Here is a 144,179-nt window from a genome sequence, read left to right as displayed (position 1 = left end):
TATTTTAAGACTTTATAAAAAACAAAAGCTTCAGTTAAACGTTTTTACTCCATTAAAGAATATGTTAGACTAACAGAAGTAATTGGCATTACCCACTGAACTATATATTGATGATGACTTTTTTGGAATTGGGTTGAACCCAGCCAGAATTAAAGGTTTTCAATCAGCTGTCTTTGTTTTTTTCCAATAAAATGTATTATGTAAATCTGTATAATAGCAATAACACATTTAATCATGTTAATCATATTACAAGTATTTCAAAGGGCCCAATAGGAAGAGAAGCATTGAAAAAGCTAAGTCAATGACACTGGATAGAAAACAATATCTAATAATTACATGCCAAATAAAAAATGAGTAAGTGACATAAAAAACATGGATTTGTAACAAGAAAGCATTCAGCATGAATATAATAAAAGGTGCTAGAAAACAATTAACAAATAACAAAGAGCTACACCACAGGGTCCTGGACAGAGGATGTGAGCACAGAGAAAGATCAGTATATCAGTTTAAGTTAAATGCTTTAATTTTCATCTTACATATCAAAGTGCACTCTTGAGTAACAGGCAATCCTAACTTGCTTCAGTGTTTCTCCCATGTGCTTGATGTGACTTCCATTGGTCTACCTTGACCTTCTTCTATTGGATATACGGAATTCCTAACATTCATTGATGAAAGGAAATTGTGAAAATGAAAGAATGGATATCTTTCTAATTTTAACAGGGTAATTCTGTAATATTTTGTTTTGGTTTGTAGGGGAATGTTTTGAACTTGTTTGCTGCTGTTTAACAGTTTATAAAATAACAAACCTGTTGTAATTTAAGGATAAGCCATTTTGTCATTTTTTTAATTAATCTGTTTAAGTTAGAACTGACCATTAAGCTGTGCTTTATATTTGATAATATGAAATGGAATAATGCAAATGCTTTCTTGTAAAAACAAAAAAAAAATCTTGTTTTCTTTTCATACTGGCTGTAGTGCTCTCATGAAAGTTTTCAGAAACCTAAGGTGCGTTATGACTTTAAGTTTCAGAAAATAGGGGTACAGAACAGTCATTCACTGTCTGGATCGAACCTTCTGTGCATGAATTTTGTTAAGCTGCTTACTTATTTACAGGATCACAGGATACCAAGGACCATCCCAACGACATAATAAAAAAACAAATCCAGAATTGGTCACTGTTGGTCTATCTTAATGTACAGCATATTACATTCCATCCATCCATTATCCAACCTACTATATCTGAACTACAGGGTCACAGGGGTCTGCTGGAGCCAATCCCAGCCAACAAAGGGCGCAAGGCAGGAAACAAACCCCGGGCAGGGCGCCAGCCCACCGCAAAGCACACACACACATTTACACACACCTAACCTGGATGTCTTTGGACTGTGGGAGGAAACCCACGCAGACACGGGGAGAACATGCAGACTCCACGCAGGGAGGACCCAGGAAGTGAACCCGGGTTTCCTAACTGCAGGCAGGAGCGTATAATATACAGTATTGCAAAAACACATGCATGCAATACAAATTTATTGAATTGTGCAACACTGAATGTGTTTTTTTTTTCAGAAATAGTAGTAGTATTTGCAACATGTACAGATAACAGTAAATACTTTTTTTTTATATTAGATGGAAAAGCTTTCGTAGAAGAGTTAATCCAAAATCAGATAATAAAACACCAAGGCCACTGCAGACCACAATGTCAGTTCTGAAACCGATGACAGGAACCCTCACCAAAGAAAAAGAAGAAACATTAATTGTAATTGAAGAGCTGAAAAAAATGATAAAAATGGTAATTATTAAATTGCATATGTTTTTATTTATCTCGGTATATATGAAACTTCTACCACACAGTTGTATTAATGAAAAATTTGCTAAGATGCATTTGTGTAGCAATCATGGTCATTTAACCAGTGTGAATCCTACATATAAAAGAAATATTATTTTGCTCTGTTGACATTTATAAAAATTAACAATTAATTTTGTTTAAATGAAATGCATGTAGAAGCACAATCAGAAAATGGAATGTTTATAAAAGTTACATAAAATATTGTGAATGCAGACTAATTTTATTTTAACAAGCTTGGTTAAAATTGACCAGTGCCCATATTTATCAATCGTGTCAGAGCAGGAAAACTGACTGATCTAGCTCAAAAATCTCAGAATGACCCATGTTTGGTCCTACTCTTAGAAGTAGGCATAAAAGCATTTTATCAGTTTTACTAATTTAGTAATCTACTCCTAACTTCAGCAGGAATTAGGAGAGCCTGTGAGCTGCCCTAACTCACTAGGAGCTGCTAGATGATGATGTTCAGGCACAGATCATCATGCACATCCCAGGAATGGTTGAATGTTTTGGAGACACTGGACAACAAGTAACATGTATAACGATATCAGTTTGACAGAGATGGAATAATACAGTATTTGTAACAAATCTTGTACATCACATAATTGTTCCATCTATGTGGAGAAGCCATGCACTTTCAGCCAAAATGAATGTTTTGCTATTGTTATGTTTTTTTTGCCACAGAGAAAATTCATTCTTTATTATAATGATGATTTGGGTATGTCACAAGAAACCAGTTCAACATGTGAAGTAATACGCTGATTTATACATTTCCTCACCACTCCATGTAAGGTATTGCTAAAGCAAGCTGCATTCATGCACATCGGCACAACATATAGATCATTGTCCCACATGTGGATGAACATGCATACTGTATGTGAATCTCAAGCAATATCACAATATCAATACACAGGTGGTCATACATGCAAATAAAATGTGTTTATATATGGCCTCTGTCAGGAAATTGTTTAAGATTTTCCTGATTAATTTTATGTAAATTTGTGGAATCATAATTGTTGTTACAATTATTTTCATTACCAAGATTTCAGGTGAGAACATTCCATTTCATTCTGATTTTTCTTTTCCTGTAAAAGATGGTGTAGCCCCCGGAGTTTTGATTAACAAGCCCTAGACCCACAGTAGCCTTGTCTTAAACAACTAAAAGACAAAATAAAGAAAGAATAGTTCTAATTTGGTAATAACTTCGATTAGACTTTTAACTTTTAATTGTGATTAATGTCTTCTTGTTTAATGATGATTCCTTAGTCATTTCTCTTTTGAAATCATCATTTTTTTCTTTGCTGTTCAGATTTTTCCAAAGTCTAATTAAAAAACATTCTTCAATGAGTAGAAGATTCATGTTCCGAGTTCTTAAACAATATTATATAATATTTTTGAAATCAGTTTGATAAGAGAGGGCCTTCATGGCAGACCTCCATACAAAGATAATGCGAAATATGCTTGAATAAAAAAATGATAAATTTATTTGTAAAAATTTTGAAAGGAAGTAAAAGGAGAACTCAAAGTGTATATAAACCCAACACAAGCAAAACTGTGCTGCATCACCTGGCATGCCTAAATGAGTCTGTTTTGGTAGGTGAAATTTGCACATGTCTGCTACAGTATCAGAAGAAAACACACCACTTTTACTCCTTACCATCTCTTATCCGCTCTGTCACTCTGTTTCTCCCCCTTCAGCCAGCTAAAGGTTCACTGCTCTTTCATTCCAATTCTCTGCACTCAAAAAGCACATAGCCAAGAACCAGCTTTAAATCTCATACCCTGAAATTGGTTGAGGAGTAACACCAAGTTGAAACTCCCTGTAACAGTCCCAGGTGTCACTGCACTCCTTCTCTTCTGCATACTGTGTTTTAGAGACAACAGGATCTCATTCTGGATATTTTCTAATGGAAACGTTCATCTACTGGCCTGGACGAGAGGTGTTACACACCTCTGATATCTGCTACCTGAACTTTCCTTTTTTGCTTTCTAGTCAAATGGCCAGGCATTCAGCCCACTGCTACAGTATGTCACGTTCCCTTTAGTCTCCCTGACACACGTGCTCAAGCTCTATGTAATGTCATTTTAGGGCACACAGATGACATACATGACATATTTAGTGGTCCCTATGTTTCAACACAGTATCTGCTGAACCTCTGTGGTTTTCTCTCTCTGTCAAGGACAGGCTTCCTGTGGAACAACACCAATCAGCGTCACATTTGCTCATTTCAAAGCTTTTGACATATATTAGAACTATTTTATATTTTGTTATTTCTATTACATTTATAAATCTGCATTGTTTTGATTCAGAACTTTTCTCTGCTTTCAGGCTGATGTAGCTTTAAAAGGAACAAAGAAGACTGAAGACAAGTAACATCTCAACTTTAATGAGATAATCTATTTAGCTTGATATTTTACTTTATTTTTAATTCTGTTTGTTTTTAAGTAAGTCTGTTTAAAATTAGACACGATGACCATTTATAAATATATACAGTATTTCCATTTTTGTTTAAGCAAGAGGAATATAATAATAATAATAATAATAACAATAATAATAATAATAATAATAATACATTTTATTTATACAAGGTGCCTTTCAGAGAACTCAAGGACACCGAACAAACAATAAATAAATAAATAAAAGACACAATTATAAACAGCTTAAAACAATATCATTAGACTTCATGCAAGGTTTTGAGGCATTATAATCTAAGTAATAATTAAGTAGTTCACCCAGTAATATGTAGTGTAATGAATTATGCAGTGATTAGTTACACTGCTGTGTGTCAGTATATCGACAGCTAACATAAAATCTGAAACGGACAGTGAAATTTCTACTAAAATGCGTAATTAAGTTGAATATTTTCACATAAGCCCAGGCTTTCTTTATGTTTTTGATCTAACTTGGAATTTCTTATAGAGTCCTATTCATGTGGTCATTTTTTATTGTAACTCATTAATATTATAAGTTTAGGGTTCTGTTGTACAAAAATCAACACCATCCAACAAAGCTACATATCTTCATCTAAAGAATAAGGACCCATTTGTTTATTTTCTACATCTACCATACTGTTGACATTGCAGCAAGCATGAATAGCAGAATTCCTAATTACTGATTTAAGGTAACACTGTAATTGTATAATAACTGGTTTTAAAAGAGACTACAGCATGAGGACTGAATTTCAGATTTGTATTGTGTAGGTTTGAAACTCCTCTTGCTGTAGCTGTGGATATCAAATAAAAAAGAATGCTGTACATAAGCTGAAAGAAAAGAATTCAAGAATAATACTAGGATTTAGCCTTAGATGTGTGGTTTCACTTGTAGGAATGCAGTACTTTGGTATAAAAATCCTATGCTATGACAGCCTCTGCATGTCTGTTACTGAATTAGTGATCTGCACAAAAATAAAAAAAGAGTTAGTGAACCCAAACTATGATCAAACACTAGGATTAATCTGTGCTATTTACAACAAATGCTAATTATAAAATTGTATTTTTGCAAATTATAATATATAAGATAAAATGCTGACATTTTCATTTTGTTGCATGCACTGTGTACTGAGTTTTCTGTTTTTTACTCGTTTCTAAAATTTAGCAATAATTTCTTAAAAATGTTCTTCTGTGTGTGTGTGTTTTGTTTGAGCTAAAATAATACTATCATAAGACACTGGGTTTTCTGCCATTTGAATATTTTTCCACTTTTTTATATTCCACAATCAAAACGTGTTGCTTGGGTTCCACTGCAAACTGAAATGTAGGACAAAACTGCAAGACCCGTGTATGACTTCACCTTTAGTTTTGGCGTTTCCATTTTAGCAGCAAGGGCTCCAGCATTAAAGGTATTGGCACATCTCCTGGTTTTAGCCAAAACTAGAAACATTACTTTTGGTTTGTCTTTGATTCCACAAAATAAATGGGACAGTTGCTTGTACCACAAATACAAGACTTCTGCAATGTAGGCATACAATTACACAGTTTCATTCCAGTTGTCCTAAAAAAAAAGTCTTCTGCATACAAATAAAACAAAACATGGATTTACCTGTATCAAAGGCTATATTGGGTGGGAGTTCTGTAAACACTGAGAGATCCCAATAATATACATAACTTTGTAAAAACGCAAATAGGACTTTTTATATGTGAAAAGTAGTTATTCTGAGTAAGAACAAAAATATGGTAATGCAGCACTTTGCAGCAATTGATGATGAGATATGTAATTTGTGTTTGAAAAATGCAAGATACTGTAGTTTTCGGTCTTTAACTGAGCACATATTTTTCTGTGTGAACATGTGTTTATGTAATCAGCTAATATCTGTGCACATCAGTTAGCTGTGCTATAAGAGACAGCAATGAAGACCTGCGCCTTCCTATTTCTGATCTGCACATCCCCGCAGACTTTCTGCTTAGCTGTCTTTCATCTGCAATAAGTTTGTTTGCAGTAAATTTTTGTGTTTGCTGTAAATTACATCAACATTTTAGTTTTGGCTATGCCCTACAACATAAAAAACTTTTTATCATTTCTTTAGGGCATTACATATTTTGTGGTGATAGACAAGGACAAATGGAAATCTAGGTGGCTGATTTCACTGAAACCAAATGTTAAAAGAACAACAGAAAAAAACACTATAATTAAAAGTCTTTTGTAATAATAATTAAAAAAAAAGAATATAAGCACTAAATCAAATTGATGGCTGTGCTCTTTGTTGTATTTTTAAATTTTTGCTGCCCTAATACCATGGAAAATCACTGGTCTTTATAACAAGTTCTAACAACTTGTAGAATCTGCAACATTGAGTTAGCCAGAAACAGATGTGCAGTTTATTTGTATTTGATGTCATCATCCAGTCTAATTTAATACGGATAGTGTTACTTTTTAAATCTAACTATTGTGTTCATTTTAAGTACTGTAATATTAATTACTTCAGGCCATTATGGAACCCTGTCTTTCACAGAGCACCATAACAGATTCATTCTCACAGAGCCATGTTAGAATGTTCAGTTGCATAATGGAAAGCCTGAATCCTCCCTTAGTAGGAGTGCAGGATGCTGAAGTGAGGAGAACAATGCTCTCAGTGCTAGTATCAAAACGATTAGCAGCCAACACCACAAAAATGTAAAAAGAATGCCTGGTGTATTTCAGTGTAACCATAAATATTTCACAAGTGTGTACTTTATGTTTTGCACACTAACTTAAATTGGTAAATGATAACCAATTTAGTGTGTTATATAAAATGTTTCCTGGCTATCACTCTAAACTACATTAACCTCCTTAGCGTTATGTTAACCCCGGGAAAAATGAGACAAAAACAGTGACTTTTTTTCAACAAGATAAAATGTTTCTATGTGTAACAGAAACATTTAAGCACAAGTACAGTAGAAAAGCTATGTTTAGTATCCACTGCTGTAGATTTAGGCAGATTTAGTACACATCCTTCGTGTGATATGCTTTGAGACTGTCACCATCTAACAGCCCAATATGTGTTTCTTTGTGTAGCTGCCTTATAGTTTTTCTGTTGCTTGCACACGAGAGGGTAGAACATCAGTGCCTGATCCACACGATCGATGTCCCCATTGTGTTTTTGCAGGCTAGCACAGTGCAAGGCTTAAAGATTTCCACATTTCTCTGACATGAACACTGACAAGTGCTGCATTGTGAACAGCACTTAAGGGGCTAATGTCTTGTTTGTCCTTGCACTTCATCACAATTATTTTGCCTTTTTAGTCACATAGCTACTGTTGTACTTACAAGGCATACTGCATCATGATGGTTAAGTCATACAGAGCGGTATCAAGCATCAGTTTTGCTTTTCATGTCAATGGTAAACAACCATCGTCACTATTATCTTTTGAGTAGTGGTTTAGTTTTTGTTCATTCTAAAACTGTCTTTACTACTTTTTGTTTGCCAGCTTTTTTCTTTTTTTGGAGGCTCCGCCCCACTAGAGTTGTCATAAAGTGTCAGAATGTATAGAAATAGACCTTTTTTTATTTATGCTGCATGATGTTATTTAGATGGCAGCAGAATACTGTTAAGGGAGTTATTTGTTCTTAATACTATAATGCATATTATTACATGTCACCCCAAACCTGACTCAGGCTTAGGTTTAATTCCATGTCAAAGTCACATTTTGGGTTAACACCAAAGAGGTGAATGGCTGTTAAAACACAAAATATCAGAAATGTGTTGTTTATTCAAAGCATTATGGAGGAATAAACAAATGGACAAAGTAGCAAAGTTCATAAAGTCCCCTTGGACTTATCTATAAAGGATTTTCTTCTGTCTGTTAGAATGAGATGGTTCACCGCTTTCCTGTCCCCTGATACTATGCAGTCTTCTCCTGAATTTTTTTTTAGTTAAGTATTGAAACATAATAACAAAACACAACCCAATCAAATGACAATAACACAGAAAGTACAATAGGGTCTGAAGACAATCCATTAAACTTGGCATTCAACCGGGGGCCCTGTCTAAAAGAATTCTTTATGTAAGATAAAATAAAATAAAAAGGTACAAGACAGACATGGCATGCTTATTTTAGAATTAAATTGTAGTGATGTTGCCAAGTTCTGAAAAAAATTGGAACATATCCTTACATAGAGAATCTGATATTTTGCAGTCTGATATAATAAAGAACATAACCCTCCAAATGAGTTACAGAAAGTGGATTGGGTTTCCTACAGTTAAGTAAAATAAACTTTGCTGTAAATAGTGTGGTATACAATGATGAGCGAAACGGTGGGGGTGTTTTGAATCACATACAGTTCCAAGAATCGGACACTGAAATGCACTTCGCTGAAATTTTGCAATTGTAAAATATGAGGTTCATTTAAAAAAGTTGGGTGTTTAAAGTTTTTTGGGATAGAAAATAAGGAATACTGCTTCTGAAGACTGATTAGCACTTCCATGTTTACATTTGTTTTAACCCTGGTAATCGCCTGCACATCAGTAAAGTCAATTCTATTGTATTTCTGTTGCTCACATCACTGAGGAGGTGTAGAGTGGTTTTTTTATGTGGTATGATGGATATTTTCCATAAGAACACACACCAAATACAACATCATGCACATTACTATGTTTTATCCACAGGAAAACTCACTATGCAGGAAGTCACTTGTACCCGTCCTCTCCTGGTTCTTGATTCCTGTAGATGAGAGTTTGTGTGATCCATACGTCATGGAGCTTTGAGTTTCACTTCTGTCTCCACAGAAATTTAATTATTATCAATATTGTCATTAACATTGACGAAGTGAACATCATAGTGCGTACTACCAGAGCAACCACAGCACATGTCTGATAGATGAACAAAATGTCTACACTTGACAGGAATCAGTGTGGAGATTTTTTTTTTCATTAGGAATCTTCATTTAAGCAGTAAATGACAGGCAGACATGTGTGGACTTAATTCATGAAAGCGCTCCTAGACAGCAAAACAAATACCATTCTTCTTGTGTCAATGGCACAAATTTCACTGGTTGTGAAATATCATTTATGCAGTGGTGGAAAGTAAGAAACTACAATTACTTTGTTACTCTACTTAAGTACATTTTTCATTTATCTGTACTTTACGTAAGTAGATTTAGCTGTGGATTTTGATTTTTACTCCACTACATTTTACAGCAAATATCTAGACCTCCTGCTACATTACATTTCTGTATGGTGACGCATTACAATTTATAGTTGCATGAACTTTTAGTTCTTTTTCAAGTTCTTTTCAGTGTATGATAAGAATCGATTCACGGGAACAATTGAATCAGTTAAGTGGAGCTCCACAAGAGTGCTAAAATGAATTAAAAAATATAACGCCATCAGCTTTTTTTGTGTGTGTTTAGAGCAATGTTTCTTAAACTATGGGTTGCAGAAATGTCTGTGATGCATCACTACATTATCGTATGGTAAAATTAATCAAGTTTGTCTAAGTGCAAATTCTATATCGAGAAGTCAGCCTCAGTTTAAGCCACAGCTTAAATCTAAAACAGCTTCTGGTCCAACTGCTCTCTGCGTAGTTTGTGTAGATTGCATATTTTCTTCATGTCATGTGGGTTTAATTCTGGTACATAGGTTTCCTCCCACAGACAATGATAAAGGTCAGTGGCACAGTGCAGCTTTCAAATAAATAATTTCATTTTCAGAGTGTGCAGGCTCAGAATGGGTGCAGGTGCGGCTGATCCCACACTCACATGCAAATGCGAGCGGATCAGTCAGGTTCCTCATTCACTTCTCAGAGTCGGTGGAGGTTCACATCTGCAAACAGTCAGGCTATATAAAGAAACCTGCACTTCAGAGAGAAAGGGAAGAAAGAGAAAAAGAACAGAAGGTTAAAGTGAAAGAGAGAGCAAGAAGCAAGATTGGGAGAGCCCATGCTACAGAGGAATGGAGGCAGGTGGACGAGAGTGAGCCTCAGGGAGAAGAGCCTGGGGAGTAGGAGCGGCCTGTTGTGTGGTGTCTCCCACAGACACTAAAGGACTGGCGGTCAGGACACGTGTTGTGTCCCTCAACGTGGTGCCCCATAAATGCTGAAGGACCAGTACTGGAGAAATCCACCCCTGGTATTTAGGGTTAAAAGCACCTGTCAGAAGGATGTCTCCTTTGGCTGCAGGATCCTGTGCGGGGATCACTGTGCCTATGATTTTTAACCTCGATTTTAAGGGTTATTTATGGCTAATTTACTGGAGTTTTTAACCTCAACTTCAGCACTTGTTTTATTGATTACAGTATTTATTTATTGGTTTGAATCACTGCACTATTTTCACTTTGTTCTGGATTAATTTCACTAAAAGCCCTGACACTTTTTACACCAACCTCTTGCTGCATGTATGTGTCCTCATTTGCCCTACTCATCACTGTATATTATTATCAGGTTGCAGTGGCGCAAGAAGAGACAAAGGAGTGTGGAGCTCACCCGGACTATCACACAGACCAAAGACATGCAGGTTTGGTGGACTGGCACCGCTGAATTGGCCCTAGTGTGTGTACATGTGTGGCAAGTGTGTGTTCATCCTATGGTGGTATGCCTAAAATTCTGACATTTGCAAACTCAAAAGTAAAATCATAAATAAGTAAATGATGACTTGTACATGCCATACATACCACAGTTGAGACTGATAAGACTGACACTATAGATATTTAGGTAATGACTAAGAGCACAGGTTCTACCAGCCTTTGCAGCAATGTGTAGTCCGATAACACTAACATAGACAAGAACAACAATGTGGAAAACAAGACCACTGCAAGAGATGGAATGCATCCAACACCAAACCTGAATGAAGAAATCCCTCTGCTGTCTTTTATTTTATTTGGTGCAAATATTCAAACCCAAAACTCTGTTAAAAATCACCTTTTTACCACAAAGTGGCATATTCCTTTTAAAAATACTTGAAGGATATTCATTAAACTGTGTTCTCAGAAGTTAGTTGATTTCCTATGGATTCTTATCTTAGTGTGATACACTTATGAACCACATTTTGTGCCAGCTCACCCCCTTCTGACAAGTTTGCATCCCCCAAAATGATTTCATAAACGTATTATATACGCATATACATTTTAATACAAATGTTTTACACAATAAAAAATACATAATGAAAGCAAACAGGAATAAAAAAAAACTTTTGACGATTAAGTGTAAAATTAGGAATTTTTCTTGGACAGTAATTCACTAATGTTTTAGGGGTCGCAAACTAAGATCATAGGAAAAAACTGCATGCAATAACAAATGTGTTCACATTCAGTTGGGTGTTTGCAATTCACATCTGACAGCTCAGACAGCTGCTGTGGGGAAAAGAGTTTGACTTTAATTTCGTGGACACATGAGAAAATGAATGACAAGTTTGTCTGTGTATTAAAATGTCACTTGTTTCAAATTTCTTGCCTTGTGATGGTATGTAGGCTGCATTCACACATAGTAGAGTTACCTCTTAATTTATTTTTCAGTGTTTTTATTAAGTTTTAAATTATATTTCTAATACATACCTGAGTGGTAAAGCCACTTTTCATGGGAAGCATATATATCATAACTGAAATTATATTTATATACATTCTGTATATGAAATGAACAAATGAATACCTGGGGTTTACCTTACCTTAAACATTTAAACTTCACTGATCCTGTTTACCTGAAGTTCAGTTTATGGGTTCTTCAGCTTCACCTCTTCAAAAGGTAAGTTCAGTGGTTCCAAGATTGCCTTTATTTCATACTAAGTGATTTTACTTTACATAGCTAAGTATTAACATCTGATTATAGTGGCATGCAGGGGAAGGCTTAACTGTTTTTTACATTTTTCTATTTTGTTTTATTTTATAATCTCCTGTTGCAAAGTGCTGTATATTGAGTGTTGTGTGTTGGTTGTCTGTATGTGTGCTAGTTTGACCAAAGAAATACAGTATATTTCCAAACAGTCTTTAAATATTTGGCTCATAATCTATTTTTCAAAATATACCACATCCTGTACATATTAAGCACATTCATAGAATTATTACTTTTGCTGTAAGGCTGCAATGTAATTTTTTCTGGGGTGAACTACCTTGTCTGCCTGAATTTTCCGTTGGGCAATTCCATCTCCCTGCTGTGGGTTGGCACCCTGCCCGGGATTGGTTCCTGCCTTGTGCCCTGTGTTGGCTGGGATTGGCTCCAGCAGACCCCCGTGACCCTGTGTTCGGATTCAGCGGGTTGGAAAATGGATGGATGGAATTCCATCTCCGGGCAAAACTGAGGTTCGTCTGACCTCTACTGGACACCAAAAGCATTGCAATGTCTTGTAATTTCATGCAGAATGCATCTTATTCAAAACGACAAGACTTCATGAAATCAGTCAAGTTTCCAATCTATTTTACTTTAATACATGGCTAAAGTAGGAAAAAATAGGGAATACTTAGGAAGGAAATTAGTATTTTTTGATGCATGGCTTATATCTCATATGCTGTTATCCGTAAGAGCTAGCAAATCAGAAATGTTCTACAATTTCTAGGGTCCTTATTACCGTTACTGCAGAAACAAGTTTAATATGTGTAAGGGCAATGCAAAAAAGTAGTAAGATTATATGTGCATTTTTTGGTTGGTCCTTTTTGTGTATTGCATGTTACATATTTACTTTTTTATCTTTATTTATTTGATTATATTACATACTTGAGCTCAAGTCTGGATAAGCATCATTTTGTTAAACTATGTTGATTTGTCCATCATCAGTGCTTTATGAATGTTTTAGCACCAGCAGGACGAGCAACATGTTGTTTTTTTTTCATTATACTGTGAGGTATTCTGTAATGACAGTAAATTGAATTCTTACAGCAAATACAACCTCTGGTGGTTGTACTAAATATTTCTCAGCTATTTTGCTCTTGGACTGTGAGGTCTGACCTGATAATGGTTTGTGACATACTAGCTTTTATGTTTTAAAGCTACTCACCTGCTTTCATCTATTGTCCCACTCTCAATTAGGTTCCAAAACACTTTGTTATTAATCATAATTCAATAAATCTTTATTTTATGACCCTACTACATTTGTTTCACAAAGCAAATAGCATCAAGCAATGAATAGAAAATGGATAAATGGATCTGCCAGGTGGGAGGGTTATGGTAGAAAGGGCATACAGTGTAAAATTTGCCAGATCAATATGTGGACAACAATATAGATTTCTATATCGGATGGGTCAAGGCCCAGTCTAATAATGGCCGCCACCAGAACTGTTAGCGAACAGGGTGCTGGGAGAAATTGGGCTAATGTTGGCCAAAGGAGAAGAAGAGGGGGAACACATGTCTGGAGGCAGGAGGAGAAGAGGAAGGTTAGGAGAGTGGCAGTGAAGGTAGGAACTTTGAATGTTTAGCAGTAGGACTGGTAAAGGGAGAGTTTTAGCTGATATGATGGAGAGAAGGAAGGCTGATATATTGTGCGTGCAAGAGACCAGATTGAAGGGGAGTAAGGCCAAGTGTAACAGAGATGGGTTCAACTTATTCTAACATGGTGTGGATGGAAGGAGAAATGGAGTAGGGTTTATCCTGAAAGAACAGTATATCAAGAGTATTTTGAATGTGAAAAGAGTACTGATTATGAAACTGGAAAGGTGTGATGATGAATGCTATTAGGGCATGTGTCCTGCAAGTTGGGTGTGCGATGGATGAGAAAGAAGAATTCTGGAGTGGGTTGGATGAAGTGGTGGAGAGTGAACCCAAGGGAGAGAGTGGCGATTGGAGTGGATTTCATTGGACATGTTGGGAACAGAGGGGATGAGCAGAAGTTTCATAATGTGACATATAATACAAAAAAAGGGATGTGTCACGAAGGTCATGTCAGTATGGACTTCATAATTTGCAGGCTACTTTTTCACATGCTACCAGGTATATTACTTAACTCTAGACCAATTGATCCATGTCCTTCAGACTTGACAGTTAATTTGATTATGTGTCTGTTACTATTAGTAGAAAAAAAAATTGGGGTGGAGGAAACCATGTTTTCTATGAGCATGATATTTTGCCATCCCAGTCTATGAATTGTGGCAATTCAATGTTTACTGCCATCTATTGTAATTGTGCAGCTGTAGCCTGAATCTCTGCTGCTCAGATACTTCACTCTTATCAGTTTCTATTGTGCTTCAGAAGGTGACATTTTTGCAAGAAGGAAAGTTGACATTTCATGTTAAAACAAATGAGAGACTGAGCCTTTAAAATTTGCTATCTGCAGTAAATTTAACTTCCATTTATTAGGTGGTCGCTATAGCACTCAACATCAAATTCAATAATAATAATCTTTTCCTTTGGTAATCCCCCTGAATGTGCTCTATTGATCAAGGATGTGCAACATTCCTTGTGAAAAATGCTCTTTTTCGTCAACTGCCATGCTTTAAGGCCTGAGTGGCATTCTTGGTAATTGTTTTGAATGCATAGTACACTCATCCCCTTTAATATCAGACCTCTGAGAAAGCTGTATGCATTTTTTTGCACTTTTAGGCAGTGAAAATCTACTCCTTTAATGTTAACTGATCTACTTAGTGTGTCACAGCTCCATTTTCCTAAATCTGAAAGTGCCCTAGTTTTCCCTCCCATAATTCAAAAACCTGCAAGTTACGTTAACTGATGACTGTATGTTTGTATTATTAAGCCTTGAGATGGACTGGGACCTCATCCAAAGGTGGTTCCTACCTTGCACCTGACCAAAAAAAATGATTAAATAATAATTCATTACATTTATATAGCACTTTTCTCAATACTCAAAGCGCTATCCACACAGGGAGGAACCGGGAAGCGAACCCACAATCTTCCACAGTCTCCTTACTGCAAAGCAGCAGCACTACCACAGATGGCGCATCTGTGAGGACAATTATGTTAAAAAACTGATGGATGGATACTTACCATAATGTAATTTAAAAGCAAATTATATGGCTTTTACAGAAATAATATTCTATTAACAAGTACAAATATTCATTTAGTAATTGAATTGCTCGATGTCACCAAAGAGTGGTGAAAGATTGCATAATGGCCTCTTTAATTACCAGCTGGTTGTAACGTTACACGTTCATATAATTATGTGGCAACACTCAGAGTCACACTGCTTAAATCCTGGTTTAATAGCTGGCTCTGTGTGAAATGTGCATGTTCTTAATGTTTTCACATTAACATTTTCCAAAGATGGAACTTAAACTGGATAAACAGGTATGAAAATGAATGGTTGAAAACATTTCATTGATGATAACTATCATATCACATGATGAGAGCAAACCAGGAAAAAAAATCACTTGCCTGGTTTAGTTGTTAGGAAACTCTATTTTAACATTACAGAATGCATACTGTATTTTCTGTTATGTTAGAGATCCATCCATCCATCCATTATCCAACCCGCTTTATCCTAACTACAGGGTCACGGGGGTCTGCTAGAGCCAATCCTAGCCAACACAGGGAGCAAGGCAGGAAACAAACCCCGGGCAGGGCGTCAGCCCACCACAGGGCGCGCATATACAACAAGCACACAGTAGGGACAATTTAGGATCGCCAATGCACCTAACCTGCATGTCTTTGGACTGTGGGAGGAAACCGACTCAGACATGGGGAGAACAGGCAAACTCCACGCAGGGAGGACCCGGCAAGCGAACCCAGGTCTCCTTACTGCGAGGCAGCAGCGCTACCACTGTGCCACAGTGCCGCCCATGTTAGAGATCATCTTCCTAAAAATTACCATGTGATATTTTTTTCTTGATTTTCTGTATTGCATTTAAAAGCAATAGCCAAACATTTGACTGCACCTCAGCATTCTGATATAGTGCAGAGATTTAGTTGTTTTTTGTCCAAACACTACAATCTGCAAAATATGTGAAGTAAGGGACTGGCCAAAATGTTATTGTTTATGACAGATGAGGTGATTCCAGCATCTCAGGAACAGCTGTCATCTTGGGATTTTCAAGCACTTCTGTCTCTAGAGCATACAGGCAAGATAAACAGAAAACATCCAGTGGGCAGCAGTTCTGTGGACAAAAGTACCTGTTAATGAGAAAGGGGAAGATTAAAGGAGGATTAAAAGATTACACATAGGCTGCAAATACTCAGAAAACTGCACTTTACACCAGTGATGTGCACAGAGTTCTGTCTAAATGTGTTGGAGTTTAAAGTGGTCAGCAACAGTATGTCAGCTAATATAAGAACAGAGACATGATGCTGCAGTGCACTCTTTATTACTGAAGATGGGAAAAAAGATAACTGGCATGGTGAATCTCAAGATCTGCTTTGACATGCATATACATATACATATATATATATAAATACATATATATATCAGTGGAATCTCGGTTCTTGAACGTCTCTGAGCACGTACAAATTGGGTTACGACCAAAAAGTTCACCAAACTTTTGCATCTGTTCACGACCACACACTCAGTATACCAACAACCCAGTTTCCCTTTCAGTTTGTGCGTGCCGATGATTTCCACACGTGTTCAGTCTCTCCCTGTGCATTCCCTGTGCAGCGAGAGAGCTAGAGAGCCAGACACACACACACACACACACACGCACGCGAGAGAGAAAGAGAGAGCGAGCGAGAGAGAGAGAGAGGGCTGGCCGCATAAGGCCGGGAAGGCAGTTAAAGAATGCACCGGGCTTGTTTTTAAAGAGACTGATTCGAGCATTGTTTTAACCTTGTTGTATTTAATGAAGGGTGGCGCAGTGGGTAGTGCTGCTGCCTCACAGTTGGGAGACCTGTGGACCTGGGTTCGATTCCTGGGTCCTCCCTGCGTGGAGTTTGCATGTTCTCCCCGTGTCTGCATGGGTTTCCTCCCACATTCCAAAGACATGCAGGTTAGGTGGATTGGCGATTCTAAATTGGCCCTAGTGTGTGCTTGGTGTGTTTGTGTGTGTCCTGCGGTAGGTTGGCACCCTGCCTGGGATTGGTTCCTGCCTTGTACCCTGTGTTGGCTGGGATTGGCTCCAGCAGACCCCTGTGACCCTGTGTTCGGATTCAGCGGGTTGGAAACTGGATGGATGGATGTATTTAATGAAGACTTTTTTCTATTGGCTTTTAACCTCCACTTCACTTCTGTTTACAGCAATCGGTTCGTAGCTTGCATTGTTGCAATGTTACTTTTCTTGGTTGTTTATTAAATTACGGATTTTTCAAATGTTCGTTTTTTTCCCTGTCCTTAAAACTCATTAAAAAATGTGTTTTTTAGCAAGCGGTTCGTAGCGCTATAGCGCAAACTCTTGCAATGTGAGTTTTCTCAGTGTTATTCAATGTTTTTACATTTAGTTTACTATTATGCTGTGCATTCTATGGTATAATTAACTATATTTGTGCTTAAAAATCTTTAAACAAATATATTTACATACAGTTTGTACTGTCTGGAACGGATTAATTGTATTTACATACAGTCCTACGGGGGAAATTACTTCGGGTCACGGCCAAATCAGGTTACGACCAGAGTTTTGGAACGAATTACGGTCATGACCCGAGGTTTCACTGTATATATATATATATATATAAACTCAAATGCAGAATGCATAGAAAAATCATAACAGCACGTACGAAAATGTACAAACATAACACACATTTCCTGTGCTGGGATTTTGCTGGGATTTGAACCCAGTTTCCACACTAACTTCTATGTCTCTATTGTGAGCAAATAGCAAAAAATACAATAGTTATTCTGTTTAGTAAAGAAGCAGAAACAATTCCCAACTGCTATATTTAGCCAGACAAACCTGCAACCAGTCTTGACTGCAGTTTCTGATCAGTCTTTTAATCAATCAAAAAAAAATTCTAGGGGTTTTGGAGTCCCAGGCTAAGTCCGAGCTATTCCGTAAAGTTTCAGCAGGCTGTTTGATTACCACTTTTTCCCTTTGAGAATACCCAACTATAGTTCTCCATGATATTCCCAAAAATACAGGGTTAGACTGCCTTTGAGCAGCAGCACCTAGTACAAGGTGAAGTATCCCCCTTCAGCCAAACATTAAATGAAATAATGTCTTTACTTCTATGCTATCCTTTAATACAAGATTGTCAGATCAGGTGAATAGAAGGTGTTATCCTCTTATACAATAATGGACAGTCTTTTTCTCCCTGAACTTTCAGCATCCTCAGTGGGCATTCTCATCATCAGTCTGTATCTCTCTCTCTCCAGACCTCCTGAAAAAGAGATTTCTAGAGATCCTTGGCTAATCCCCATGGTTTTTGCCTCTAATCCTAGCTCAGATGTCACAAGGAGGAGCAGCAAACTTCACCCTTAAAATAAATTTGCCAGAGTTGTTCTTCTGAGCAATGCCAAAGAGGTTCCCAAAAGACTCATCTACATGAAGGTTCCAGAAGGAACCCTTATTTATTTCAAACAAAAAAACTACTGCTTCATTGCAGTCAACATTGTTGGCTATTTCTTTAAAAATGCTGCAAATTCAGGTTAGCTATTTTTCCACTTAAATTAAGCATTGAAGTACTGGCTCAAATTTCAGCTAAAGGAAGATGTCTCTGTGCCCTGACGACCTGGGTGTAAATGACAAATGGACTCCTGGAAGTGTGTTGTTATTTGTAACCTCCTCAGGATGTGTGGTATGCAGAATTCATCTGGAGAGGAAACTAGACCTGGTCATGGTAGACATTTGAGATAATACTGGCTGTTCGGAATTATTCTACAATATTTATGTTAGTTTTGATACATTTTAAAATATTTTTTAAAAGATATTCTGCTAGGAAAATATTTATTTTCTTGTTAAAATGATGTCACAAATCAAAGGACCAAGACAATATTAAATGATGTAAGAAAGAAAGTAACAATAAATTTAATATACAACAGTAACTAATGCAAACATCTGAAAGAAAAATTGTAGAAAATCAATGCAAACGATCCCAGCCATCCGCAATATATTTCACTTCAGGAAGTTGGGTTGTGAGATTTTTCTATTGAGTTGTGAGATTTTGCTTTTAGCTCATTTTTGCTCATGGTTGGTTACATCTTAAGTGTAGCTAGATGTATTTTTACTGCTTTATTATTATACAGTATTCACGTGGGGATGAGTTAGCATCAGAAACAGTCCTCTGAGAAAAAAATGGCAGCCAGGGTTGTTTTTTCCATGTTTTTGCTTCTACTTTGAAACTACCTACAATGCTTCTATTTATTTAATTTTTTTTTCATTTGAAATTCTGGATCAGGGAAATCACTGGAGCAAAACAGCATTTCTGGAAAAAGTTGAGATTTTTGATCCCATTTTGTTAATTTGTTTAGGTCATTACCAGGGAGGGGCAGCACAGTGGTGCAGTAGTTAGCTCTCCTGTCTCAGAATTCCAATATCCTCATTTTGGATCTCACGTACCAGTTTATTGTTTGTGTAGAGTCTGCAAGGTTTCACCTCATCTGTGTAAGTCTTTCCCAGATTCTGCAGTTTGCCTCCCACATCCCCAAAGACTTTAGGCTAAATTGGGATTCTAAATTTCCTCAGTGTGAGTGTGGGACTGAGATCCACAATGGACTTTAAGTTCTGCCTTGGGTTGTTTATTGCCTTATACATAATGCTGCCAGAATAGGCTCCAGCTCTGCGATCCTAAATTGGATTAGGAGTGTTTAAGAATGTTGTATACAGTATATGTTATTCTGGACAATAACTCTTTTGGTTTAATGTCATTTCTTGCTCTCAATATACAACCTCAGTCATCTTATTTTTTACACTGTTCTTGTTATTAATTTGCTTAGTATGACCACAAACTGATAATAAATATAATCATGATAGCGTTTTATATTTCAGAAATCAGAGATTTCCTCCAATTTCTTTTTTTACTCAGAATACAGTGACACTTTTTAGTAATTGTTTTATTTATTTTTTTAATTAACTTAACTTTGGCATTGTCTTCTGAATTATGACATATAGATAATTTGGTATAGTAGCTCCTTTAGTATTACATGTTTTGTTGCATTAATTTAAGTATATAGTGGACTGGCTTGATTCAGTCACATTTACACTATACTATATAAAACATACTTTCACATTTTCACTTATAATCCCAATGTCTTGTACATTAATTTTGAATAAAGAATATGTTGAGTACAACAAAAATGGCATGCAACTGAAACACAATAAAATACAATTACTGTATATTTAATGTGAACTTTGCTGAAAGTTTCAAGAGTATCTGAATTATTTTGGTAAACATCAGGCTTTCATTCATGTTTTAAAATAAATGATTCTTGTGTGTGTTGACACAGTTTAACTTACAGTAACTTTTTAAGCTGAATTTTACTGTCTTTTTTATCTTAAAAGTGACTAAATATTTTTCTATTTTTTTCACACATTGTCAAATGAAGCCAGTTTCCTGTGGGATGAGATGCTTACAAGCAGCTGCAGAAGGAAATGGAAAATGCTGACATGTTTCTTGTAAAGAATGAAAGATAAAAACATTTGTACCAAAAGATCAAACTGTTAGTGTTAGACATTTTAAATACTGGCGAGTATCTTCTTGTATCTTATAAATTAATTACAACATTTCTTCAAGAATTGACAGATACAATAATTTGGACTTCTGTCTTCAACACCGCAGGTATGTTGTTAGGATTTCTGGCACAGTCAAAATTTCACCATTAATTGTGCCATGCAATGATATAAGAGCCACTGCTATCTCTGGATATCTGTTGTCTCCTACCAGTTCTGAGGTGGATGAAAAGATCTTAAAGTTGTTTGCTGGTAGACAGAAGGATCAAATGAAGTACAGTATGGGCTTTGTCTACAGTTATTATTTGTCCAGTTACTGTTTAGAAATGCATTAGTGCATGAAATGTAAGGGATAATGCAGTGTTGATAAAAAGTATTCACCACTTGGATGTCATTTTATTATATGACATTGAGTCACAATGGTTTTAATGTGGCTTTTTTGACACTGATCAAAACAAAAATACTTTTTAATATCAAAGTGAAAACCATATCTCTGCAATGTGATCTAATAAATATGAAGCACAAAATAATTGCTCATGTAAGTCTTTCCCCTTTCAAATCAGTATTTGTTAGATGTACCTTTGGCAGCAATTCCAGTCTTGTGTCTGTGTCCACAGGTCTCCAAAAACTTTGCACATCAGGACACTGCCATTCTTCCCCCCATTTCTTCTTTGAAAAACTTCTCAGGCTCTGTCAGGTTGCATGGGGTTTGTGAGTAAACAGCTCTTTTTCAGGTCCAGCCACAAATTCTCAGTTGGATTGAGATGATCTATGCCCGTATTTATCAAACATCTCAGACTACAGAAACAGACTGAACCAAATTTGGCCCTACTCTTAAGAGTATGAGTAATAGTATTTTATCAGTTTTCCTAATTTAGAACACTATTCCTAACTTCAGCAGAATTTTGAAGAGCTTGTGTCCTAACTCACTAGGAGCTGCCAGAAGATGGTGCTGAGGCAAATATGGGTGCTCACATTCTGGGAAAGGTGGAATGTTTTGGAAATGCTCAACAACACTGAACTTGTAAAAAGATATCGATTTGATATCTATATCACAAGAATGTTCTATCTACACGAAGAAGCTTACAGTTGTTTATGCCACAGGGAATGCCTCACAAAATAACTGTTACTGAATGGCTTTTCTGGTGCCATTTCTAAAGTTGTGTTCACTCTTCCAGAGTTGCATGCCATGCCCCTCTCTGTGATCCCCCATTAACTTCTGTGAGGCTCTATTTATCCAATGTCCTGCGAGTCTCCATCTACCGTGTTGAATCTTCCAGGCTTGTAATGTGTAACACAAATGTTTCAGGGGTTGGTCAGCGTACCTGTGTGGCATTTTGCTGGTTAATCACTCATCCAGCCCCACCTTAAATTCAGGGTAAAATGCTGGCTATTATAGTACTATTCTTGATATTGTTGTAAAGTGGTAACAATTATCTGCACATTAGGACAATTTACTACCTTATTATATCTTTCTTCTTCTTTTTCTTCTTCTAGTTCTTCTTGTCCTACTACTGTACTTTATTTATTATTATTATTATTATTATTATTATTATTATTATTATTATTATTATTATCATCTTTGTCTTGAAGCTTTAGCATTATTATCAGAAGTCGACAAGACATCATCATGATTTCCAAGGAAACTACAAAACACCTTCATGAATGCCATATTGAGGCTTGAGGTACTGTAAAACTGTGTCATCATTCTCAAGGCCAGAATTCTTACTCCTTGCTGAGGGTGACTGAGAGGTGCTTCATAACTACTTCTCATGTCCTACTCTGGAGTAGGCCAGATTTTTATTCTAGTCAGACTTTTGGTTTAATTTCTAGGAAAAATTCTGACTCTGATGTAGAAGCACCGGACTCTGACATGGCCATTCCTGAATATTAGCACTTTTTTGTTAAGCAGTTCCTATGAAACTTTGACTTGATGCTTGGGGTTGTTGTTTTGCTGGAAAATTAATCTCATCCCAAGGTTTCTTGCAAACTGCATCAAAGTGTTCCTCCAGGAAGTCCCTGTATTTTGTTGCAATCATTTTCCTATCTACCCTCACAAGCCTTCCTGGGCCTGCCACAGAGAAGCATGCTCACCGCATGATGTGGTTATCACCGTGATTCATGTTAGGGATGATGTGTTTTTAAGATTTAATCTAATGGCCAAAACGCTCAATTATGGTCATTTGACCATATAACATTCTTTCAGCTGACTCCTGAGCCTCCCATGGAGCTTCTGGAAAACTCTAGACAAAATATCATGTTTTCACTGAGTTGCTTGCAGTGTTCTTTTGTCTTCATTGAGTAGTTTGGGCCATGATAAAAACTCACCACAAGTTGGGCCTTCCAGATAAGGTGCATTTGTTTATATTACAGTCATCTGAAACCCTTTGACAACAAACATTATCTCCATTAAATTAATTATGTGATAATTATCACATAATTATGTGATGTCCATACCAGCTGGCCACATCAATGATGATTTAGGTGTGTCATGTTAAGGGGGGGGTACTTAAGAGATGAATTATTTTTAAATTCACTTTGATTCAATGTTTTATAACAATGAACTATGAAAACTTCCAAGGAGGTGAATACTTTTTATAAGCACTGTATGCAATATGGATACCAGGTCCATTCAGTATTACAGATGTGATAGCGATGGCATAGGGATTTCAAATTTTAGGTCTCCCATATACAGTACATCAAATATAATGGAAATCTTACTTTCACTTTACCACTTTGTTAAAAAAGTATAAAATAAAAAATAGGTATAACAGCAAAAAAAGCATAATAATATACACAATATGCAAAATTCTTGCTCACTCAGAAGTTGCAGATTAGAAGCCTTCTTATACCTCTTTGAGCGGCCACGTTTTCCACTAATATTGACAGTCCACTCTTTATCAAGATTTGTGACAAGTTCCCCTGTACCTGATTAGAACTTTCCTCCAGTCTTGCTCAGGCTAAGATTCTGCTGCATGGAAAAAATGATTTGGAGTCCAAAGCCATGACAGATACCCCTCTCTGCACCCTTTCACCATCCAGCTAGGCTTCAGCAATGACAGCTTATAAATGTCATGTCTTGATTTACACACAAGAAAAGAGGCACAAGTCTGTGCCACTTAACTATACTAGCAAATACCATTAGCATAACCACTACATACAGAACGCTTTATATGATTTTTAAAAACTGAACTTTTATATCAGGAAGAACAGTTTCTTCCGAGGACTGACAGGGTAATTAATGGCTTGGACCAGTCTGAGGGTCTCCTGTGATGGGACTGATCCCTAATACTCCTGTGATTCGTTACCTGAATGAGCTACACATGACATGAGTCTGTAAACGTTTGTCTCGTCTAAGCCAGAGTAATGAGGTATCCTCAATGTGACACCAACAGTATTATGTCCTAACAAATCTGTCAGGCCAATATATAGGAAGGCTGGGGGGGTCCGCAAAGTAACAGACACAGAAATACGTATGTAATGGAAGAGTACAGTATTGGGACAAACCTAATATTGTTATGTGTGTACAGTGCAATGAAATGTTTATGTGCATGTATAACACTTCGTCACTCTCTGATATAATGCGTGAAAGGGTTCAGGTTCCCTAAGATGATAAAAACGAGTAGACTGCCATTGTATTACCTTCCTGCTCACTACGTATCCATGTCCGTATAATCTTGACAAGGTCTTATATATATTAAAAAAATGGCTGAGGATGGCAGGGACGCCCGGGGCCAACAGAGTGGGGTTCTGAGAAGCCTTTGCGGAAAGAAGTTAAAGCCAAAATGCCCGGCTGGCGTATCCTTTTACTGTTTCCCGTTTGTCCCGCGCAGTATTCATAACACACAAAGGGGCGGGGTTCACCACTTAAAAAGAAAGACCAGTAGGAAAAAAAGACAAAGCAGGCGACGCAAAAACAGAGCTCCGAAATGGAAACGGAGACGGCACGACAGCGATCTTCCCTAGTGGGCACCGGCGGAAAGCCCCGCGAAGAAGGCAGCGAATGTCCCGTTCAGTCAGTGAGGAAAGTGGCGAGTGAAGCCGCTGCAGCAGCAGCAGGTGGTGAAACGGAAGCGGCGCACAACGGCCAGGGTGAGACTTATCAATGAATTACAGGTGCCTGGAGAGTCCGAGCAAAGGTGAAAAATGGGAGCGGGGGGGGGGTTGTTGTGTAAAGGAAGCCACGCAGCACCCTGCGCCAGTCTTCTCAGTTACGGTCGTTGTTGTTTTCAAGCATGTTTTTCAAAAAACGACAGATCGCAGGTAGGACTTTCAGGGTTACGGTTCAAGCTTTGATTACATTATGTAGTGAACGAGTTCAGTTTGTGTTTCATCAAAAAGTTTGAGTTAAAAAAACAACAACAATGTCGTCACCGTGTCCTGCTTATCGGGACTTTTTGGTTATCTGTTTTCACAGGATGTTTTGAACAATCCATTGTTTTACGTGTATGCTTGCAATATTGGGGAAAACCACTTGACAAAAATGATAAATTAGATTTTTTTTTGTTTTGTTCATGTTTTGAAAAAATTACATGCACCTTCAGAATGAAACTGCAGATATGATACATGTACAGTAAGTAGTTAGGGGTCGATCCATTCCCGCGTCATCGCAGCAAACCCTTTAATCACGATCGAGCTTACAGAAGTGACATTATTCTGATGTACATGTTTCTTTAAAGTTTAGGTCTTTGTAAATCTTTGTGAGATATAAAAGGTACTATATTAAAATATTGTTTCAGCAGTTAGGATTCATAATAAGCATCATGGTCTGTAAAGTACAGTAGCAATATTGATATATTAGCCATTTGTGAACGCAATAAGACGTGAAGCAAAATGACACCTTTTATTAGCTGAGTAAATTACAGCATGCAAGATTTTGAGATAACTTTGCCTGAAGTGGGGGAATGAGCTAACACAAAATTAAAAGAAAACAAAACATTGTAGTCCAAAGATCATAATAGTACTTGATGAATCCATCTGTTTTTTCATTCATCCATCCCTTTTATGAACTCCATAAATGTGCAAGAAGAGTTGAAATCTAAGTGATCAAAGTAGACCTCAGTGGTAATGTTTGCAATAAACCAAGCAGTGGTTATATCTCTGTCCTATGCCATTTGGAATTTGATTTGTAAAAGCAGTTTTAATGTTAGCGTTGCACCATTTGTATGAATGACAAATGCAAGGCATTTTATTGCTACAAATGTTTGTGATGCGCCATCTGTTGGAATGGAAAATGCAATTCATTTTTGTTACTGAAAATGCTTGTACTGCACCATTTTTTGGAATGACAGATACGTAGCATACTGTTTTATGACACAGACAGGCACACAAACACTTATCCTTCTGTTAATGCTGGTGTCTTGCCTTTCAGGGTTGTAAGTAGCTGGTGTTATTTGACTCTCTGTGAGTGAGTGTGTCAGCATGTGTACTCTGTGACTGATTTACAAGTAAGTCTATGAGTAGATTTGGACCACCCACTACAGCACATAATTTGGATAATGAGATAAAATTAAATGTGTTGAAATGTTAACTTTACTGTATTGCTTACATGTCACAAGGTGAATAAGTCTGTACAGCACTCTTTTGTATTCCACTGACGGTGGAGTAGAAAGACAATGTGCCTGAAGGTCCCAGTAATAAATAACTGCAGTAGGCTGTTGTACCAGCACATCTTTCATGCACTGAGATTTACAGAGAAAGAAAATGAAAACAACATATTGGTTAAGTTGATTATTGCCACCCTGGAGGCACAAAAATGTCAGCTAATCCAAGATGAGAAAGGGATTATATCCTTAATGCTAAAATAATTGTTTATCCTACAGTGCTGTCCTGGCTTAAATACCTCAAAATGTAAGCTCCTCTGATGCTATTGGATGAAATATATACAAACATTGTATAAACACATTTTGCCTTAATTTGTAGGCCCACTTTCTGTATGGCATTATAAAAAGGATTAACTTAATAACTGGATTGTGACGGTAAAGCATATAATGGAGAGTCTCCATGGATCAGTAGCAGTGTACCAGAGTCTGGTCTTGATCTTTTGCTATGGTACTATGTAGTATGATACTAAGAGAATTTGATCCTCAGATGTAAGTGCTGTTACGGTGAACAGCAGAACACGATCAGTACAAAGTTTAAGTAATCCACAGCTAGTCTTGTTTTGTCATGTTTCTCTTTGGTTTGTTCAGTCTGCCTTGTGGTTTCCCCTTTATGGTGATGCACCAGCAATTAGTATCTCTCCCTCCTTTAATTAATGACCTGTTCCTACACATTGCTCTTAGGTTTCATGGGGATGTCCTTTTTTCCCCATTGCTCTGTCCCTTTAAGTTAATAAAAATTGTACTTGTTAAGAAACATTAGATCGAAATCAGTGTTGTATTTGTTATTGTAAATGTTGTTCACTTTGAGTGTATGAAAAGGCCCTGAAATCTATAGAAAGTAACAAAGGCGAGTAGAACTGTGTCTGAAGAATAATTGTCTCTCTGTGACTCCTTTCCCAAATTATGTAGATAATTCAGATGGGTTGATACGCGTCTTTCATTTTTCCTAATAACCAAATTAATCCAACAGTCAGTAAAGCATATGAAACACTTAGAGTCTTGACGCAGTTTGTAAATTAGTTCTCATTGCTTCACAAACGTCACAGTACAGCATAGGCTGTATATAATGCCTAATGCAAGAGATCTCATATCAGATCTGGAGATGTTCTAACGTGTGTTTGTTGTTGTTTTTATGTATATTTTTTTCTTGAGCTTCTGTAACTAAGCTTTTCATTACAATTGGTACTATGTGTAGAATTGTATGTTGCAAATAGAATTTTGATATGATTTGATACCTCCTCCACTCTTTAAAGGAATACAGCATGGATGAAACTGGCAGCATTTTTCAATGCGCACTTTCTGAACTGGCAAGTGTGTGATTTCTTAATTAAGGACAGTGACTCCATGTTTTTTTACTGAAAGTTTATGGCAAAATTTTTATCTGTATTTTTCTACTTTTTACATTCTGCAATATAAATATTTATATGCATCACTTGTCTTTTTCTGTGGTTTTGAGTTAAAATATGTTTGATTCCGTATAACCTTATACTTCAGTCCAAATATAAAATAGGGTTTCAGTTTTTTTTGTTTTAAAATGACATGTAAGTACTTTTTCATGTTTGTTTCAGCCTCTCCAATGCGTGTGGAATCCATTTTGTAACATTACTCACTGTACTATGTCTATTAAACCTGCTCATGATGTGCTTCAGGTTTTTTTACCCCCCCTTTTCTGATTTTACGAAGCATACTGCAACTGTTCTTAGCCTGCTTGAAGTCCACAGGTCCAGGGCATACTGCAACATCACTAAACCTGAAAATTAGTCTTGTTACCATAAATGTGTACTAAAACCTGATCACTGTGGGATCTTTCCAAGTTCATGGCACACTGCATGATTGTAAGAGGAAAATAAATATGTTATCCTTTTTCTTTTAACATAGAGTGAGCCAAATATGTACTTTGATTTTACACTCACTGGCCACTTTATTAGGTACATCTTGCTAGTACCAGGTTGGAACCACTTTTTCCTTCACAGCTGCCGTAATTCTTCACAGCATAGATTCAACAAGGTGCTGGAAACATTCCTCAGGGATTTTGGTCAGTATTGACATAATAGCATCATGCAGTTCCTGCTGATTTGTTGGCTGCACATCCATGATGAGAATATCCCTTTCTACCAAATATCAAAGTTACTCTATTGGATTGGGATCTGGTGACTGTGGAGGCCATTTGAGTACAGTGAACTCATTGTCATGTTCAAGAAACCATTTTGAGGTGATCTGAGCTTTGTGACATGGCACGTTATTCTGCTGGAAGTAGCCATTAGATGATGGGTACACTGTGGTCATAAAGGGAAGGACATGGTCAACAAGTCTCCAGTATGGTGTGGCATTTAAACAATGCTCAGTTGGTACTAAGGGGCCCAAAGTGTGCTAAGAAAATATCCCCTACACCATTACACTACCACCAACAACTCCGCTCAACTCAATTTGTTTTGTCACTCATTCCCATATAAGTGAGCAAAATTTAATTCCTTACAGCCCCTGGTGCATAGACAAAACAACAAACATTTAACATACACCATAACATTACCAAAACCAGAGCAACAAGACAAAGGATATACGACTATAAAGCTTGAACAATGGTCGATATCCAAATGAAAGTGCAGAGTGACAGTACATAATTTGGGGAATGTTATAGGGATATGGTACTGGGTGACATGTGACATTATTCATAAACCTGACATCTTGGGGAAAGAAGCTGTTCTATAATCTGTCTGTGCTGGTTCTAATGCTGCGGTTTCTTCTACCTGAGAGCAGGAGGTCAAACAGTGCGTGTGACGGGTGAGAGACGTCTTTTACAATGACATAGGCTCTACTCAGACAATGTGTCTGAAAAATGTTCTGGATTGAGGAGAGGGAGATCCTTTTGATCCTCTCAGCTGTCCTCACTACAAGCTGCAGAGTCTTGCGCTCTTGGGCTTTGCTGTTCCCAAATGACACAGTAATACAGTTTGTCAGAATGCTGTCCACCGTTTATTTGTAAAAGGTGGTAGTAATGGGTTGTGGCAAGCCGATTCGCTTCAGAAAAAAAGAAGTGTTGTTGTGCCTTCTTGACAATAGAGGTCATGTTGATTGTCCAAGAGAGGTAATCAGAAACATACACCCAAAGAAACTTGGTGCTACTACACCAGCCTGAACCGTTGATACAAGGCAGAATGGATCCATGCTTTCATGTTCAAATTCTGACCCTATCATTTGAGTGTTGCAGCAGAAATCGAGACTCATCAGACCAGGCACCATTTTCCAATGTTCTTCCAAGTTAGGTGAGCCTCTGTGAATTGTATCCTTAGTTGCCTGTTCTTAACTGACCGGAGTGGCACCTGGTGTGGTCTCCTGCTGCTGTAGCCCATCTGCTTCAAGGTTCGACGTGCTGGATATACAGAGATGCTTTTCTGCATATCTCAGTTGTAACAAGTGATTATTTGAGTTAGTATTGCCTTTCTATCAGCTTGACCTAGTCTGGCCATTCTACTCTGGCCTCAGACATCAACAAGGCATTTTCACCCAGAGAACTGTAGCTCCCTGGATATTTTCCCTTTTCCAGACTGTTCTCTGTAAAGATGATTGTGTGTAAATATCCCAGTAGATCAATAGTTTCTGAAACTGTTACTCAGACCAGCCCGTCTGGCACCAACAACAATGCCACATTAAATCACCTTAATTCTAATGCTCGGTTTGAACTTCAGCAAGTCGTCTTGACAATGTAAACATGCCTAAATTCTTTGAGTTGCAGCCATGTGATTGGCTGATTTAAATATTTGCATTAACAAGCAGGTGAATAGGTGTACCTAATAAAGTGACTGATAAATGTATGCGCTATAATGATTCATTATTTCTGTAATGCTATAATTGATCAAGCTCCATAACTGTTTTCTGTCATGGTCTGAAGCATCCAACAATTTTTACTTTGAGATTTAAATAAAAATTTAACTTGGGTACATCTATCAAAATTTTTATGTTTAAGAAATTTGAATGTCTGTTAGTCACTGACCCTCTACAACCAACAACTAACAATAAAAAAATCAACTGATGCCCTTTTTACATCACTTGAATTGGAATATGCTGTGTGAAAGCTGTTTTGAGAAAGCCTATTTGGGTGACATTTTTAAATACATGACATTGTAAAGTACTGTGTATTTAATGAATTTAATAATAATAATAATACATTTTATTTATATAGCGCCTTTCCCATGCTGTAGTCTACTTACATGTGTCATTGTTATTTTTGAATATGACTCATTATTACAAAAATGCCATACGGTTTTAATTTTCGCCACATATGACCAACAAAGTCATAGTACAAATAAAACATTTATTTGTTACAGTTTAATACATTTAGATTTAGACCCTTTTGTCCTGTGGGACTCTGGAGGCAGCTGATAGGTACCGGCAGGCCAAGCGGAATGCGGCTTTGGTGGTTGCTGAGGCAAAACCTCGGGCGTGGGAGGAGTTTGGGGAGGCCGTGGAGAACAACTTTCAGATGGCTTTGAGGAGATTCTGGTCCACTGTCCGGCGTCTCAGGAGGGGGAAGCAGTGCAGTGTCAACACTGTATATGGTGGTGATGGTGCGCTGCTGACCTCGACTCGGGACGTTGTGGGTCGGTGGGGGGAGTACTTCGAAGACCTCCTCAATCCCACTAACATGCCTTCCAATGTGGAAGCAGAGCCTGGGGACTCAGAGGTGGGCTCCCGAGGCCGTGATCTTCAGCTCTCTCTGGATCGGTTCGAAGCCGAGTGTGAAGCGGCTGGGATGGGAATCAGCACCTCCAAATCCGAGACCATGGTCCTCAGCCGGAAAAGGGTGGAGTGCCCTCTCAGGGTTGGTAGCGAGATCCTGCCCAAGTGGAGGAGTTCAAGTATCTCGGGGTCTTGTTCACGAGTGAGGGAAGAATGGAGAGTGAGATTGACAGGCGGATCGGTGCGGCATCCGCAGTAATGCGGGCTCTGCATCGGTCTGTCGTGGTGAAAAAGGAGCTGAGCTGCAAGGCGAAGCTCTCAATTTACCAGTCGATCTATGTTCCTACCCTCACCTATGGTCATGAGCTATGGGTAGTGACCGAAAGAACGAGATCGCGAATACAAGCGGCTGAAATGAGTTTCCTCCGCAGGGTGTCTGGGCTTTCCCTTAAAGATAGGGTGAGAAGCTCAGTCATCCGGGAGGGGCTCAGAGTAGAGCCGCTGCTCCTCCGCATCGAGAGGAGTCAGATGAGGTGGCTCGAGCATCTGATCAGGATGCCTCCTGGACGTCTCCCTGGTGAGGTGTTCCGGGCACGTCTAACTGGGAGGAGGCCCCGGGGAAGACCCAGGATACGCTGGAGGGACTATGTCTCTCGACTGGCCTGGGAACGCCTTGGGATTCTCCCGGAAGAGCTAGAAGAAGTGGCCAGGGAGAGGGAAGTCTGGGCATCTCTGCTCAAGCTGCTGCCCCCGCGACCCGATCTCGGATAAGTGGAAGAGGATGGATGGATGGATTTTAGTACATATTTGAATAAAATTGTGTCACGTAATCTTTTTTTTTTTTTTTAAATATATTTTATTCACAGTAGAACAGAAAATATATGATCTGTTTAAACTGAGAAAATGTACCATTTCAAGGAAAGAATAAGGTCATTTTGAATTTGATGGCAGCAACACGTCTCAAAACAGTTGGGACAGGACCATGTTTAACACTGTGTAGAATACCTTTTAACAACAGTCCATAAATGTCTGGGAACTGATGAGACCAGTTGCTAGACTTTTGGGAGAGGAATGTTGCCCCATTCTTGTCTAATATATGAGTCTAGCTGTTCAACAGTCCTTGGTCTTTTTTGTCATATTTTTCATTTCATGATGTGCCCAATGTTTTCAACCGGTGAAAGGTCTGGACAGCAGCCAGGCTAGTTCAGCACCCAGACTACTTGTCTACTACAAAGCCATGCTGTTGTAATAGATACAGTATGCTGTTTAACATTGTTTTTCAGAAATATGCAAGGCACTCCCTGAAAAAGATGTCATCTGGGTGGGAGCATATTTTGCTCCAAAACCTGTATATATCTTTCAGCATTTATGGTGCCTTTCCAGAGGTGCAGGCTGTCAATTCCATAGGCACTAATGCACCCCCATACCATCAGAGATGGAAGCTTTTGAACTGAACACTGATAACAAGCTAGTTGGTCCCTCTCCTGTTTAGTCTAGAGGATGTGGTGTCCATTTTTTCCAAAAAGAATTTAATTTGTCTGACCACAGAACAGTTTTCCACATTTGCATCAGTCCATTTTAAATGAACTTTGGACCAGAGAAGACAGCTGAGTTTCTGGATCGTGCTTATATATGGCTTCTTCTTTGCATGACAGAGATTTGTTTCCAGCATTTGTGGATGGCACAGTAAGCTGTGTTCACAAACAATGATTTCTGGAAGTGTTCCTGAGCCCATGCAGTGATTTCCATGACAGAATATTGCTTGTTTTAATGCAGTGCTGACTGAGGGACAAAAGATCACAGGCATACTGATTATCGGCCTTGTCCCTTGCACACAGAGAATTCTGCAGATTCTTGGAATCTTTTGATTATATTATGTACAGTAGATGATGAGATATTCAAAGTCTGTGCAGTTTTACATTGAGGAACATTATTCTGAAAATTTTCCACAATTTGTAGATGCAGTTTTTTTTACAGATTGGTGAACCTCTGCCCGTCTTTACTTCTGAGAAACTCTAACTCTCTAAGATGCTCTTTTTATATCCAATCATGTTATTGACCTGTTGCCAGTTAACCTAATTAGCCCAAAATGTTCATCTACCAGTTTCTTTTTAGTACCACTTACTTTTCCAGCCTTTTGTTGCCCCATCCCAACTTTTTTGAGATGTGTTGGTGCCATCAAATTCAAAATGAGCTAGTATTTTTCATGAAATAGAAAACATATCAAATGTGAGACATTTTACTATGTTCTATGTTGAATAAAATATGGGTTTACGAGATTTGCAAATCATTGCATTCCGTTTTTATTTACATTTTACATAACGTCCCACCTTTTTTGGAAGTGGGGTTGTACCAACATTTCTTATGCCAGTTTAGTGCTTACCTTTAATAGTATGTCAGATGATTGCAGAAAACCCAGCCACGCCAGTCACGCAGTGTACAGTCTAATGCTTTTAACAATCTGGTTATATTTGGTTTTTTGCAGTTTGAAATAAGTAAAAAAAAAAACAAAATAGATGTCACAAAAAGATGAAAAGGTATTTCCAAATAAAGTTGGAAGTCTATTGGAGAGTTGAGAAGGATGTGTGCACACAGACAAAAAAAGGTTAGGAAAATACATGAAAGTGATGGCAAAAGAGTTTAGATGCAATGTGAGAAAAAATGGAGTTAAGGAAGAGGGGCAGAGCACAGAATAACAGCAAAGTATTTTGGAAGGGCTAACTTTTAGTTATTTTTGAGCAGACCTCTTACCTGAGCTGATGATATGGAAAATTCTGCAGAATCCGGGAAAGGTTATGTGAAAGCAGAATTTTTATTTGAGAGATACATTAGCTGACCATGAAAATCATAAACACAGGTACACGATCTTATCATGGAGTAAGGCATGTCCATATGTTTTATACAACTCCATTAAAACAGTGTTTAATGGATTTAGCCCCTGACCCAGTTTGTAATTTACGCTGTCCTAAAGTGCCTGGTTCCTTTTTTCATATGTGTTTGGTCGTGCTCTCCTGCCACATCTTTGTGAACCTCCATTTCCACCTTTATTTTGCTAATTGTGCATGTGTTTATCCCATGTTCTTCACAGCTTTTTTTTTTTAGTTCTTGATTTTTCATCATACTTCTTTTCATCCTCTAATAATAAATTGATTTCACTGGGTTCCTTAACTGATAAGAACCTCCTGGTATTTGGCTTGGAAAAAAGCAAGACCAGTGTCTAGTAGATTCATGGAGGAGCTTATTTTACAACTTGTTTCTTTTAGAACTTTCAGCAGCTCATATTAATTTATCATTTCCATCCCCTGTGTCATCTTTAGAAAAAAGAGTTGCACTTACTAAAAATCACTTATTATAATCTGGATGTGTAAGGTCTGTGGCTAGCACTTTTTTTTTTCCTCTTTTTGTCTTTAAAAATTTTTTTAATTGTTTACAAAAAATGGAGCAAGGCTAATGCTAGTGATTTATAGTTCAAACAGAATTGAAGATGACTGAGTTTGTAGTGCATTGTTCTTGAAAGCTAAGTTGTGGAGAATGGAGATGGAACAGACCGTAAAAGAGTGTCATAAGTTTCTTATTTGAAGGAGTACTTCTTTGAACATTTTTCTGTCCAAGTAATGCTTAAGTCTGCGATGAGGATTATTTAGCTACCTTTATAAAGATTAAACTATAGCAGGCCAAGCATTAAGGAGTTAAGGCTATTACTGTTTATGTTGCATATGTGAGAAGCTTATGTAAATATTAAATGTATCTTAGGTAAACTGTTATTGTGCAGGGTAGTTTATACTTTTTTAAAGTTTATGATTTTGCAAACTTGCTAAGCTACCTCAATTTACATGCTAATGGAGAGGCAGAGAGGTACTTTATTTTCATAGCTCTTTTCCTCCAATGAGGAGGTGGATATGATATGAAAAATAACTTCATTGTCCTTTGCCATACACATGCCTTTAAATATGTCACATATGGCTATGTTATGCTAATTATTTTCCACAAACTACCAATTTACAAATGACTACTCTGATAATTGATACCCTACTCTAAAAATCTGTTGATGGGAATTCTTTATTATTTTCAAGACAGAAGGATGAGTGAACAGTTTAACCTGCTAAGACTTGTGCAGTTTTATCATTAAAATTATTTCCAGGGTGTCATTATGGATAGCCTGGAACAGTCTCTACAGGCATCAGTGGACTATGGAAATGAGCCAAGGTCGAAGGCTGTCAAACCTTTAGACCTTTTAACAGTTACTGAGTAAATGTTTAGTAATAGGAAAAAGTAAAAATACAAAAGCATAAGTCTGTATTTCAGCATGAAGCACAAATGAGACCTTATTAATTAAAGCAGTTGACCAGTTTGTTTGTTATAAGTAACAGTGATGATTGTAACAAATGGGGTTGCGACAGTCATTAGCAGACTGAAAACATTTTTTAAGTGCTACTTTTCAATACAGCTTCGTAAATTTGCATTTACCTCTGAGCTAAAGAAAACTTTGGCCATAAAGTTAAATAACATTTCATAAACCTGCAGCCAGAGCCAAGTTCATATTATTCTCCACTGTTAATATCTTTCACCTGAATGAAATCTATTTGCATTGTCGAAGGCAGTTCCCCTCATTTCAGGTTTTACCTGGGTATTTTAGAAGCAGAGCCTGATTTTGTGTTTACCAATGAAAATCAAATTCAGGCTTGGTTCTAGGCCTTGTTTTAGTCAAGTGGCCTCTTGATGACATACTTGTAGAGTACTCTGGGCCATACAAGCTTCTGTTTGTTTGTTTTCCCAGTTGGCAACCCCCCAGGCAGACATGCAGTCCAGTCCCACCCTCTGGAAATGACCATCTATCTGCTTCAGCCAGGTGTTACATGGACTTCCCTTTGACCTGGTCCAGCCACTCAGGTCCTCAGCAATGAGGATCCTGTGAGCCGGATCAACCTAGGGTAATCGCACCCGTAGTGGCATAAGTGACGCACAATGCAGGACTTCATGAGCAAACGCTTGTTTGAGACAAAGTCTAGCCTACAGTATCCAAGGATTCTCCGAAGTGACACGGTACCGAAGCAGTCCAGTCTTTGCGTCAGGTTACTGGATAATGTCCATGCCTCTCAATCATATAGCATAACAGGAAGCACCATGACTCTAAAGACTTGGACTTTCTTCCTTTTGCAAAGATATTGGGAGTGCCACACATCCCATTCTAGCAACCTCATAACTCCCCATGCTCTCCAAGTCTGTCTACTGATTTCATAGGGAGAGTCACAAGAGACATGAATGTCCCTGCTGAGAAAAGTAAACATCTCAACGAGGTCGACATTCTCCTGAATCTTGATTTTTATCCAGGCCACTCGCAAGCCCAGACACTCGCACTCATCACTCAATCTCCCGAGAGCCCCGATCAGAGTCTTCATTGACTCCCTGAAGATCATAGCACTGTCGGCAAAGTCAAGATCAGTGAATCCCTCTTCACCAACAGATGCCTCACAGCTGCTTGACCCCGCAACCCTGCTCAACACCCAGTCAATGCAATCACAGGACAGAGTAGGAGCAAGAATGCACCCCTAACAAACCCCAGAATCGACTGGGGAAACATGCAGAGGTTCTTCCTCAACTCTGTACAGCACTCACATTACCAGTGTAGATGTTGACCATGATATCCCACAACTTCAGGGGATTCCCGCAAAGTCTCAGAATGCCCCACAGGGCATCAAACACTTTACAAAAATCGACAGTCTGGTAAGAAACTCTGCCGATATTCGCGTTTTCTCTCGATGAGAACCCCTCGTGCCAGGATGCAGTCGATACTGGACTTCTTCGGCGTAAAACCAGGCTGCTCTGGTGAGCACCTCATGCCTGTGATGTAAACCTGCTCTTTTCTTGTTGAGGGTGTGTCAGGGGAAGCATCAAGCTGGAAAAGATAATTTTTTACTTCAATTTGGAATACTGTATTTTCTACAATCTTCAGAAAATGCAGTGATTTTAATTATGGAAGAAACCACTAATATGCTTTGGTTGGTGTCAGAAAAGGCAAAGAAAAACGCTAGGAATCGCACATAATTCCATGTCTTCCATGTGATACTGCATATTTAAATAACCTACTATACAAACCACAATTTGTTCAAAGTGGTTGTATTTAACTAATGATGAATGGAACTGTTTAACTGTAGTTTTGTAATTGAAGGGATGGATGCATCCTTTGTTCGACCTTACATTAGAGAGTCCCATATGTTAAAGAGTATTTTGTTTGTAATTTCCTTTAATTTTTTTTAAATTGTAGTCATAAATCAAACATCTTTCATACATTTTGCCTTCTGAAAGGGGGTACATTGTGATGACAGTTAAACTGTATTCAGTGACTGCACCTGTAAAATACTCAATGTTCAAACATTGTGATTATGTTCTTGCTACAACTGTGACAGATTATGGATATTTATTATTTAAGACATCAAAGCCAATGGGCTGCCTTTCCCAGTTCCTCTGTACCACAGTTAAAGAAGTTGAGGGCATCATACAGAGGATGAGGCCTTCAGCGTGTTCATTGGACCCTTTTCCTTCTCCTCTGGTAAAAGCTAATGTATCAGATTTAAGCCCTCTTATTGCTGATATCATTAATCACTCTCTTCAGAGCGACTTAGTCCCACTGGCCTTGAAAACCGGAAAAATTAGACCTCATTAGACCTGAAGTGATAGCAAACTATCGTCCGATCTCCAACCTTCCATTTTTGTCGAAGGTTGTGGAAAAGGTTGTTTTGCTTCAGCTTCAGGATCACCTCAAAAAATCTGTTTGAAAAATTTCAATCTGTTTTCCAAACTTCTCACAGTACAGAAACAGCCCTGGTCAGAATCACCAATGACCTCTTGATGGCTGCTGACCAGGGCTCTCCATCACTCCTTATCCTCCTGGACCTCACAGATGCATTTGATATGGTAGATCATAATATTCTCCTTCATTGTCTTCACTATATAATTGCACTTTCTGGTATTGCTTTGGCGTGGTTCAAGTCCTATCTTACAGATAGCATCCCCCAAGGCCACATACTCAGCTCTAAGTCTCATAGCCACACTGTCACCTGTGGGATCCCACAAGGATCAGACCTTGGGCCGACCCTTTTTAATATCTACTGTATATGCTACCCCTGGGTCACATCATCAGCAAGCATGGAGTTTCATTCCATTGCTATGCCGATGATACGCAGCTCTATGTGAGACTGGATTCGACTTCTCTTACATCTCCATCAACTCTTTCCTCTTGCTTGGATGAGATTGAGGCCTGGTTGTCCAAGAACTTCCTCAAGCTGAACAGCACTAAAACTGAAGCTCTTTTAATTGGCACCCCCCATCAACTTTGTTCCTCTGTAAATTGTATTTCCTTTTCTGACTGTACCATTACCTTCTACCCTTCTGTTACAAATCTGGGTGTCAAGTTAGACTCCCATCTGTCATTTGATACACATGTCCCTCACCTTTGTAAAATTGCATTCTCCGAAACATAGCTAAACTCCGTCCCTACCTCTCCCTCTGTGATGTAGAAAAACTGGTATATGCCTTTGTCTCATCCAGTCTGGATTATTGTAATGCACTCCTCATCAGGATCCCGACAGGAGCCTTCAAAATCTCCAACAAATTCAAAATAGTGCTGCAAGAATCCTGATGAGGGTACGGAAATATGAACACATTTCACCAATCCTTCGGTCACTTCATTGGCTCCCTGTCCACCTCCGTATTGAATGCAAACTCTGTTTGTTTACTCACCAATGTATCCATGGAAATGCTCCACAATAACGTAAGGAACTCCTTATACTACAATCCACTACAAGAAACCTCCACTTTGCAAATACAGTAATCCCTCGCTATATCGCGCTTCGCCTTTCGCGGCTTCACTCCATCGCGGATTTTATATGTAAGCATATTTAAATATATATCGTGGATTTTTCGCTGCTTCGCGGGTTTCTGCGGACAATGGGTCTTTTAATTTCTGGTACATGCTTCCTCAGTTGGTTTGCCCAGTTGATTTCATACAAGGGACGCTATTGGTAGATGGCTGAGAAGCTACCCAGCTTACATTTCTCTTTCTCTTGCGCTGACTTTCTCTGATCCTGACGTAGGGGGATTGAGCAGGGGGGCTGTTCGCACACCTAGACGATACGGACGCTAGTCTAAAAATGCTGAAAGATTATCTTCACGTTGCTATCTTTTGTGCAGCTGCTTCCTGAAAGGACATGCTGCACGGTGCTTCGCATACTTAAAAGCTCGAAGGGCACGTATTGATTTTTGCTTGCTTGTTTTTCTCTGTCTCTCTCTCTCTTTCTGTGCTCTTGACGGAGGGGGTGTGAGCTGCCGCCTTCAACAGCTTTGTGCCGCGGTGCTTCGCATACTTAAAAGCCAAACAGCCCTATTGATTTTCCTCGGTCTTTATGACAGTCTCTGCTCCTGACACGCACTCCTTTGAAGAGGAAGATATGTTTGCATTCTTTTAATTGTGAGACGGAACTGTCATCTCTGTCTTGTCATGGAGCACAGTTTAAACTTTTGAAAAAGAGACAAATGTTTGTTTGCAGTGTTTGAATAACGTTCCTGTCTCTCTACAACCTCCTGTGTTTCTGCGCAAATCTGTGACCCAAGCATGACAATATAAAAATAACCATATAAACATATGGTTTCTACTTCGCGGATTTTCTTATTTCGCGGGTGGCTGTGGAACGCAACCCCCTCGATGGAGGAGGAATTACTGTATCTACTGCCTTCGCACCCTGTGACCAAACTTCATACAATGGGTGACCGAGCCTTTGCAGCCGCTGCTCCACGGCTCTGGAATGCCCTACCAGAGAGCCTAAGAACACAGCAGATTATGGGCTGTTAGAAAAGTCTTTAGCTGTTTTTTAAATTAGGAAAGCTTATTAACAAGAATGCTATAATTATTGTTGTTTATCTCTGTTTTTATCCTGCCTTGCCTTTGTTTAAACTTTTTATGTCGCACTTTGAGATTTACTGCTAATGTAAAGTGCCCTATAAATGCATTATTATTATTATTATAAGACACTGCAGTTATAGTATCCTGAATGTAATGTAGTTGGTTTATATTTTTAAAATAAGATTAGAAAGTAATAACCTATTTATAAAATGTTAGCAAATTACACCTGAAGATTAAAATTGGATAAATTATAATCACTGTAGTTTGCTTTACAACGTGTGCTCTGTGTATTCTGTGCAGTGCACAATATAAATTAGTCAATCAAATGAACTGTTACTGCTTATGCTTCTTTTATGTATTTTGGAAAGGTTTATGACTAAAACCGTACAATGCCTTGAGGTTCTACTAAACTTTCTGTCTACACATTGGAGTTTGGAGATTTGGTTTTATTTTGTTTTACTGGCTTTTAGTATTTGCTTTATTTTTTGACAGCCCCCCAAAATTTCATGGTACATTGTTGTCGGACTAGTTGCTGCTACGTCAAGATAACAAACGTACCTTGTTTTTATGTATACTATTTTGTACCGTTATAACAATGTCATCTTTTTTGCTGGCATTTTGTTTATTTTAATGAACACTCTGGTTTTGACATATTCCAGTCATTACGATTAGGGCTGAAACAAGTAACCACCAAAAATCGATAAATTTGATAATTAAATTCATTGCTAACAATTTTCATTGTCGAATAGTTGGACTGGTGATTACATTACAGTATCACATTTGGCAGCAGTGCATTTCAACATGGTAGAGACGGAGGGAGACATAAGTCCAAAGTTGCAACCTAAAATGTCTCAAGTGTGGGAACACTTTGTGTTAAGGTCTTCCATAAAAATGGTTGGTTGTAAAATATGCAGTGCAGTATTGTCATGGCACAGGAGTACAACTGTAATGCTTAAGCACCTGAAGAGGAAACACGAGTGAAGATGTGTCTTCAGCATGGTAAGATAACATCCCACAGTTTATTAGGGCTTTTTCACATGTAGCTTAGTGGACTAGAAAATGCTCCTGAGTCTGTCCTCTGCTCCACCACTACTGCATTTGTTTTCTTTCAGACTTTACAGTATGTGATTTTGCCATACAATGGTGCACATTCATTGTGTACAATCGTTATCAATGATGGAATAGGAATAATTAATAATTTGGAACAGTTTGTAGCTTTTGTGCCACTGGCTTTAACTTGGTTTTATTATTATACTTTGTGTGTGTGCAATCGACCTTAAAGACAACATGACTGTGTCGTGACGTGCATGGTGCTTATACAGTGTTATGTGTAGTACTAGGGTGTTGTACCGTGTTAGCCATTATGAATGTAGAGAAAAGCCAAGCAAAATGACACCTTTTATTGGCTAACTAGAAAGATTACAATATGCGAAAAGGCTACAGAATATGTGCAGATATTCTGTAGCCTTTTCGCATATTGTAATCTTTCTAGTTAGCCAATAAAAGGTGTCATTTTGCTTGGCTTTTCTCTACAGTGTTATGTGTGAAATCATGACAGTCATGTTTTTAGAAGATAACCTTCAAGGGGTGTCTAAACTTTGTTATAATTAAGAGATATTTTCATGAGAAACTTTGTGCTTGAGCAAGACTTTTTAGTTCTGAATAGGGTTTTGACTTTTGTTTAACAGTGAGTTTAGTATGTCATGTAAACGTTGGTTACCAGCCTCTGCTCCTAGTATACTACCATCTATAGTACTTCATTTGACAATCCCTCTGATATGTTCCTGAAAAACAAATATTAAGATATTTTATGATAATTTTTCAACGGTGACCACCATAGGCTTACCCCCCCATGACAAGGTGGGGAGTTTTCAAATAGAGAAGATCTTGTGGATATGCCACATGTATAACATTGGCTAAAAGTGTACTGCATGGAGAACATGCAGTAAACCAACTCATGTTAATGGAATTCTATCATATAAATTAGGTGTGAAAATGTGTTGCAAGGTAAAAGGATATCTCATCAGCCCTGCTCAGTTTGTTCCCACAATGATCTTAACTAGATAATGTAGTAAAGAATGTGGATGGATAATAGAAGAAGGTCACATATTCATGTTTAAATATTTTTTTTAAGAGTTGTGGCATCCTGGGCATTAACATAAGGACATACAGTAAAGTTGATTTTACTCTCAAAAACAACTGAAGGAAGGCTGTAGAACTGTACAGTTTTTTTCACATGTTTAGGTGGCGTCACAGATTATATTTTTTGTAGGGGAGTAAGAAGCATTGTTTTAAGCATCAGAAGTATTGGAATGATTTTGAGATGGAATAAACTTGTGTTCTACAGAATGTCTGTGGAACAGTGATACCACTTAAAAATGCATTTTGTTTCAATAGTAAACAAGACTTATGTCAGTGGGTACTGCCATCTTGTTCAGGGCTGATCTTGTCTTGTGCAAAGTGCTGCTGGAATAGGCTCTGACCCTTTATTATATTTTAGCTAGGGACATTCCCTGGTTCACTAGTGGTTTTTTTATTTATTTGATATATTTATTGTCCTTCACATAATACTTTTTATATTGTGGTATGATTTGTGATTTTGGCTTTGTTCTCTCTCTGCCATATTGTATTATGTTAACAATTAAAACCACCATAAATAAAATGATCTGCCTTTTCTCCTGTATGCGGAGTCCAAGGAGGTGGGCCACCAGATCATGCAGCTGGGGTACTGATCCCAGGAAGTATAAGTATTAAAAGGGAAGCCGCAGTCATACTTTTTTTTTTTTTGATTTCCGACTTTGTTTTAGTGATTTTTGTTTTGTATGGTTTTAACCCCACTTTGATTAAGATATTGTTCTTAGTATATGTTACTGGCTTTTTTTTTTGCTTTTTAAATTTTTTTTGCAGATGTTTTTCTTGCCTTGCTTTTCTTGTGCTATTTTGGGTCTTTAAATACATTCTTTAAATATAAAGAAACTTTGCATTATTTGAGACTAGAGGTATTACAGTAATCCTTTCCTTTATTTGGTTAACAATGGGTTATTTTGAACATTTTGGTGTTTAAAAGACTTGGCCCAAGTTTTGGACCTGTGCAGGCCTGAAGCATGACTTTTACCTTTGGGACTAGACTACTTGGTGTAAGGCCTATCCAGTGGACAAAAACCTGTTAAAAGAGCAGGTCAGGCTTTTTGTGTATTTTTTGATATTCGTGGCACAAATTACAACAATTGTAACCATGAATCCATGAATTGGATGATGTGTGTTTGAGAATGTTAATGTTGTTGCAACCAGCAGTTGTGCTGTTTTTGAAATGCTTATGTAAGTGACACATGCTTTATCTGTTTTTTTGTTAAGCATTGATCTACTGACATAAACAAACTTTTGGCTTGTTATTTTGAGATGCTTTTCAAAGTGTATGTTGCAGTCATTTTCAGTTGCAGCTCGTTTAGGGGTTTTAGGCTTAAAAATGAATAAGAATAAGCCATTCCAAAGTTATCCATTCACGCCCAGAGTATGTCATTACCTGTACAACATTTCACAGATAAAGAGGTGTGCTTTGTATCTTGTGCAGGTAATTTTTAAAATCTACCCTTACAATGTTTTGTTTAGAAATCTACTTGCTAATCTGTGTATTTTATATCTGTTTCTCAGGTGGCCATTCTTCTTTTGGTGCAAATGAGTATTACTTTTTGTGGTGTGGTCTGTATATTTATGCTGTTGAAGTCTTCTGCTAAAAGTAGATTGTTATACTTTCAAAATTGCACTGATGATGGTGTTGGTGTTTGTTTTAGTGTTTTTCTACATTGCTGTGGTAGTTTTTCAGTTATCAGTTGTTTTACTCAACAACTTTAGTCATTGTAGTTGTATAATTATTTTTATGGGAGATTTCAATTATTTATTTTGTAAAGTACTGCTTTTGTACTTTGGTTTTGATTAAATATTCTGTTTTTCTTTTGTTTTTTGGACGTTTATGTAGTATTCATGTTGTTTCAGGGTTAATGACTCAAATCCCTGAAACCAAATGGAAGAGGAAGTCTAATCAAATACTGCTGTCTGCATTCACAGTCAGTCCCACAGGAAAACACCAAACCAATACAGAATACCTCAAGCCAAATATTACTATATTTACAAATATTAAAATAACCACATTCTCCCAGTATTTATACCTATATTAAGTAAAAGGGATGGAGTTGTAACAAAAATGTGATATCATTCTATAAAATACTACTTTACTTTCATCCCATTTATTTAGCTTTTCACTTTCAAAATTTTCAGCCCAAAAAAAAAAAATTAATAATTTTTAGACTTCACTATCTAAATACTTATAGAGGACACTTTTTAACTATGATGTGGAGCTATTTGGAGCTTTAATTTATATCTCCACGGTGAATGCTGGATAACTACTGGTTTGCTAAACATTATTAGAACACTTGCAAAAGCATTTTAAATATAAAAAATGCTCCTGTAACAAAACATGCAAAACTGTGCATGCAAAAACTAACTTGAAATGTGGATTTCTGTGTGTGTATTAGTGGTTTAAAGGTAATATGTTTTTGACTTGCATGTAAATAAGTGTGCAATGAGTGAGCCTAGTCATTTTAATGATTTACCCAAAGTGGTGTGCAGTTCTGTCTGATTGGTGAACCGATTTCAAAAAAGAGAAGTGATCCAGAAAAAGTTGTGTCTTGTGCTACAGTTGCTTGGCAATAGCCGTGTCAATGAGTAAAAAAGAAGCTGTATTTTTATCTGTTCAAAAGAGCTGAATACCTGCAATCAAATCAGTTAGTAGTAGCAGAGTGTTAACAAGCATTTTGACATACAAGAAGCACACTGTGTGCATAATTTATCAGTAATAAAATTGCTATTTGTAAAAAAAAAAAAAAAATGTAAAACATATATTCAAATACATTATGCCAGTATCTACTAGAAAAGTCAGAATTTTAAATACATTATTATATTGATATTTGACCACTCTTCCCACTTATAACGCATATTGTGAATCACAGGGCAACAAAACACAAACACTTTCAGTAGGTTTTTTGATCCCTCTATGGGATATTTAAATAATACTAGAACCGCCATGGATTTTTGAGGTACTATAGTGGCTGACAATATACTATGTGGTGTCTGAATCCTTTTGTTCTTACTATTGGCCGTTCAGCTCAGCATCTTGTTAGCACATTCTTACTGCCCTACCATACAAACCATAGGTGGCCTAATACTAGGCATCAACACCTTGAGTATATGTAAAAAATAAATTAATTCTAGGCACACAGCTTCTTGATTGCATATAACATTTACTGAAATGATGAAATGTACTTTGAGTATGCACAGTACCAAAAGCAAATGTGCAACTGGGCACACTATGGAGTGGATTTTTTAACCTTTATCGAATAGCCATTTCTAAACTGAAAGAAAAACTAAACAAATGCTAATTGAGATAAGTCACCGAAAACAAAAATGATAAAAAATTTTATAAATTAAGCTAAAACTCTGTTATATCTGACATGGGTATCTTGTTTTATAATATAATAAAATCTACGAGGGAGTCATAATGAAGACAACTCTGTACTGATAGTAAACATAGTGCCTTCACACCTTGCATTTAACAACATTGCCTTATGTACTTATATTCACAATAATTTTCTTAAGGGCATAAGGGATCATCACTGCTCTGATGACCCTCTCCCAAACATTTTATAACAGCTTTTTATATTGAGTATCACATTTCTCTTTGTTTCAGATTTTAATGTCAAGGTGACAAAAACATTGTCTTGCTAATATTTAAAGCTTAAGTCATTTGTGCTTATTGATACATAAACTAAGTAATTCTAAATATGTTTTTAGTGGCTTAACATATATTGCATCTGTTATACCAGTACAAGAATAACCTTAGTTCTTCTTGTATACTCTGGCAGCTTTTTTGTTGTAACTTTGCATAGAATATAGAAGAACATTCAAATAATTATTATTGATTTCATCAGGTGCATTGTAGTGTATAATGCATCTATGTAGCATCTGGAAAAGAAAACTTTTGATTTCTGTGCGTATTATTGGGAGAACTCTGTTCACTTAGGTACAGTAAGAACATCATTGAAAAATAAATGGAACCATACAGATCCCTGCTTAAACTTTGCAGGATTTCTCATTAAGGAAAACTACATTTTTTTTATCTTGTGAAAAAGCCCATGTCTTCTCTACTTAGAGATCATTTTAAGTTTTTTTATATATTGGATCCCTTGACCATTTCTCTGCTTTTTACAAGCGGCTCATTTTCAAGGTCATTGTTTAGTTTAATATTATAAGGGACTTGATTGTTGGTCAATGCTGATTTTTCTCCACATCCTTGAACCAGATGGAACCAAGCCCATTTTTAAAGTTCTTGGAATAACCCATAATCCTGTGCAGCTTGCTTGATTTCTGCTGAGTATGTGAAAGTTGTGTTAACCTGAGGACACCTTCAAAAAAGCTATGGTGACTTGGTCCAATTCAGTCTGTCATGCAAGTGGCAGGATTTAGTCAGATAATTAATTAATCAATATATTATTAGACTTAACAGTTTCACAGTAAAGTAAAAAAACATAGCAAATACAAGGAAAAAATCGCTTAAAATATACCTTAACATTTTAGACAAGTGTTAAAAAGATCTCCCTACATCAAGAATATCTTTGGTACAAAACAGGTTTTATAATGTGACCGAGAAAAGGTGTTTCAGACCCCAAACCACAGACACAATTAACTGGTTCAAAAGGCTTATTTTTATTAAGCAAACTACCATCTCACAGGCTCTCAAGAGAATGTTGTCTTTATCCTCTCCAAACTTTCCTGTGGGAGGCAGAATAGTTTCCTTTAGGTTGGTCCTGGGAGTGCTCCTGGTGCCATCCAGGAATCACTTCTGTGTCAGGAGGAGCCATCATACAGTTGGAACCTAGCTCCCCTGGTGGTTTTCAAGAAACCCAGAAAGGCTGCTTTGGGACTATATTTCCATGCAGCCCTGCAGGTGTGCACATGGAAAATTCATCAGAGGAATGCTGCTACCTAAAATATTGAGAAAGTACATGGCTCTGGAGGCAGTCTCCTTCCATCCTTTCTTTATAAATGCTTCCCAGGCTGGGAAAGGAACCATCCATCTTGGCCAGAAACCAGCCAATACATCTACTCTAAGACAACAGTAATAGTGACAAACAAGTAACTCAACAATAACTGCACAACAGGTGTATCAAATCAAGTTAATGGCATGCAATAAGATAGTGAAACCTTGTAGGAGATGCAGAAACTAGAAAATGCAGGGTCACACTTTACAAGCCAGAGAGAAAATTGGAAGAATGTTTTTATACAAAGGTACAAGAAAAATAAAAATAAAACTGAAAAGTCAGGAAAAAGATGCACTTTTTTCCATATTTGTTACAAATATACATTGTTAAAGTTTGATGTAGTCTTTTAATGTTTTTTAAGATTGGAAAAAAACCTGTAAGCATTAGGACATCAGTCTGTTCTTTCTGAAAGAGCAGTAAAGGAGTTTGTTTAGTTTTTGGCTCTTGGAATCTTCTTTCTTTTAAAAACTTTAATGTATTATAATTGTTGTTTCTTTCAGAGAGCTTCTATGTATCCCTGCAAGAAGATCTGGAGCCGGCAGCTCTTTCAGATGACAGTTTTCCAACAGGTAAAAGTTATTGTTCATTATCCTTATATGGTAAGCCTACAACCGATGTTTTCTGAATACCTTAAATATGTAACTTGAATTTATAGGCAAAAATGTTGATCGTGCTAAATGGTATTTCATTTGCAAATATGTTTTTACTAATTATTGTGTTCATTTTAGGAGTATTTTAATGAATTCTGTGAAAATGTTTTGCTTAATTTATTTTTTATACTTACTGATTATAGTGATCCTTTAAATCTATTCTTATTAGTACCAAACAAGGAAAAATGTTTAATTGCTTTAAATCTAAACTTCCTGTTTAAAATCCAATTACAGTATGTAGTCCTGATTGGTAACATAAATCAAAATTTATGCAGGGATTGAATAGAGCGGGCGGAACGGTGGCGCTGTGGTAGTGCTGCTGCCTCGCAGTAAGGAGACCCGGATTCGCTGTCCGGGTCCTCCCTGCATGGAGTTTGCATGTTCTTCCCGTGTTTGCGTGGGTTTCCTCCAGGTGCTCAGATTTCCTCCCACAGTCCAAAGACATGGAGGTTAGGTCCATTGGCAATCCTAAATTGTCCTTAGTGTGTGGGTGGTTGGGTGTGTGTGTGTATGTGCCCTGCGGTGGGCTGCCACCCTGCCTGGGGCTTTGTTCTTGCCTTGCGCCCTGTGCTGGCTGGGTTTGGCTCCAGCAGAACCCCGTGACCCTGTGTTAGGATATAGCGGGTTAGATATTGGATGGATGAATGGATGAGTGGAACTTTATTTCATTGATTAATTCTTTTTTTCTCATTATCTTGTCTCTATATTGTTATTTGCATACCATAATATTTTAAATAACTATGTTTATAATCTGCTCCACAATTTGCATTGCGGTTTAAATTATTATAATGGTAACAGTTCAAAAGTTTGTGTTTTTTTTTTTTTCTATTTATTTTTTCCCTGTTTGTTTTTGCATAATTGCATATGTATAGTTGAAATACATCACAAATACATGTGTTCAAAAGCTTCTTCAATTCCATTTGTAAATTAGTATGAAAAATATGTTTATTTTACTTATGCTAAATTTGTTAATTTTTTTAAATATGTTATTGAAAATCAATTATGCTCAATGAAAGCCAGTGAAAAGAAGTAAAGCATTTTTTTTCTAGCTGTTTATGCAAGAACATGTTTAATATAAGCATTGGTGTTTAGGTGTCTTTTCTTATTTCATGGCAAAATAGCAATTTCCTCCTTGTAAGTAACCAAATAAGCGTCCAAATGTATATTATTGGACTTGTACCAAAAAACAAATTTAAGAATTAAATTACATTCTTCACAAGGTTCAAAGGATTGTCTGAAATCTGTTGTTTTTCATTTAGCCATTTCCATTAAACTAGTAATGGTGAGAAAGAAGAACGGTCTTCCTGACAGTGATCTACAGGAAATACTAAGAGAAAAAATGAGGATTTTGGAACATGACAGCAGAGAGGTCACAACAGTTTTTAGTGTAAGACAATGTAAACTTTTTCTTTCATGCTTTCCATATTACATGTCTACAAATGTACGAGTCCGCTTTAAAGATATATAATGCTGCATACAGTGCAGCCACATATTTGTTGTACCATGAGAGAACTGAGAAAGGAAAACAAGGGCAGAAATTGCGCTAGAACTTTGCGTACCTGGAAAGTCTTCATACAGGCACCAGCACTGTCAAGCAGCACTTTTCATTGGATGTCAGAATGCAGGAAGCTGGTGATGCTCTGGAAACATGAAACTGTGCTAAGAAGTCTGCACAGAGTCCTGTAATTTGTCATGCCCTGTGATTCTTAGTCATATAGTCTGATATCCTCACAGTGATAAGATCCAGCAACTGCTGTGTTGAATTTGTCATCCCCTCTGGCTAGAAATTGTTTAATGTGCTGCTTGAGGATGTTTCAGTTAAATTATTTGAAATTGTAAATTTCCTTTCATTTAAGAGAAAAGCCAAGCAAAATGATACCTTTTATTGGCTAACTAAAAAGATTACAATATGCACGCTTTCTAGGCAACTCAGGACCCTTCTTCAGGCAAGATGTAATACAGAAACTGGAGTTCCCTGTGTTTATATACACACTCTAGGACAAGAAAAGAAATTTTAAATGTAAAAAATTAATAGATTCATTCAGGCTAGGGTTAATTTAGCAAGAGAGAGAAGAACAATGTATGGTCAAGATGTCTGGATAAGATAACTGTCCAACAAAGTCTTTTGAAGTTTGTAATGAGTTTTTCAAAAAAATGTGGATCTGTAGACAGGTTGTCTGTCATTCTGAGAGATGTAAACAATCCTCATATCTGGCCATAAAACTCTTGTCTTTATTCAGGCCATGTTGTAATGTATTAAATTTTAGCATGAGTTTAACTTCCCATTCTTTTCTCTCTTGCTTTGTTTTGAAGTTGCCCATAAGCACTGTGACTTTAAAGTCCCTCTCACTGTGCCCATGGCTGTTGAAGTGGGCCGCTACAGGAACATCTGTGTTGCCATGTTTAATGTGGAACCTGTGTAAATTCATTCTCTGGCGGAGTGTTTGTCTAGTTTTTCCCACATAGAGTGCTGTGTCAGGACACTTCATGCAGAGAATTAGGTAGACTACATTAGATGATCTGCAGGAAAATGATCCCTTTGTGTGATGTTCAAGCCGGCAGTGTGGTATAACTATACGGTCTGTATCATAAATGTCGGCACATGTTTTGCATCTTTTCTGTAGGCATGGAGATGTGCCATTTTCTGTTGGTTAATTTAGGGAGCTTCTGACAATTAGTTGCTGAAGGTTTGGTGGTTGTCTGTATACCAGGAGGGGAGTTTCAGGAAATACATTTTTCAGTGTTTGGTCATTGTTTAGTATTGGCTGAAGTTCTTTTATAATTTTTCGAAGTGTTTCAAAATGTGGGTTGTAGGTGACAACAAGGGGGATGCGGTTCGTGTTGTCTTTGTTTTTATATTCCAGAACGTTGTCTCTGGGTATGGCAGTAGCTCTTCTTATTTGAGTGTCTGTTGTTTTGGGGGTGTAACCTTGTCTGATGAAATCTTGTCTGAGCTCCTGCAGTTGTTTATCCCGGTCTGTTGGGTCTAAGCAAATACGATTGTACCTTATTGCTTGGCTGAAAATAATGGAGCGCCTTATATGCTTTCATTTAAGCAAATACATTTATTACACATATACATACATATCTGTTTATCTATATTTTCCCTTATAGGTTGCAATTCTATATGGATTCAGTAAAAACTCTCTTTTCCCAAAGCCATGCTGTGCTACTCATGAGTCAAAGTTCTGGTCTAATAGAAAAATATAAATTTTTCCAGATATAATCTGGAATATAATAATATCTGGATAAAAATCTTTCTAAGCAAAGCTAGGTATAATGAAACTCTAGTAGTCCATCACTTTTGGGATCAAACTGGTACAGATATCTCACTCTGTTAGGGGGTTAATTTAAGCAGTTCAAACATCTTCAGTTTTAGATATCTGAAATGTGTGCATTTTTTAAAATTCAAACTGTAATCGTCATGAATAATCAAAAATACTTTGGTTTTATCATTGTTCTGTGTCCTGACAATCTCTTAATTTGACTATCCTCAAGTTAGACAACCCTTAAAACTTGTTTGCATCTCTGCTGCTAAGAAATAATCCTAAAATGTTCAGTATGGTTTTCATAATGTTAATGAATTGTGGATATACTAAATTTCTTATTCAGACTAGTCATATGAAATTTTAGATATCTAAAATGAAAAATTATCTAATCAGAATTTATTTTAACTAGTCAGTGGAGAGTATTAAATGTTAAAATGTACCACCTTAGAAACCTTTTCTTAGTTAGAGGAAAGGATAAAAAATTTAAATTGCAAGCATCCAAAGGAAAGAAAAGAAAATAGTTTATGACCATAATGTACAGGTGAGTATGTATGTAGTTATAGAGTGAACTTCTGCAGTTATAGCCAATCCCTGTCTAATGTGAATGAAACCCATCAAAATTTAAAAAAAAATAATCAAAATAATCCTGTAAAAACCAGTGAGTCACAGCAACACATTTAGACATTGTTCAGTGATTGTTGCTTAATAATTTGTAACTGTGTTACAGCTTGTTGGTGAAAAATAACCCTGTCAGAAACACTCAGAAATAGAATGCCAGTGCCACATCGGAGCAGTATTAAAGACAAAGCTTTTTCATTAATTAAAATGGAACCATTCATAGAAGTGGAATATCAAAGAAAAGCTGAGAGAGCAGCTTGTCACCAAATTGTCAGATAAACCACTATAGAGTCATGGCCTCATCTTCTATCCAGTACAAGATAGAGAGAGAGATAGATGTAGCTCTTATAAGAGAATTCTACAAAGGGCAACAAATACAGCACTAGGGGTTTCAGCAACACTTTTCTTTGAAAGATTCTACATGCACCCTGCCAAAATTACTTTGAGCCTTTGTGAAATTTAGGGGGTGTTCTTCAGCTGTCCTCAAACCCAAAGACCAAATCAGGAGAATAAATTAAATAAACCCTTTTTTTTTTAACAATAAAGCAATAATTGCAACAGGAAACACATTAAAGTGCAAACAAAGGGAAAATAAGACACTGGCGCCCTCAGTGCTTATCTCAATATTAATTTCCCCAGGGGTTGCCTTTCCATTTACAAAATATATCCCGCCCTGTTCACCATCCATGATACCATACTGTTTCATTTCTCTTTCCTTGTTTCCTTTGCCAGTTGAGCCTTTCTCCACTGCTGACTCCAAACTCACTGGTCCATAATCATCTCTGGATGTGCCTCAGAAACCACTTCTTGAATCTTGGATAATGTCACAGTGCTCTGAGGTCATATGAATAGAACCCATCCAAGCACCCCAAAATAACTCCTGAATTCGTACAGCACTATACATCTTTTCCACAGGTTGCACCAGATAAGGCCCCAGTCCCTTAACTGTAAAACTGTACTTAAACTATAAAACATTTTTTGGGATTTCATAATATTGGCCAGTGATTTGGGGAATGCCAAGTAAGCCTAAATCACTTCATGTTTCTGACTTTAATTCTTTTCCTTAGAACCAATTTCTTGCTTTTAGTGCCACCTACTGGTCACACTGTTGTCACTACCTCTCTGTAGTTTACACCTTGAACAAGTAGACTATCTCAATTTTGAGCACTCTACTGTGTTAAAATTTTAAATACATGTGAAAATTTGTTTCCGAGAAGTGACTTTTTTGCTTCAGCAGTGTTTGATGCAACCCGTATGTGATCCAAATCCAAATTACAAACTGTTTACGTTATGTTAACTTGTGATAATGGCTTTTTTAAAACCTCATGAAAAATTCTTCTTCACTGAATAATTTTTCAAATAGAAAACATAATGTATAAGTGATGAGTGAGATAAATCAAAAAAAGTGTATTTTAAAAATTAAGATGTTAACATTGTATTATGTCTCTGGATACTAAAATGAAGGCTGATACTGTTTATAATTGCAAATTAAACAATTTTTTTTTAAGTTTTTAGACTATTTTCTCAGTTTTCTTGCTTAAATCCTTTGTATAGTTTCAGAGGTACTGTATCATAGTATTGAAAATGTACAAAAATAAAACATAAAAAGCTGTTTTTATATCTAGAGAGATTTTACATAATTATAAAAATAAAAATTAAATTACTGTTTTAAATTACTTGCATACTAATTTCAGCTCATCGTGATTTATAATATATTTTTAGGAGCTTTCAGCTAGATTGTTGGCTATTATTAGTGATGAAGATCTGATTGTTATCACTTTTCGAACTGTTGAAGAGATATGGAAGTTTTCTACATATTATTCACTTGGTAATTTTTTTTATTTCTTATTGACTTACTGCTTATAAGTATTTTGACAATTAAAGTGGCTTTTTCAAGAAATAATCATATAAAATGTTGCTGTGATTATATGTTCTTCCATTCAATAATGAAAAAAAATCAACATAAATTGTATTTTTTAAAATTACCCATATGGTCATGTTTGTTACAGAGGCTATAGAAAAAAATTGATACAATAGGACATTGCAGCATTTTTCATTGGAAAAATTAATTGCCACGTGTAGAACATTTTTGTGCATGTGTCTATATAAATGTATGTTTTTTTTTTCTTCTTTGTGCTTGTTTTTATTGATAACAAAATTTAGTACTTTTACATTCTTAATAAATGAACACCACTAATGATATAACTGCTGCAGAAACTACTGTACAAAATGCTCTTTCCACATTTAAGTTCAGTGTTTGCATTCTGTTAGCAGCTCTTTATAACCATTTTTATTCATTTGGAATAATTTGTTACGAATAATTATTTTTTCTGTGTTTTTTAAATGTTATTTTTGTCATTATTCTGTTATTCCATGAGTACTGACGTTTTTGTATGCTGGTTGCATGGATACCACCGCATTGTTTGTACTGTAATAGTGACCCTCATTGTTAGTGTTTTGGTTCATAACCTGTGTTGTCCTCTTACTTTCCTAATAAAAGATGGGCTGCATGCATAACCAGGTCCCTAAACTTTATGTATTAAAGGAAATACCCTAATTCATTTCATAGCAAATAGTGTAATAAAAAAAATTTGGGATTATGAACCTTTGAATTTTTATTTAGAGTGTCTCTTTTTTTCTTTTGACTTTGGTTTTATCATTGTTCTGTGTCCTGACAATCTCTTAATTTGACTATCCTCAAGTTAGACAACCCTTAAAACTTGTTTGCATCTCTGCTGCTAAGAAATAATCCTAAAATGTTCAGTATGGTTTTCATAATGTTAATGAAATGTTTAAATTGAGAGTGAAACTGGGTCCTCCCTGCGTGGAGTTTGCATGTTCTTCCTGTGTCTGCGTGGGTTTCTTCCGGGTGCTATGGTTTCCTCCCACAGTTCAAAGAAATGCAGGTTAGGTGCATTGGCGATCCTAAATTGTCCCTAGTGTGTGCTTGGTGTGTGTGTTCTGTGGTGGGCGCCCTGCCCAGGGTTTGTTCCTGCCTTGCGCCCTGTGTTGGCTGGGATTAGCTCCAGCAGACCCCCGTGACCCTGTGTTAGGATATAGCGGGTTGGACAATGACTGACTGACTGACTGAAACACATATTTGGCCTGAGACACACAGGAAGCAAAAACATAAAGTTAATTTTAAGTGGCAAAATAGAAAATGAAAAGAATGGGATATGAAGCATTAGAGGATTTTAATGAACCCTTATCAATATTATATCAGCTTTTGAGAATGAAAGAGTTATTAACACTTCTTGCTTGTGTATTAAACATTTATCAATTTATTGTCAAAACAGCATATTAATAGGATGCTGATGCTTACTACAAATGAGTTGGTATATTTGTAGCCTACATGAATGTTAAATGCATATTTTATAACCTACATGAATGTTAAATGTATATTTTATAGCTATACAAATACTTTACAATATTTTAAATGAGAAATGTCTTTTTTTCTCTGTTATTTGCCTGACAGTCTTACTACCATCATAAGCAATCATCTCATAAGGAATTGTTTCGAACCTAATGGAGAGATAACTAACTATTTATTTTATGTTGTTCTAATAGTGTTGGTGTTTGCATTTTTGGTTGTGATTTACCATTACATGGAAGAACCACCAGGTAGAGCATTAAAAGTTTCAAATGGCTTGTGGAGCACTGGTACCAGTACTTAGGTTTGATTCCTGGTTAAGGCTCAGCAACAACCTTTTTTAAATGATATAATTTTAAGTTGCACACTGTTTAGATTTTATTGAGTTTTTTTTGTAGCCTACATGAAAGTTAAATGCATATTTTATAACTATACAAATAATTTACAATATTTTAAATGAGAAATGTCTTTTTTTCTCTGTGTTTTGCCTGACAGTCTTACTACCATCATAAGCAATCGTCTCATAAGGAATTATTTAGAACCTAGGTTAGATGAAGTTCCATTGTGTGTTCAGCATCATAACTGAGTGTTCACAGACTTAAAACTGCTTAGATACTTGAAGTCCCTTTCCTTACTTAAAGTGAAGAGTTTCTTCCATTAGCTGTAATAAACTATATCTTGTCTATATGGATATTCATTACATTTTAAATTCACTCAAAGGGAAGAAGAAATTATACATTACAAAATACTGCAGAACTGAATAGCAAAAAAGTGTGATAGAATGTTATCATAATATGTTCATCATAGGTGTTCCGTAGATATTTCCACTCCTGGTTTGCTATTAAAATGTAAATAAGACTATCTGTTGAAATGCTTTATTAGTTGGTAAAGCATGATATACCTGTCCAGGGAGTCTGATTCATTGTCCATTACTGTAAGCAAATCTAAAGCATATTATTGCAGAAAGTAATGTTACTTCTAAAGAATATAATAGTACACTTTATTAGGTAGATTTTTTTTTGCTTTTAATTTTCTGACTTGCATTTTGTTTCAGGCCTTGTTAACTACTGCATAGAGAATTTATTCTTGGAACGAGTCTTGTTGCTTAATCATTTAGATGAAGATGATGCTGGTATTACAGTCCAAGTAGATGAGGAAGGTTTACATTTAATGTACTGTGGTATCCTACAACAAGAAGGTAAAATATAAATTTGGTACTTTTTTTCGTTTTCCAGTCCATCTTTAAAGGCTTAGCTAATAGCATTCATTAAGTTAGGAATAAATGGAGAGATAACTAACTACTTATTTTATGTTGTTCTAATAGTGTTGGTGTTTGCATTTTTGGTTGTGATTTACCATTACATGGAAGAACCTCCAGGTAGAGCATTAAAAGTTTCAAATGGCTTGTGGAGCACTGGTACCAGTACTTAGGTTTGATTCCTGGTTAAGGCTCAGCAACAACCATTTTTAAATGATATAATTTTAAGTTGCACACTGTTTAGATTTTATTGAGTTTTTTTTTAATGTTATTATTGTGTAGTTTGTAAATTGGGTGTTTGTTTTTCAAGCTTTTATCAACAGAGACAATTCAAAGTAAATTTTTATGGCAGAAAATAAAAATAGTAATACTAATTTATTTAATTGAGCCTACCAAGATATTGAAGTGCACATTACATAAATAAACACAAAATATGTACTTGTTGATGTATCAGCGTCTTTATTCCAGCCATTGACAGTAAGGTGGGTAATGATTTTAAAGTGCTTGATCTAATATACAGTATTATTCTGTTTATATTCCGTACTTCATTTAAAAAAGCAAAAAAAAAACTCAATGGGATTTCTGTTTTTGCCATGGTATCGAGTATCGTGAAATTCTGGTATTGTGACATCACTGCACTCAATGATGCAACTTACTAATCATGTTTTCCAAGAACTTTACAGAAATGAACGCTGCTACCAGTAGCAAAGTGAAAGAAAGTTCAGCAAACTGGCAGCTCCATGTCTCTGCATGATTATTCCTCTGCCTCATTGTGCTTTCAGCATTCATTTGCATGAACTGCAAGTCCCATTTTTACATGCTGAGATGGAAAAAAGGCATAGAGCCTAAGAAAATTCCACTCACTACAACATTATTACCAACAACCAGGGCTATTCTAAGGGAAATCTGAATATCTGGAGATTATAGTATGCTTCTAGGCCCCTTTTTTATATGGGAAACTGGCTGTTGTGATATTGCATGAATAGTCAAATGGTTGCATCCCCCAGTGTCCTTTAGGACTCTGGAAAACTATTGAAATATGCTGTTTAAACAAGACAAAGTGGGGAAAAAAACAAAGAAAACAACAAAGAGTTAAAAAAAAAAGTACAACATAGCAGTAAACATATAGTATATGACTCCTAAGTATTTGAGTAACATAAAACCTTGAAGTTTGTTCCCTAGTGTTCTAATATAGAGTCCACGCTCAGATCTGTTTATTCACCTTCCTTTAATTCTAGGGAGTTTGGGGTATTATAGTCAAAGATTATTTTAGTATTGTTTGCCTGGATCAAAACACTAACTTTTTACAAGTTCTTGTGATCCTAGCAAACAGTTACAATATAATTTCTCTCTATGTCTCTCTCATTAACCATTATTAAAGATGAAGTCACACAAACTCTAAACAAAGTGGCGGAATACACAGGAGAGGGCCTAGGACCTTAGATGATCTGGAGAGATTATGTAAAGAAGAATGGCCTCGGGTGCCACGCTTTGTATTCTCCAACCTTATAAAAGTGCTATATTGTTATATTGGCAAAGGGAGGTTGTACAAAGTATTAAATGCAGGGGTGCCAACAATTGTGGCATATGTGTTTTTGTTAAAAATGTTTATTTCTTGACAAAGAAATAACGTTGCTGGATATCATGGCCAGCCTGTACACTGGTATTGTGAGTGCTGTACAGAGTGGAGGCAGGACCTATGCGTTTTTCCCAATTGATTCTGGGGTTTGTCAGGGGTGTGTTCTTGCTCCTACTCTGTTCAATGCTTGTGTGGACTGGGTGTTGGGCAAGGTCGTGGGGTCCAGCGGCTGTGGGTCATGTGTTGGTGAAGAAAGATTCACAGATCTTGACTTTGCTGATGATGCTGTGATCTTGGGAGTCTGTGATGCTGTGAGTCAATGGAGGCTCTGATCAGGGCGCTCGAGAGACTGAGTGAGGAGTCAGTGTCTGGGCTTGCGAGTGTTCTGGATAAAAACCAAGATCCATGCCTATAATGACCTCTTGGGCGCAGCCATCAGCAGTGTGTCTGTTTGCGGAGAGAGTGTCGACCTTGTTGAGAGGTTTACTTACCTTGGCAGTGACATTCATGAAGTCAGTAGATGGATTGGGAGAGCATGGGGGGGGGGGGGGGGGGGGTCATGAGGTCACTGGAAAGGGGTCTGTAGCACTTCTGATATCTGTGCAAAAGGACGAAGGTCCAAGTCTTTAGGGTCCTGGTGCTTCCTGTCTTGGTATATGGTTGCGAGACATGGACACTATCCAGTGACCTGAGACGAAGACTGGACTCCTTTGGTACTGTGTCTCTTCGGATAATCCTTGGGTACCGTTAGTTTGACTTTGTGTCGAATGAACGGTTGCTCATAGAGTCCCGAATGAGGCACATTACCTGCATTGTGAGGGAGCGTCAGTTATGGGTCTACGGCCATGTGGCTCATTTCCCCGAGGGTGATCCGGCTCGTAAGATCCTCATTACTGGGGACCCAAGTGGCTGGACCAAGCCAAGGGGTCGCTCACTTAACACCTGTCTGCTGCAGATAGAGTCTCATTTCTGGAGGGTGGGACTGGACCGCGTGTCTGCCTGGGGGGTTGCAAACCGGGATCCCGAGTCGTTTCGTTATGTAGTGGGTGCGGCAACGCACTGTACCAGTGCATGTTCCCCAACTTGACTTGACTTGACAAAGGCTTTGTTTTTTGTTTTTTTTGAATGAACTTGTTTCAATTAAAAGTCGTATGTTTCTCATTTTTTCAGTGCAAGGTAATGGTTCAAAAGCAAACCGTGATTTTTTTTCTCTAACCCTTCTTACTAATGAACTAAGGGGTGCCAATAATAGTAGAGGGCACTGTAAGTAAAATATGATATTAGTAAAAACAGTAGATTACAGAAGGATTTAAATTTGGTCCCTTTACAGTTAAGTTACTTTAAATTTGTCAAGAGTATTTAATGGATTGATTTCAGTAGTTAGTTTTTGAAGCAGCTTTTTTTATTTTATTTTTTTGTATTTTTAAAAGCCCTTTTGTTCTGCAGTACATGAACAGCAACTATGGGTCATTCTTCTGCTTTACAGCATTTATAGGTGTATATTCCATATGTATATTTCATTCTAGGTACACTGTTTGCACGGTTCACAGGAAAACTACTTCAAGACTTGACAGATGGTGAACCTCACTTGAAGTACAATGATGTGGTGATTGTTGATACTCCTAGAACTGGATCTCATTGGATAGTACAGTCATTGTCCAATGCTTCAAAGGCTCAAGTAGCTAAGTCTTCCTTGGAGCCGCTAATACCATTCAGTCAGTAAGTAGATATTTGTTTTTGACATACAATAATTTTTTGACTAGTTATCAAGTATTTGTTAATAATTGGGTGATTGGGTTACTGTTGTATACTTGCTTTTCATTAGGACATCATGAGGTATAGATTGGCTTAACATTTGGTCACACCTGTTGCTCCTCCAGCTAAAGACAAATGCATACGTTGAGTTTTTTTTTATTTTTACATAAACAATTGAATCTTATTCATTACTCCATGATTAAGTCTATTTGTGTATCATGTTTTACATTACTAAGTTTTTTACTTTTCCTTATTAGGACTGTTGTTTAAAAAATAACTTGGCCATGTCTCGCTTCCATAGAGCATACTATTCCTTAAACATCTTTCATAAACTTTTCTGTTTAATGTCAAAGAGACTCCTTAGAAGTGAGAATTTCTTCTGTGCACCTCTCATCCTCACTATACTTGCTTTGCTTACACCTCCATGTGACACATTTAAGTAGCAGAACTTCTGTATTTTCCTCAAAAAGAACTCATTTGCTGAGATCTAAATTTACACTGATCACATTGGCTTTTTGCACCCTTCATTTTTTGCAAACAGAGACAATACTCACCATCTGCAGACTAACCTTCACATCACTACATAATTTATGCATCCACTTCCGTTAATTGGATTTTTTTTCTTCCAACATGTTTACCAGACATGACTCAAGGCAAAGAACCCACCTCTTCCATGCCTTCTTCTCTTATACCTCCAAGCATCAATTTTGTCTTTCCTGCATTTACCTTGAAGCCTTAAAGTTCCAAAACAACTTTTTATTTCAGTGAAGATTCTTGCTCCTGTGTCCCCATTATGATGGACAGATAGTAGATTTTATGTATTTTAAATTTTAAAAGTGAATCTGTGAGTCTGCTTATTGAGAATGAAGTGGTGTTCTGTGGGATGACAAGGTGGTAAACTGCATTCTAATTCCTGTCATAAAAACTAAATTAAAAAATTAACTAATTTTTAGGAAACATCAGGAACATTATTCAACTTCAAACTACTAAATTAACAAAAAGTGGTACAGCTTTGTAACTGTACATTTTACTTATATAGTGACTTTTTCCTATGCTTAAAGCACTTCACGGGTATTCAAACTGGTACATCAGGAATAGAATCGCAGAAAAAGCTCAATTAATAACAACAGACAGAACCCAGTATCAAGGCAAACACCAAGTAAAAGATACATTTATGAAGCATAAAATTATGATTATCACAAGTAAACAGTAAGCTGATATAAAGTATATAGTGCTGGAAGACAATAAAGAATGTGATGCAGGAGGTTCTTGATGCTGTTTGGTGCAAAGTCATTTAAACTTTAAGTCCTAGTTATACCATGAGTGTGTTCTTGATTGTTTTTGATTATGCTTTTTTCTCTTGATTAGTTCTCTTCCAGTTTTTGCATTGAAGTGTAGCACAATGGCATATCACCAACAAATTTCACTAATTCAAAAACATGTACATGCAAGCAACTACAAAGTTTTTATTTTATACCTCTAACTTAATTTAGGTGGTATGTGTTAAAGTGTTGTGTGGACAATGGGCAAACATTTTTGTAGTTTATTGTTACTGTTTTCTTTATTGTCATTTTGTTTTTCTTAATTTTTACTAAACCTGCCTGCAATTGCTCCGTCCTGGGTATGATGTTAATCTGCATCCAGCCCTGCATGTAGGCCCTCCAACCTGCAGGGAAATACCTGGGGGTTGGTGGTAGAATTGGCACTCCAGCCACCATAAAAAAACCTCACACTGTTCCATTCCATCTGAACTAGTGTGGTGCTGAGGTGTCACCTATTGCATGGCTGCACTTGGGTTCTAATCTGAGATCCTGAGTTGATTTGTCATGTGGTGTGTGCGGCAATGTGTTGTATCAGCGCGTGCTCCTAATCTCCTCCAAGTAAAGAATGATTATCAACTTCAGATAACACAATTTGAATTGAAATAAACCCTAATTGTTTGATAGTTAAAATGTTGTATGTAATTCTTGATATGAGTAATGTAATTATTTGTGTTAACATAATTTTAAAGGTAGTGTAACCAAGATGTAGATTAAAATGTAGTTGACATATTAGTAATGTGCATAAGAACAATTTTAAAAGCATTGCTGTATGATACATTTTATGCTGCCTTCCATGCAAAAACATAACTATAAATGCAATCTGCAGTAATTGGTGGCCAGAAATCCAAATTAAGAGTTTTTATTTGGCCAACTTGTTCAGTAATTGTAGTTAAATATGAGAATAGGCGTTTGCTTAGAAGGAGCCTGTTTAAAAACACACAATTGTACACAGTATGTACACATTCAAATAGATAGATAGATACTTTATTAATCCCAAGGGGAAATTCACTTATAACATTATAAATTCATATTCATATATATATTTATAACACTTATAAATTCACTTATGTAACACATTCAAGACAAGTTGAACTGCCATAGGTTGTCAATAGCACAGCACTCACAGTACAAACTTAATGTTTACGTTGCGTTTACTTTTTTGGCTAATGCCTTTATCCAAGGCGACTTAAAACATTTATGATACAATTGGTTATATTTCATTTTGTTTATCCTATTGGAGCACAGGCAGGTCAAGTGACTCGCTCAAGGTCACACATGCAGTATATGCAATAAAAGTGATACATAGGATGACCAGTAACCACGGATAAAGTGTGTAGTGATGGACAAAGTACCAGAGATGACAGAGTCTGTTATCCCACTGTTCACCAACAAATAAAGTCTGTCTGTCTGGATGGATGGATGGATGGATGGATGGATGGATTCTGGCACAATACCTAAAAGGGGTACCTACTTTGTGGAGACTCCCAGCCATCCCTTTGTTCAGGTCTGTTACATCTTGGGACTCTGGTTATTTTCTCCATATTTGGTTGTAGTCTTGATTCCAGTGCTGCTGAAATGGCTGCCGTTTTTCACATTACTGCAATTGGTAAAATATTTTAAAAAATTGATCTTCATATAGTTTAGTACCAGTTTTGTGTATAAAAAAAAAAAAAAAAAAAGTCAATGTTGTGATTGCAAAGGTTTCCTTTTGGATTATTCATATGAAAAATGATCTTAAATAATACTGTGTAAGACTTACTGTAACACAATTTTATTTTGAACTGTTTTATTTCAGTTTAATATGGTTGTCTTTTTATGGATTTTGTTTTTGTTTACTTAGAGTCCTTTTCAAAAACTTTGCAGAAAACCTATGGATATGCTGCAGCAATGATCAGTTTGATTTTCCATACCAAGCAGGTAAAGATCTTTTATAGCCGAGTGCTTGAATTTATATGATTATGGAGTTTCATGACTGTCACTTTAATTTTTAAACCTTGCACAATGTGCCAGTTGGAGAAAGCTTGCAAATATGCTTGAAAGGTTTCAAATATGCCTTACTTTATTATGTTAATCATAGTCCCTTTTTACAATGATGCATCAAACTGTGTCAGATGCTTAGTTTTGGTAGGTATTTTACTAAAGAATGTATTGTTGATTTTCCTCTTGCCACAATGAGAGGGGAGAGTAGATAGAAGGATAGTCTTAAGTTTAAATTTATTATACAAAATCAGCTTTGCGCTATCATCATCATCACTGTCATCATTTAGTTACATGCTCTATGTTCTAGTTCTTCACTGTTAACTGTCTTGACGTTACCTTCCAGATGCTTCATGCTGGTACCAGTCCATTCCCTGATGTTCACTGATGTCATTTTATTATTTATTTTATTTTTTATTGGTCTTCCTGGTCTTCTTGATTATGGACATTACATATTTCTTTTCATTTACCAGATTTAGAACTTCCACACTATTAATTTTTACTATACAAGGAATCCTCTTCAACTTTTTACACTACCACATTTCAAATGCTTCTGTTATCCTCATGCCTGCATGAGTTAGGACACTTGAGACATTTGGACACTATCTATATAATAAAGTTATTAACGTATCATTTGATATATCTTTTTCATATTTTTAAATTAATACTAATTGCTGAAAGTATTTTTTGCATGCTGTGTAATGCACATCTAGCTATGTCAATATAGCTATGTCTTTTCCATCAGTCTTGATCTTGATCCTTGGCACCAGAATGATCGTTGTCTTCTTCATATTCCTCTTCATACCAAATGACTTCACTTCATTAAGTTCATTTTAATTATCCTACAATTCTCATTCTGTTCAGCTATCAGCACAGTGTCATTTAAATTATTAAAACCACTCCAGTGCTACAGAAGATGTTTTCTGTCTGTAATATTGGATTATAGGATATTTTTTTAAAATGATGATGCTTTTTTTTAAAGCCACAGCATTTACTGTATTTCTACCGCACATTTTCATACAAAGGATGTAGCTCAAAGTGCTTTACAAGATCAAATCAGCATAAATATCATGTTTTAAGCTTCTGCATAGGGACCAGTGTTTCATATATACACTCTAAGAAAACTGAAATTTAAATATGTGTGTGTGTATTTTGTGTTTTTTTTTTTTTTTTTTTTTAATTCTAGCTGCAGGTTTTTGCTTGGCTACTTCAGATTATGAAGCCAATGGACCAGATGAACTTAGTTTCCAGACTGGAGATTCTTTTGAAATTGTTGGCTATCTTGTTTCATGTTTGGAATGGTTTGTTGCAAAACATGAAGATACAGGTCAAACTGGACTAGTAAAGACTTGTCATGTAGCACCATGTAACTCTACCTACAAGTAAATATTCTTTACTGTATAATGTGTTAATAATGATACTTTTTATTTATATAGCCCCTTTCCCATGCTCAAGGGAATTTAGTATTATTTAGTCATTTTTTTTTCTATCCAGGCATTTTTAAAAGAATAGGTAGCAAATTTAGTATAGCTGTAACCAAGTAACTTTAAACACAAATATTATGCACTCTGTAAAGTGTGTGCACACACTCTGATATACACTCTGTGTGTGTAGTATGCTGTAAGCTTTTTCAATTACTGTATGTCAATGGGGTATGATATGTTTTACACTGCAAAATATTTGACCTTTGGTAATGGAAATGAGTAGTGTTTTCTTATACTTAAGGCTGAAAAGGTTATATTAAATATAAAAATGTCATGCCCCTCAGATCATTTCATAAATACATTCATTTTTTAACTGCATCAGACATTCTTCTCTTAAAGACTACAACAACAACATTTATTTATATAGCACATTTTCATACAAAAAGTAGCTCAAAGTGCTTTACATAATGAAGAGAAGAAAAATAAAAGACAAAATAAGACATTAGTTAACATAGAAAGGAGTAAGGTCCGATGGCCAGGGTGGACAGAAAAAACAAAAAAAAACTCCAGAAGGCTGGAGAAAAAAATAAAATCTGTAGGGGTTCCAGGCCACGAGACCGCCCAGTCCCCTCTGGGCATTCTACCTAACATAAATGAAATAGTCCTCTTTGTAGTACGGGTTTTTCACGGAGTCACTTGATGCTGATGGTCATACAGACTTCTGGCTTTTAATCCATCCATCATTGTTGGGACATCATGGTGCTTTGGGTAGATGGTGGTGGCGCACGCCACCACCAACAGGACACCGGAAAAGGAAACAGAAGAGAGAGTAGGGGTTAGTACAGTTTTTGAATGAATAGTTATTATAATGAATTGGATATACAGAGTATCAGGATTAAATTACAGTGAAGTTATGAGAAGGCCATGTTAAAGTAATGTGTTTTCAGTAGTTTTTTAAAGTGCTCCACTGTATTAGCCTGGCGATTACCTACTGGCAGGCTATTCCAGATTTTAGGTGCATAACAGCAGAAGGCCGCCTCACCACTTCTTTTAAGTTTTGCTCTTGGAATTCTAAGGAGACACTCAGTTGAGGATCTGAGGTTACGATTTGGAATATAAGGTGTCAGACATTCCGATATATAAGCCGGGGCGAGATTATTTAAAGCTTTATAAACCATCAGCAGAATTTTAAAGTCAATTCTGAATGACACAGGTAACCAGTGTAGTGACATCAAAACTGGAGAAATGTGTTCGGATTTTCTTTTCCTGGTAAGGATTCTAGCAGCTGCATTCTGCACTAGTTGCAAACTATTGGTGTCTTTTTTGGGTAGTCCTGAGAGGAGTGCGTTACAGTAATCTAATTCATGCTTGCAAAGCATGAAATAATGTTTAGTCTTTAAGTTAGTTGTAATGTTCTGTGGGTCACCACTACGCATACAGAAGGTGCAACAGTGAATCAGGATGTTTGCGGGGCAACATTTCGTAAGAATTTTTCCCCTGCTATTGGCATTTGTTATACTAAACTTTTTCCTTGAATATTTTATAATCATCATCTACATACACTTTGTTGAAATTGATTGTTTTAAGAAAAACAATCATCTTAAGTTTTTTTTTTAATGATAATTTGTATGCTTAATGATCAGACCTATTTTCTGTTTATTTGCCTCACTCATTATTGTTAAAAAATATTCATCATGATTTGTCTGTTTTCATTTTGAAATGCAAATAACGAACTGTTAATTACATCTGTGTTAACAGACATAAATTTCAATCATGCCCAGTTTATATCAACTAACCATATTAACCCATATCTAAAAATGAATCCGATTTAACTTGGAGTAACCTTTTTTTAATGTTTTACACTGAATGAAGTTATACCTCTTGTTGAGAGATGGTGGGTTACAAACTGGCTTTTGCTTTTGTTTAAAAAGGTGTCATTACTACTTTATTTAACATTTTACCAAAGGAGTCAAAATTAGGTAAATAATTGTGATTAAAAACTCTGTGTACTCATAGAAAATGTTGACCTAGGTTAAAGCAGCAGACACCAAAAGTATTTTAAAAGAGCCTCTGTGAAATAAAGTGGTTTATGCTGGTCTGTAATATTTGGAAACCAAATTCTACCCCTTTGTATTTTTCAGTGTGAAGATGTCTCTGATTTTGTTGTATCCAATAAAGTCTGTTACCTTCAACTTTGACAAACCATTGGATCGACATAAGGGCTTAAAATTGTTAGGCATCTGGGTCTGTCTTGACTTGACTTGAGTAAATGACTAAACCTCTTTGCTCTGGTGGTTGCCTGTTTGCAGTGCACATGCCAGCAGTATCATTTGATGTTGGAACATTATAACATCGTTGGTCTTAAATAAAATCGGTTAGAAAGTATTTCTTAATTTCTTGAACCTGTCTATCCTCTATCTGTGCTTTTTGTTTTTCTTTAATTTATATATATATATATAATATTTTAGTATCAATGAAATCCTGTAGTTTTCAAAGTAAATGAGTAGATATGTCCGTGTTTTCAGGTCTAAAAAGTCTTTGTCTGAACACTTTATAAGGCTCTATAAAGATTGATATAGGCTGAAGATTGATCTTTACCATGATAAAGATGCCACAATTGACTTAAAATATAAGGAGCTGTTGATACTGTGTATGTGTTCTAAATAGTTTCTTCTTGAACTTTTTGTGGAAGTTAGTGTCTTGTAGTGTATGTGGTGATTGATATAGAGCAAGCAGTACTTTTCCACCTTGGCAACATGGCCTTGTGTTTTCCGCCTGAAAAAATAATGATCCACTGTGAGCACATAGACAGTCCAACTTTCCCAGGTAGTGTGTATCCAATAAACATTGATGTGAGGCTGTAAAAGCAATGTTCATATGTGGGTAGGAGTTCTGCTCATTTTTTCATGGTTGTCATCCTTACAGTCTGTATTGCAGGATGATGATAGCATTCTGGTGGGCCAAGTGTCACAACGCTGTGCAATTGCAGGCCTTTATGTTCAGGCCTACCTCTCACTTTGGCATGCACAGTAGTGTCTTGTCTTATGGTTTCTTGCTTTTCATCACTGAAATGCTTCCTGCATTTGGCTTGATGGCGAGCAGTGGTCATGGGTCTTGATTTTTCTTTTTGTATTCTGGTGTAAAGCACATTCTTTTGTGATGAAGTGTGTATCTCATATTACGGTCATCAGGTGGTGTTGCTGTCCTTCTTGTCATTGATTAGCTTCTGCAATGCAGTTCACAGCGAGTGGATAGAATTGTTGTAGTCGGGAGACACAGCAACCCAGGTTACTCTGTCGAGGGTGCCACCATCTTTTTTATGAACCAACAGCGTCCAGAACTTACCTTTGGTTTGAGAGTGTCTGACTTGGATGTGTATGAATTTGATCAGCTGATCTGTGCAACACAGGTTGTCGTGAGCGGTTTTCTTGTGAGATACGTACAAACACATGGTCGGATCACGTGGTGCATGAAACTCTCAAGAAGCACAGCAGACCTGGTCATTTTGCCAGGGTTACTGTAATGCCGTTCTGTCAATGAGGTTGTTTTCATGCCAAACATGCAGTATGATTGCTTAGCTGTTTTCATGTCAGCTATGTCACTGTGCATGCCACTATGCTGTGCTTCAGCTGCGTTGCAGGGTGCGCACCACTGTGCTTTTCCTGTCAGAGGTGCTTTACCCATGCATTTCCTGTCAGCCAAAGTATGCATCCACATCTTTGCTGCTGTGAAGAGTTAAAGCTGTGGTATGCTCTACCAATTCATGAGTTGTGTTGTGTTTGTCATAGCACATTCTGTAAATTGAGACTAAGATCATTTGCAATTACTAATAAAATCAAACTGTACACTGTAATTTTAATACAGTTTTTTTTTTTTCTAGGTTTGGATGTTAGTGTTGGTTGGAAAAAATTTGGACGTGAGCATCAGTAGGCTTTGCGCCCTAGGAACCAAGTTACCCAAACTATTCTATAACATTTCAGTAATTATTTACTGCTCTGATGCTGAACTTTCTGATCATAAAATAGGTCATTTTGATAGCAATTGATGAGAAGAATTCATAATTTATTGCAGAATTATGGTATTTGAGGGTTCCTCTATAGTGTCTGTTTCTCTTGCACAATTTGGCTCAAAAACTAATCGGCACATCGTTATCTCATAACAGGCTTAAGTTTCGAGTTCCGTATTTTTCTGTCCATCCATTTTAGCTTTAGACTGTACTCAGGAAATCGTGACACACACACCCATCATCGAGATACCAATATTTTCGGTATAATGGGAGCCTAAAATGTCAAGATCATTCAAAAACTGGATATCAAAATTTATGACGAATTTAAACCTTTCACTTCTCCTCCATAGATGCTAGGTTATGGTGGGGGAGGGTGCAAAGCAAAAAATTATTTTTTTAAATATTTCTATAAAATGTAATGTTTAAACCACTACAGAGATGTATATTATTAGTCAATATTGAATTGTTTATATTGTTACTATATTATTTGAATATTGCATTATATTTTATTAAAACCTAGTTCTGATTTATTGGCTTTTTATAATGACTTACCTGACATTGCTTTCTGTTCAATTTTCCTTGATAATGGTGAGACCAGCTCTGATAGCCTTATTAATATTTTCCAGACCGGCTGATGTTGTCCTTGATGAAGAACAGAATTCTATGCTTAAATTACAAGGGCATAAAGAAGCAAATTTCATCACTTTCTTGGATAAAATATTGGAGACAGAGAGTAGCACAGTTTTCAAAATGGGTAAGTTAATGTTCTAGATGTTGTATATGGATAAAAGAAGCATCAAAGACATTTTGCAGTTCTGTTTATCTGCATATAGCATAGGAAATATTATGTTTTCAAAGACTAATCTGCATATTGAGTTTAAATTAAATCACTCATGTTAATTCCATTTATCACTAGGGTCCATTGAATATTTGTGAAGTATACATTTATATGTGTTAATGTTATGTGCATATTCCTAACAGGACAGGATTTATTATATAGTTCAGGTGGGAGTTTGTGGGGAAAATGGTTCACCGATAGTGCACACCATCACCTTTTTGTTAATCCATAAATAATCATGATTGTTTGTGTAAGCACTGTATAGCAAATGTTAAAAATATACACTTTTGTTTCTGATTTAATGTTTCGCTATCATAGTTTTGGAATTAGTGTGAGTAGGGAAACAGGACTTGGACCAATATAGTTTGATGCTGGCAACCTTCCAAACAACATTCATCTCGCCATCGGGCTGTCACATAATCTTGTTATATCTTTTCCTGTAACTTTCTCTTTGGCATTTTGCAAATCACTTTTAGCTACATTCTTTGTTTGAAAATGTGCTATGAAGATCTAAAACATTTATTTACAGTTTTCTCTCCTATATGTCCCAGCGTAGATATACAGGGTTGGTTGTTGATGCCTGCTTTACACTAGAAACTGCTGGATGGGGTTATAGTAACTGTAGCTTTTCTGAAATAAGATCAGTTACAGTTAGACTCTGTACTTCTTGTATTTTGCCTACCATAGAGAGATTCATGGTAACATTATAACAATCGAAAGGGCAAGATACAGTAAAACACTGCCATTACCTTTTTGTTATCATATTTTTCTTAAATATATATGGAAATGCAGATAAGTGAAAACTAAATATAGATCCATAAACAAACATTAATTAAGAACATGCACCCCACAGGACCATGTAGCGAGGAAATAAACTCATAGGAGGGATGACATACAGCTGCTTAAAAAACGTAATTATATTGATATCAAGTTACAACTCCTATCCATGCAGTTTCAGACTGTTTTATATATGACTGATAATCCTGGCTCCAGTATTTGTAATTATCATTAATTCTAGATAGTTCAACAGCATATGAAGCTAAAAAAGCACAAAAAGCTAAACATCCAGCTAAAAAGCAAGATTTCCAAAAATTGGGTGAAAGTGGATCAAATTATTTCAAACAAGAAAGTAGGGCTAACCTTGTCACAATTGTGCAGAAATTAAACAGTCTCTGCTGAAAAGTGGAAAGAGAGAGAGCAGAGAAATCCAAGAGAAGAAAGAGTTTAAGAGTTAAAGATATATCACATGAGAAGACAGAAGAAAGAAACGGCAACAGAGGTTGTAGAAAATATAGCCTATGTTATTAATTAATTTTAAACGTTCTAGAGGTGAAAATTTTTTATACTAAAGTTTAACAAACATTTCTAATTTTAAAATTTCCATCTGTTTTCTTTTAAAATATTGAAATAATGAGATCTAACAGTAAAGTTATTAAATTAAAATGTATAGCTGTTTTGTTTAGCTAGCTGTATAAAGTGTAATATTCCCTGCTATATTTTTTACAACTTCTGTTATATTTTGCAGATAATCTAGAGGGAACACAACCATCTGGAATGCTTTGCCAAAGTAAGAATGTGTACATTTTTTCATTTTGTTGGAGATAAAATTGGTTAGAGTGTTGGAGCTTGGTGAATTAAAAAATAACTTGTATTATTTAATATTTTTCACCCAGTAAAAATGTGTTAATTTCCTGCATAATTTTAACCTTGTGATTCTGGTTTCTCATTTGTTGATATAAAATCCTTTACTACTCATATGGCCTATTTCTTCCAACTTATTAATCTTGGTGAAATTTGCTTGGCTTTATTTTTGCTAAGACCTTTCAAGGATGTGTCTCTTAATTAAAGATCCTTTTAGTTTACTTTTTGCCTCTATCCCGGTTTAATTGCCAAGGATTTCCTTCCCTGGAGGTTATAGTGCACCTCTTGGTCGCATGATGCCTTCTGGGGTTTTTTCGCTGAGGGTGACAGTGCCACCTGTCAATCCCTATTAGAAACACCGCCAGTTTGTCTCTGGGACTGCATATTTGTCCCAGCGAGCCTGTCTGATTTCTCAGATAATCTCCATACATGGATTAGGAATGGTCACCCCACTGGAGGTAACCTATCCCAAGTGCGGTTCAGCTGATGTAGTATCTAATGTGGTAGTGGAAGTACATAATCAAAGAAATGCACAGTTAATAGAACTGCTAAAAGAGAACATTTCCTGCAAATACCAGATTAATTTTGTTCATACTTTTAATTTTTGCTTTTTTTTTTGTTATTTCTTAATTTGTGTATTTGTGTTGAACATGTGAAATGTCAGAGATAAAAGGGAGGCTTATGGGAGTGAAAACAGTTTGGGTTGTTTTTGTAATTTCTGATACTGTTGGGATAAAAGTGACACACCTGCTATAAAACATTGCCAATACATTCAGCTGTTAACAGAATGTGGTTCATTGTATAATATTTCATAGATTTTGTAAGTTATAAGTCTATTTGTAGGCTGTAAATCTATGATTTTCAAGCTTGCTTATATGAATACATATTTTCTGGTTAACAATTTATTATTCTATTTGTTATTCATGTTTTTGGTTTTTGTGCTTTAATAAAACGGTGGTTTTTGAATAGCATATATATATAATAGTAAATTATATGAAAAACTTTAAATGGTAGGATTATTTTTGACATAGTTAAAGAACTGTTAACATGAAGCATTATGTTACATTTTAAAAAGAACACCTTTAAGCAGTAAAATTATATGCTGATTTACTTTCCTTGTATTTAATATTTACAGAGAATGGACAGGTTTGCAGCAAAAATATAGAACTGGAATTACAGAAAACAAGAAGCAATTACTGGTACATGGAATTAGCCAAAAAAAGATTATGTGAAGACCAACATTTAGGTTCATCTCTTAGCTCTCAGCTGTTGGAACAGACATCAGATCAGCACTTTGTAATTGCTAACACAGAGGAAGATTCTGCTGATGAATTCCAGGACTTGATAATGTTTTTAAATAGCGCCAATTACAAGGATGATTATTGTAACCTTTACGACTTCTCTTGTTCCTTTCTCAGTTCTTTATTTTCTGGATATGGAACTGAGGAGGAGCTAGTAAACTACCTTGGAAAAGCAAGAGAAACAGCGAGAAAGACAAAAAAGCTCTGGGCTCAGTCAAGGATATGTTTCCTTCTTGGCAAACTGTGTGCAAAAAAATGTAAATTCTCCCAAGCAAGAGTCTACTTTGAGGAAGCAATTAGTGTGGCTAAAGGATATTTTACAGATATGTTTTTTTTTAATTGCTATCTATGCAAACTTATCTGTCATATATTTAAAGCAGAAGAACAAAGAGAAATGTTCTGCAATTTTTGAACGAATCTCCGCCTTATGCTTTGGAGTTTGTAACTACATCTGTAGTACAACAATGGAGTCCGAGATACTCAAACATATTTTGAAGAAGGCAATTTTGTCTGAGAATAAATTTGCTGAAGCAAGAGCTTGCTTCCTATTAGCAAAGCATTATATTTCAATTAACCAGGAAGACAGAGCGCTACCATTTATTGAAAGACTACAACTACTGGCAGAGAATTTTTCAAGGCATAATTCACTTCCTCACAGCTATTTTTTAAATTTAGGTTTAATTTATCATCAAAAATGTCTTCCAAATTTATCTCTAAGCTGCTTTAAACAAGTTTCTTTACACCCCAGTAGCAAACTCACTGAATGTTTAGTAGCTGCTAGCCTTGTTGTGAAAAATACACCACAACAAAGTAATGTGGGAAAAGACGTATGGATTCCAGTACAGATGATTAGTTGCCTAAAGCGAATAATTTCTTTGGCTGAAAAAGCTGGTGAACTAAAGCTGGTTAGAGCTGTCCGCTTGTGTTTATCACAGTTGTTTCAATATTATAAGTTGTTTAACAAAGCAATACATTACTTGAAACAATTTACAGATAGTGATTTTTACAACAATTCTGTTCTTGGAATAGATAATTTACTTTGCCTTGCATGGCTACACATTTTAAATGGGCAATTTGAGGAAGCTTCAAGTATTTTGGATGAACTTCTGCAATCTCCAGGTGTGAAAAAAGGTACTCTACAAGAAGGAGCCATATATAATTTGCATGCTATTGCACTGAAACACATTGGCAACATAAAGCATGCTATGGACAGTTACCACAAAGCCCAGCAGATTTGTGAATTGTTGGGCTCCAGGCAGAACCATGCTGTAGTACAGGCCAATTTAGGCTTTCTGTGTATTGCTGCCAAATTCATGGGACTAGCAGAGCTCTATCTAACAAAGTCAGTGAAACTTTTTTCTGAACAGCAGAACAACATCTATGAAATTCATTTCATTAAAGTTTTGCTTGAAGTTGGACTCTACTATGTTGGCCAGAATCTGAAAGATAAAGCAAAGTTCTTTTATGAGTGGGCATTGCTTATAGCTATAATGGGCAATCATAATGAATGTAAGTATGTAAAATGTATTAACAATTGAGAGCATATCTTTTGTAACTTTAATTTTTTAAACTTGCTTTCATAGCAGCATATTGTGCATTCCCGTATTTGCTCTCTTTGAAAAATTATGTTCACAACTACAGTACAAAACTATAATAATCAAATATAGTTTTGTACTGTAATGTAACTTAAGAAAAAACATTGAATAAAGGTACTCCTATGATACAGAGGATACTCCTAAACATAATTTAGAGAGGAATGCCTTTTGCGGTGGGTTGGCACCCTGCCCAGGATTGGTTCCTGCCTTGTGCCCTGTGTTGGCTGGGATTGGCTCCAGCAGACCCCCGTGACCCTGTGTTCGGATTCAGCGGGTTGGAAAATGGATGGATGGAAGGATGGAATGCCTTTTTATAGTCACTTTTATACTGTTTATTCTGCACAAAAATGTATCCGAATCAATAAATCATTTATGGTCAAAAAAAACAAAAAAAATTCTGTTAGATTAACAGACTTCATTCTCATTGCAAGGGGCAATACAATATTAGGAATTATTAACTGCTGACTCGATATCACACAATCAAATGTCACAGTTGTCTTTTTAATGAATGTAGCATAGCAAATGAGGCACTCTTTTTGTTGATACACTTTATTAATTCTGGAGGGGAAATTGCCTTTTCGCATGACCTTGTAGGTCACAGTGCAGGGGTAGCTACTATACAGCGCCCCTGAAGCAATTGTCAGGTTAAGGGCCTTTCTCAAGGGCCCAACAAACTAGGGTCCATTTCGGCTTGTGGTACTTTGTATTCTTCTGCACATGTCCCTTTTTAATTTTTGAAACTATTAGCAAATCTTATTAGTGATGGCTAAAACATTATCCTCCCATGGAATATCTAATCATAAAACATATATAAAATGAAAAAATCCTAATTTTTTCAAATAAAAAGATAAAAATCTAATTCACCACACTTGTTTGGTGGCAGTTCTGAAGACCTCTTGCTCCTATTTTTACTGCAACTTTAGATTTTAAAATGACCATATGACCTGTTGATAGACAAGAAGAAAACAATGACCTGTGATACTAAATGAAAGATTACACAGTACTAAGTAGCAAACTGATGTTATGTCTTAATTAATTAAACTCTTCTGACATTACAGCAGCAAATCTAATACATTTAAGGTTTTCCCCACACTTTTCAAATCCATTCTTTACCCTGTGCATTGTGCATAGTCAGAGGTTAGAACTGAAGTAGAAATTGTTTCAGTTGCAATTCCTGTAACAAGGATATCCTCTGGAGACCTGCGATGGAGAGTGTGCATTTGAGAAACAGTGCATCAGTCCCTTGCTGCAGTCCAGTAAATACCTGACAGCAGTGATTTTGTACATTTTAAATGCTTCAAAAATGTGTAATATTTATTTGTTTTATTATTTATTAAGAATTTGGTTAACCATCAAATACTGCATACAGACTAATGGATATAAACTTTATCAAAAATAGCAATACTTAACAATTTAATAAAGATCAATCCCAATCTAAATTTTGGAAATCTGACTTGAAATTATGTTCTGGAAACATTTTTATAGTTTCCAATTTGTAGTAAAGGGTATACATGTTAAAACCCTAAATTTTGCGTAAAATTCTAATGTTTTTTAGAACATGTTTTGAAGAGGAACATTACAAATCTACCTATTAGTAATGAAGGCTGACCCCCAGTAATTCTGGAATAAAATTTGAATTGGTATAGATTATTTGTATTAACTTTGTTTGAGTTAGAGTAATTGCTTTGAGTTGATTGTTTTTTTCAAGTTTTACCATTCAGTGACATTATTCTTCTGATATTTAGTTACCATTGGTGTAGTAAGAATACCACATAATGTCACAACAGACTTGCCCTTAATACTTTATATAGGGAGCATATAGCAAATGAACAAAAACTCTACTTCACCTAAGTGCTACATTTCAGTGAGGCTGAATATTTTGGAGTCTGAAAGTACTGATTTTACAGTATACAGTATTCACTTGCACTATTCGTGTAGAATTGTATGCATTATTTTGATAGGTAAGAGGTTTGCCAAATTTAAAAAAAAAAAAAAAAAAAAAAAAAGGACTTCAAGTAAAAGATTGAAAATGAAGAGGATTAAGTAATAGTTTCTGTCAGTATAAATACTATATGCTGTAGCTTCTGTCTACAAATAACCACGGTACACCTGGGACAATATTCATAAAAGTTTGTTCTGCCTGTGTCCATTTCACAAACATAGCCTTAATCGTCAACGTAATTTCTAGGAATTACAACTGTAAATTAAGCTAGTCTCCTGCTTGCAATATAAATGTTAAGTTACCATAAAAGTTGAGTTTAATAGGAAGATTATCCTCCATATTGCGAACTGTGGATTGATGTAGATATTAAATCTCTTTCTGAAACACGAGGTCACTCCTAAAAGTATTTTGAGACAACTGAACTCTGAAATTCCAAACAGCAATTCTAGACAAATGAACAAATTTAAAAAGAGAAGCCTGAAGTGGAAGTGATTCACATCCACTGTATGAGCCAGTTTTACCTTACACCTTGTCCAGCTGTGGGAATTTTAATTAGAATCAAAGTTAATTTAACAAGAAAGAAAGAAGAAAAAATTGGAATACTGGGGAGACCTTACCTTCTTATTGCACAATCCCCTCACCCACATTTGTTCATATAGTCAGTCTTTCCTTCAGTTTTCTTTTAACATTTTGTTGATCTTTCCTAGGGTCTCCACATTTCTGCAGTCCCCTGCCCCTGATGCCCCCCTTTTATGACAGACATCTCTTAATCACATTTTTGCCAACTAATACCAGCTTCTACAGTTTTCAGCATTGAAAACATTTTATATTCACTTGTAAAAAAATAAAAAGCAAATATATGTTCGCTTGCCTGTCATGATTGTATTGAGAATATATCAATATTTTTGTGTGTCAGATTCCAAAGGCTTTTGAAATCTCCCATATCATCCTACAACCATTGATAGCAACCCAAAAAATTAGGGATGTGTGGCATTTATGAAATAAAATTAATGGATTTACTTCCTAAATGTTTTAACATAGAGAGAGAGAGAGAAATAGTTTTATCTTAACCAAAGTTGGGTGTTTAAACCCCACACCTACTCACTGTCTTTGTGGAGACTGCAAATTGTACCTATGTCCTTGTAGGTTTCTTTTGGTTATTTTTTTTCTTCCCTAATCCGCAAAGCCATATACGCTATTCTGTCCCTAACTTGGATTGTGCAAGTTTGAAAATGTCATGTCAACACTTTTTATTGTTCTTTGTAATATATGCATTTGCTATTTGCTACAACATATTTTTTTGATGTAAGAAGTACCATTTTGATACAGATGCTAACAAGGTCAATAATATTACTGTTAAAAATAATTTACATTCACTTTAAATGTAAATCTGTGCTAACAACAACAGGAATACCGTATAAAGTGATGCCCTGTTTATATTGTCAAAATGCAGGCCACTTATCCAATCTGTGTCAATGACAAATCAAGCAAAATGATACCTTTTATTGGCTACCTAAAAAGATTATAATATGCAAGCTTTCGAGGCAACTCAGGCCCCTTCTTCTACATCTTGCTTGAAGAAAGGACCTGAGCTGCCTTGAAAGTTTTCAGATTGTGATCTTTTTAGTTAGCTACGTAATAAAACGTGTCATTTTGCTCGACTTCTCATTGCATCCATAATGGCTAACTTGGTGCAACACCCTAGTATTCCAGTCTGTGTCAGAAAGATTAATCACAAAATCGCATTGTTTTACACTGCAAACCTTAACAAAACTACTATTTTTCTGTGAAAAAATGTTAGGTTTTGGTAAAAGTTACTGTATGCTTTAGAAAATATTTAAAATCTTTTGGTATTGGCCTGACATTAAATTTCAACAAAAAATGTCATATTGAGATGTGCTTAGTTACTTATCCTGTTTCTTTTTTCTGCCCATGATGTTTTAGCCCAACTCCAGGCTACCCAGCTATTATGTTACTTCTACAAAGAAGTGTGTCCAAATGAAGCTCAGTGTATTATTTACAGTGAGTACCTGCTTCTATTGGCACAGAAGACTGGAGACAAGGTACTGGAGGGAGAAACCTTGGAAACCATTAGCCAGCTTTATTTTGGTTTAGGAACTGAAAGGTTAGTTGATTTTTAAAGAAGGTGGCTACACAATTGATATTAAATATTGCAGGAGGATTGTTAATTTAAGAAATATATACCTGACATAAATGCTTAATGTTTTGTTTTTGATTTGATTTGATTTTTTAAATATGTTTTAGAGCTTACAGATCTTCTCTTGAATACACTAAAAGGAGTCTTGGTATTTTTATTGACTTGAAGAAAAAAGAAAAAGAAGCATTTGGTTGGCTTCAGGCAGGAAAGATTTATTACATATTGAGGCAAAATGAACTTGTTGACCTTTACATACAGGTACATTTGTATTACACTTTTTTTTTTTTTAACATGTGTTTATTTATTTATTTATTTTTAGGTAGTGCTTTAACAAACTCTTTTTGTTTGTAGGTAGCTCGAGATGCAGGTTCCAGTACAGGAAATGTAAAATTTATGTTGGAACTTTATGAAGCTGCAGGAGATGTGTTTTTTAATGGATCCTGGGACAGAGACCGAGCAATTACATTTTATAGAGTATGTCTAAAAGCCTATGAATTTTAGATTGTAGGCCAGTTTTGCTTATATTTATATAAGACATGTCATAATGGCCAGGTACAGCAATAATGCAACATAAGTCAGTAAGTCATTGTCAAACCTGATATATCCTAATCAGTTTAACAAATATCCATATCAAGTTACAATGATAAAGTAATAACGAGAAAAATTAATAACTTGCATTAAGTAGTATCATGCCATACTTTCACATTTTGTAGTTAGCAATGTGTAGATGGAATTGAAATGCTATGATCATAACTGAGTGAATTTCACATTGTTTTTCCAGAGCATTTATTCAAATGTAAAACTGTTTACTTGGACAGTCTCTTAGATATGAAGGCAATCAAAGAGCATTGGGATTAAAGTTATTGGTAACTGCTAGGAGATGCCCGATAAACCATAACACAGATGTTTTTAAAAACTGGTGTCCAGGTTTACTTGTTCTGAAGCATATACAAGGTTTCCCTCGGTTTCCATTTGGACTTGTATTTTGACCTTACAAGGTAGCTTCTCAGGAAGAATTCTTGTCCTAATAGTGAACAAAGAAAGACCTTTTTTCTTCCTTTATTAGAACATAAGAGCAATTTTGACATGAAGAGGCCATTCATCTTAACAAAACATATGAATCCTATTCACCTAATTTTTGCAAAATAACATCAAGTTTTTAAGGTCCTCAAACACCTACTATCTAGGACAATTCTTGTTAACTGTGACTGTAATTCACTTTGTGAAGAAAAACTTTCTAACAATTGACTGATATCTATGTGTTCTTGTTGTAGAATTTGTTTTAAAGTATCACCTGGGAGAGACTGCACTAATTCCCTTCATAATTTATAATTCAGTCATGTCATCTCTTAATCTCTGTTTACTTACACTAAAAAAAGATTATCTCCTTCAAGCATTCTTCCTATTTAATACATTGCAGTCCTAGAATAAGTTTAGTTGCTCTTCTCTGTACCTTCTCTAGTGTGGTGTAGTTTTTTTGTTTTTTTATAATATTTACACCAAAACTGTACATAGTACTCAAGATGAGATGTCACAATTGTTTTAAAAGGCTTAAGTTAACCTCCCTTGAATTGTACGGTACACATAGAATGTTAGGAGTTATGTATAGCCCAATTAGCCTTCTTAATTGTGTCCACATACCTTTTATGAGGAAGAAAATTAACAGTCTACTATGACACCCAGGTCCTTTTCATAAGATGTAAGATCTGCAAACATCCCATTATGCATTCATAACTAACATTTTTATTTTCAACATGTAATACTTTACATTTGTTTACATTAAATTTCATCAGCCCAAGTCTATATTTTCTTCAGGTCTCATTGTAATAATTCAGCTGATTTTACATTATCTGCCATTCCACCTAGTATCATCTGTAAAGTTAGTCAGCTTGTCATTTATATTCTTATCAAAATTCTTTATAAATTATACTGTATAAAAAGCAGTGGCCCTAGCACTCTTCCTTGAGGGACACTACTTTTAAATTGACATAATTCTGAAAAAAAGTTCATTGTACTGTAACCCTTTACTTCCAGTGTTTACCAATGTTGTCTCCGACTACACTCTGCTGACTAAATTCCTACTTCTGTTAGTACGATCACTAGCCTGTGGGACCTATCAAAGGCCTGCTTAAAATCAATTTACATTATATACACATCTCTCTAATTGTATGCTTTTGTTGTTTTCTCATGCAATTCTAGTGTAACATTACATAATTCTAGCAAAGCATATAAAATAATTTAGTTAGACTTCCAATAAACCTTTGATCTTCCCACATTGAAGATTAATTCTGAAGCTAGAAGCTATTGGCATCAGATGTAACCTGAAACTCAGATGAAAGCTGAATCTCAAATTAGTTAACCGGCATGCAGCAACGAGTACAGATAAGTGGAGAATGCTACACATGGAATGAGGCCTTCACTGAAAGGGTCTGTCCTTTGACCATTACTTTTTGATTTATGTTAATGACATAGATTTTGGTATAGTTAATATACTTGTGAAATTCAAAGATGAACATTTGTGAAAGGGCAGACGCTGCAAGGACAACAAAAACGATTCAGTAGATATGGACACACTTCAGAACTGGACAAAGACTTGGAAGTTGTAGGAATGTCAATTTTAAATAAACTTTGGGAGACACTGTCCTAAAGTAAGCAACCTCTGAAAATGATATAGGAGTTTATATTGACAAAACATTTTCATAATCTTGAAAATGTGCAGAAGCTATTAAAAAGACAAAATCTTAGGTCAAGTTGAATATAAATCATGAAATGGTATGCTCAGACAATATAGTGCACTAGTGAGACCACACCTGGAGTACTCTGTGCAGTTTTAGTCTCCATGCTATAAGAAAAATATAGCAGCAATTGAAGCTGTGCAGAGGAGACCAACCAAGTGCATCTCAGGACTTAAGGACATGTTGTACTCTGGTAGGCTCGACCAATTAAATATGTTAGTTTTGAGCAGAGGAAACTGCATGGCGGCCACGTAGTTGAGGACTCCAGCAGAAATTAATGGGACGTGCATTAGAATTGAAACCAAGAAGCACTTCTTTACATAACGAATTGTGGGAATCTGGAACAAAATAGTAGTAGTAGTAGTAAACATGTAGTTGAAGCAAAAACCTAGACTAATTTTAAGAAGTATTTGGCGTGATGTTGGGACTGCTTCGCTAAACAAATGAGCTTGATGGACTCCACTCGTTTGGCAAATTTCATATTAAAGAGCAGTCTTCCCCAACAAAACCTGTGCTGACTGCTCACTAATACACCTGCTCTTAATATGAGATGCTTGATTTTTTTTTTTTCTTAATAATTGTTTCCATTACCCTTGATGCACATTAACCTCATTGTCCTATACAGTAGTTACTTGGATCAGCCCAATGACCCTTTTTAAATAATGGGATAACAATTTCTACATTCTAGTCTTTAGGAATTTTCATAGTGTGTAATATGTGTAGCGTATAATGATCTCTGCAAAATATGTGTCAGGGGCTTTATATTGTGTGCATAGTTAACTGGTACAAACAGTTTGTTTGATTTCAGCATTTTTAATCTAGGGCGGCACGGTGGCACAGTGGGTAGTGCTGCTGCCTCGCAGTTGGGAGTCCTGGGGACCTGGGTTCGCTTCCCGGGTCCTCCCTGCGTGGAGTTTGCATGTTCTCCCCGTGTCTGCGTGGGTTTCCTCCGGGCGCTCCGGTTTCCTCCCACAGTCCAAAGACATGCAGGTTAGGTGGATTGGCGATTCTTAATTGGCCCTAGTGTGTGCTTGGTGTGTGGGTGTGTTTGTGTGTGTCCTACGGTGGGTTGGCACCCTGCCCGGGATTGGTTCCTGCCTTGTGCCCTGTGTTGGCTGGGATTGGCTCCAGTAGCCCCCGTGACACAGTGTTCGGATTCAGCGGGTTGGAAAATGGATGGATGGTTTTTTAATCTAAGTAGCACTTGTTCTTCTACAATTTCCAAATCACTAAGTGACACCCTTGTTGTCCATTTAACTGACATGAGGTTATCCAGTTCATCACATGTTCAAACTTCAGAAAATGTGAATTTAAATCTTTTTCTTATTTCACTGTCAGAATGTTCTAGTTTGCCCTCATAATTTGTAATACACTTCAATTTCTATTTGACTGATCTTTTACAATAGAGTCCCCTTTAAATACTTCTGCTTCTAAATTTCAGGATGAATTCATCCTGCATTGTAAATAAAAAAGCTTTTAAAAATGATCTGCATGATTAAATCTGTCTCCAGACTGAAAATGTCACCCCCTTTTTATTTCTTTTATAATTTGGCATATCAAAATTTAGCAGTTTTAATTTTTGAGTAAACACTCTAGAAAAAATATTAGATTGTTGTGATTAGAACCTAGTAATTTAATCACATCTATCCAAGACTTCAATCCTGATTATTATAAAATACTAAATCTGAATAGGCTTCTCCTGTCATTTGCTATTTTAGCAAACTGTGATAAAATAGTCACTGATTAATTCTAAAATCTTCTATTGTTGTGCTCTACCAAATGTTATATATGTTAATATTTTCATTGAAGTTCTCTCTAACTCTAATACCCCTCTCCTATAAATGTGTGTGTGTGTTTATATATATATATATATATATATATATATATATATATATATATATATATATATATATATATATATATATATATATATATATATATATATCTATAAATATAAAGTTATATATATATGTATATATATAATATAATATGTGTGTGTGTGTGTGTGTGTGTGTGTGCATGTATTTTCACTGGTGGAGTATTAAACACACTCTCTATGTCGGGCCTCTATCACTGATGCTTTCAGGTTGAATCCAGGTATCGTCACGCACCCATTTGAAGCAGATGCACATTCAGCACACTCTGTAACTGGAAGGGATGGCACTCCGACTTCTCCCATGACCTAGTTATGGGATTTTAGGCTACCTCTGCTTTCAGTTATGCTTCATCTACATTTCTGGGCATTCACCCTTCCTGCACCTTCTTATTTAAAAAAGCCCTGAGGTTTCCAGGGTTTCCATCTCCTTTGTAGTGGTTTCTTCTGACCTAGCTATAAATCTTACAAAAGTCTAGCAGCTAATTGAAGCATTTATAAACACATGGAATGCTTGTGTATTTTCAGTACATCTTTTTCTGTTCTTTGTAATAGCTTGTTTTTTTTAAATTGGCTACTGATTTGTGTTCGGTTTTGATTAAGGAGCTTTGTCCTGTACCAACTCCCACACAGTCACCCCATCAGTCTCATTAATTTTCAGCCTTCAACCACTCTTCGTTGTTTAGTTTTGAGCTTGGTTTCCATAGTAGCTATGTCTTCAGATGAACAAGGTCAGTAAAACTTACTGTTGAATCCTTTTGGACCTATACTATATTATTCCCCTCATTGCCTCTGATTTGTGATTATGTGCAGCATGTTTTACATGAGTTTACAAATGAACAACTTGTGAGGAAGGCGGCCATAAGAGACTGTGGTGGATTTAGCACAGCCAGAATCACTGCTATTACACTCAAAACAGCACCAAAGACTACAAAATGAGGAGGCAGTGGTGGGCAAGCAGATTGTAAACAGAATTTTTTAATTGTAAATTTTTTTGTTCCAATACTTTAAATTCTTATGTAATAAACCTTCAAAGATTAGTACAAGATATAAGTCTTTTATGATGCTGTAAAAATGGTATCTTAAGCACACCAAATTTACCTTCTCAGTAATGCCAGATTACGTATTTACGTTCAGGCCCAAGTTTCACTGCAGCATAAAAGATATCTTTGAATATTAATTGTCTTGTGTTTGTTACTAAGGACGAATGCTCATTTTAGGACCAAGCTCTCCCACTCGCCATTGAGCTGAAGGACTTAAAGGCACAAATGAGACTCTCCAACAAGATTGCAGAGTTGTTACTGATCCTGAAAACCTTCAAAGAAGCTGTGGAGTTTGTTCAAATTGCACTTTCCATTAGCATCAAGATAGGTAAAGAACTTTGTTTGTTAAAAGGGAACTGTCTGAAAATAATTTGGGGTTATCACATAGGAATGTTCTCATCTGAACATGTCTCTTGAAATAGCTGTCTTACTACACTTTTAAGAGCAGTCTGTCAAAATATTGTTTCATATCGGTATATCCATAAGGGAAATTTTTTATTTTTAAGTAAAACCTAGGTTAGTAACAATAATACTTAGTTTCTGTTTTCTTAATTTAAAAAAAAATCTAAATATTGTTAGTTAATATTTTTGTTGAAAATTTTAAAGGCAGACTAAAAGCTAAAAGTAGTAGTAGTAGTAGTAATAGTTTCACACTGAGAAGATTCTAGGTACGATTGCAGCACACACCTTAACTGGGAATCAAATGAGGTTCAGCAAGCTTTTTTGTTAATTTTGCTACTGTGAATGTGCTCTAAGGTGGTCTACTGTGAAATGTACTATTAGAATAAATTGAATTAAATTCTCAAATCTTAGCTATTCCTTTTTTCATTGATGCATTTGTCATACTGAGCATTGCAGTAAAAACTTTTCTTTTTGGTGTTAATGTATTTATGGATAGCTTTGTAATGTCCCAACACTTTGCATTTGGTCTTCTGGGGCATTTTAACATCTTGGGCTTATGTTCCATTTTTTCTTTTTTCTTTTTTTTTTTTTTTTAGAGATAGCTACTTTAAACAGACGCAGGGACACAGATAAACAGGCATATGTTTGTTTTAATTCTGTCCTGTGTTCAGGGTTTCCAGTATGGTTAACCATACAAAAGCATGTGGTTTCAAAGGAAGTACAATAACAGTAATATTGTATGTAGATGTAAAATTGTTCACATGATAATGATTATATTCCACCCAGACCCATATTGTTAAAAAATAACTCTGTATGACATATCACATTGCTGTCATGTAGTTTACAATTAATTTCTAAAGTGCACAAGGCATGCAATACTAAAGAAATGTCACTTTTTTTTTAAAGCTTCCAGTATTACAACTGGTATGCATTAAAATAATTAAGAATTATTGTTTAAGTACCAGACTTGGATACCATAGTGTCTGATGATTAATGAGCATGATATTCATCTTGAGAAAAATGGTTCCAAATATGTCTTGCTACAATGAGCCAACTCTTTTTTTTCCCCATTTCCTTGATAACTCTTCAAAGCTTCTGTTGCCAACAGGATCTGTCTAATAGCCTTACTAAGTTGTCCGTTTGATATATAGTAAGAGTTATTGAGGAAAAACTGGAAAATCATGGATCACAACCAAATTAAGTAGTTTTCATACTCTCTCCATGGTTTTCTCAATAAGTACTCTAACTTTTTGTGTGGCTAGAACATACAAAATAAGAGAAAAATGAACTATACTTTCTCAGATTAGTTCACTGACTCGATTTGCTCTGTTAAACAAGGCCTCAGGGTTTGTCAGGTGGCAGGGGTCATTGCTTACAGACAAAGCAGCTGTGACACTCTAAGGGACAGTAGGAAGAAATGGTCTGAGGTTAGGGAACATTATAAAGCCTGTTACGTAAAATCTGTTAGATATGGTTTTCCTTACTGGCTATTTAGTGATGCATTATGTGGCCAGTAATAAGTTATAATATTGTGTGGCATATCCAAGCTTGTAACATACCAGTGAAACAGGCTTCATTTTCAACAATGAATGTGTATCTTTTGCCGATGTAAATTATTATTGACTTTCACCCTCACATGGTTATTCTCTTTTACTAGCATAATCTGCTGAGTGTTTGTGATCAGTTAAAACTTTTGATTTAACATGTCGGGTGCATTTTATGTACAGTCTCACTTGCCTTGTGTACCACACATTGGTGAAGCTTGACTGTACAGCACCCACACCCAATTTATTATGGTCTGTCTTATGCTAGAAGTGCAGATACTAGAATTCTCCTTTGAAATGCTCAACCTTTGTTGAGGGTATTCTCTAGATCACAGGTGTCGAACTCCAGGCCTGGAGGGCTGCAGTGGCTGCAGGTTTTCATTCTAACCATCTTCTTCATTAGTGACCAGTTTTTAATGCTAATTAATTTTTGCTTTAGTTTTAATTAACTTGACTAAGGCCCCTTAGTTGTCTCTTTTTTAATTAGCAGCCAAACAATAATGAGACACAACGAGCCACCATATGACCAGCTCACCTGTGCCTGTTCACACAGTATCTAAAAATAAAGAAAAGTGAAGGTCTCGGTAAGGTTGATCTCGCAGGTCACCAAAACATTTTGACGAACAGAAAATGAACAGTTTTGGAAATGTCTGCTGTGGCAGAATGAGAGCAGCAACAGGCCACAAAATTAAATAATGGGCTTAATTAACAGCAAGAATCGGCTTCTCATTAATAGATTGGTTGGAGTGAAATTGGTTGGAGTTTGAAATCCCAGTTTAGCTGCTCATCTGTTGGCTCGTTTCATGTCTCATTTCTGTTTGGCTGCCATTTCATGAAGAAACGAATCAATTCAGAGGACTGAATCCTTAAAAACAGGGCTATTAAAATGAAGGGAAAAGGAGTTAATTAGCAGTGAAAACTGGTCACTGATTGGGAAAAGGGTCAGAATGAAAACCTGCAGCCACTGCAGCCCTCCAGGCCTGGAGTTTGACACCCCTGCTCTAGGTGATAAGATGTTTGCATGAGACAACAAAATGGCGAAGTAGGAAAGCATACAACTTTTTGTTTGCATAGAGTTTAATAAAGTCTGGTGGTAAAAATCACATTCCTGGGTGTCAGAGTACAGCCAGATGGTATTTGACGCAAAGGTTCATCCAACAACCAAGACTTACAAAGGCAAGTTTGAATGTCATGTTTCACACATTTGCCTATTATACTAAATTCTTGGGATATACAGCAACAAAATCATCAGAAAGAGCTGAACAAAATTTAGATAATGCAGTAAAGGAAACCTGATTGACATTTACTTATACTAATTACTTGCCATGATCTTAAACAAGTGAGTGAGAAATGGATGGATGTTAAAAGAAGTTTAATATAAACTTGAACACATATAAAATAAAAATAATAAAACTACTCGTGTGACTAATGAAGCTGGTAGTATATTGAGATTATACCTCAGCTGTCCACATCTACACTATTGTGTGTAGTTTTGGCCCCCATATTATGCAGTGGAGTAAGCTGTGAAGAAGTTGTAAATGAGTTGAATATTTTCAGTTCAAGCCAGGTGGAGAGATTAAGCAGTCATATCTGTGCTAGATGTTTAAAAATCATTATGCCAGCAAGAACACTTAACATAGAATGAAGCTGATTGTGCATAATCACATATAAATATTAGCATTTATGTATGCAGAAAACTGTAAATGCATGGAACTGATATTGAAATAGTGTAGGTAAATTCAGTGATTTTTTTTTTTCGGTGCTAAATAATAACAAGGTAGGCTATGTTTAATCCTTTTGTTCAGATAAAAATAAAGTTTTGTTTTTATACTAATGAAGAAATTAGTGCTAAAATAAATGATGTTTTTATGTAGAATGTTGATGCTCTTTGAGTGTTTATTGGTGGTTGTTATCAACAGGTGATCACTTGAATGAAAGAGTTTCCTATCACCGGCTGGCTTCTGTCTACTATCTTCTTGATCAGTTTGAGCTCACAGAACACTACTATCTCAAAGCACTGTCCCTTTGCTCCTCTCCTCTGCAGTTTGACGAGGAAGCCCTATATTATGTGAAAGTTTATCAAATATTGGGAGATATAACTTTTTATAAATTAAAGGTAATGATTCAAAATGTTAATTATTATGTTAATCTAAGAAGTGGTGAATTTTTTTGTGAATTTCCCCTTGGGATTAATAAAATTATCTATCTATCTATCTATCTATCTATCTATCTATCTATCTATCTATCTATCTATCTATCTATCTATCTATCTATCTATCTATCTATAAAATATATAAGTGATACTATTAGAGCTATGGTCCTTCTGTATTTACAGAGGGAAATACTTGAATTTATTTTGAATTAAAGTTTTTAAAGTGGTATTCTATGAGCAACAGGTGTATTTTGTGGATGGAAAATATATATTTATATTTGTTATATTTTTTGCTTTTAGTAACATGTTTTTTTAAGAGGTACACACAGTAATGCATATTGCAAGTACCCTCAACACTGGTTATAATCTCCCACTGTTACTGCTGGATTTTATTAAAGTATTCTGATAATCAGAGGTAAATTTCAGTTTCTGTATTCTGATAGTTAGAGGTAAATTTCAGTTTCTAATCAGTCTTATTAGTATATTGGCTCCAGTACGACATCACTTTAAACTAATTTATGGTAAGAATGCCTGACAACAGTTTAATATTCCTATGAAGGCCTAAAGTTTAAAGTAATAAACGCTGTATGACACCAAGGCTTGTATGTGAACCTGGAAAGTGGAAGTAAGTGGTAAAGTCGGCAGAGGCAACTTTAATGGGGTTTATTTACAAAAGAGGGAGACAGAGTTTGATGAATCAAGGCCCCTGAGGGTTTTTGGTGGTATTAAGGGGGAGTTTAAATGTGGTTCTCCAATTCCCATGGATTAATTTCATTTTTTTTTACTGCAGAGATTTAAATGTGATTGTGGACTGCAGTGAATATTATCTAGAGTTTAATACTACCGTTATAGCTTGCATCATGCTTTGAGCAACAGAAAGCTAATTGGCTGGCAGTTGTACAATGATTTTCAAAGGAAGACATTTTAAAATAACACCACAAGTTTAAGTCCGAGTGGAAGGTTGAAATACTGCAGGCATCATTGTAAAATGTAAAGTCAGGAGCAACTTGGTGCCAGTGATTAGAATTTCTTATTTGTTTAAGCAGGTTGGTATCTCTGCTGATTTTGTTGTCCATGTGAAAGACAGTTCTTTTACATACTATCCATCCATCCATCCATTGTCTCCCGCTTATCCGAGGTCGGGTCGCGGGGGCAGCAGCTTGAGCAGAGATGCCCAGACTTCCCTCTCCCCGGCCACTTCTTCTAGCTCTTCCGGGAGAATCCCAAGGCGTTCCCAGGCCAGTCGAGAGACATAGTCCCTCCAGCGTGTCCTGGGTCTTCCCCGGGGCCTCCTCCCGGTTAGACGTGCCCGGAACACCTCACCAGGGAGGCGTCCAGGAGGCATCCTGATCAGATGCCCGAGCCACCTCATCTGACTCCTCTCGATGCGGAGGAGCAGCGGCTCTACTCTGAGCCCCTCCCGGATGACTGAGCTTTTCACCCTATCTTTAAGGGAAAGCCCAGACACCCTGCGGAGGAAACTCATTTCAGCCGCTTGTATTCGCGATCTCGTTCTTTCGGTCACTACCCATAGCTCATGACCATAGGTGAGGGTAGGAACATAGATCGACTGGTAAATTGAGAGCTTCGCCTTGCGGCTCAGCTCCTTTTTCACCACGACAGACCGATGCAGCGCCCGCATTACTGCGGATGCCGCACCGATCCGCCTGTCGATCTCACGCTCCATTCTTCCCTCACTCGTGAACAAGACCCCGAGATACTTGAACTCCTCCACTTGGGGCAGGATCTCGCTACCAACCCTGAGAGGGCACTCCACCCTTTTCCGGCTGAGGACCATGGTCTCGGATTTGGAGGTGCTGATTCTCATCCCAGCCGCTTCACACTCGGCTGCGAACCGATCCAGAGAGAGCTGAAGATCACGGCCTGATGAAGCAAACAGGACAACATCATCTGCCAAAAGCAGTGACCCAATCCTGAGCCCACCAAACTGGACCCTCTCAACGCCCTGGCTGCGCCTAGAAATTCTGTCCATAAAAGTTATGAACAGAATCGGTGACAAAGGGCAGCCCTGGCGGAGTCCAACTCTCACTGGAAATACTTACATACATACTAGTGTAGGTTAATAGTTTTTGTAATGCAGTTTAATTAAATGTCATTGTTCTACAGTACTAGTGGCAGCTGAGTTCAAGAACTTTTACATAGAGGATTAAACGGAGATAACAGAGCTTTGTGATATGTCATTTCTGCATTGCATTTGTGTCTTATTTTACTCTTGTTTAAAGATCTCTAGTGGTTTGGTATGTTTTAAGGTGTCAGATTACTGCTGTGATCTGAGAGGAGAATAACAGAATGCTTTCAGGGGCAGGTTCAAATGCTGGTGAGCTGTTCGTGGATATCCTCAGGTTTTGTTACACCCTACGAAAAAAAATGAAGAAAATATTGAATGTTTGAAAAATAAAGAAATTCAGCATGATTTAGTGTCTTTAGCAGTTGACTTATTACAAAATATAATTCTTTTACATAGTCTATGGATTAAGTTTTAAAGGATTTAAGGATTTTGAAATGAGGTTCAGCGGTTTACACAGACTTATATACTGTAGATTGGACTGTTTCAGTGCATCTTTTTATTTTTCTTCAAATGGTTTAAGTTAATGAATGTATTCATAAATATAAGCCTGTTGGCATGTTTATACATTAGCTAGAGGTTTGATATTAATTATTTTTCTGATGGCTGAAAACAAGTTAACTGACAGCTGATCTAATCTAAAGCAAAACCAGCATGAAATGACCATTTTTTGGTGGGTTGGACTACTTCACATCAGATATGTTATTGCTCCGAGCTGAGACCACAGTCAGGGTATTTTATGAAGTATGCTTCGTGAGTAAGCCTCACTTAAGTCCAGGCTTATATTAGATGGTTTTAGTTCTACCAAATGGGATTAGGGCAAGTCATGCTCAGTAACTGAGGCAAGTACATAGCATCTTTTTTTTGATCATTTATTGAATTTATTAAAAACATATTCCATATAGTCAAGTCAAAACTTTATAAAACTAAATTCAAATCATCCCCCACCCATGAGAAAGAGAAGAAGGCCAACAACCAGAGTAAAACTATTGAGAGTAAATGTTTATTCTAAAATTTAATTGATTAGGTCCGCCAGGTTTTTAAAAAGTACATGATATCCCTTAGCCTGCTCTGTTCCAGGCTAAAGATGAAGCTTAGCAGAGTGTTGTGGATTGAGAGTTCATGAAATTCCCATTCGAAGAGAAGAGCAGAACCTCAGAGAAAAGTTCTGATTTAAATTCAGAAAATGAGAACTGTGGGTTTTATTAATTACATTTTTCTAAAACATTTATAGTGGAAATATTCATATCTCTTCAAATTAATAAGAAAACGCCCAACCTCCTTCATCTGCCAACATCAGAGAGCTTATATGACAGAGACTTTGTACTTTGTATAGCATAATCACAGTGCAGTAATCGGAATATTTATAGCTAGAGTAACATGAAGGGTAAATAGTATAACATGATAGAAAACGTACTTGTGCATGAAGCCTTTATAGTCAATACATTTTTGCCTTATAACGTGCAGAATTAAGTCATCATAGTATAGTATACTGCACTGTTCTCAGAAGAAAAGATTAGTCTATTGTTAGTGCAGATTATTATGCTCTTTGCATCCTAATGCAATCAATTTGAAAACACTTTTATTTGTATCCAAACCTATAAATATACATCCAGTGACACTGTCAGAATTTAAAGGTGGTCAGCTTGATACAGGCAAATACAAAATCAAAACCTTACTATTAACTCAATATTATTTTACCCATATCTACCATATTGGCTGAGACGTTGTCAATGTACTTCATGTATAGAAAAACATATTTTTAAAAAATGCAAAAGAAGAAAAAAATTATGATCTTTCCAAACAATAGGAAGCCATGCTATAGTTATCAGAGTTGGCTGTGTGGTAGAAGTAAAATAATGACTACTTATACCGTGCATTTGTCATTTATCCTTCTGATCATTTCCCGAAAACACTTTTTTCAGTACAGTGCTACAGGGGCAGACGCTTGTCCCAGATGTACTGGTTACAAGGCAGGAAACAAAGCTGGTTGGGTTGTTAAGCCATCACAGGGCCAAGTTGCAAACTCACTCATTCATACTTAATCTAACCAACACAATTTATGGAGTGAAAGAGAACTGGAATAACTGGAAAAATCCTAAGATTTCACAATACCACACAGCCAATGCCTGTGCCCAGAATCATTAAAGTTGGCAAACTGTACTTTATTTCTTTCCCTGTGTGCTTCAGTTCATCATGAAGCTATTAAAAACAAAGTCAAAGTAGGAACCTCTGGGGGGAAAAAAGGTTAAAAAATCAGCAAATGTGCAAAGAATATTATTGATTATGCTAATTTCAAATTAATATCTAGACATTGAAACATAAAGTTTCAAAATGAAACCCAGAAAATGTTGTTGATATTACAATGTATTAAAGTAAATAACATGAAAATACAGCTTAAATAATGAATGTGTTTACTCGCTGCTTATAGTCTCATTATTTTTAATTTGTAAAAAGAATTCAGAAATCTCAACAAATTCTCAGACAAAACAGATTATCAAATAAAGTACTTGTGTGATATATCTGTTTTATACAGAATTATAACATGTGCAACTTTAGTTTTTATTTTTGTTTTATTTTTGTAGCTCGGTGTAGTATCTCTGGATCTTCAATTACCTCCTACATTCAGAATGGTCAGGTGTTTAGTGGGGAAAAAAAGATAGAAAGATGAACGTTGTATGTGTGCAAATGCCTTTTGTGTATGTTTTACATACCCTATATACTATATATATATATACTGCTAGCACACCCTTCTCTTATTTTATCAGTTCTTAAACAGTTCCAAAATACATTGGAACCTCGGTTCACGAACGTCTCTGTACATGTACAAATCGGGTTACAACCAAAAAGTTTGCCAAACTTTTGCATTTGTTCACAACCGCGCACACGGTATACGAACAAGCCAGTTTCCCTTTCGGTTTGTGCGCGCCGATGATTTCCACACGTGTTTAGTCTCTCCCTGTGCAGCGAGCAAGACAGAGAGAGAGAGAGAGAGTGAGCGCGAGAGCGAGCAAGACAGACAAACACACACACACACGACAGAGAGAGGGCTGGCCGCATAAGGCCGAGAAGGCAGTTAAAGAATGCATCGGACTTGTTTTTAAAGAGACTGATTCGAGCATCGTTTTAACCATGTTATATTTAATGAAGACTTTTTTCTGTTGGATTTTAACCTCCACTTCACTTCTGCTTATAGCGATTGGTTCGTAGCGTGCATTGTTGCAATGTTACTTTTCTTGGTTGTTTATTAAATTATGGATTTTTCAAATGTTCATTTTTTTCCCTGTGCTTAAAACTCAATAAAAAAAAAGTGTTTTTAGCAAGTCAGTTCGTAGCGCTATAGCGTGAACTCTTGCAATGTTAGTTTTCTCTGTTGTTCAAGGTTTTCTCAGTGTTATTCAATGTTTTTACATTTAGTTTACTATTAAGCTGTGCATTCTATGGTATAATTAACTGTATTTGTGCTTAAAAATCTTAAAAAATATATATATATATTTACATACAGTTCGTACAGTCTGGAACAGATTAATTATATTTACATACAATCTTATGGGGGAAATTATTTCAGGTCACGACCAAATCGGGTTACGACCAGAGTTTTGGAACGAATTATGGTCGTGAACCGAGGTTCCACTGTATGTGTATAAATTGATAGTCCTATCAATGTTGATAGTTATTGATTTTGTTTTTCTATTTTGTCTAAAGATATGTTTTGTTATAACGTGTATTATTTGAGTGGTTCTCAGCGTGCAGTCCTCGAGGTCCATTTTCCAAACAGTTTCTCAGTCAGACAGTAATCGTTATCTCATTGTTTAATTAGCTGACCAGTTCTTTTTATGTTGCATTTGGGGAAGTGTAATAGTTTCAGATTGACATTTATAGAAAATTGACATGTTTGCATTTTTTTCCTGGTATCTTTAAATGTTTTTTTTTTCTTTTTTTACGTGGGAGTTTGTTTTATTAATGACCTGAATACAGACAATTATTGCTTAGCAAAGCAGACACTGGTGTAAATGACTCTGAAAAGAGCAACTATTTCAGTGTTACCCAGTTGTCTAAATAACCAGAACATTAAAAAATACAAAAAAAGGAAAAAGAATCAATTCATAACCATCTAACACATACACAAAGTCCTGCTTCATTAAGTAAAAATACAGCAAACCAGTTTTTGTAAGTAAATGTAATTTCCGCATGGTTGTAAAAAACATAGAAACTGAGGAATAACTGTTTGCTTAATTAAGGTAGGAGTCCAACTAAGAGAAGAAATGGGTTGGGACAAAAAACTGCACTGCCAGTGGGTCCTGAGGACTGAATGCTGAAAATCACTGTATTACAGTATGTAGTGAGAATGCGTGCAAATTAGAGGTACAGAAAAAAATAACAATCATGGGCATAGGCATATACGGTAAACTGGATACATTGAATGTCTTCATGTTGGTTATGATAGTAAATGTTCTTTTTGATCTGTTAAAAATGCTTAACATAATTTACCATAGTGCTTATATATATTCAGTTATTAATAAACATTATTTACTGATATTTCTAATGGCAGTTGCATAGTGGTAATATGCTTTAGCAGGCTAATTTATATTTAAAACATCTTTGTTCTTTTCTTGCTTTTTTGTTTTATAGGACCCTTATGATGCAGCTGGTTATTATCACCTTGCTCTTGCAGCAGCAATGGATCTAGGAAATAAAAGGTCTCAGTTAAAGTTATGTACACGACTTGCTACTATCTACCACAACTTTGTAATCAACAGGGAACTCTCGCTTTTCTTTTATCAGAAGGCCAGGGTTTTTGCAACAGACCTTAATATACGCAGAATTAATCTTTCCCCTGATCATTTATTCCAAACCATAGCTAATAAACAGTTCAGAACTTAGATTTCCAGAGGACACAGTTTAGAATATGTCAATCCAGTATGTTAAGTATAGACATGGTGGAAATAAACCTGATGACACTAAATCGATAAAGGATTATTTTTTTATGATTATGCATTTTTACTTGATAAGCGTTTACAGTGTAGTTTAAGTTAAAAAGAAATTGAACCACAAACGGTATGAGAGAATATTAATGAAAGGTGTTATTGAATGCCACACTCCTTTAGCTTTCAGCTTGGTTTAACTTCTTCTTCTTTCGGCTGCTCCCGTTAGGGGTTGTAACAGCAGATCATCCTTTTTCATATCGTCCTGTCCTCTGCATCTTGTTCTGTTACACCCATCACCTGCATGTCCTCTCTCACCACATCCATAAACCTTCTCTTAGGCTTTCCTCTTTTTCTTCTGCCTGGCAGCTGTATCCTTAGCATCCTTCTCCCAACATACACAGCATCTCTACTCTACACATGTAACAGTGGCACCAAAAATAGAACTAGTCAGAATGTGCAACTTGTACTATTTTTCATCTGTGGGGTAGGGCATTTGACACTCCTGACAAAGAAAAACAAGTTAAAAAATGTATGATTGACATTTCATTTAGGTATGCTTTGATGGGTAGTAGGTCATTGTGGCACTTTGCAGATAATTTATAGTATCAGAGAAATATTGTAATATGCATAAAACACAGAGTTAAGGTTGTTTTTGGTGTAATGCAATGTGGTGTCACCTCAATATCATATTGTAGTATGTCTTTGGATGTTCACCACCATTTGTGACCATTTTCCATATGATAGTAGAAGTCTTCTTGTTCCATGTACAAAATTTATCAGCACACTGCTTCTTTGTGGTAGAATAGTCACAGAAATATACAGAGTTATTTTGGATTCTTTAGTTTCTATCATCATTGTTTAAGACCTTCATTTTTGGCAAGTTTTCAGGTTTTGGTGCCTCATTTTTCTTAAGTCTTCGTCTGTACTATTCAAACATATAGTCTGTCATCTGACCGTGTCTGTCTCTCTTTCTCTTAAAGTAGATTTCAGTGCCCTGGTACAAATCTAAAACATTTTAAGATTCCAATCTCTTTCAGGCATCTTGTACCAAAAACAAATCTTATGAAAAGCTAAGGTAGATAATTATTGAGATAAGTGACTTTTTGCTTTACTTACTTACATTTATTACTTTTACAGTTACAAAGGTAATGAAAGAAAGAGTGTGTCAGTGCTGACATTGCTGCCATGTTTGCAACACCCTCATTATAAATTTTTTAAATTATAGATCGCTTGTAGGAATCAAAGCAGCTCTTACTGAAGAGGACAGAATCTACTGATTCCAACAACATACAGCATCACAATAATCAATGTGCCTTTTAACTGTCGAGAAACCTTTGATATTCACTACAGCCCCTGTGTCCTTGGCAGTGGATTGCTTTATAGATCCATATATTTTTTTTTTCTTGCTTTATTTATTTTAGATCAGCTATAGAAATCAAAACATTTCAAGTAAAATTTGTGATCCTGCCGTTTCCAAACATGTAACACTTGTCTTTGTGCCATTTCACAGATAGGAAACCTCTGTTGATTTGCCCGGCAGGAAGTTTACAGTGTTCTGCTTTATTTATTATAGATAAGCTTGATATATAAAAATATTCAAATTTCATGTAGAAGCAGACATTCTGAGTTTTTCAACAATATACAGTACGACACTTGCATGTACAGTGATGACCAGTCCAACTGCGATAGTGCCACATTGTTGGTATGGCACATACACTGAAACCTTTATATAAATATAATATAAAATATAAATATAAAAACCTTTTATATTTTTTTATTTTATCACCCATTCAAAGGCTTTTTTATTTTTTTTTTAACAAGATGGAGTACTCTATTCCTCAGGTGTACAGATGCAAGTAAAACATTTGGGAAATGATCTAAGATGGCATCAAAATCTCTTGAGCCATGTTGAACATTGTCATTGTGTCAGCACCACGTTTTGCCTATATTTTTGTACAGAATAATGTTGTTAGTTATTTGTTTGTATTTTGTTACAAAGTTGCTGCAAGAAAATGTTTACAGCAGTATCAGACCCAGAAATAATTTTGCCAGCCAATGAAAACCAGAAAACATCATCTATGCCAATGCTGTTTCTTTTTCAATAGCTGTAATCTACAATGCAGATGATATGCAGGTTATTCATATGTTAGTTTATCTATCCTACTTAGTTGTTGCCATTTCCATGTATTCTTTCATTTTCTTTTTTGTGCATTAACTGTTTTATGGCAGATGTTGGCTTTTGTCGACAACAGGGTTGAGGGCAAATGATGACTAAAGTGAACATCCATGGGTAGACGGTGATAATCGGCTATAAACGTTGACAAAACTCACCATTGCTTTATAGTTAGACCATCCTTGCTAGGAGGATATCCCTAGAATGGCATCAACATCTGGCGAGAGAGCTAAGTGAATGCACAAAGCAAAATACTCAGTGGGTGTCGTTTTTATGTATATTTTATTATTTTGAATTGGACTCTGACTTGTCGGACTCCAGTTTTGGTGCAGGTGGTCTGGAGATCGAGAACTAAAATGAAAGTGAGGTACCGGCATCGGCTGTGCTCTGTTCTGCCAACGCCACCCTCATGCAGGAAACCAGAGATGGCTGAAATGCTGAAATAAGGCACTGCATGCAGCAACAGACGTTTTACGTTGATACATGTGAAAAACTATTGCTTTATATGCTTTTCAGAAAATTGAGTTTTTGGGAAAATATTCAGCCCTGGGAGAAAAGGAAAACAAAAATCAGCCCTAAAAGAGTTAAGAATGTGTACCACTATTCATTATGGCTATTCCAGTCCTGGGACTGCTATTGAATTCTGCCTGGCGAGTCATCAACCTTTGTTGAGCTCTTGGGCGAACAGAATGCTGTGATGTAGAATGAAGTTAGACATGCATGTAATATTTAATGTAAAGCACTGATCAAAGAGTGATGAACAATGCTACAGAAAGCGGACATATACTGCCTATCCTGGTTAATAAAGACAGCACAGACTCACTAACTTTTTGTTCAGTTCAAAACTGATTTTGTTTTTATTTTTTCATTCATTCTAACTGCTTTGTATTGTTTTAAAAATTAAAATATGCAGATTTTTGTTCATTTTGTCTTTGTCTCTTTGCACAGTATTTTCTTTATTGTATTTAATATTAATATAAATACAGCCTAGTGTTTTTCACAGTTCCTGAAATGAGTGGAAAGCTGAATTTGCAGTAAATCAGAGGATATAAAGCAGTTGATAAAAGTATGATTTAATTGTTGCTTTACAGTAAAGTACAAAGATATGCCATGGGTATGGAAAAAATATAAAAATCCCAGGTTCAAGGGAAGGGTCTACAAAGGTGGGCATACACCTGTAAATAAGATGTCACAGACTTACAGTATCTTTTCTCAGTTCATAATTTTTTTATTCAGTTTAGTCTGTGTGTTAGGTTTCTTTTTACATTGGAATTTAAGAAAAAAAATTACAACTTTTTGTCTGTTTGAACACAGTTTCTACTATTTTATATTAAATAGTGCCATTTATAACTGACACTAAGTAGAAAGCTGAATTTATACTGAATCAGGACATGAAAAGGGTGATGATAGGGTGAAATACAGTGAATAATTATAGCCAATCATTCCAGATATTTAGGATTTGATCAGATTAATTTATTGTATAATTTTGTCTCCTTTAAACTGAAGCTCACCTAATAATATTTACTTATACAAATACAAACAAAGCAACACAGAAACTACGGTGAGCTTGAATACAAGTCAATGGAGGTTATGCTTAAGTGGTACTAGACACTTGCTGGGGCTAATCTCTGATATTATCATTTGCCAGTACTTTTAAATGTGAGATTTTCAGGTTTTAAAAATTTGTGCAGTGTACTCTGTTCTAGATATCTAAATGAAAACGGAACTTTTGTGACAAGTTTCCATGAAGAATGAGTATAACATATTTCAACAAAATCAGTCCACTGGGAGCTGATTTGTTTCATATAGACCGACAGGATGATAGCATTAGTTGCTTTTCTCATTTTATGTGAAGTGACCTAATAAAAAAGTTCAGTTGCTACAAGGTAAGGACCACTGGACATTGGAAAATTGGATAAATCCATCACCTGGGCCTGTATTTATCAAGTGTAGCCGAATAAGTCCTATGAACTGCCCCAAAAGTCACAGTAGGATAAAAATTTGTCTTGCCTCAGAGTGGGACATAAGAAGTATTTATAAATACTACACCTACTCCCAGCTTGGGGTTCAAGTTCACATTTGAGAATAAATGATGTCACGATTTCATGATACTCCAAGCTGCAAACTGGAACTCATAATGATGTTTTGTAGTTGTCCAGTGCTAACACTAAGGCTGTGCTCCAAAGACAATAATTATAACAAAGTAGTAGTAGTAGAAGTAGAAGAAGAGGGAAAACATAATAAAGTAGGATATTGCACTAAGTTGCACATTATTGTTGTCAATTTACTACAACATTGAGAATAATACTGATCTTCTGCAACGCTCTATCTAATGAATTGCGTTTCACATTATGCACGGTCATCCACACTTGGGGCAATGATTTTTATGAGTGTATCAATTTGCATGAATGTAGCTTGCTTTAATATTAACTCATCAGGAGTGGTGGGGAAATGTTATCAATCTGTGTATTACCTCACGTGCTGTAAGGGCTTTTTAAAGATTGGTGCAAAATTCAAGAAATGCTTGGTTGTCACATACCCAAAATGATCACTATTGCAAAACTGTATTTTGTGTGTGACATTACAATTTAATTTTCATTGACAGCACATGGCTTCACCCCACATCATGTAATTTGTTATGAATGGCATTCAATTTCTGTCAAATCAACATCTTTTTACAAGTTCATGGCTGTCCAGCATTTTTAAACCATTCAGCCTTTCCCCGAATGTGTGAGACAAATTTTGAATGGCATCTCCTAGCTAGTTAGGACAGCCCATGAGTTATCATGTACCCTAGTGAAGTTAGTAGTTTCCTAACTTGGGAGAATTAATAAAATGTTTTTACTCCTTCTTCTAAGAGGAGGACCAAATTTGTGTCACTAAGAGATTTTTGAGCCAATTAGGACCATTTTCCTATTATGAGATGCTTGATAAATATGAGCAATGAACTGATTAATCTTTTTCCCTGTTGATTCATTTTAATAGGAAGATGAGGTTGAGGCAAAACGTGAATGGATCCATTCTGCTATGTGCTAATAATGCAGGTTCATAATGGTGGTGTTCTAAAATTTCTATTTGTTCCATTGCATGAGACACTACTGCTTAGAGAAATGTCTGTTTTATTAATGTACACTACGCTGCTGGTATAAATGTGGTCATATATTGCTGTTTGTTGTATCAAGACCCATCTACTTTAACACAATGGAAAGAGGGTATGCCATTTTAAATGACAAAAAATTAAATTTTTGGCAGGTTGTTTGTATCAGTGTTTGTCAAAGTTGTCTTTATTCATTTGAATGTGTTAAATCATTTGGATTTTTATTATCCTTGAGAGATTACTTCATATTAAATCTTTTTCTGGCTTGGTTGTCAAGTAAGGAATTGAAGGGAGTATCTGAACTGAATACAATTTCCAGGAATACTGGGTGTCCTAATGAGTGCTGGCATTCTGTTAAAACTTTGAAGACGGTAAAATCATTTGAAAAGAGAAACTGTGTATAATTCATTTGTTATGACAGGAAATATCTTTAGAGGTTTTCACAACTTTATTCAAAAATCTTGTGCAATTCATTGACATTTCACACAGAACTTTAAAAAAAGAGTTTTGATCATATTTTTTGCTCATTTATTACAGAGTTAAGGTACATATATACAAAACTGTTCTGTTTACAAGTATTTACAAAAATAATGATTGCTATGGGATATTTATCATACTCATCCAAAATGAATTTATTACATTTTTTTCAAATCTTGGAGACCTGAAAGTAGATCATAGACCACAAGATCTGGTCTGGCGCTCATCAGTCAAACTGAGGATGGTGGTGTTGTATGTAGCTTTTTTGGGCTAAGTACGGCTAGGCTACATTGGCCATCCCTAACCCCACACACAAAGTGCTTGCTGGCAACCACTACTACACCTAGCTCAAATAGAGTGTGTCCTGGTATCCCTGTTTCTGTGCAGTTTTCTACAACTAAAGTGGCATAGAAATGTCTGAGATTTCCCCAGGTGGATCTCTTAGAAACTGCTCGAGTTAGCATGTCCAGCTTGGCATGTTGCTATAGCAACATTCAGTAGGATAAGTGGAATAAAAGGGAAGTGAATTAAATTTAAGTCTTATATATAAACTTCTACGCGTGGAAGTGTGAGAGTCTGTCTGTCCGGCCCGTAAGTGCGTGGTGGCCCCAAATTAACGAGTCAGAAGAAGAAAGAAGTACAAGGCTACAGCATGAAGCTGAAAGAAAGCGACTTCGTCGCCAAAGTGAAACCATCGAGGTAAGACAAACGAGAGAGAAACTCGCTTAGCCGCTGATAGACAAGGGGGGCGAGCATGTCCGCAAAATGAAACCGCCGACTCTGCGTTTCAGTTTTTTTTCTGACGATTTCAATAGTTTCTAGGAGCCTGGGCTTTTTACAGCACGGGCTTACATAGCTAGTTTTATATATTTATTTGAAAGAAGACAGATTAGATTTGTGTTTAAGTTCAATCTCATAAAAGATGTCCACCTTTAGTTAAAGAAGAGACAAGTGTTGAATCACAATACATTATGGCAAAACCCCTTTTGCTATGTTCAAAGCACGTAAACGATAAGTTTGGTATTTTTCACGTCAAAGTAATTTCTTCACAAACACCGTATCTATTGTGACTGCTGACACCACCCCATCGCTGTCTCTGATGGTGGCAGATGAGCAAATTAACACAGCTGCTCTTCAAAAAGTCCATTTTAAACAGTAATTCAATAGGAAAACAAGCACACTCTTAACTTGCCCTCTACAGGATCAGCTGCGCGCTTACCACCTAATGTGCTTGTTGCACGATGTTTAGAACATTTGAAGCTGAGCTCTCACCTGCCCTTCTGTTCTCAAGCCACTCAATCTGTTCGAGAAAGAAGGCTTTGTGTTCTTTTAAACTGAAGAAGGGAGCTAAAGCACTCATCGCTGCTTGTATCTTGTGTGCTGAAATAAAAGCTTGTATTTGGAGAAAAGCTTTGAAACTGTTCCAGCGTGCTCAACAATAAGTTTATTTTTCCTAGGAAATCAGGTGTTGCCTTCCAGTCTTTTGTGCAACTCCAAGTTTGACAATATGAATTTGCCATGTCAGTTGGGCCTATAAAGTTAAGCTCTTTACAGTATACAGGTATATTAAAAATATATATATCTTGCCCACTGTGGCGCTTTACAATGGAGGGTATGCGGCATGGAGGAAAAGGTTATAAACTTACAAATACGTTCATCTTTCCAGCCAAGACAGCTGTCAAGTATTAATCCGCGCCATGTTTACGAAGGACGTTTGTCACAACAAAAGTGTATCAGGAAATAATAATTTTATTGCATATTCCTAGTACGTTTTTCTCATGATAAGGATATGTTTTTTATTTGCTGGTGCAAATTCTCACATAAATACAGAAGTACATCAAAATAAAGCCAACCACGTGCCACGAAAAGTATACTGTGATTTGGTCTTTTCAGAGGAAACCACACCCTGGAGCAGGAAAGCTAAGTGCTAAGCCATTGTGCATGGCCTTGATTTCTTTTAAAATGGCTGAGTCTAAATTTTCTTTGTCTAAAAGTGACAAGTTTAAACTATTTTATGTTTGTGTAATCACAAGACGCTGCTCAACACTCAACAACTGTCTTAGCTTGTAAAATGGATGTATTTGTTAAGTTTTTAAACTTTAACTCTGTGCCCCATGGCCAACAACAAAAAGCGCCAGTGCAAGCACAATATTTTTTTAAATTTATTTAAAGTGATTAACTTTAGAACACAATTTCATATGGCAAATGCATGTTTGTGAATAATAAACTTTAACTTGAAAAATTAACATGGTGTTGGGATCAGAGCTTAAAATCACAGCCTGACATCTCGATCATACTGAATGTGGGATGTGGGTGGAGTTGTCGGTGTTGAGGGGTGGAGTTTTGAATATAGATTGTAAAAAAAAAAGGAGGAAGTCGATTGTGTGTGTATTGTGTTGGATTGTAGCGGATCACTCTCTTGGCGTTGGTCTCTGTTAACTTGAAAACAAGCACCTAAAAAGTATTTTCAATAAAGTTAACTTTGGAGCCTTCAAGCCTTCTGTGTCGCTCCTTGTTGAAAATTAGGACAAGGGAACTCAGGGACAGGGTTTTACCCCAGAGCACGTGGCTCTGGCCCTGGAGCTTCACACCACTGAACACGACGAAGGAGAAGCTCCCCTGCGTCACCCCGACCACGGTCTGGAGACAGGCAGGAAAGGTAACAATGGTGAGCCCATATTATGGTTGTATTTTTGAAAACAGTTTGAGCACAATGATTATCAATATCATTTTTCACCTGTGCTACCTTCTACTGTAAACATTTATTCATTAAGTTCTTTTAATATGTTTTGCAGCTGTAATATCAGTCGGTACCCCCAATAGATCTTACATTTCTTTATAGTGGTGTATGCTGTGCCACAAATGTGTGCTATATTTTCCATGTTATTTCCTGGCTAGTGCTGTCAAGACAAAAAACCAACAACTCAGATATCCATCCATCCATTTTCCAACCCACTGAATCCGAACACAGGGTCACGGGGGGTCTGCTGGAGCCAATCCCAGCCAACACAGGGCACAAGGCAGGAACCAATCCCGGGCAGGGTGCCAACCCACCACAGCAACTCAGATATTCTTGAAGCAAATCCATTCAGTATCCAATGAATGACCCTTAACCACCACCAAGATATTGCCACACCTAGTCAAACTGTTTTTATCAAATGTGAGGTGAAAGGTGTTGTCAGAAACAAATGGCAGCAAATGAATGAGGCACAGTGCAGACACAGCCTTAACTTTCTTTGAGAAAGAGTTTTAGAAATGTTGGTGTCTATGGCGTGATTAAACTCAACAGATTGAAATTCACAAATCTTGCCACTTGTTTTGTGTTTGAGGCAGCAGACCACTGTATTTTAGTAAATGTCAATTAAAAAAAGAGCAAGTTTCACTTAGACTTTGATAGTGCACATTTCATGTTAGATTTGGTTGTGTTTTTACTCTCCTTTTTATAGAGTGTATGGTTGTGTGTTTCAGTACGTTACGCTGCATAGCTGTTAACACTGTTTATGGGGTTATTTGCTGAATAAGCAAACTAAAGTTTCATGGTGTTGATTGGCCATGTAGGTATGTGTAAGTGTACATTGTATTGGACCAGCTAGATATGCCATCTAGTTTTGGCAGCCTTTTATGAGATGCAGGTTAGAAAATGAATTGATGCATTTTTTAATTGAGAATTCATGCTAAATTGTTAGGAAGTTTTATGCATTATTTTGACTCCTACAACTACTTTTTGTATCATTTATCTAATCTATCCAGTCCACAGTCACAGGATATTGAAGGCTATTCAGGGAGCACTAGGTATAAGGCAAATCACGATCCAAACCAGCAGCCTTGTGGTTTAAATTCCAGGGCATTGGCCACTTCACCATGCTGCCTATGATTCCTCTCCAGTGGAAATGCCATGATGTGGATATCCACGTCCACAGCTATGTGTTGTATAGTGTAGGTGTGCTACAAGAAATCAAAATGCCCGTTGACCATTTTGTTGTTCTTACCATTGCATATTTTCCGTACTAAGTTAGCTTCATAATGCTTTAAATGTTCATATGATGGCACAGGAATCATAAACTTGGGGCTTCTGGCAATTTTCAGTAGAGCTGGTGACTGAGCTTCTCCAGCTCCAATAACAAGCAAAGTAATACCATCTTGGCTTAGCTGATCCACAGTAGAAGTTACATCATCTGTACTTTGGCCATTTGTTACCACAAGCACAACTTTTGTAACTCCAGGTCTCGCTCCCTTCTTAGTACTTGTTGCATCTTCTAATACAAATCGTAAGGCTCTTCCAGTTTGTGCATGACCACCCAAATATGGAGCAAGGCTTATACTTTTTTTCATGGCCCCTTCACTGTCAAATGTGTCCAGACTGAAAATCATTCGTGGCTTCTTGTTATAAATCACCAGTGCAATCTGAGTGAGGTCAGAGTCGATATCAAATTGGGAAATTATATTTTTGATGAAGCTTTTTATAAGCCGGAAATCATTTCTTCCAACATTATTGGATGCATCCAAAACAAACACTAGATCCAGGGACTTTGAAAAACAACCTGTAGAAATAAGTAATTGTTATAAGTTATCAGTGCTTGTATTGAATTTCAAATTATTAAATAAACACCCAGCACCTGAATTTTTACAAAAACACAGGCATCATTTAAAGTCATGCATTAAATTAGGAATATAAAATTACAGTATTTACTGCGAACACCTGCTAGAACAGACACTCCATTGGATTGAACAGATTATGAATGTATAATTGCTGTGTACGTCACTGGTTATTGTGTGACCAGGTATTGCTCCAGTATGCTTAGGAGATGTTGACCCTGCTACATTTTCATTTACAGTAAAAACAGCCTTTAAAAAAAAAAATGATCTCCATCCACATTAGTGTTTTCATGTCACTCACTAAAGTAACTTCTTCCACATTACAAAGACCAACAATGCATATGACATAAACATTCACCTACACTGGGCATGCACTTATCGGCAGAAAAATCCATGAGAGGATCATAATGTTGTCGGCCACAGGATTTATTACAGAACTGTGGCAACCAGTAAATTATTTGCCCTTTGTGCAAGTAGGCAGTATTCCAACTGTACAAAATCCAATTTAAATACATACAGATCAGCAGCACAACAAGAGTCATGGAAAGAAATTATTCTGTGTCCACTATGTGGGAATATTGTCACCCTTTATGGAAGAACACCAAATGGGAAAAAATGTGAAACACACTCTTTAAACCATCAACCTCCACAGCATTAAAAAGGCGAAAGCTGATCGAATGTTTGAGTGGTCCAGCAAACATAGGGAAAGGAAGCTTTCTCTAACTTTTCAGATATATGGAATTTTATCAGATACATTTCTCTCTATTATATATAAAAAAAAAAACACCTGTGACAAGAAGTGACTTTTTCAGAAAGATATTTTCAAGTTCCGCGAGACGAAACTTTGTACCACGCCCGGGGCCGGAAATAAAAGACAAAAGAGTAGATGATAAAGTAGAACGTCGTAAAGAGGTTCAAAAACGTTTGCGCGATACACATGCAGAGCAGGTTAGAGATAATGAAAGTACTAAAATTTGAAAGTCTCAAAAAAAATGATAGTAAAGATCACATTAGCACAAACAAATGGAAATTATTACTTGGTGAAATAATGAAACAGCGAAAAGAGATCAAATATATTGTTTGGATTTAAACTTTAAGTCGGAGATTTGTAGATTACCGGTATCTAATTCATGTTGCCATCAGGGAAAAGTAGGGTTTCTTCTCAACGAAGAGGCATAGGGGAGACTGGGGACGGTTGCAACAAGTCTTATTTCTCCAATTAGAAACATGCTAGAGTGATGATACTCATACTGCACATGCTCAGTTAGGCCCTCTCTCCACCAGAGAGAAACTATACAGTTTCATCATCTGCTGCTGCATTTATTGAAAAATAACTGTTTTGAAGGTATGAAAGTAATTTTTTTTGCAAGTTGTATTTTTCACTTACTGTCCATAGCTTTTATTTTAATTAATCAAAACATGTCTAGTTCAAATCATTGTGGTGTTGACTTTTAAAAAGTATTGTTAGCATGTTTCCCTGACTCTTTGAATAGCTAGCACATGGTGTTCTGTCATGGCTGGCAGGTCAGGGACGGTTGCAACAACTTGTTGCAACCGTCCCCAAGCCAACCAGCCATATTGAAATAGACTACATATCATTACTTTTTAACATTTTTAGTTCAGAATCAGCACATTTGTTTCAGTTTAAGTCCGAAGTATTCTGCTTTACAGCTTAACTGTAGTTTATGGATCTAAAAATAGAAATAATCTGTTTTTTCCAGTATGCCAAGAGTGAGGAAGAGAGTTACTAACAGAGGGGTTCCCCTCGAAATTTTGGAACAAGCTTCAAACGTAATTAGGAATGAGGGCAGGACAGTCAGGGCAGTCGCCAAGGACTTTTCCATCTGTCATACCACCTTATTTCGATTCCATAAGAAAAGAGAGAAGCTTGCAAGTGAGGGATCAGATAAGTTACCACGTGCAGTGTACTGGACCATCAGAAGAGTGTTCTCAGAAGACCAAGAGAGGAGTCTAAAACAGTATTTACAAAGGGCAGCAGACTTAGATTATGGGTTAAGTCCTAAAGAGATAAGAGAAATTAACAGAAATGTATAAAGAGAGTAAGAGGGTGAGAGGGTTAGGGTAATATCGGTAAAAAGTGAAAGATAATAAAAACTATTTACATTTTATAACATTTTATTTCAGGTTCGTAGGCTTGCATTTTCAACTCGCCTCTCACTATACGTGCAACTTTCCCTCACAGTGGAATGAGGCCTGTATGGCTGGTGTTGACTGGTTTAATGGTTTTTTAAAACGGCACCCAACTCTCTCAATAAGACGTCCTCAAGCCACAAGCCTTTCGAGGGCAACCTGTTTTAATGAAACAAATGTTTACAATTTTTTTAACAATTTAAGCCAGGTTTTGGACAAACACAAGTTTCAGTCACAAAACATATGGAACATGGATGAAACTGGGATAACAACTGTTCAAACTCCCGACAGGGTTGTGGCAAGACGTGGTGACAGGCAAGTTGGTGCAGCTACCTCAGCAGAAAGAGGCACACTTGTCACACTAGCTTGTACAATCAATGCACTTGGTATCTCCATACCCACAACTGTGAATCTGACTAAAAGAGTTGCATTATTTTGTTCTTGTTGTTTGTAGAAAGGTTCACTGGAAGCCAGTTCCCAAAATTGTTCTGCTAACTGGCAGATTTCTACTGTTAGTCAGTATAGATGTGGGGTACTTTATATGAGGGGTGATTAGCCACTGTTTAGGAATATCTGTGCAACTTTATTTGGGTTGTATTTGATATTCTCAATATTGTACAATAAATGTATGTTTAAATACTGTTAATTAGTAAGAATTATATTATAATTGTTCTAGTAACTGGCAGATTTATCCTGAGAGCCAGTAGAATTGTTGGGGTGACTTTAAATTAACTTTGTATTCAATATTTTTGACTTGTTTTAAAGCAGATCCATGTTTGGACAATAAAAGCATTTTAAAAAAATCCCGTGTGACATAAAAATACAGAACTTTCAATATGAATAAAAATCTACTTTAATATTATTGTATAATTGTAGATTTACACAGTACTATGCAAGTTCAGAGAAAAGGCAAAGGTTAATTATTGAAATTTAATATATGTTTAACATGTTGCAACCGTCCCTTATATGTGTTGCAACCGTCCCCGTTGCAACATCTGACTTCTTCAGTTCAAATTAATATTGTGCAGGATATGTAAAATATAATTAACTACAAGTACTATGGGTAATTAGCAGACAGATGTAAGTTTATAGTATACAAATTTGGCTGGTGTAGTCCAAACAGTCTCTGAGTAAATGAGGGGAATGCAAAAAGTGTTGCAACCATCCCCAGTCTCCCCTATCTCTTGTCAGGTGGGCTGAGTACAAGTCAAAAAAGGTTATACTAAAGCAGTGAAAGGCAACCTTTTTCGAGTTGCGGCGGACTAAGTCCAAAAATTTTCTTTCGCAACGCACCTGAGGGACTGCCCATAAATAAAGTAGTGACGACACAATCTATGGACAATCGCCAATAAAAACTAAATTAATTTTACAAGTTTGAAAGACATTTTATTAATAAAGGAATCAAAGGATAAATCTTAAATTTAATTAATGTGAACGTTGAGATTGTTTTTCAGCACATATGAGATTGATGCGAGGATCAATTTTCGAAAGACAGACGCGCATTTCCTTGTCGATCATTTGAAGTCTCTCGCGTTTCTTAGACTTCATTCCTGTAAATGTTGAAAAGCCTTGCTCACAGAAATAAGAGCTTCCAGTGAGTGAGATCTTCTAACAACGAGACTTTTTAAGTCTCACGAGATGTGTTTTTGACACCGCTGGTGTTGATATTATGATGAATGGTGAACAGCGAAAATTTTAACTTGCATTCAAAATAAATACATTTGTTTATTCAACAATCTGATTAACTGTTATCTGTTTTTCCAACATAAAATATTTTTTTTTAACATTATCTTTTTAATCAACCAAAAGTTAGGGTTATGGTTCCGTGGCGCACTGCCCGACAGTGTACTAAAGTGATTTAACATACTTGTCAGGGTTAATCTGCAATATTATCATTTCCAAATTGCTTAAAGGATGCAATACAAACAAGAGAAAGTCCTGGGAAGAGTGACTACACTTCTTCCCAGACTAAGGAGTATGAGCTACAAGGAAAGATTGATGAAACTGGATCTTTTCACTTTAAGCAAACGGAAGTATTGAAATGATAGGATTGATGGAAAAATTGAGATAATTACTGAAACTGATGCCAGCTAATACATTTAGATTAATTTTTCAACAAGAAGGTGGAAGCAGATTGATGGCAGCCTTAGCGGAAACATTAGGGAGTAGTCAAATGGAAGACTGTAGATATGTCAAGCACATTATAAACTCCATCCATCCATTATCCAACACGCTATATCCAAACTACAGGGTCACGGGGGTCAGCTGGAGCCAATCCCAGCCAACACAGGGTGCAAGGCAGGAAACAAACCCTGGGCGGGTGCGCGCGCGCGCACACACACATACTAAGGACAATTTAGAATCGCCAATCCACCTAACCTACATATCTTTGGACTGTGGGAGGCAACCGGAGCACCCAGAGGAAACCCACGCAGACACGGAGGGAACATGCAAACTATTCGCAGGGAGGACACGGGAAGCGAACCCGGATCTCCTAACTGCGAGGCAGCTGCACTACCATTGCGGCACATTATGAACTATGGTTGGGAAAAGTAGTAGTCAAGTCAAGTGGTCATCATAATTGGACTATTGAAGATTGGAAAAATGTCGCCTGATTTTCTTAATCTCTATTTTTGCTGTAGTGTGCAAATGGTAGGATCAGAATTTATTGTAAATACCATCAACCCATTTCTCAATCCTGCCATGTATCAATTGCACAGTCAAGTGGTGGTGGTGATGGTAGTGCAGTTGTCTGGGGACTATTTTTATGATACACATTAGCCCTCTTAATAACGATTAAATGTCATCTGAACACAGCATACCAAAGTGTTTGCTGTATCAGTGTACCTGGTTCAATGACCATTACAGTGTCTTTAGTTTACTCCAATGGCCTGCTCAATTACCAGATTTCAATCCAATGGAGCTGCTTTGGGATGAGATGGAACAAGATGTTAGTAGTTTGATGTGTGGTGAAAAAAACTGCAGTAACGTGCAGTGGTCAAGAGCTCCTGGAGGTCAAAAGCAGCTCTCTAGCTGGCAAGTGGTAGCACCATATCCATAGTTGTAGAAACTTAGATTAGCTTGCCAAATGTAAAGAGCAGGAGTAGAGAGGACTTGACATGTTTTCTCCATACCATGCACCAGAGGGCAAGAGTAAGTTAGTTTAGTTTTTAAGGTAGTGGACAATTGAGGGCCTGCATTAGAACCATAGCATTCTGCGTGCTATTGGAAGCTCCTGGGGTCAATGAAATTAGATGAGATGTAGCTGGATGTATCTTATGAAAAATTATAGACTTTCCATACCCTGAAAGTGATTCCATAGGCTGGCTGGGAATGACTCCCAAAGGAGTTCTAAAGCCATTTCAACTTTACAAGGAGATTGACACTTGAATGGGAGGTAATTCTGGGCAAAATCTCACTTGCCGTCTGAAGATATCAAGTTTGCAAGAAAGAGAGAAACAGACATCAGCAATAATGGGAGTTTTCGAAGAGCTACCCTAACTTGTGGACACGTTTTAAGCATATCTTTAGGTAGGCCAGTGGGGATTTTTCCCCATTTAATTAGTTTACATTGTTTTTCCCTCCCTTATGTTTAAAAACAATGTGTCTCTGCCATCATTCTCGGTGTGGAGAGACACAACAAGAGTACACTTTAGGTTTCGTTATACATTGTTATACAAACTAACATTTTGCATTCTTCTCTGAGAAATGTGTAAGTTGAAAAACGATATTCGGTTACATGCACCAGCTTTTTTTATTTTGTCAAGCCACATAAAACAATAAACGTGGTTCAATATGTTTTACATACCTGGGGAATTTAATCCACATAATTTGGTTCTCATTTCCAGGACCCTGTTGAACAATTCCTGCTCATCGTTGAAAGAAAACACCATTCTTGAATCTCCAGTAATGATGTTCATTTCATTAAAGAGCCTGTGGCCACCAACAGTTAGAATGAATATCTCCTTCTCTTTCGCTCGTTCAGCAGGCAAAGTCACCAGGTCATGTGATTTGGAATTAGACAATAGGATCAACACATGGGGAACTTCCATTCGACTTCCTTGAGAAACTTTGAAGCCATGTTGAGCCATATAATCCAGAGCTCTTCCTGTGAATGTGTTCCCTCCCCTAAAGGAAATTCCATCAATTTGACTGTTTAATTCAGAAACATTTTGGTAAAATTGCATGGTGATCTCCATATGAACTTTATCACCATACTGGGCAACTCCAATCTGAACTTTATTTGATGAAATAAAGACCGAATGAGCAAGTCTTTTCATAAAATCTTTTGCCATAAGAAATGCGTGTAAGCCCATGTGCCAAGATCCATCTATCAGGAAAACGAGGTCCACTGCACAATCTGATAGCCCTGCAGGTACTTGGAGGGCAAAGGGAGTTGGGGATTAGTGAAGTGAAATGAAATGACGTGAAATCTCTCTGCTTTTAGGTACTTTTGATTTAATGCAATAGGCAGAAGTACTTACTGAGATATCTGTCTCCACCTGAAAGAGAAGGAAACAATAATCAGTCTTGGCTATTCCAAACTATTTTGATTTGTTTTATTGTTTAAATGTCACCCTAATGGTAATTTAGAAAAAAAAACTGGAAAAAATATTTTAACTTTCTAACAAATAAAGTGATAATGCTCATTTATTTCTGCGATGGACCAGCACCATGTCTACTGCCGTGATAATTATGGCTCCCTGTTTCCCTGAATTGGATTAAGCAGGCTTGATGATGTTGTGTCATGCTTGTATTTATGAATTTCCCTAAAGATGCATTTTATACAAGTACGCTGGTTAATCTGCCTTTTTATCACCCATCCAAAATGTGCTTCAGCACAAGACAGTTAAAATTATTTAAATACTTGGAACACCACAAAATTAAACAATTCGCAAGAGGAAGTTCAACCAGTGAACATGAGACCATTTCTTTATGTGATAAATTTGAGAGCTTGTTATTGTAAATGTTTTATTGCATTCTGGTAAAAATGATTGATATAAATATAACGGAATCTGTTTTTGCCTTGCTCCCACTAATATGTAGTAAGCTGCTAATGAACATAATCAGCAATGTTTGAGGTATGGGAAACAACTAGAGCCTCCAAAGAAAAGACATGAAGATTCTAGCAGTACATATAAAAAAGCGACATAGATAGTGACTAAACTGGAAATAGAGCTTATACTCTTAAACAAATATATGATACAAAATCTAATTACAATAATCACCTTCCATATGCTTTAAAGTCTTACCACAATGCTTGTCCCCTCCATAACCCAGAGGACAAAGACAGCTGTACTCTTCAACACTTTCAGTAAGGCAAGTCCCTCCATTCTGACAGGGGGTGGATTCACATGGATCTAAAGACAAATTAGACCGGAAGATAAAAACAATTATTGGAAGGATATATTATGTGGAAACTCACATCAATTAATTATTATTTTCTACGTTACATAGTAGTAGTTGATGTAATATTGTTGCATGCATAGAGGTCACTGTCGGTAGGGTATGATAATATTGTGACAAAGAAGAGAAAGTAGTGAATAAAATTTCCATTTGTCTCAAATCCCCCATGAGGCAGGTATTCTGTTCTTCTTTTGGCAGTGTCAGGTACATGACAGGAGCCGTCGTTGAAAGACACCAGTTAAACACAAGGCACATTCTTCTACCCACCCACCTCAGACCAGTGTCGGAGTTGTAAATCGACCAAGTCAGCACATGTTTGGGATGTTGGGCCAATCCGAATCGTCTTCACAAGCACAAGGAGAGTGTGCCAACCTTCTGTGGATGGGGAACAACACAGGATTTGATTTTCTCTAATTTGAGATAGTCTAGAATGTTGCTTACCCACTGAGTTATAGAAGGTGAGTTGGGATTCTTCCAGTTCAGGAAGTTAAGTTTAGTTCTAGTAGTACGGTATTGGCTATTATTGATTTATCCCCATGCACTTTAATGCTATGCAGTAGTACACCTAATATTGCCATTAATGTTTTAGTAGTATTTGTGATATCAATGTTGCCTGAAAAGTATGCAAAGATTTTTGTCCAAAATTATGTCAATTTAATGCATTCCCATAACATATGGCCTAATGAAGCTAAGGTCATGATAGGGCTTGATGTGCACAGATACAGAGAGTGGCCTGCTCTCTCTAAAGGTGTACATTTCTTATAAAACTAAATCAGACAGAAATGAGTTGGATATTGACAATAAAAGCCTTATAGTTTTTATTTTTTTATTAGGAACTTTGTATTAAATCAACATGTGTAGGTCTGGACTTTTGCTTATTAACAGATTGCCAAGGTTGACGCTGTTCCTGTTTTAAAAATAGACAAAATAGATATTTTAATGGCTAAGAAAGTCTCTTATTAATCATACATAGCAATTTACCTCAGAGATAATTTCAGGGCTGCTGTATATGTCCTCTTCGGTGCATGAGGGCTGACTGAAACATTTTGAAACTGACCTTACACCACATGCTGGTTCTTTGGAAGTCACAGTCAGTGCTGGTTTCTGTTTAGTCCTTGAGTGGCCGTGCCCTTTAGCTTAGTGCCTATTATGCGATTTTAGCTGAAAGTGATGTTTTTTAGCTCTAAAGCAATGATATATGATTGGATTTTCTGCAAAGATTTGGAAAAGTAGTCAAGAAAATTTTAACTCAAGAACTGAGATGATAAGCTGAGGTATTCAAGGGGTAGAAACAAAGACAAAAAAGAAGGACATTTTTATCTAATGAAGTGGTGAAAAAGAGCTGCAGTAGCTGCTTAAAATGACAAAGTGTCCATAAAGACATAACATCACTAATTTCAACACATATGAATTCTGTGTGTGAGTATATTTGTGATTTGGCTATTTTTAGTTTTGTTTTTGTCTCTGAAGTATTACTTTTGAAATTCTGCAGCTGAGGTGTTTAGACTTTGATTAAAAAGTGTGAAAGTTTCCATTATAATTCAAAGTGCTAATCGACATGGACTTTCAAATCAGCTCTTGTATGCGAACAAATGACCCCTGGATTTCACACAAGGACAGGCATTTGTTAAATTGTCGCTGTCTCTGTCATTGTTAGTATGTGTCAAGATAAGAATGATAATCACAGCTCTATTGTTGACGATTTTGTTAAGTGATGTGAACATTCCTTTTACAGATAAATATCTTCATAACAAATATATGGCAATGGATTTTAGACCCAGTCCTCACTGTCCTTGGCAGACTGTAGAGTTAGCTGAACACTATACATGTTTGGGGGATTATCATACACAACAGACTGAACACTGAACGAAGTATAGATGACCATAAGTGAGAAGAGGAAATAAACATGTTTTTCATAGAAACAAAACCACAGTGCATGGTGGCGCAGTGATAGCGCTGCTGCCTCGCAGTAAGGAGACCTGGGTTTGCTTCCCGGGTCCTCCCTGCGTGGTTTGCATGTTCTCCCCGTGTCTGTGTGGGTTTCCTCCGGGTGCTCTGGTTTCCTCCCACAGTCCAAAGACATGCAGGTTAGGTGCATTGGCGATTCTAAATTGTCCCTAGTGTGTGCTTGGTGTGTGTGCTGGCGCCCTGCCTGGGGTTTGTTCTTGCCTTGCGCCCTCTGCTGGCTGGCATTGGCTCCAGCAGACCCCTGTGACCCTGTGTTATGATATAGCAGGTTGGATATGTGGATGGATGGACTTATATATTTTGATTTGACAATCTTAGTATTAAGAACACTGTTTAAAATTAGTTATAATATTGCACAGCACACCACACTTAATCTCAGACTGGCTAACAAAGAAGTCAATTCGATCGTATCAGATAGTAGCCATCCTCTCAATACACACTTTTACTGTATACTTTTCCTAAGGTTTAATTGCTGTATATGTAAATAATGGCAGAGCTATTGGCATTTTAAATCCCAAAGTGTAGGTAGGTGATTGTGAAATCTGAAGAATTTAGATTGGCTATTGGGCCCAGGAAAGCAATTATAAATAAAATGAGAATGCTTCACGTGGAGTGAAGTCTATTCATTTTTCTAAAGCATATTAATGACATTAATTCTGGCCCCATGGCAGACTGGCATCCTGTCCATGCTGCGTTGCTGCCAGGGTAGACTCTAAATGAATTGCATTAAGTGTGTTGGAGAATGAATTACTGACTGACAATGATTCTAGTGTAGAAAGTAAACTAAAACTGGAGGATGTCCAATACTGAGTGAGATGCAGCAAAACAATACAAAATACAGACAGTCTTCAAAAGTGGGGAAATACAGAGAAAGTGCAGTTTAATGTGGTGTAAAGTTCTACTTGTAGGAAAAGGAACACTTGTTCTAAATACAAGATGGACCACACAGTCTTACATGACTTGGCTTCTGAAAAGGATATAGGGATTTACACTGGCTCAATATTCTATAGGCAATGTGCGAAAGTAATTGTAATGACAAATAAGTCCATCCATCCATCCATTATCCAACCCACTATATCATAACTACAGGGTCATGGGGGTCTATGACAAATAAGTGATAGGTAATATTGCAAAAACTCTTGATTATAAATCAAGAATTGTTATGATGAGACTGTATAGGGCTCTAATGAGACTGCATTGAGGTAGAAAGCAGCTCTAGAAGAGGTACAGCAAAGAGCAACTACTACCCAAGGGACTCAGGGAATAGAATTTCATTAGTGTTAGAGCATGTGAAACAAAATAGTATTGCATAAACAACAACATTTAACAATAAAATATTAATAATAAAAAGATAAATAATAATTCAATACTGACACAATATATGCATTTACATAAAGAAAATTAAATAAAGTGCAACATTTTCAATGTAGCTGATACCTGGACATATTGTCCGATGACATCGACTCAGCACTGTGCTGTTTATCCGTTTCCATCTGTAACAAGTGAATAATGGCAAGGAGTAAGTAATAATATGTTTAGAGATTTCCCTCTGATTTACTTTAATAAAATAGCTTAACTTTGTCAAATTTATGCAAAGAAGTTTTTATTAACACATATACACACAGTCACATTACAAATATGCCCACTAACCCATTTAAAGAAAACTGTGTAAGGTGACTCGGCTACTTTGCCAAGCAAACACTCTCAGAATAACTCTCCCTTGTCACTTTTTGTCATGATCTTTCTACTAAATTACCTTCTGCCTCTTCTCTGACTGGTCAAATAGCATGAAGCTCCTCTCTTTTATGTCCTTTGAAACAGGCACCATTGTCTGAGGTGCCAACATGGTGCTGCCTGCTGACATAAACCATTTACCATATTTAAAGGAGCAGACATCCAGGTAGCTTCTTCCACTGACCCCTCTTTACAAGTTCAGTTGGAATCCAGTGCATCCAAAAAAGGGGATATCTTCAACACATAGGGACAAAGAGAACTACAATGTGTTGACATAGGCATAAGTCGACATGAATGGCCAAATATCATATAAATCTACATATGTGGTCTAAAGAAACCACAGGTGAATGTGTCGTAGTCATTATACTTCAAGATGATGTGAATGTAAATCAACTGAAGCTGATAAACCTTGAAAAGTACTTTATTCAAAAAAAAAAAGTGTCAGAAGCTCAGCAAAAGTTCTGCATGAGTAAATCTTTAAAGGGACACAAAGGGAGTGCAAAGAATAAAGAAACACAGGACACCTCTATGGCCTGAAATCCCATAAATTTGGTCAGCTAGCAAGTGGTGCTAAGAGTAGCTTAGAAGTAAGAATTAAAAAAAAAGGCAACGCTTGACATTGGTGTAAATTGAAAGACTTGGTCAAAATATCCTTGGTGGCAGTTAGGTAACCAAGTAAAATAATAATAGAGAGAGAGGAGGTGATGTTGAAACAATTTTATGTCTGCTTGTGTATTATAAAGTGGGCAAATTACACAAGGCTAATGAGGAATCCTGAAAGAACTCATTGCTTTGCGTTATTGTGAGTTTCTTCTCATTTACTTCCTCTTTCTTAATTCTATAAATAAGAAATAAGGGTCCTCATGACCTTCATGACCCAGTGTTGGATTAAGGGTGTTTGAATATGTTATGCTATGTTAAGGGCTCTCATATTAGTATATCTTCTGTGATATGAGACATATATATTTCAGGTAAGAGTAATATATAAAAAATGTCCCTTTTATGATTTATGTGTTTGCGTGTGTACTCTACATAGTATGTAAATAAAGTGCACTGTACATTTAGCATTTACTTCAGCAGGGACACATTTGACACATCAACAAAAAAACTACAAAAATGTGAAAAATTTACATTGTGAGGTCTTCGATATTCTTGTTAGTTTGTTTTGTGGTGTTTTCTTGTTATTGGAATAGAGATATGTACAATAAAACCTCGATTAAAATACATTGCACACACCTGTGCCTACCTATCCCTACTGCTTTGCGATACCGTATTAGAACATCTCTCCCTTGTGCTAGCACGTAGTGTTCTTCACCAGTACCACATGTTATGCTGCACTTCGAAATCACAGCGTCAGTTATGTACCTTCAGTTTTAATAGCATTTCGTAGCTTTTCTCTTTTGCTATAATTAAACTTCTATACATTGTTATGGCCAATAAATGTATGGGTGTGGTGTTAGAATTGTCACAAAAAATTGAAATTATTAAAACGTTTGCAAAACAGTGAAAGTATTTCAAGTATTGCTTCTATTTACAGAGTAGGAAGAACAACAGTGACTGATATAAAGTGTGATGCCAACAAAATTGAAAATGGAAACCACTGATGATGTTATTCTGTATTAATGTTAATATTCTTCTGCATTGTAATTTTTATTTTAAAATTCTGTTATGTTTTGTTAATATATTGTGATTTGTGGGCAGCTTGTGATGCTGTGTTGGGGAGCAGAAAGGGTGGATGAATGCTGTAAGTGATGGGACTGGATGAAGGGCTCCTTTTCTGGAAGGGATGGACATGGATATGAGTGGCAGAAATTAGGAGAAAAAGGAAGGTGCAGCCGAAGGACATTTTGAGTAGGGAGTCAGGAGACAATAAGCAGGAATGTTTGTGGTATAGAGGAAAAAAGGAATGTGAGTGGCAAGAGATAAACGGATTGGTAGGGAAAGCTTTCTTGTATTGTTTTGGAGATGTGCTTCGTAACCCAGATAACTGAGTATAAGACAGGGCACCGTTTGTTATGGAACGAATACTCCCAAGTAAAACATAGAAAACTCCAGTACCTCTGAGTTGTTTTTTCTTACTACACTGGTTGATACACTATTATATGAATTAATTAATTTTGTTAATACTGTATTATTTTTTTGTTAATATAGTTTTATTTTGCAAATAAATATGACTACTCGCTAAACTAATCTACTGTATATCATGTTTAAAGTAGCTGTTCTGTTATCTGTCTTTTCTGTAATTCAGCCTTAGTCCCAACCCCTGATGGATAATCGAGGTTTTGCTGTACATGATAAAGAGGAAAGTGAATTACTAGAAATGTAATATGTATTATTATGTAAACCTCATTGGTCATATCTTATTTTATTATAGTGACATACTGTATCTGTTATTGACTGAAGATAACAGGAGGAGGCAATAATGAAAACTAGATGGATTATTTGAATATTGTTAGAAATGCATGTGTGTCAGTAAAAAAAAATGAAAGACAGTTGTAAAGAAAAAAAAGCCGTGCTACAGAAACTTTGATTGTCAGTTTCTGCAGGTCACGTTGAGCAAAGGTGTTTTCTAAATAATATTTTACACACATATATACACATATACATACAGTAGATACATACCCGTAAAAAGGACATAGAGTAGCCATTGGTTTTGAATACAGTCCTTCAGGTTTTCCTTTCCAACACATATGATTTCCTTGGAATTCTTTTTCAGCTTCGATAGTGGTCCTTAGGCAGTACCGGGACTCAACTTTACAATCTGAGAAGGACATAACAAACAGTCACAAATCGCAGGATCCACCAAAGTACTGACTATGCAGAATTGCTCTATATACTCATAAACTAAAATACGGTAAACATAACTTGTCAGTGTAGGTCTCCTCAGAGTACTCAGATTTCCTCTCATGTCCCAGACATATGCAGGTTAACTCACTAATACCTCTACTGTATATTAACTCTGCATGGCTGCATGAGATCTTCTGTATACTGTTATCCCTCCAAGGTATGTCTGCTGCTGATATTGTATGACAAAATGTCATTGCTTCATTTTCTGCAGCATGGCACATGAGATTTAGCATCTTCAGTTCCCTCTTTATTGATATGTAATATCCAAAGTTAGTTCAAGCAAAGTGTACATTTCACCCATGCTGCACTGGGCCTCTCTTTGAAATGAAGTTTCTGGATATCATCCAATCACAGGCAAATAATATATAAAGGTTTCTCAGTGTTGAACCATTTCCCTCACTTTGTCAGTGGGTAATAAGCATTACTCAACAAAACAAAAGTTTACACAAATTATTAACCAAAACAATTAACTTATGTGTACCCAAGAAACCAATGGCAAAAAGTTCACTCTTTCCTGTATGAACTGTTGTAAGCACTTGTCAAGCTGCATTCTGTGCCTGAGTCTAATTTTAGTTCTATAGAAGGACTGACCCCTACAGTTTGGCCATAACAAAGACTTGTGTGTCCTACTTCAAATAGTAACCTAATGCTGGATTGTAAGAGCAGAAGACCATCTACAGTAACTACACAACACTGATTACTTGCTACACCAAATTGCTTGGATTAGCTTGTTAAACCTTGAACTTCATAGACAGGTGTGTCCAGTCATAAGAAAAGGTATTTAAGGTGGTCAATTGCAAGTTGTGCTTCCCTTTGACTCTCCTCAGGCTGTCCATGCTCAGCAGCCATCAAATGTATCTGAAATGGAGAGATTTTGTATGGAAGAATGGTCAGAAATACCTCCATCCAGAATCCAAGCACTCATCAAAGGCTATAGGAGGTGTCTAGAGACTGTTATATTTGCAAAAGGAGGCTCAACTAAGCATTGATGTAATATCTCTGTTGGGGTGCCCAAAATTATGCACCTGTCTAATTTTGTTAATGATACATAGTGCATATTTTCTGTTAATCCAATAAACTTAATGTCACTGCCGAAATACTACTGTTTCCATAAGGCATGTCATATATTAAAAGGAAGTTGCTACTTTGAAAGCTCAGCCAATGATAAACAAAAATCCAAAGAATTAAGAGGGGTTCCCAAACTTTTTCATATGACTGTACATACACACTACCTGACAGAGAAGATGTGTGCAGGGGGTTAAGAGAGAGCAAGCATGTTGTGGAGAAAATGCTGAGACACTAGATAAGGACTGATCCATTTATCTGGCTGAAAAGACCAAAAGCCTGATAAGAATAAATATTTCCTTGGATTATTCTTTAAATAAGGCTTAAAGAAACAGAATTTACAAATTAGGAGCCTTTTGTATAGAAGACAAAAAGAGCAAACCCAGCTAAATCAAATGTTTGTTTTGCTGTTTTTTATCCTTTGTTGGTATGCTCTTGCATTAACCCATCATACAGTATATTTATATTTAAGTTATGCCTTAACTGTTACTTTATTTATTGCAACAAGTTTGCATTATTTGTTGACAAATAGTCTATAGCTACTTCTAAACTATACTGTAAATAGAGAAAGTGAGGTTGATTTGAAACAGAGATATGCCATAGAATAGGCTGTGGTCTCCTACACCCTTAGACTGGTGTACTGTAAGTGGGTTCAGTACAGTGGCGGAGTGCGGCCTCTTTGCACTTCTTGGCAACTGTAGGAGAACACTCATGGTTGAATATTAAAAAATATCAAAAGTTATACCTACAAGGATGTATGTCACTGCACACAGTAATTTGTGTTAAAGTAGTGTAAAGTCCATTCACTGCATCATCATAATCCTCTGCAAAAAAAACATACATCTCACTTGGTTCACTTGCAAGACTATGCAGTATTTTCCACCTGAAAAAATGTAAAGAAAAAAAAATGATGTGGCTGTCATTTCGTTAAGGTGAGAAATACATAATGCAATTAGCATCAAGTAAATATTCTATAACTAAATTTGCCTGAGAGCTAAGCTTAAGTATATGACTACCTTAGTACTGCCTCAGTAGTACCGCCTACAGTTACATATTGTATACATACACTATATATATTGTATACACATTGTATAGTGTGTTCCTTATGATTTTTCTGGTAATAGGGTCAATAGGTTTATAAGGTTACATTGAAACTCTATATTGCATGTACTAATCAACATGGAACATGTCACCACTGCCACTGAGTATAAAAACCTTACCTCAACATTTCTGTCTTGGTTACATGAAAAATCTCAGAACAATGTGCTGCTGCATACATGTGCCAGATATCTGGCTACATAGATATAATTCTGACTTTGGTTTTGTTTTGGAACTTGCTATTTAGTAACACATACATTAAATAATATGTAGTTATTTTTAAGAATTTTGTATAATGGAACCATGAAAAAAGTAAGTAAAATGTAAAGATACTGTATAGAGATACTGACATACTTTTGCAGAACTTGGCAGGCAGAATTGAAAGTCAGTGAAGTAAATGAATCTGGGTTGATTGTTTGGCCAAGTTAATAGACAGCACAGTACACAGCACTGGAATCAGTGGGAGATGACCGTGAGCTAATGGATATGTAAATGTAGCAATAATCGTTTACAAAGGAAAAAGAGAATGCAGGGGTACCCAGCCTTAGTATGAACATTATGACAGATGGAGTCTCATGAAATAACAAAAAAGAGATTTCCAAATATAAGGAGCTCAAATCCCAATGAAGATATACAAAATGTTGCATTTCACACCTTAACAATTAAAAATAAAACTGGCATTAGAAAGCCTTGCAGACTAGACAGATGTTCTGGAGCATTGAATTTTACTAATTTATTTGTTAATGCCAGTGTGTAGACTGGAATTAAATGTGTCATGAGGCATCCTGGACAGTGTTGTGTTTATTTCCATTAGGCTGACTCTTTATAAAACGTCAGAAGCGTTGCTAAAATTTTAATTGAACTTGAAGAAGGAGGATTGTAACTTTTGTAAATGTTGCCCTCTAGCATCGTGTATTTACGACAAACAAGTCACAAACATTATAAAGAAAATCTGTCATCTAATACATGTTCTAAATTTTCCGGCTATATTTTATTGTAACCACTTTCAGTAACATGTTAAAACTTAAAAGGTTTATCAAACAGACTGGAACTATATGGATTTGTAATACATGAAATAATGATCAAACATTTAACATGCCAGGCCTTTTTTAAGCTTAACCAATACTTGGTAATTACATTTTACAAAATAAAAAGAGAACTGAAACATTGCCTTACTTAGGATATTTAATTCCAACAGCAAAAAGTGTTATTCCACTTTTCTTTGCAAAAATTGCCGGGAGAGTAATGTTGTCTTGAGACTTCCCATCAGTCAGAATAACCATAATCTTAGGCACTTCTTTTCTCCCACCTGGGAAACCTTTTCGCAGGATGTCTTTAATGGCCCTTCCAATTTCAGTGCTACCACCCCTAAATTTAGAAAAGTAGAGAAAAACAACTGTTTTAAATTAATCCATCCATCCATTTTCCAACCCGCTGAATCCGAACACAGGGTCACGGGGGTCTGCTGGAGCCAATCCCAGCCAACACAGGGCACAAGGCAGGAACCAATCCCAGGCAGGGTGCCAACCCACCGCAGTGTTTTAAATTAATACAAAAAATAAATAAATAAATAACTGCAGTCCTTATGTTGCCATTCACATGATTTATGCATGCATTGCCAATGTTAATACAGCATATTCAACCTTTTGCGTTTTTTACTTCTTAACCAATCCCTCAATGACCAAAGACAATCCCACATTAAAAGTTGGAATAAGGGGACAGATTTAATTAGGAAAATGAGGAAAGGGTGAATAAAAACTTCATTTTATTTTACAGTCAACTCACCAAATCTAATGCATACATAGTATATAAAACTAATGACTGGAAGAAAGTTACCATTGGAAAAGGAGGGGAAAGCACTGATTTAGTTTAATTAAATTATGCATTTGATGAAACCCCTTGAATAGAAAACTTACAAGCAAAGAATAAAATCAGAGAATTAAAGGCTATAGACAGAAACAATAAAAACAAGTCAGAAGAAAAATAACCAAAAATTCTCAGATCCTGGCAACCATGAACAAGAAATCAATAAATTAGATAGATAGATAGATAGATAGATAGATAGATAGATAGATAGATAGATAGATAGATAGATAGATAGATAGATAGATAGATAGATAGATAGATACTTTATTAATCCCAATGGGAAATTCAATTAAATTAATCTTTAAACCAGATTTTCTATCTCAGCAAGATTGAAAAATCGCATAAAAAGAACCGGGAGATAGAAATGTGGTCAAAATAATGAGCCGGGTTTGAATAACAAAACATCTAGCTGATCTTTCACTAATCCTAATCCATCCATCCATCCATCCATTTTCCAACCCGCTGAATCCGAACACAGGGTCACGGGGGTCTGCTGGAGCCAATCCCAGCCAACACAGGGCACAAGGCAGGAACCAATCCCACACACAAACACACCCACACACCAAGCACACACTAGGGCCAATTTAGGATCGCCAGTCCTCCTAACCTGCATGTCTTTGGACTGTGGGAGGAAACTGGAGCACCCGGAGGAAACCCACACAGACACGCACTAAGCCAAAATCAAGCTTCAAAACACAGAAAGCAGAGGATCAAAAAATTAGTAAGTAAAGAAACAAAAGTAACAGCACAAAAATAGTATAGTTTATCCAATCTTAGATAAATTATTTTTATGTCTTACATTCTGACAACAGAGGTCACACTCTCCCAGAGGAACACGGGAGATTTGTCTTAGCAACTGGAAGTGCTGAACTCAGAAAATGGTGGCACCCATGCAAAAAAAACGACGTTGTGATATAACAAAAACAAACAAACTTTTAGATATAAAGAACAGCCTCAGAAATGAATTCTATAGCATAAAAAAGCCTGCAAATGATATGGATAATGACTCTAAACACTCCAGGAAAGGAATGATTAATAAATTAACAAAAACTTAAATCACAACATCAAATATATAAAATCCAAAACAGAGACTGCAAAGACAAAGAAGAAAAACCTCGAAGAAGACCCAAGTGACTGTACTTGATTAGCAGCAGCACCTAAAAGTGAGTCAAAAGTGGAGGCCCTGCTTCCTATGACTGCACTGTTAATTGAAAGTTGGAAAAAAATTAAAATGGATATCCTATAAATATAAAATTAAAACAGAAAAAACAAGCTAGAAATATTCGAGACAGTGAAGGAGCTCATGTTAAATCATGAAATAAAGTATAAAAATTGTGAATTGATCTGAAACAAACAGTCACAAGTACTGTTGAATTGGAAAATGCAGTTTTTCTTGAAGAGGACAGTAGACGGCCGAGGGAGGTTCCAAAACAATAGCCAAAAAACAAATGTGGACAAAGACAGGCGGACATCGTTTTAATGCACCACACACGTTTATTTACAATATTTTACAATAAAGTGAACACGCACACCCCAGTGCCTCAGCACCAATCACCCCAAAGTCCAGGCCTCACAATGCCTCCCTCTCTCTTTCTCTCTCTCTTCAGGTCCGCCTCCTCTCCTCTCCTCTCCTCCGAGCTCTGTCCTCTTCCCCTAACTCCAGCCATCAAATGGAGGGAGGCGGCCCGTTTTATCCCCACCCGGACGTGCTCCAGGTGCCTCCCAATGAATGCCTGCCGACACTCCCCGGTGTGGCGGAAGTGCTGGCTGTGCACCCGGAAACACTCCGGGTGTCCTTGGTCTTCTTCCCCCGAGCACTTCCAGGTGTGGCAGAAGTGCTGAGGGCCAGGGCTCCTTAGGCATCTGGGCGCCCCCTGGCGGTGACCACAGGCTCCTATAGGGTTGAGCTTCTAAGCTCTGTTCCCATGGTCCATAAAACCACCAGGGCGGTCGACCCCTCATGGTCTGGAGGAGGTGTAACCCCTCCTCCGGTCCTTCTGGGCGTCCCAGCTGGATACCACCCCCAGCCGCTTGCCACACAAAACAAAAGTTAAACACAGGCTATCCAAAGATCAAAAATCAAAGCATGAGATTGTTGCCAAAAGTGAAAAAAAATACAAAAACTAATTGTGAGCAAAATGATTAGGATTTATCCACACGTGTGAATGCTGTCTGACCTGTACTGCCATGTTTTATAGCACTGCCATCATGGTGCCTCCTCATAACAACAAAGGCAAGTCACATGCCTGGCACCTGCCATAGCAGCACTCCAGAAGAGAGTAAATGGTGTTAAGAAAGACACAAAATAATAAAAACAAATAATCAAAAAAGATGGAAAAATGTGGAAGTAATAGAAAACAACATATAAAATCACAAAAATAAGGTTTGACAAAGTTTACAATTTAATATGAAAATATTATAATAATAATTATAATAATAGTTTGAATTTGTGACATGAAACTCTAGCACTATACAAAATGTCAAGCGTATCTGTAAACTCCTAAGGGTTGTTGTCTCTGACTTTCTGTGGAGTAGCTTAATAAGTGGATTCAGATTTCAGGTAACATCAGCATCACAGACGGCACAAAAAATATTGAGAACACTACAAAGTTTAGAAACTGAAAGTGAAAATGACAATAAAACTAAGCAGATTATTAGTTACTCTCACTTAGGAGGCAAGTAAGTTCAGATATGTTATGCCGCGAGAAGCCATTCCTTAGCTTCCTCCTTTACTCATTAAAAAGGAGAAATAAGAGTACAAATGTCACAACAGGATTACCATAGTCTTCTTAATGAGAAGTCGAGCAAAATAACACCTTTTATTGGCTAACTAAAAAGATTACATCTTACCTGAAGAAGGGTCTGAAGGGGCCTGAGTTGCCTTAAAAGCTTGCATATTATACTTTTTTTTAGTTAGCCTGTAAAATGGGTCATTTTACTTGACTTTTCATTGCATTCATAATGGCTAAAACAGTACAACACCCTACTACTAGACATTCTTCTTAAGAAGCTCTAATATTTAAATGTTATCACCACAGAATCACTGTCAAATGTATAAACAGTTGCGGAATTACTTTCAGATATTTTTTATTGTTTTTTTAAATTATTAAGTACCTGAAGTAACCTCCAAACGATGTTAATACCTTGTTGAACCAAAGTACCAAAAATGGCATTTTCTTTTTTTACAATACAGTTTGGATTTCTTAAAACTTTAACAAAACAACTCTCTCATTTTAAGACTGGAAATATTATGTTAATTACATTTTAGATTAGAACAGATTAAATTATACTTTATTTGTTCACAAGTCATGCAGAAAAAAATGTGACTTATTTTTACTGGAATCATTTCAATGACCAAATGCTTTCTACTGCAGGCTTAAAAGAGTTTCCTGAGTACACATGAAATTAACATTTTTTGTATTTGCTGTATCTGGCCTTGATGCTACCAACTGATCACCTCCAGATACATTTTCATCATAAAACACCACAGTTTGAGCCTTGGCACTTTGCGAGAGTCTGGTCTTAAAGTTAACATAATACATAAGTGGACCTGAAAGTGAAGATAGGTAATAAGACATGGAACATAGCTATATATAGTAGCGTTTCTCAACCTTTAAGTATTTGCGACGCGAGTTTTCATAACAGTTTTAATCGCGCCCCCCTAATGTTTTTTGAAAGAAGCCCACTAATACTAATTTGTTCTTTTTTTATTAATGATATATCATAGATGCATATTTTATTATACCTACTTAACTTTTATCGAAATTTATCTAACTCTATATTTATTTTTCTAGTATCAGAATGTAGTTTGTTAATTTGTTTTGGTTTCAATAGATGTATTTTTCATATTTTCGATTCTTTTTTTCTTTTTTTCACATCTTCGCGCCCCCCCTTTTTGTTACTTCCCACCCCCCTAAGGGGGCCCACCCCACAGTTTGAGAACCACTGATATATAGTGTGGAAAGGAGCACTCTTGAACAGTCTCCAAAGCCACAATAATGCCAGAGGGGCTAAAATGCGACAAATGTTCTATAAAATAAAATATAAGAAAGAGTAAGGAAAAACTTTGCAAGTAAAACAATACAAGGAAATAATTAATAATCATAAATTCAAAGCAACTTTGACCCTAATCCTTGGGCCAGTTCCTTGGGCCAATTTTTGCAAGTGCTCCTGGGGTTGTGCCCTGAAAGCTTTGGTGAGCACCTTCAAGTGCTCTGTCTAGCAGCCCCAGATGCTCCTGAAACCTTCAGCTCAGTAAACCTTAAGGATTACTTAATAAGGTACATTTTGCTCATAATGTTTTTTCTGTAATGTCTGCTTTGCAATTTATATATAACTTGCAATGAAAGAAGGGATCCGCTTTGTGTATATAAGCTTCTTTATATTTTCACCACATTTTTTACCTCAGTTTTCCTATCATAGGTGCACACCAACACAACCCTTCTACAACCCTCAGATCATTTAGTTTATTTTGTCTCTGTGTTATCCTCAACACATTTTTTTGTAGATCATGACCTCCCCTACCTTAAACGAATTTTCTTAATGGCATCTTTTGCTTCTTCTCTTGTGGGATAAGCATCCAAAGCAAATTCAACTTTTGATTTTGAACTGTACTGGATGACTCCAACTTGTACCTGTTTAAAAAGAGACTTTTGATTTTTACAGTACTGTAATGTTTTCATTGATAGTTCACTGGTCAACAAGCATTTTGCTACTGGGATTCTTTCATCTGTACATTAACAAAATTCACTTGCTGACTCCAAATCTGAAAACCATTTTCATCCAGCAAGTCCCATTTTTTAGTTATGATGTTCCAGGTCTTGGACAACTAGGGTGACTGGACAGTAAAGGTGATGCATTTCAGCATTTAAGAAATAAGTTTGGTCTCGAGAAAAGTGAAGCCAAAATTAAGGAAGGTGTTTTTGTTGGCCCTGAAATCCGTGAACTGATGCTTGACGATGAGTTCAAAAAGAAACTGAAGCCAACTGAATCAGCACCCTCATTCGTGCAGGTTGTCCTTGACAGTCACAGAGCAGAGAATTATACGGAGCTTGTGGAGAATATGCTGAAAGTATATTAGCTTATGGGAGCCAGAATGTCACTGAAGACACCTTTTTTACATTCTCATCTCGACTTTTTTCCACCAAATCTAAGTGATGTCAGAGATGAGCATGGGGAAAGATTTCATCAAGATATAAAGGTGATGGAAAACTGATATTGGGGAATATTCACTCCAAGCATGATGGGTGACTACTGTTGGTTCTTGCAAAGAGAGACGGATGAGCAGTACAAGAGCAAAAGCGAGTACCTCCAACATTTTAGGGCACGGTGACCTCTCTTTTATATTGAGGTAAATTGACATAAATATACTTTAACGTGTCTCTGCTATCGTCTTCTGGTTTGTTTTCAGAATAAACACACCAAAACAATTTTGGTGGGACATAGTCCAAACTCCAGATATCATGTTGATATATTTTATTGATATTCAAAAGTGTCAAAATGTCAGTGATGTGTATTTAAAAAACCTGACGTGCTAGCTTAAGTCCTATTTCAAATATGAAATCTGTGTATAAAACTTAATAAAGAGCTGCTCTGAAGTTCCCAGAAGCAAACAAAAAATATTTTTTTGTAGACCAGTGATAGGGTGAAGAAATTAAGCAAGAAATGCATTGTTAGTAAAGGTCTGAATAAGACAGTCTTAGGCTTAAGAAAACGTGTTGGATAAGCAGAAACATTTTTTAGTAAGCTTTCAGCTTGTTCTAGTAGCCTTATCTGCACAATTTCTTTAATATTCTACATTTTTCTGTTTTGTCTGTTAAAAAGGCAACTCAGTCCTAATCTAATGTATAATCGTCAAATTCTAGGACAATTGAGTAAACTATTGAAAACACTTTGAAGCCAAATAAAGACCAGACCAGTGCATTTAGTCTACTATGATATCTTGGTTGGTACTATTGATAGGTTCATTCAGGTCATACTAAGGTCAGTCAGTCAGTCATTTTCCAACCCACTGCATCCTAACACAAGGTCTTGGGGGTCTGCTGGAGCCAATCCCAGCCAGCATAGGGCATTAAATAATTCCCGGGCAGGACCCCAGCCCACCGCAGGGCACGCCCACACACCAAACACACACTTGGGACAATTTAGGATCGCCAATGCACCTAACTTGCTTGTTTTTGGACTGTTGGGAGGAAACCGGAGCACCCGGAGGAAACCCACACAGACACTGGGAGAACATGCAGGTCTCCTTACTGCGAGGCAGCAGCGCTACCACTGCGCCACCGTGCCGCTCATACAACGGTAAGTCAAGAATTATCCACACTTTTGTGATAATTTACTTTGGGTTGGTTGTAAAGCTTTCCCCTGCACATGTGGAAACATGGTGTGTCTGTTATCACAGTGGTAAAGTTTTGACCATCACCAGCCAGTTTCTCTTGTTGTTTTCCAGGAGTAAATATGGACACTCCAATCTCTGTTTGCACCAAATGAGTAGCAGCTAACAGTGATCCACTTTTTATGGGCTGAGGGGTACCAGGGGCCAAACCTTGTTAGTTCATCAAAATCATGGTACGGACTTGCTTAATGTTATCACTGGTCCTTGTTCATGCTTAACGCTTGTCTGACCATTTCTGAACTTCTCAACCCATTCGTAAAGACTCCATTGTGGTAAAACATTGTCTCCATATTTAATGGATTTTGGCCCCTGGTACACCTTTAGCCCATAAAAAACAGATTATTGCTAACTGTTCTTCTTTATTGCAAACAGAGAGTGGATCAGCCATATATACTTCTAGAAATCAACAAGAGAAACTGACTGGTCAAGGTTGAAACTTTACCACCATGACAACAGACACACCATGCGGAGGAAAAGCTGTGCAGCCAACCCTAACAAAATGATCACAAAAGTGTGGATAATTCTTGACTTACCCTTGCAGAATTTTTTAAAAAAAGGAAGCTTTATTTCTGTGCTATGTAATTCTGGTCAGCAATCACTTAGTATTGTTCAAACTGTGTGTCACACTCTGCAAAAATATTCTAAAGATGGTAAATGTATTTAAAAAAAAAAAGTCAAATAGCTCTAATAAAATGAACTTATAGTACAATGTGTTAATGAGTATGCCTCCTAAGTATCGAACTGTTTTCTAAATTAAAGTGTATGAGAAAGTAATAAAAAAGATGATCCAAAATGGATGAAACAGCTGCTTGAAAAAGGCAACTACATCATCTGTGGTGGTCTAAAGAGCTGATCCAACTAGGGAATGGAAAAGATCTTTCAGTTGCCACACATTCATCATCTGATATAGCAAAGAAAGCAAGACAATATATCATAAGCCATTGTGTTCCTGAATGTCTCAAACGTTGAAAGGTTTGTGAAAAAGTTTGTGAAAAATCTTAAATTGTAGTGATAAAACTAAGGTGGCCAATACTGCTTCCTCATAACTTCAGGATTATTTCAGTGCAATTTTACAGCAGCAAAGAAAGACTCAGTTAACTGCTCAGTAATCTGACTCCAACTGCAATCCCATCAGTAGGGTGTGCCTCATAGAAACTCTGACCCAGGCCTGCTTGCAAACAATGAAGACATTTACAATACTGTAACAAACAGAGGACAGAGAGCCTACATTTTCTTATATTCCATAGAATTGCTATACTACACACATTTGCTCTTTATTTTTATGGTGTCTTTTCATTGGGTTTCTCAGTTTACTCCCATACTTCAAAGATGTGTATGTTGCACAAATTATTAACTCTGACGGGGCCCAACACAAGTATGTGTGGATGTATTTGTTAAGTTTGCCCTGCCTGTGGTTGGTTCTTTTTTAGCACCAAATGTTATTTGGATAGGTTCTGGCTTTTGGTATTTGACTAATATGACAATTGAATGATACAGGTATTTAATATTTTACAGACATGCTGGTTAGGTGGATTGGCGATTCTAAATTGGCCCTAGTGTGTGCTTGGTGTGTGGGTGTGTTTGTCCTGCGGTGGGTTGGCACCCTGCCCAGGATTGGTTCCTGCCTTGTGCCCTGTGTTGGCTGGGATTGGCTCCAGCAGATCCCCGTGACCCTGTGTTCGGATTCAGCGGGTTGGAAAATGGATGGATGGAACTATTCAGCATATATTTGCCTGTTTTTTGCTGTATCGCTACTCACCCGATCTGGATTTATGTCAAGCACATCAAACAGCTTAGCTGCAAAGTGCTTTGATCTTTCAAAGCTACCTTTTCCAATACTGTAGGAGCCATCCATAACCAGGAGTATATCAATTGCTGCAGAACACTGAATTACTGTAAGAGAAGATCACATTAAAAAAAACATTGCATTATTCATAATATATACAGTATGTGGTTTAAAATCATAATTGAAATAGAACTGAAGAACACTAATTGTAGAGAAGTTTGGCACTGTCTGGTCTTGATCAATAATTTTTGTTGTGGCACAATTTCTGTAAATCACAGAAAATGGAAACTGGAATGTAAAACTGAATCTTTTAAAAGAAGAAACATCGGAATGTAGATAAAAAATGATATATATACTGTGGCCCAGGAGGACCAGAGGAGGGCTCATGCCTCCTCCAGAACATGAGGGGGCGTCCGCCCTGGTTGCTTTGGGGGCCACAGGTACAGAGCTTTGAAGCTCTACCCTGTAGGGGCTCGTGGTCACCGCCAGGGGGCGCCCCGATGCCTTGGGAGCCCTGGACCTCAGCACTTCCGCCACACCCGGAAGTGCTGGGGGGAGGAGGATTGTGGACACCCGGAGGACTTCTGGATGTACCGTCAGAGCTTTCGCCACACAGGGGTGTGGCTACGGAGCCCCTCAGGATGCACCTGAAGTCCTTCTGGGGTGAATAAAAGGGGCTACCTCCCTCCAGTCGTGGGCAAGAGTCGGGTGGAAGAAGGACGAAGCTTGGTAGAGAGGAGTGGAGGTGGTCCAGAGACTAATAAGGCATTGTGTTGTGGCCAGGACTTAAAGGGGTGATTGGTGCTTCGGCACTGGATATGTGCACTATAAATATGATAAATAAACATGTGTTGGGTGAAACCATCATGTCTACCTGTCTGTGTCCGGGCTGTTCCCCACAATACCTTTTTTATTAAGAATAATTCACCTGTCCTTTTTATTTCAGGTTATAAGATCATGGAGCAAGAGATAGTATCAGATTCTAAGTTGGGGCCAATATATTGTTCGGACAAAATAGTTTTTTTTTCAAGTTTTCTTCTAAATACAGTCATATTGTGTACGAATTCATGGTCATGTGTATGGGGAAATGGTAAAATATTGTCACAAAGACGTTTTGTCCATAGTCAGGGCTGCTGCACTATTAAAATTATGTTCTGGTTATTTCAAATTATGTCAAAATAGCAGATAAAAAGCTCAGATCACTAAAACTGAAATTACAGCAGTGATGTCAAATCTATCTTTTTCAAGCATACCGCTTCAGCACTATCCAAGATGGTTTATCGATTCGTATGGTGGCACCAAGGGACTAAATTGCCTCTTGTGCCCACTCATGTTAATCTACGCCACACAGTGCACCGCAGCTACTAACCTGTATGGGAACGGGCCTAAAATGAAAAAGTGAAAAGAAGATGACGTCCCACACAGCCATAAAGACATGTGTTTTAGAATTATGCCAAATACATGACAGTCCGATGAAGGAGCTGCAGCTCGACTTATACCGCTGTTGCCACTCCGCTCATTTTTTAAAGCAGATCACATGTCAGGGCAGGCCACCTTCCTGACCCCTTGTCATAGCCCTACACGATGCTTTTGTCTTTTCCCCTTTATTGACTTGATTGTAGTACAGTGCAAGATACCGTTTTTTTGCATTTCCACTCATGTTATTTGTGCTATCTCTCTTGGATATGTTCCAGTACTGAATATTGAAATCGCTTCTGTAATTAAGTTATAAAAAATATGTGCAGCGACTAATTCTGCACTTTAAAAGTGATTTTTACATGATCATTTTATGCATAACGTAACATACTTAAGTCAAGTGAGTAGTGAAAAATATCTGCAGTGGCAAATTCTGTATTTTGTCAATTACTATTTAATATTCATCCCTAAAAATAAAAACTAATTTTATGGTATGACTAAATTTCAGGCAATAAAAAAAAAATGCTTTGATATAATAAAAACACACAGGCCATTTTTGAAATTGCTTCTTAATTTTTTATATTTAAAAATTCAGGCATTTTAATAACACTAGCAACAAATACGAATTTGTTAATAAATGTTCAAAATCAAACGTATGGGGGCAAATATCATGGCTCTAACACAAGTGGCACAATTGCGGACCATGGAGCAATTATGGCTAAGAACCTCTGACGCAGAGAAAATAAGAAACAAAAACATACAGCATACATATGGGCCACAGAGAAGAAAAAAAATAGGGACACAGTGACAAAAACAAAAGTCAGTTTCAAGATTAAAGCTGAAATGTCAACTTTAATCTCGAAATTGACTTTTTTTTCTTTGATTTAGGACCCTGAAATAAACTGATTAGCCCAATATAATCAAAACATCTGATGCAAATGAAGTAAAATAATCAGTTTTAAACACAAATCATAGCTCCTGTTTACTGTGTCTGTGCCAGCGTATGCAAAGAATGCAGAACCGCCATCCACTCAATATCAGAGAGTTTTTCAAATGTGGAAGGCAACTGTTTATCTGGCCATAAGCGACTGAGTCGATTCGCTCAGTCAGTTGATAGATTGTAGTAAGCAACAGAGGATGATATTTTCCAAGTTTTAATTCAAGTTTTAATTTAATTCCATTTGGGTGACTTTTATATTTTGACTTTGAATTAAGTGATCCTTTAACAATGCATCCAAAGCCTAGCATCACAGGTGTGTTGCCACGCCATGCCATGTCTGTGTGTCTCCTATACTTACTCTAGCTGGAGGATTATTATTACTGTTGTTGTTGATTTTGTTTTATGAAAAATGAATCACTGCAAACACATTTTAAGCAAAGAATTTCAATTGATCTTGTTGTTACTCCAAATTGTTTAAATATTCCCAATAGACAGTAAAAAACTCCAGTGTAGCCTACAATGACTTTCGACAAGTATTCAAATCCTTTGCTCCACTGCACATCAATTAGTTTTTAATTATTTATTTAATAACCTCATTCTCACAGTTCCCTGCAGCTGAATCTTTTGATACTGACTGCCTGCAGCCAGACTGAATTATCATTATGTTGTATGTAACACATTTCTTTCCTTCTCCCTAAGAATATTGTATGACAAGTTGATGTTTACGAAAGTTACACAATTGAAAAATATGCTGATCGTAGTGGGACTAACATATGTTTTGTCTGATGTTCTGACCTTTCATCCTACTTTAGCAGGTTGCCCTAGAAACTGTTAAAGTATTATTTTTTCTTAAAAAGTTTCAAATTTAATAATGATTTAATGGTCAACAGCATAAAAAGTGCAGTTTTATCTTATTATTTATTTACGTCAATTATGTGTGTACCAGTGGTGTCGCACTTACACAGAAATTTATTTCATTTAGTAGGATGTGTAAACTTAGAACACCAGTATTTTTAAAAATTTCAAGTTGCCTACATTATCGTATTTTTATATTGTTAGATTAGTTTTGCTATATATCCATTAAGCATGTTTAAGCGCTTAACATAAAACTAGATTCAGCTTTATCTACAGTGTCTTTAAAAAAATTTATTCCAGAAGAGGTTTGTTATACTCTTTAGAAAGATACATACATTTTCCAGAAGTTGATATCTTCAAAATGGTTTCTTTATCAGCCAGAAGTTGTTGTGATCCATATCCATGGGAAACTGAAGAACAGAGAAAGAAGGTAAAACATAATGATATGGTATGCCATTGTTGATTACATCCTAATTGTTTTATTGATAATTCCTACAAATTTACCAAAAGAAGATAACCAGCGTTTTGATGGGGACAAGACATTCAACCCAACATAGCTCGCCTAGCTACATAAATTTTCCAAAAATATCATGAAATCAAGTTACCATGCAACTCTTATGCAAAATCTCAGTTTGTCAAATTTGTTGTCATGATTTCATGGCAACCTACTAGAAAGGTGTTTGATCATCATGCTCCTGGAGTAACATTTGTAGTATTATGGTTACCAGTTGTCACAGGCGGCTGGGGGGGCGACCCAGCTGGGATGCCCCAGAGGAGGGCTTATGCCTCCCCCAGACCACGTGGGGGCGACCGCCCTGGCAGCTCTGGGGACTACGGGTACAGAGCTTGGAAGCTCAACCCTGTAGGGACGCGTGGTCACCACCAGGGGGAGCCCTAGACCTCAGCACTTCCGCCACACCCGGAAGTGCTGGGGGGAAGAGGATCGGGGACACCTGGAATGCTTCCGGGTGCAGAGCCGGTACTTCTCCACACTGGGGAGTGCCGGCGGAAGCTCATCGGAAGACACCTGGAGCACATCCGGGTATGGATAAAAGGGGCCGCCTCCCTCCATTCAGGGGCTTGAGTCGGGTGGAAGAAGGACAAGGTCTAGGAGGAGACAAGGAGGAGGCCTGAAGAAGTGAGGCATTTGATGGTGGCCAGGACTTTTGGGGACTTTGGGTTTGTTGTGCACAACTGTAAATATGGAGCACTTGAATAAACATGTGTTGGGTGATTTTAACGTGTCCGCCTGTCTGTATCTGGGTCATCTTCCACACAGTCTACAAAGAAACTGGCAAAATCCAATGTAAAGAAGTGGATGTTGATCACCAAGATGATTTGAACTGTGAACAACTTCTGAGCTCTTGTGAGCAATCTATGCTTGTCACGGAACATACATGCAAAGATGCCATGTGTTCACAGCATTGCCACAATGCATGGGATTTATTGACTGTATGTTATGTTAAAAACAATATGAATTCTAAATTGAACAACAAATTAAAAAAATGAAGATAGATAGATGTTGGGAAGTGGTTCTTGACTAGTTTTTTAATAACTGTAAAAGCATATAAAGTTCTCAGGGTGTTCTTTTAATATAACAGGAAAATAAACACTTTTGAAAAACTTCCTTTTCAATCCATCCATTTTCCAACCCGCTGAATCCGAACACAGGGTCACGGTGGTCTGCTGGAGCCAATCCCAGCCAACACAGGGCACAAGCCAGGGAACCAATCCTGGGCAGGGTGCCAACCCACTGCAGAAAAACTTCCTTTTTCTCTTTTTAAATCCCCCTAACATTCTACTGAAAATTACCAACAAGATCAATATAAATGTAACTTGTTAAAGGGCATACAAATAAACAGCACATATCAAATGTGAAAAATTCTACCCTAGCAATTCTTCTTATAGATAAATCGTGTGGAATTACTAAAAAACTTACCTAAATTTGCAACACAAAGAAGAAAGAGTGATTCTACTAATCCAGCTTTCATGATTGAGTCCATCATCTCCTAAAAGTCAGTGAAAAGGTATTTACACAGCAATCCATATGAACGCTCCACAGTATAATACAATTGCAATACTGGGAACAGACCTATGGCTGGTATTTCCCACTGTGTTCACTTTGTTAAAATACACATTAGAACTCTGAAAACTTCTGAAAAAAGTCAAATGCTTTCACAAAAACATCACACTTTGTAATTTTTTTCTCATTATTCCTGGCATGGTACATAAAATTTACATATGTAATTTTTTTCTAACGTTACTACAGACTCTCTCCCCGCAACCCAACCCCCCCCCCCCCCCCCCCCCCCCCCCCCCATCTGCTTTGTTTGCCATTACCATTTACTCTTAAACTACAGGAAGAGTTTGGAATACTGAAGTTAGTTAGAGAGTCAGAGAGAAAATCCCACCAGAAACGACACTGGAGCCATGAAGCAACTTTGCTAAAAATTGCACGACCCAGAGATAATACATGGCGTCCTTAAAGAGGAAAAAGGTCTAAAAAAATGAAATTTAAGAAATTTAAACTGGGATCAAGAAAGTGTCTAAAATGATACAAAAACATCTGTCGATACCACTGAAGCAAATCTAAATCACACCAGCAATGGTTTAGAAGCAAAATAACATGCCATACAACATTTCCTTCTTCCTGACAAACCACAGGTAATGAATATCATAAAAACTGTTTAATACAAACCATGTGCTGTTATGTTCAAACTAGCAAGGGCTGACTTCAGTTCTGGTTACATTAGGTGGTCTCCAATGAAGACAACTTGTTAGGACTGTTGCTACACAGATGTTCCCACCATGTCTGTGTGGGTTTTCATCTGGGTGCTTTGGATTTCTTTTCACATGAGCTGTGTTGTTAAAATTAAGTGGAGAATTCAAACTGACTCTTGTGTGACTACATGTGTGAGTGGACCCTATGATGAACTGGCACCCAGACTAGGATTGTCTTCTGTCATGTGCCGTAATAGTCTGCAGCTCCATGACCCAAAATTTAGGTTAAGGAATTTGAGAATGTTATGCTGTTGGATATTATTACTATGCAGTCCTATAGAAAATCAACCAGTAGGTGCATACTGAGTCATATAGAAGACATAAGAAACAGAATACATGACAAACACAAGTCAAAGCTGACATCAGGAGTCAACAAGTTTTAATGATCCATCCATATTACTAACCGAGAATGCTAAACCGGATGGACGCAGGGACATCCGGCCATGGGCCGTAGCCGCAAAAAGACGTACTGCGCAGGCGCCCCAAGAAATGAGGGGCCGTGAGAAGCGGATGAGGGGCCGCGAGAGGCGGACAAGACCACAGAAAAAAGGAGTGAACACAGAAAAAAGGAGTCAAAGAAATGAGGCGGCGCGAGCACAGAAAAAAGGAAAAGGCACAAAAAAAAGTAGTCAAACGCAGGCAAAGCACGAAACCCATTGCACACGAAACTAGCACACAAAAAAAAAGAAGACGCTCGCGCACAACAGCAAGGCATCCTCATCCCCCCCCCCACCCCCCCCCCCACAGGCACCGGACGGGACACACACCAAGAGGGGGATTTAACAAGCCCATGGAACACAACAAAAAAAGAACACAAAACCACCCCACACACCCTACAAGCAACGGACGGGACACACAAAGCGGGGAATTCAACAAGCCCCTGGAACACAAAAAGAAAGAAGATGCTCGCGCAACAACAATCCTCACCTACCCCCCCCCCCCACATCAATAAGAAGTGACACCCAAAGCCACATATCTAAAGGAAACGTCCATATTAAACATACGTCATCTCAACACCTTCACACTAGGCAGCATAGGTGGATCTCCTTACAATAAAGCACTATTAACCGTTCAACTGCAGAAAAGGCTCCATATTAACAGTGAGTGCGATCCTCCTTATTACTTAACCATATTTTGCACGCTGAGGAACAAACAAGTCATGAATACACGGTCACGGGTACGGATCGGATAACGGGACCAAACACACGAACATGAATGAAACAAGAAAATACAAGGGGGCGCATACAACGCGCTTCGGAAACTCCGGGAGAAAAAATGTCTCGGATCAAAAAACGCAAAGCACAAGTAACCCCGTTACAGAGACGTGCCCAAATGGACAGACACAATGAACGTAGACGCATACAGCGCGTGTCTCAAAGTGCTGCATCGAAACAAGCACGATTTCAAAAGAAAGAGCTCGCGACTCAGACATACAAAAAAGGGAGCGAATAGACAGAATAAATTAACAAAAACGTGTACAACGCGCATATGACCTGCCAGAAAACAAGCAAGCAAGACTCCAAAAGCAGAAAGCTCAACTGACCGACATACAAAAACGGACAAGGCTCGATACAAACAATGCACGACGTAGACTGAAACGGACTTTTGGCAAAGCGGAGGCGAGTCAATTAAAACTCCAAAATAGCGCGTCACAAATAATGGACATGCAACAACGCGGCACTCAAACGCCACAAGCAAAACATGCCCGTCGCGGACATCAACGCCAGACAACGCCTTCAATAATGAGTCCACTATTGAGGAAAATTCATTGGGATTAATGAATGTCATTTGCAATCATTGTCATTCACTTAACTTCCCAGAAGAAACAACAAGCAACAGTTCTTACAGAATCACATGCTAACAATACTGTTCTCATTCCTAGAATTGACCTTACGAGTTCTGACCTGGATTTACCTTTTACATTGAAACGCTGACAGTTCCCCATTAAACCTGCATTTGCCATGACCATCAACAAATCACAAGGACAAGCCATGGACAAGGTTGGCATCTACCTCTCTGAACCCGTTTTTGGACATGGACAACTTTATGTTGCCTTCTCACGTGTTCGACGTTCATCTGACGTTAAAGTTAAAGTTATAAAGGTTGTATACAAAGAAATATTCCAATAAAACATTACTCTATGCCAAACACTCTATTTTTTATTTATATAGGCATCATCCAAACCTGCACACTATTCTATATCTAATTCATACATCTCACTCTTTGTCATGCCCCAACACCAGGGGTTGGCGAGCGAAGCGAGCAGGGGGCGGAGCCCCCTAGTAGTATGATGACATTGAAGCTGCTGCTTTTCTTCACCCTTCACTATCAATTTGCACCTCTGTCTATCCTTTGTTAAATGTTCCTGCTTGGATGTCATTAATAATTACACATGTTGATGTGTGAGTGAATAAGCACTACAACAAATTGGTGGCCAACCAGTGTCTTCTGACTAAATTGCATTTTAGCTTAAGCCACATTTAAGTCATTTAATTATTGTTAGTTTTGGTTAATAAAAAATAAATTCATTTTAGTTGAGAAAAAGTAAATTGGTTTTAGTCAATTTTTTAGTCAACTAAAAAATAAATTAGTCAAATGGCCAAAATGAGATGAATATCTCATTTAACATATGAATATGCAGAGAATTATACTGCACCTCTAAACTACTATACTAACCTGTACACTAATGAGCCAAACCACAGGTAGTGAATATTGAACATTAAATGAAGAGTAGGTGTAGGAAGGATTTACTCCAAAAGATCTTGGTCAGATAATGGCAGCTCTGGTTTGTCATCACCATTTTCTGGCCATCGACATGCCTCAGTTATGCTGCTATAAGATTTTACCAAAATATACATTATATATGACATAAGTGCTTTTACTATGTTCTTCACATTTTAGAGGTTATGCTCATAAACATTAGTTTGCCCTCAAAAACCAAACAAATAACACAAATTTAGTGTTTGCGCATTTTCTCTTCTTCAGCAGTCAGAAATACACTGCACTCAGCAATCAGGATCCTGTGAACCGGATCACCCTCTGGGAATCATGGCACATGGCCATGTGGTGTAGCGGGTCCACAGCTCATGTCAAGAAGGCCAGATTTTAAATAAATAATCGCCGCCTTCACCTTTTAGAAAGGGGGCATGGTAGTGTGGCAGATCGGTTCCCGGGGATTTCGTGGTGCGAGCAATCCTCGCTTAAGTGCACAGGTGAGGAGTCGTCCGCATTCGTAATTGTTCCTAGGAGCTGGGTGCCTGGGTGTTTGGCCTGCACCCGATGAGCCTTTGATTGTGGTTGCTTCCGCTGAGCATTTTGTGAAGAGCAGGAGTGACTGGAAAGAGGATGGCTCGCCGAGTAAGGCCAAGAAGGCAGCAGGAGTCAGGACTTGGGATATGAAAGCCCCAGTGTGAGCGCCCTGGTCGCTGGGGAGCCCAAGTCACAGTCTGGTTAAGCCTACTGGAGCCAGGGATTGGTGAGGTGAACAGACCTGCAGGAGAAGGCAGACAGTAGGTCAGCTGCAGGTAGGGTGGCTCCCCTGGTGCATAGCCTGGACGGGAGAAGCAGAGGAGTCACCAATAGAAAGGCACCGGGTTGTGTTTTAAAAGACAGCTTCCAGCCATTGTTTTAACCTCACAGGTTTTAAAAGATTTTTTTTTCTATTGGATTTTAACCTCCATGATTTCACCTCTGTTTTAATGGATTATGTATTTAAGGATTGTGATGCACTGCACTATTTATTTGGACACTGTGTTGTTGCTGTTTTAAAATAAAAGCACTTTGCACTTTTTGCACCATCCCCTTGCTTTGTTATGCCTCACTGTCTAGCTCATCAGTGACATTACTGACGGTGTCGGGTTTAAGAGCTCCCAGAAGCAAGATGGGAGCATGGAGCGAACCCGCATCGTCACATTTGGTGGCAGTGGTGGGTGCCGTAACTGATGCTCATGAGGTAATGTGCTTCATTCAGGACTCCAAGAGCAACTGCCCATTCAATACAAAGTCAAACCAGCAGTACCCAGGGATTCTCCAAAGAGACACAGTACCAAAGGAGTCCAGTCTTCGTCTCAGGTCACTGGATAGCGTCCATGTCTCGCAACCTTATAGCAAAACTTTACGCACCAGGACTCTAAAGACTTGGACCTTCATCCTTTTGCAGAGATATCGGGAGCACCACACACCCCTTTCCAGCAACCCCTTTTCGCTGAACTGAAACACCTGGGGACATAGAAGACAAAGTGTTAAACTAGCACTGTAAGTGCATGGGAATATGACCCTTAAAAAACAGAATAAACTGATAAAAAAGTTAAGTGAAAGAAGAGCCTTTAATGTCAATTAACACAAAAATGATGTGATTAGGGCACACTGCTATAAACTATAGGGTATTAGTGAAACTGACCAAATGTAATTTGAATAATGATACTAACTATTCATACCTTTGTGCTGTACAGGTTTGGACCTGATCAGCAGGGGACAACAACCTCTTCAGGAATTTCACTCACTGTAGAGAGGGAGAAGGAAATAAATGAGGTGCTTCGAAGGGTCTCAGGATATTCAAGGTTGTGTGGCTCATATTTCAGACCTGTAAACCTTACAAATCTCAAATAAAGGAAGCATGCATACGAATGCTAAAGTGTTATACCTACTGCTTAAAAAGAAGTGTATGTAGCTTCAGTTACTTTAGTCACATTTAGATCTTTAAAGTACTGTAAGAAAAAATGTGTTTAGGTGAGGTGCATCCATGAATGGCAGAATGTGGCTCATGACAGCAGTGTGTACTTACGGTAAACTTAGCTTCTGTTTAATATAGCTTTTCTGTGCACTTATTGTAATCTTGTATTAGCAAATAATTTATTTTAAATTATATTTTAAGAGGAGCTGAGGTTTGAATTTTCAATAAGTTAATGCATCTATTACTATATATGTTGACTTTCACATGTCTGAACAACACCCACCTATATTATTAAATGTCACAGGTACCTATTTATATGTTGTGTTTTTCATTCTTGAAAGTAATTTTTAAATGTTAAAAAAAGCATTTGTAAAATATATGTTTACCTCTTACTGTCTTTGTGTAGTCTTTTTTATTATTTTCTTTGTGGATGGAGTCAGAAGACCAATTTATATTATACTGTGAGTAAATGGTAAAATTATAACTTTATTTCTAATCAGTTTCCTACCCATCTATTATATACTGCATTTAACATGTAGGTAACTATAAAATTTTATCTATCTATCTATCTATCTATCTATCTATCTATCTATCTATCTATCTATCTATCTATCTATCTATCTATCTATCTATCTATCTATCTATCTATCTATCTATCTATCTATCTATCATGTACACCTATTTACAGTATCTAGCCATCTCCACTCCAAATCAAGTTGTTCTTTCACCACGTGCCTCAGCACTTTGCCAGCAGTTGGCAATCCAAAATATGCACTCTAAACATAAAGTCTGTATTTCTTTTTTTGGGGAATCTTTTTTGATTCAGAAGCATTCAAAACAATACAATGAAAAATGTATGGAATCTTACCTTTTTTTTTGAAGTTTTTCATTTAAATCCACACTCATTAAAAATTTCAAGCAGTTGCTCCTGGCATTTTCCTTTGCCTCCCGCATTGTAGTCTGAAGCACTTTCCACCTCTCAGCCATTGTCTCCACCCTGACACTGACGATCTGACATCGTCACTCACTGCACCTTCTAAGACACACACACACACGCGCGCGCGCACACACACACACACGTGCATATATGTTGCATTTAATACAGACATTAATATTTAACATTCTTTGCATGTATTTTGTAAGAATTATACTTCAAATTAAATATTCCCTACTAACATATTTTGGATTATTTGTGTTTTAGGTTAGAGTCTGTTTGAAGTATAAAATGTTAATTAGATTATATGCAAAATATATTCAAATATAGGCTTGTAATGGTAATGTTATACTGATGTAGTTGCTGTATTTATACCTTGATTATAATTGGATAAAAATTGCTGTTGTCATACAAAATGCTGCTAGCTGAGTCATTCATTCACACTTTCTAGTTAATGTTCTTGTTTAATGATATGTGTGAATTTTTGTATTATTATTCATGTGACTATCAGATTACTCTTTGCTGTTGTCTTTTCTTTACAGCATATTCTCTTACATTTTATTGTCTTACTACTGCCAGTCAAACTTGCCAATGTGCAGTATGAGGTTATATCCTAGGATGTCACTTAAATAACTGGAGAAATATTTAACTGCTCATATCTGACATGTTGGTGTCATCTCAGCCCAGTTCTCAAGTCCCCAGTTACTGATCTACAAGCCCAATGTGGCAGATGATTTTTAAATTCCTCTGGGGCATTAGCATTGTGTGCTGCTTTCCTAATAAAACTTACAAAATAAAATCTTAAATGTAGCAACCATTGTCTATAACAATGTATCTTGTATTTAATAATGTCTGCCCATTTCTGTCCTCTTTTTCCTGCTATTTCAACAAGCATTTTTATTTTAAAGTAAGGCATGTTCAATAGTAGTAATTCAGCTCCCAAGTGACAGTAATCTTAAATTTGTGTCTTCAGGCAGGATTTTCCCCTGTTTAACCAAGTCAAAGCCTGCAGAATCGACATCTGAGTATTTAAAAAGGCTGGGATTAAGACATGTTGATAACCTGCCTGGGGGCATTTTGATCTTTTAAGTCAAAACACTTTTAAAATAAATCTGAACCATTGGCTTGTTGTTTTTCAAAGGAGACTTTTTCCCTGGTAACATAGTTGAGACAAGAGTTTTTGATGATAATCTCTGTACAAAGTATTATTAATCATGAATAATTATATAATCAGACAGGACATGATTAATTTAACATTAGTTTAATGTACTTTACTTTAAATTGCTGCTTGTTTACATTGTAACTATTAATATCGTAAATAAACTAATTAATTTTTGAAAGTGATGTTTATACACTCCATGGGCATTTTATTAGGTATACCTACCTAGTCTGGGGTAGGACCATCTTTACCAGAACAGTCTGAAATCTTCATGTTGCTGGAAACATTTTTTAGACATATTTGT

The 144,179-nt window shown here is 36.8% G+C and overlaps 3 protein-coding genes across 6 annotated transcripts in view; 2 read left to right on the top strand and 1 right to left on the bottom strand.

The window, feature by feature from the left end:
* LOC114652763 (uncharacterized) overlaps positions 1–4,476 on the top strand; it is a 363,527-nt gene extending 359,051 nt beyond the window's left edge. For all 3 annotated transcript variants that reach the window (XM_051927768.1, XM_051927767.1, XM_051927766.1), the window contains 2 exons: positions 1,627–1,789; positions 4,173–4,476. In XM_051927768.1, the coding sequence (XP_051783728.1) occupies positions 1,627–1,789; positions 4,173–4,217 (208 nt within the window). In that variant the 3' untranslated portion in view covers positions 4,218–4,476. The remainder of the gene's footprint in view (positions 1–1,626; positions 1,790–4,172) is intronic.
* Positions 4,477–24,401: 19,925 nt separating this feature from the next.
* LOC114651771 (SH3 domain and tetratricopeptide repeat-containing protein 1) lies at positions 24,402–97,557 on the top strand. Its single transcript, XM_028801729.2, is given in 18 exon segments — positions 24,402–24,813; positions 47,495–47,563; positions 48,904–49,031; positions 53,254–53,359; positions 55,956–56,099; positions 59,265–59,457; positions 62,656–62,732; positions 63,979–64,174; positions 68,849–68,976; positions 70,586–70,627; positions 71,837–72,330; positions 72,332–73,511; positions 77,484–77,664; positions 77,805–77,955; positions 78,049–78,171; positions 83,526–83,676; positions 87,214–87,410; positions 94,165–97,557. Coding segments are annotated over 18 exon segments (3,975 nt in total). The 5' UTR covers positions 24,402–24,650; the 3' UTR covers positions 94,417–97,557.
* A 6,407-nt stretch (positions 97,558–103,964) lies between these two features.
* Positions 103,965–142,055, bottom strand: LOC114652762 (von Willebrand factor A domain-containing protein 2-like). Of its 2 annotated transcripts, XM_051927688.1 has the most exons (13): positions 141,547–142,055; positions 136,269–136,338; positions 134,665–134,739; positions 131,092–131,225; positions 127,463–127,572; positions 122,249–122,440; positions 120,724–120,857; positions 118,685–118,823; positions 115,766–115,821; positions 112,207–112,314; positions 111,439–111,456; positions 110,763–111,332; positions 103,965–104,748 (listed from the first exon to the last, which is right to left on the bottom strand). In XM_051927688.1, the coding sequence occupies exons 2-13, from the start codon at positions 136,333–136,335 to the stop codon at positions 104,153–104,155; spliced, it is 2,199 nt and encodes a 732-aa protein (XP_051783648.1). In that variant the 5' UTR covers positions 136,336–136,338; positions 141,547–142,055; the 3' UTR covers positions 103,965–104,152. The 2 variants fall into 2 exon arrangements, with proteins under 2 accessions (XP_051783648.1, XP_028658912.2); XM_028803079.2 differs by lacking the exon at positions 141,547–142,055 and having other exon boundaries at positions 136,269–136,540.
* Between the last annotated feature and the right edge of the window lie 2,124 nt (positions 142,056–144,179).

The sequence above is a fragment of the Erpetoichthys calabaricus genome, chromosome 5, assembly GCF_900747795.2.
Source record: "Erpetoichthys calabaricus chromosome 5, fErpCal1.3, whole genome shotgun sequence".
Taxonomy (NCBI): domain Eukaryota; kingdom Metazoa; phylum Chordata; class Cladistia; order Polypteriformes; family Polypteridae; genus Erpetoichthys; species Erpetoichthys calabaricus.
Note: the sequence above shows the minus strand (reverse complement) of the source record. Positions and strands in the feature narration are given on the sequence as shown.

Excerpts from the sequence above, each read along its gene's own strand:
- LOC114652762 (XM_051927688.1), bottom strand. The coding sequence starts at position 136,335 with ATGATGGACTCAATCATGAAAGCTGGATTAGTAGAATCACTCTTTCTT. Across the intron at positions 134,740-136,268 it reads TCTTTGTGTTGCAAATTTAG|TTTCCCATGGATATGGATCA; the intron begins GTAAGTTTTTTA and ends TCTGTTCTTCAG. Across the intron at positions 104,749-110,762 it reads ATGTGGATTAAATTCCCCAG|GTTGTTTTTCAAAGTCCCTG; the intron begins GTATGTAAAACA and ends TTATTTCTACAG.